At 41.3% G+C, this 113718-nt stretch overlaps 2 protein-coding genes and 1 pseudogene across 4 annotated transcripts; 2 read left to right on the top strand and 1 right to left on the bottom strand.

Moving 5' to 3' along the window:
* The first annotated feature begins 21953 nt into the window (after window positions 1–21953).
* On the top strand, window positions 21954–28919 carry LOC100993417 (ATP-binding cassette sub-family B member 10, mitochondrial-like; annotated as a pseudogene).
* A 27045-nt stretch (window positions 28920–55964) lies between these two features.
* On the top strand, window positions 55965–67243 carry LOC100984613 (E3 ubiquitin-protein ligase HERC2). 3 transcript variants are annotated; one of them, XM_055098581.2, is made up of 9 exons: window positions 55965–56239; window positions 57145–57247; window positions 61830–62146; window positions 62292–62420; window positions 62873–62982; window positions 63522–63659; window positions 64045–64199; window positions 64292–64416; window positions 65782–67243. In XM_055098581.2, exons 3-9 carry the CDS (start codon window positions 62120–62122, stop codon window positions 65950–65952), a joined length of 855 nt encoding a protein of 284 aa, XP_054954556.1. In that variant the 5' UTR covers window positions 55965–56239; window positions 57145–57247; window positions 61830–62119; the 3' UTR covers window positions 65953–67243. The 3 variants fall into 3 exon arrangements, with proteins under 3 accessions (XP_054954556.1, XP_063453069.1, XP_054954557.2); XM_063596999.1 differs by lacking the exons at window positions 55965–56239; window positions 57145–57247 and having other exon boundaries at window positions 57294–62146; XM_055098582.2 differs by lacking the exons at window positions 55965–56239; window positions 57145–57247; window positions 61830–62146 and having other exon boundaries at window positions 62391–62420; window positions 63488–64199.
* A 3737-nt stretch (window positions 67244–70980) lies between these two features.
* GOLGA6L2 (golgin A6 family like 2) lies at window positions 70981–80000 on the bottom strand. The gene is given in 15 exon segments (XM_063596998.1): window positions 70981–71364; window positions 72088–72297; window positions 72406–72546; window positions 72835–72910; window positions 72946–73484; window positions 73569–73999; window positions 74064–74188; window positions 74190–74456; window positions 74750–74891; window positions 75222–75280; window positions 76542–76838; window positions 76922–76972; window positions 77231–77260; window positions 78068–78196; window positions 79855–80000. Coding segments are annotated over 15 exon segments (2835 nt in total). The 5' UTR covers window positions 79939–80000; the 3' UTR covers window positions 70981–71110.
* Window positions 80001–113718: the final 33718 nt, after the last annotated feature.

The following is a 113718-nucleotide window of genomic DNA, read 5'->3' as shown; positions in this document are numbered from 1 at the left end:
GGGATAGACACTTCTTCCGTCTCTTTTTGCCTTGAACTAGGATGTGACAGCACACAGGCTGGAGATGGAAAGCAAACACACAAGGGTGGCAGACTGAGAAGACAGGAGGAACCTGGATGCTTTTTTAAAAAATTTATTTTTGTGGAGACAGGATGTTGCTATGTTGCCCAGGGTGGTCTGGAACTCCTGGGCTTAAGAGAGCCTCTCACCTTGGCTTCCCAAGGTGTTGGGATTACAGGTGTGAGCCACTGCACAGCCAGAACTTGGATCCTTGATGCCAAAGAGCCGCAGTGCTAACCTCCAACCTTCGTGTCAAATATGGCCACTGTCTGCAGCTTTAAGTCACTGCCAGGTGGATTTCCTGTGACTTGTGGCCGAAGGCACTCCTGACTCAGCCACCCTGAGGACCAGCTGTTGAGGTTGGGGCCTGTACCATGGGGAATTCACCGGGGCCCAGAATGGGATCCCACAGCCTCTGACTCCTCATTCAGAATTTGCTCTGCTCTGCCCACTGGTTCCCGAAGCTTGGGCCTTGGTTAAGCTGGGTTCTGCTTCCGTACGTGAGCACTGCTGCCTTGCCCCTCAGGTACGGGGATTCCAAACCGCAGTCCCTCCCCGGCCTCCTGCTCCACCATGTCCTCACCATAGGTGCTGCGTGCTCTCCTTTCAGCTGACCCCCCAGCCCCATTCCTCTTACAGTAAACTTGTTTACAAAGGAGGCTTTCCATCACCATCAGTGACAAGCCAGTATCACTTGCCATAAAATGAGGCCGTTGTTCCATTTTCCCCTTCCCCTCTCTGAAATGGGGGTTATAATATTTTGCTGTGTTTGGTGTATGAAAATGCTTAGAACAGTGTATAGCTTACAGTAAATGCTCAATAAAGGTTTGTTGTCACTGTCACCCCTGAATAAGAAGGTCATTGTAAATACAAATACACACATATAAACAAATACTTACGGTGGACCATATGAAATCATCATCTGACCGTTTTCAAGCTATAATCACAGCAGTTGTATTTGGTTTAACTATGTATATGTACATATAAAGTATAAGAACTGAGTTCAGTGGCTCACGCCTGTAATCCCAGCACTTTGGGAGGCCAAGGCAGGAGGACTGCTTGAGTCCAAGGAGTTCAAGACCAGCCTGGGCAACATAGTGAGACATGATCTCTATAAAAAATTTTTTTAAAAAAATTAGCCAGGGATGGTGGTGTGCACCTATAGTCCCAGCTACTTGGGAGGCTGAAGTGGGAGAATTTCTTGAGCCTGGGAGCTCAAGGCTGTAGTGAGCTATGATTGCACCGCTGTACTCCAGCCTGGGCAACAGAGCAAGACCCTGTCTCAAGAAAATAAATAACAAAGGCTGAGCATGGTGGCTCACGCCTGTAGTCTCAACGCTTTGGGAGGCCAAGGCGGATGGATCACCTGAGGTCAGGAGTCCAAGACCAGCCTGGCTAAAATGGTGAAACCCCATGTCTACTAAAAATACAAAAAGTAGCCAGGCGTGGTCATGAGCACCTGTAATCCCACCTACTTGGGAGGCTGAGGCAGGGGAATCGCTTGAACCTGGGAGGTGGAGGTTGCAGTGAGCCGAGATCGCACCACTGCACTCCAGCCTGGGCAAAAAGAGCGAGACTCCATCTCAAAAATAAATAAATAAGTAAAGTGCAAGTCCTGGTGTGTGTCTGTCTGTCTCTCCCTCCCCCTGCCTCCTTTTTCTCTTTCCCCCACCTTCTCTTTCTCTCTCTCCCCAACACAGTATAATATATGTATATATCTAAATATATAATAAATAGATATTCTAAATGAAAAAGCCCTTGTCTGTGAACCACAGAAAATGGTCTCGCTCCCACTTTGGTTGCACTCTGCCCTGTGGGGACCCCTGACTGAAGGAGGGCAGCTGAGAGTTGGTTAAAGGCTTCAGAGTCACATGGAATAGGGTTGGAATTATGGCTATGTCACATTCTGGTAATCGGACAGGGGACAGCCTCTCAGGTACCCTGTATGTCAATATCTCCCTGCCCAGGTGGTATGTGTGTTAAATGATGCCTTGAATGTAAGTGCTTAACCCAGGCTGGGCACAGTGGCTAATGCCTGTAATCCCAGCACTTTAGGAGGCCGAGGTGGGTGGATCACCTGAGGTCGGGAGTTTGAGACCAGCCTGGCCAACATGATGAAACTCCATCTCTACTAAAAATACAAAGATTACCCAGGTGAGGTGGCGGGTGCCTGTAATTCCAGCTACTCGGGAGGCTGAGGCCGGAGAACCACTTGAACCTGGGAGGCGGAGGTTGCAGTGAGCCGAAATCACACCGTTGCCCTCCAGCCTGGGTGACAAGAGTGAAACTCCATTTCAAAAATAAATAAATAAATAAATAAAAGTGCCTAACCCAGAGCCCAGCAAGTGATGAGCATGCAATCAATGGCATTTTTGTTTCTCCTTTTCCTTCTTTCCATTATTAGAACATTTAGTTGTTAATATCATGTACTAGTCAATTAAAAGCACCTGCCAAGGAGTACAGACAGACAGAGTTCCAGGAGGGCTTGCTCTGCACAAGTGGTGGGGAGGGGAGAGCCCCCTCTCCTGCCTCCCAACCTCATAGCACTTGTTGCTCCCCCTCCCTGCTTCCTAGTCTCCCCGACGCAGTGTCTCAGTGTCCTGCCAAGCCAGCCTTCCCTCAGTTCCACTCTTGTGGACTGGCCCCTTGGTAAGCACTGTCTTTCCTGTTGCCTTCCTGCCCTTCATTGAGTCATTCATTTATTTAAGAACCCTTTCTTGATCGTCTGGGCTGTGCCAGGCCACCTGCCAGCCCCTGAGGTCACAAAATGAGCCAGGAGGGCCATGGCTTCCCAGAGAGCACAGTCCAGAGATGGAGACAGACTCAGAACCAAACCCACAGGGCCTCCCCAAGTTTGAGGCTCTGGCTCAAGAAAAACAAGTTGGTCCTCTCTTTAGAAAAAGCCTGAAGCAGCTGGGTGCGGTGGCTCACACCTGTAGTCCTAACACTTTGGGAGGCTGAGGCAGGTGGATCACCTGAGGTCAGGAGTTCGAGACCAGCCCGGCCAACATGATGAAACCCCGTCTCTACTAACAACACAAAAATGACCCAGGCATGGTGGTAGGCACCTGTAATCCCAGCTACTCGGGAGGCTGAGGCAGAAGAATCGCTTGAACCTGGGAGGCGGAGGTTGCAGTGAGCTGAGATTGTGCCATTGCATGCCAGCCTGGGCGACAAGAGCGAAACTCCATCTCAAAAGAAAAAAAAAAAGAAAGGGAAAAAAAAGCCTGAAGCTCTGCGCATTTCTGGTCATTGGCTTCCGTGGCCCATCTCCCTACCTCCTGCCTTTGCACGCCCCTTGGTCCAGCCAGAATAAGACATTTACAATCTTCCAAAGGCAGGAGCAGGAACTAAGAATGTAGGCTCTGTGCCTGTGTCCCCATCTCAGCCCTGTGACCTTGGGTGAGTGACAAACACCTCTGGTCAGTAAAAATAGATGCCATAACCAGACATGGTGGCTCACATCAATAATCCCAGCACTTTGGGAGGCCAAGGTGGGAGGATTGCTTGAGGCCAGGAGTTTGAGACCAGCCTGGGCAACATAGTAAGACCCCATCTGTAAAAATAAAAAAAAAAAAATAAGCCAGTTATGATGGCATGTGCCTATAGTCCCAGCTACTCAGGAAGCTGAGGTAGAGGCTCACTTGAGCTCGGGCTGGAGGCTGTGGTGAGCTATGATTGCACCACTGTACTCCAGTCTGGGCCACAGAGCAAGACCCTGTCTCAAAAGGATGCTACAGCACCTACCTGGAGCACTCGGTGCCTCAATTGAATGAATGATGGTGTTACCAGGCAGGTGCAGGGGCCAGCATCAGCTCTTTCCTTTCTCCTCCCCTTGGCCAGCACCTCCTGGGGTCTAGGAGCCATATCAGGAATGACTCTATCTCTACTAAAGATACAAAAATCAGCCGGGCATAGTGGCATATGCCTGTAATCCCAGCTACTCGGGAGGCTGAGGCATGAGAATCACTTGAACCCAGGAGGCAGAGGGTGCAGTGAGCCAAGATCATGCCACTGAACTCCAGCCTGGGTGACACAGCGAGACTCTGTCTCAAAAAAAAAATATATAAAATATAAATATATATATAATATATATATATAATATATATATATATATATAATTTTTTTAGGCCGGGGCAGTAGCTTACACCTGTAATTTTAACACTTTGGGAGGCAGAGGTGGGAGGATCATTTTACCTAGGAGTTTGAGACCAGCCTGGGCAACATAGTGAGATCTTGTCTCTATAAAAAAAGTTTAAAATTATTCAGGTGTGGTGGTGCATACCTGTAGCCCCAGCTACTTAGGAGGCTGGGGCAGGAGAATCCTGCTGCTGCATTTTGTGCTACTGCCCTCCAGCCTGGGCAACAGAGTGAGACCCTGTCTCAAAAAAGAAGAAGAAATGCATATATATATTTTAAGATCCATTTTAGAGTTGCAGTAAAATTAAAAGAAAGGTACAAAAAGGTCCCATATAGCTCCTGCTCCCACACATGTATAGCCTCCTCCATTATCCACACCCCTGGACAGAGTGGAATATTTGTTACAATTGATGAACCCACATTGACACATCATCGTCACTTGAGGTCCATAGTTTGCATTAGGGTTCATTCTGGGTGTTTTATAGTCTACAGGTTCAGACAAATGTATAATGACATGCATCCACCAACATAGTATCATACAGAGAGTTTCCACTGGACAAAACCTATTTTGATTGAGTTGTCCTACAATAAACGAATGAAGCATCATAGCAGCACAGTGTAGTGCGGAAAGCAGAGACTGGAGTCAAGCAAGCCAGGATTCGTGCTCTGCCTCTAGTACCTACATTGGTGTGGTTAAGGCAGGTTACTCTCTGAGATTCTGTTTTCTCCTCTGTAACACTAGAATGATTATACTTACATGATTCAAGTAAGAATAAAATGAGAAAAAATAAAATAACGAAAGGTGACACACTTGGTACAATGTCATAATAAATAGCAGCTAGCTACTCCCATCCTTGATGTCTATCCAACCATAACTGCAATCCCATCATTAACAGGTTCTGACATTTTGACTTGCCTTCATTTTCTTATTTATAATAAGTGGCAAACAATGTCAATAACCAGCTCAGTTACCCATAATAGTTGCAATATTTAAGCAGCAAACACCAAAATAATACATCAAATTATAAAGACAAATATCTCACACAAAATGCGAGAAAGAAATGCTGGAAAGAAATGAGAGGTAAATTTACAGCTTCCGCTGTGCGTTCTCTGAGAGAAAGAAGTTTTGCTGTGATTTAAATCTTAATAGGTAATGAAATATAGATGTATAAAATTATGAAAGTGCATTTCATTGAGTTATAGAATTTCAGGATTGTTAAGTCCAAATCGTTAATGGATAACTGAATATCATTAAAAATGATTTTTACTTTATGCTTTAGAGCACTTTTTAAAAAGGCTATTTGAGGAATCCCTGAGTTAGCAAAATGGTCACAACCCAAGAATAAGAGGTTGGAAGTGATAAACGGAGGTTTTCTTCAGAGAATCCTCTCCATTTATAGGTACTAAGCTGTGAATGGATACATAACCCTATAATAAACCTTCAAAAGAGATGCGTTGGAAGAAACGTACAAATCTAAGTCTAGTAGTTGTTCACTAGTGGGCCAAGGCAATTGGGGAGAGATGCTGTAATAAAAGATAAAATTCAATCAGCAACTTAGTCCAGAATTTTTCAAAGTATAATCCACAGCCCAACTGTGTCTAAATCCTCTAGGGACAATGAGTGATGGTGGTAGACACTGAAAATGCAACCAATTTTTTTTTTTTTTTTTTTGAGACGGAGTCTTGCTCTATCGCCCGGGGCAGAGAACACAGGGAGGGGAACAACACACACTGGGGCCTGCTGGGGCAGGGAGTGCGTGGGGAGGGAGAGCATCAGGGAAATAGCTAATGCATGCTGGGCTGAATACCTAGGTGATGAGTTGATAGGTGCAGCAAACCACCATGACACACATTTACCTTTGTAACAAACCTGCACATCCTGTACATGTACCCTGGAACTTAAAGTGTAGATTTCAATAAACAGAGATGATCAAAAAAGGATACTACAAAAAGAGAGAACAGGAATAGAAACATGAAGGTCAGAAATGATGAACATAATTAGAGAAAGGCGTCTGTCTCCACTTTCCCTCTACATGTTTTATCATTCCCCTGATCTTAATCTACTTGACTCTTTCAATGCTTCTCCAAACTTTGCTTTACATTCGATTCTCTTTATTATTATTCTAATTAATACTTTCAATACCTATCTCCACCTAGACTGTTGTGACCATCTTCAAAATGGCCTCTTCCATTCATTTTTTCATCTTTGGATTAATCTGCTGCCTCATTTTACAGCTTAAACAACAGGATTGGATTTCTCAGTGCCCACTGAATAAGGCCATAAATCTTTAATATATAATGTCCCAATATGTCATTCTAGGTTTTGGTTTTATAATTTCCCTTAATGCAGATACATGGAGGTCATGAAATAAGCAAAGAAATCAAGTAACAAAAAGACTGAGATCCAATTAAAAAGCCATGGATGGTTAAAGCATGGTTCAAGAGGATTTTCCAGTGGTCTGAGTGCTCATGATATTGAAAAAGAATGAAAACTACAGATTTTGTGAAGCTCAATTTTGTAAATATATGCACATATGCAGAGAAAATGTCCAACTGGAGGTAAACTAGATGTTATAAATAATTATTTTTAGAAAACAGGACAGAGTCTCCCTCTGTCGCCCAGGCTGGAGTGCAGTGGCACGATCTCGGCTCACTGCAAGCTCCGCCTCCCGGGTTCACGCCATTCTCCTGCTTCAGCCTCCCGAGTAGCTGGGACTACAGGTGCCCGGCACCATGCCTGGCTAATTTTTTGTGTTTTTAGTAGAGACGGGGTTTCACCGTGTTAGCCAGAATGGTCTCTATCTCCTGATCTCGTGATCCACCCTCCTTGGCCTCCCAAAGTGCTGGGATTACAGGAGTGAGCCACTGCCTCCTGCCAAAAAACATTCTTAAATGGCATGATTCAAATGAATGCATGGTGGGGGGTAATGCCTCACATCTGACAACACCTCTTTATTTTTGAAAGACCTTTCACGTGCATTTTTAAATTTGATCGTTAATATAACACTGTCCTGTATTAGCACAATTTTACAGGACAGGAAATAAATTTCAGACAAGGTGAGTAACTTCTCCAAGATTAAGTAATAAAGTGCTACTGTGTTTTTCCTTTCTGTTGGAGCACAGGAGCATTCAATAGAATTTTCACTGAAGAGGAGCTGTGAGTATATTAGTGGGAGTGGGAAGTGGAAGTGTCATCTGTTTTTTAAAAGGTGGCAGATCTACAATATTTAGCGAGAAACGGGGAGAAGGAAAAGCCAAAACAAATGAACTCATTTATTTAAAAACATTATCAGCATTACCCTGAAAATTATCAAAATATTATTTGCTATATCAATATATTTTTGGAAGCATTTTATGGAAGTATTCTTGATAGAGGTTTAATGCATTTAATGCATGCTCTTTTTTTCAGGTGTCCAAAGAGAAGTGCGCTTTTTGCAATAGATCGATATTTCTCTAAGCCTGCTTCCCACACCAACTAATATCAGATTCACTAGCATTTTTTAAGAATAGACTTCTAGCTCTTACTCCCAACAAAATTAATCATAGTTTTTGGGAACTAACCCAGGTATCTTCATTTTCAACCAGCATCTAAGATTTGGCTAGTAAGTTGTGAGAATCAACAGATTTTACTTTTTTATTTTTATTTTTATTCTTTTTTTTTGAGACGGAGTCTCTGTCGCCCAGGGTGGAGTGCAGTGGCACCATCTCGGCTCACTGCAAGCTCCGTCTCCCGGGTTCACGCCATTCTCCTGCCTCAGCCTCCCAAGTAGCTGGGATTACAGGCCTGCGCCCCCACGCCCGGCTAATGTTTTGTATTTTTAGTAGAGACGGGGTTTCTGGCTAATGTTAGCCAGGATGGTCTCCATCTCCTGACCTCGTGATCCCCCGGCCTCGGCCTCTCAAAATGCCTGGATTACAGGCGTGAACTGCTGGGCCCGGCCCTACTTTTTTTGATATGATATGGATGCAGGCAGAAATATCTAAATAGGGTTATAATCAATCCAAATCTTTTTTTTCAACTATCATAAATTACCACAAAAATTTTGTTCCATGTGAAAAGATTACCTAAAGAATGAATAAGTAACTTAGAACTTTAAAGAAAATGGACAGACACTCATTCACACACGTACGTAGAGGAGGTGCATTGCAGTAGAAGAATTTCTTTTCTAGATTAATGGTTGTAAATGTCCCCAATCAAATATTAGTTAATAAGGCAACATTGTCCTTTGAAAAATAATTTGAGAAATGACAATAATTTTGTTTCTGCTACTAATTTTGACCTCTGATTGCTAAGTGATCTAACCACTACCCATTGTTCACCCTGTGTTTGTTTTCTAGTGTAAATTTGGTAGACTTAATTATGGGTGATAATAGTAGCATTTTTGAGGGATGACAACCTTGTGCATTTCAATGCATAATTATGAAAGCACTCTTGACAAATGAATTGATCACCTACACAAAATAGGCATGGGCGTAAACGCAGGTCAATCAAATGGAAGATCAATCATGTTAAGCAATATTTTCCAATAGTTCTTTTGAGAAATATTCAGAGAAACAACAAGGAAAGTAAGTTTTAAATAATATTGGAGATGCTATATTTAAAAACATACTAAGTACATTTTTTGTTTGTTTTTAACTGCAAGATTTCTTAATGCAATCAACAGACCAATGTGCAATGAATTTCTTGGAGGCAACTGTATAGTTCACTGTTGAATGTATTTGGCAATGAGACATTTTTGCAGTTATCTTCTGGGACTAGGATAATGTGGGATGGACTCAGAAAATCTGAATTTAAGAGTATACAGCTCTGATGAACCACATTATTTATAACTTCTAGCTGGTTTAAGATCTGTCTTTCTAGGGAAAAAATGAATTTTAGATGATTTGTACACTACATGTAGTGTGGCCCATTGTAAAAGTTTAAAATCCTTCCCTTATCCTCTTTTTCCCAAAAGCATATCTAATTCTTTTGCCTTGAGAATGAATAATGGTTTTTCATCACTTCAAACATGATTGAATAACCTACGAAGACCCAAATACAGTGGAAAAGACAGAAGAGAGTCCCAATTCCTTGGTTATTGATTATAGCTCTGCTGATTCTGTGCCATCCCATCTTGGTCATTTTTATGGGTTCTAACATATTCCATCTGTTGAGCACCTATCTCTCTGCGTCTTTGAACTGACACTGAACACGTGGACTCTAATTAGTTCTTTTACAATTTCCTGGTAAGAGTATGCTCTTACCTGTTTATCTGAAATCTCATGGCCTCTTGACAGCTCTTTACTATCTACGTTGTTATATATAATTCAAAGACAGAGAAAACACAGTGAACATTTAGATCAACTAACTCATACTGCAAAAGAGGAAATATAACATATTACTTCTTTTCTACTCCTGCCTATGAGACTTTGCAATGTAATAATGATTCTTTGAAACCTCGCTGATTTCTACAGAGTCTCCAGACCTAAATTCTCCAAAGCGATGCCTTCAAACTACTGCTTAGGACATGGCCTGTTCCTGGAGGAGAGTGAGGTACCCCCCAATCCCCACCACTCACATAGAAACGTTTATGGGAACAGGACTAAGCTAAAAATTTCATGAGGCAATAAACTATTTCTGAGCCATGCTAGCATTGTTTCACATCTCTGTATTCCAAGACTTAGCTTTGCAGCTGTTGCCTAACACAGAGAAAGCCCTCAGTATTTTTGTTAGAGGAATAATCAGAAATATAGATAAATTGAAAGCAACTGCTAGAGTAAATTATATAATCAGAGCTAATTGTCAACAATACAAACTGTATACCTTGAAGGACATGGTCTAAAATTCATTTTTTTAAGGTAGAAAAAGGATTATCTTCTTTACTATATTTCCAAAAAGCATGATTAAACCCTCATCAATTTCTGTACCTGTGAATTGCTTTGGCGTTATACTTACACAGCATCAGACATTTTATACTCTGGATAATTAGTGGACAGTTTTGCACCTTTGATTTGATATTATGCCATCAGTATTCAACAGTTACTTTAACCGCTACTGAAATATTTTAAATCCACTGCCATTTAATCATAGTAATTATCCTGTCTGCAGAAGTTTCCAGTGACAGAGAACTACCCTGTGACTGACAACCAATGATGAATAGTTTTTTTTTGGCACTTAAGTTTGGCTAACAAGTAAATGAGGATTCTTCACATTTCTTTGCTTTGCCTTGCCAAGTGTAAAAACTGTAAGTCCTCTAGCTGACATTTGACTTGGTGAAACTATAATTGTCTCATTGGTTGTGGCTCTATTAGAGGAAAAAAAAATTATTATATATATATAATCAACTGTGAGCTCAGATGAATTTCTCAGCTATATTGCTTACTTTTGTTGGTCACAGAATTAACGGAAAATTTATTTTTCTCTTTAATCTCCCTTAGAATATAATAATTGAATTCATTTCCCACCATAAAACTCTCATCTCCTGCTTTGTTTTTTTTTTTTATAAAGAGAAACTTTAGCACAAAATACATATGGCCCAAAGACATGTTGAAACATATACTGAATATATCTACAAAATTTTAAATATATATGTGAAAAATTCTCATGAATATGTGACATAAAAGGTAAAATGAAATTTTACTTTTCGAAATATTAATCAGTTAAGAAATGGATATTAGGAAATAGTTCATTCTTTTTTTGATGCATATGCTAATGAGCCTTTAGGGAAGGTTAGGGTGTGAAATCTAAGATTCAGGGATTCAGATTTTCTCAGGGAATTATGTGCAATTAAAAAACAACATTTAATGGGTGTGGTATAAAATTATCTTAAGTGATTCTATTCCAAGGGGAGGAAATCATATTTTTCTAACATTGAAACTGAGAGAAGTTTGGAGAGAATTCAGAAAATAGGAAAACAATTTAGTTTCAGAGAATTAACTGCTGTAATACCAGAATACTAAACCTGGAGTTGCAAGTGTGTTATATAAGATGACCAGGCCCTAAGATGTCATTTTTCTTACCTTTGGTAGGATAGAAAATGACTGTGATGGCTTGTTTATTATGTTCTAGAATTCTTATTAGATAATTCTGTAAGTTGTATCATTTAATGCTTCCTACAAGTCAAAGAGATATTACTTTATCTCTTATTTTACAGATTAGGGCACAATATTTGAATATTAGGTAATAATACCTAATGTTATAGTGCCAGGGAATGGTTGAACTTAAAGTCCAATCTGCATGCAAAGACAGTGTTCTTTCTATAAACTCTTCAATTATGTAGTCTGTATAAGAGAACTCTTTCTTTTCACTGAATGAATTAATCAATTTAGTTACTAGTGTAAAACTGGTATAATTTAATTTCTTGAAGACCTTGGCTTAGCACGGGAACATAATAAATTAAAATAGAGTAAAAATCTTTTGAAATAACTATGATGTGTCTCTCAGGATAATAAAAAAGGGAGGAAAACTTCAAGGTCCAATAGTAGATGGATGATTAAACAAATTATGCTATGCCCATACACAGGGTATATATATTTAAATCATTACTTTAGTTGTACAATATAAACTTTTCAATATGTCACCAGATATTATAGTAAAACATTAAGGGAAAATAATTAATGAAGGGAAATCTTAACCTAATATTTAATACTTTATCACTTAATAGGATTTTGAGGAACACCTTTCTTATTTCTTTGTTCCTTTTAATTTAGAATCACAGAGATGTTGTATAGCCAAAAAAAAAAAAAAAAAAAAAAAACCCAGGAGATATACATATCTTTTTTGTTTTTTTTTTTGAGACGGAGTCTCGCTCCATTGCCCAGGCTGGAGTGCAGTGGCGCAATCTCGGTTCACTGCAAGCTCCGCCTCCCGGGTTCACACCATTCTCCTGCCTCAGCCTCCCGAGTTGCTGGGACTACAGGCGCCCCCCCCCCCCACCACGCCTGGCTAATTTTTTGTACTTTTGGTAGAGACGGAGTTTCACCGTGTTAGCCAGGATGGTCTCGATCTCCTGACCTCGTGATCCACCCGCCTCGGCCTCTCAAAGTGCTGGGATTACAGGCGTGAGCCACCGTGCCCAGCCGAACCCAGTAAATATTTTACATGTTCTAAAAGTTCTCACATTCTCAACAGTATTTAGAAAACGAATGGAAAACATTGACATAGCAGTAACTGGTGTCTGCCTTCATTAAATTTCAAAATCTTTTTTTTTTTTTTTTTTTTTTTTTGTGAGAGAGAGTTTCACTCTTTTTGCCCAGCCTGGAGTGCAATGGTGCAATCTCGGCTCACTGCAACCTCCGCCTCCCAGGTTCAAGCGATTCTCCTGCCTCAGCCTCCCAAGTAGCTGGGATTACAGGCACCTGCCACCATGCCCTGCTATTTTTTTGTTGTTGTATTTTTAGTAGAGATGGTGTTTCACCATGTTGGCCAGGGTGGGCTTGATCTCTCGACCTTGTGATCCGCCTGCCTTGGCCTCCCAAAGGGCTGGGGTTACAGGCCTGAGCCAACGCGCCCGGCCAAATTTCAAAATCTTTAAAACTGTCACAACTTCCTTAAAGGTAAAATGACCTATTTTACAATTTAAAAAATAGTCTCTGTGCTAATTGAATCTAGAACTAAGACTTGAATCTTTGAGTGTCTTGATCCTTAATATAATTTTGTTTCTGAATACCAATTAGAATTTGACCTAAAGACATCTGATATATGAAGGCTATTTAATTTTTATAACTTGCATGAAATAGTAATCACACTAATTCTAGTTTTCTAACAGAGAAAACAGATAAGTGTTACTTATCTGTGAGATGTTTCTCTAATTTTGATAGTTTCATATATATTCTTAAACAGATGTTTTAGGTTTGTGTTCATTTGAATTTTTTCTCAATTATGTTATATAATGATAAACAATCTGTTAACAGCACCTTAACAGAAATAATTCTTTAGAGACAATGGAAGAAACTATAAGCTCTATTGGTGGTGTAATTTTTTAACAGGTGTAAAGTGTGTTATTACAACATTCAGTTGCTATCCACTTTATTTAATTTTATAACCACTACTATCCTAATAGCATGAACATAAAGCAACCTTAGAGTATTTTTGAGAGATCACTTCTTGTGGAAATTACATTAATAGGTCATCGATTTCTCTGTTACAAATGACATTGAACAAAATGCTGCCATGGGCAAAACAAAGTCATTATAACTATTCACTACGCTGTGGACTGTGTTAAATAATCATAATCCAAAGAAGAAGCTCCAAAATGTTGGTCTCTGGTATGAATCTGTAACTTAAAAGCAGTCACACATTGGTAACATCTTCTTTCCTGAATTATGTTACTACATCACAGCAAAGGTCTAAATACACATAGAGACACTTCAACACTCAGAACATTTTCTCAGCATGCCCACAACGTGGAGCTGCAGTGTGAATGAGTCAGGCCCATGCGCTGAAACAAGTTGCTGAGTCTAGTGAAACAAAATATACCAGACGGACTCTGAATAAAGTCGTGGGTAGTACCTGAAAGCTTTGCCTTAGGCTGAATTGGAAAGTTCTGAACTTTCACTGAAGAAAATATTTATGAATGCATTACCTGAGATGAAATTAACTAGCACAGATTCAGACTAACACTTGCAGAAGTCCAGATTGTCGACATAAAACTGTCTTTGTTTTTAAGTTGATTAAATCTTCTTGTTCTATTTCTTAGAACTGTTAAGTTGTGCCCCACTATATTTACATGCCTGTTTTTTAAAACACATAATTTGTTTTTTGCTTTGAAAGTATGGAATAAGGGAACACCGCTAGGAAAATGAAAAGGCAGGAAAACTTAAACTATGGTTTATTAGAAAAATATTTATGAAGTACTTTAGCATACTAGTTGCTTTAGTGAAGTTGTTAGAACATGTGTTACTGCTCATGGTTTCCAAATGGGGAAACAAGGACTCAGAAAGCTTAAATAACTTCCCAAATGTAAATCTTGTAGTGGAATCTACAGTAATGTCCAGTTTGTCATCTTCTAATTCCAATCCAGCATTTTTCTAGTACATATTCATTTTTGTTTGGTATATTCTCCAGTATTCCACAGTTTCCTGTGTTGTTTGAGTTCTTATTCAATACTTACTTCCCCCTCTCAGCATTTTTATCCTACTCACCAGCAGAGAAAGAGGGTAGCTTTCTCGATTTCTGTTCATCTTTGTCACCAATCACAAAACTGTAGGAGTAACATAAACCTCAATGGCAGAAATGAAGACAACATTTGAAAAATCAGAAAGCTCTCGCTTTTTCTACCTTCTGACCCAGTTTGCAAGCGTATATTGGTAAAAATATCTTGACATCTTTGGAATGCTGTCAAGAAACACAGAGCCCAAATGAAGTCTCTCTCTCTCTCTCTCTCTCTCTATATATATATATACTTTTTTTTTTTTTTTTGAGACAATCTTGGTCTGTCGTCCAGTCTGGAGTGCAGTGGCGTGATCTCCGCTCACTGCAAGCTCCGCCTCCTGGGTTCACGCCATTCTCCTGCCACGGCCTCCCGAGTAGCTGGGACTACAGGCGCCCCTCACAACGCCCGGCTAATTTTTTGTATTTTTAGTGGAGACGGGGTTTCACCGTGTTAGCCAGGATGGTCTCAATCTCCTGACCTTGTGATCCGCCCACCTCGGCCTCCCAAAGTGCTGGGATTACAGGCGTGAGCCACCGCTCCCGGCCATGAAGTCTATATTCATTGTCTCTCACATACATTTTGCCTCTTAAAAATACATTTTGTGCAGTTTAAGCCCAAAGTGTCACAGAAGTACTACATTTCTGTGACTTGTAATTCCAAAGTGAGACATTTCAATCTTCTTTAAACTGGAAATAATTCTTATACTTGTCACCTCTTGTAGTTTATACAGGTCTCTTTTGATCCTTTGGTAGTTACTTGCTGAATATTGAAAATGGCTTTTTTGACAAATATAAAACGGGGATTTATGTGTGCATATTTATTTTTATAATTTTTGTTTGTTGCTGGGTCCAAGAAGCCTTTTTCTCCCCTTGGCATTACTTTGATGCACCTGTTAGGATCCTGCTGAAAGCTCTCTTGCTTCTTTGGAGCTCTGAGAGGAGCTTTGTACCTTTGACATTTTCACTAGCTTTTGACTAGCTGCCAAGATTTCGGCTGCTGTTGGTGCAGTACAGAGGCAGCCATGTATTGGGCTGCCAAGTCTCAAACTCTTGTTTAGCACGACAGCGAGAACCTCCAGACCTCACTAAAGAGAATCTGCAGAACAGAACTGTATTCTTTCACAAGGTGGTTGGTGCCAAGGCCGGGTTGGTCTTTGACAGAGCAGAAGCCAGGATGATCAATATCAGAAGCATCCTCACACATGGTTTTTAGGTCAGGAGTTGGGGTTAGGGATGAATTTTGCCAAATATTGGATATAATGGGGGATATTTAGAAAAGGTGCCAGACATTGAACAGATTCAAATTTCTCCCAGTATCTACTCTTTTTTTTTTTTTTTTTTTTTTGAGACGGAGTCTCGCTCTGTCGCCCAGGCTGGAGTGCAGCGGCGCGATCTCGGTTCACTGCAAGCTCCGCCTCCCGGGTTCACGCCATTCTCCTACCTCAGCCTCTGGAGTAGCTGGGACCACAGGCGCCAGCCACGACGCCCGGCTAATTTTTTTTTTTTTTTTGTATTTTTAGTAGAGACCCCCGGCCTCCCAGTATCTACTCTTTTTGTAAAAGCAAGAAGTTGTGAATTGAAAATAACCTAATTAGTTTAGAAAACCAAATAAGAAAATAAGGACAGCATTTTTTGGCCGGGCGCGGTGGCTCACGTCTGTAATCCCAGCACTTTGGGAGGCTGAGGCGGGCGGATCACGAGGTCAGGAGATCAAGACCATCCTGGCTAACACAATGAAACCCCGTCTCTACTAAAAAATACAAAAAAAAAAAAAAAAAAAAAAAAAAAATTAGCCGGGCGTGGTGGCGGGCGCCTGTAGTCCCAGCTACTCCGGAGGCTGAGGCAGGAGAATGGCGTGAACCTGGGAGGCAGAGGTTGCAGTGAGCCGAGATCACGCAGCTGCACTCCAGCCTGGGCGACAGAGCGAGACACTCGCGTCTCAAAAAAAAAAAAAAAAAAAAAAGAATAGAAGATATATTTTTTAAAATCCTCAAGTAGGCTGTAGCATTCGATGAATTATGTCATAAATTGAATGGAAAGAGAATCTGAGCATGTCTTGCAGAATAAGGAGTGAGAAAGAGACCTGCAACATCAGGCATGCTAGATAAAGAAAATTATCTTAGGCAGCAAAGAGAGCTTTGGGGCTCGAGGTAGAAAATTGAATGGTTACGTTTAAGTGAGTGCTTCAGTAGCATTTTACATAAAAAATTCATCTGTTTTTCAAAGTAATATGCTGTGCTAAATGCTGTTTATATCTTCTTAGTTCTGTTGCCCCACTTAATGATTACAGATAGAAATCCTTTGTAGGGACATGGATGAAGCTGGAAACCATCATTCTCAGCAAACTATCACAAGGACAAAAAACCAAACACCGCATGTTCTCACTCATAGGTGGGAATTGAACAATGACAACACTTGGAAACAGGAAGGTGAACATCACACAGCAGGGCCTGTTGTGGGGTGGGGGAGGGGGGAGGGATAGCATTAGGAGATATACCTAATGTAAATGACGAGTTAATGGGTGCAGCACACCAACATGGCACATGTAAACATATGTAACAAACCTGCACGTTGTGCACATGTACCCTAGAACTTAAAGTATAATAATAGAAAATATATATAAATAAAATTAAATTAAGAAAAAAATAAATTCAATCATTGTAGAAGTAGTCAGCTTTCACAAGGTGGCCACTGAATAACACGAATGGTATTTGCTCTTTGCAAATAAATAAGAAGGCATCGGATTTATATTGGTAATTTAGAGTAGCTTAGAAAGCCAACGGAAAAAAGGAAGAGAGGAAAAATGAAGGAAATAAGAACAGAAGAAAGGATGGGAGGAAGGAGGGAAAGAAAGCGAGTGGGCTATCTCAATAGAACAAACACGAGTACAACTGACAAACTATTTCAGTGAGTCTTGGAACATAGGGGCAGTTTGAGGTTCTATTTAATATGTCAAGAGCTACTGTGTTTTCGAAATATTTTAGTCAACTGGACTTAGTCATGATTCATACTCTCCACAGCATCATCAAAGTTTCAGTTTGTGCCAGGAAGGTAAACTATTTTGAATTAAGTTTGAATTTCAATTCTACCTTTTCACCATGTCTGCATAGACACGACCTTATTATAGTACAGGAATTTTGACACTTTCTTTGATTTTTTCTCCATGCCATGCAACTCTTGAGTCTTACAGAATGAAACCATGTTCTGCTATTCAAGAAGGGTTTCTTTTCTCATTCATAAATATTTGGGTTTAGAGCAAAGGAATGGGAACATATATTTAGAAACAAGGCAGTTAATTTGACATTTATCTGATTGATGGCATAAAAAATAAAGGAGAGGTAAGGAGTGAAAGAATGAAACGTTTTAGTTCAAAAGGTTATCATTAAAAATATGTTGTCCTTAAATGCTTAAAAATTCTATAATTTGAATGATGCTTCTTCAATATTGAACACTATATTTTTAAGGAAACTCATAGGGCAAACTTGATGCTCAAGAATGATATTTAATTTATATTCTCGGTAACTGCCTACATTTTAGTTTTATGCATGTTGCTTAAGATTTTCAGAACATCTGATCTGAGGCTAATATTGAAAATGAGATATGCTCTTTAAAGTTGAATTATCTTTCAGGATACATTTTAATTTATTTTATTATCCAGATAATTGGAATCCTCTTAATACCCTAAAATGAAAATAGTTTTTACAATATGAATTGTCTTTTTTGTTACTAGCCATGTGATTTTAATTGGCAATATTTCAATTTTACTTTTAGCATCTAATTATCTCCTTTTTTTTTTCTATTCTTAAGGGGTTATTTGAATAATCTGCCATAGTCATGATTGTTGACTATGTAACAAGTCATAATTTTAGAATTGCATTCCAAACTTTCGCTGAGCAACTATTTTGTGCAAAGCTCTGTGCTACACACCAGAAGAAACATAAAACTTGATTAACGATTCTCATGTTTCTAAATATTTATAGTCACCGCTCTAAGAAAGACAAATATACACACACAATTACAAATAAGCCAAAATATTAAACTTTCATAATGGAGATATAAGCATGTATTACAGATTCATGAGGGAAGGAGAATATGTTAGATGAAATAGCACATGAAAAGTGAGTCACTGGAACTTAGCCACAAAAGGAGCTGATTTTTTTCTATTCCCTAAGATGTTAACTATTTTATGTTGCCTGGAAATGTGAATAAATGTATTAAATAGCAATCTCATTGTATATACCAATTGATGGTAATTAAATTGAAGCATCTCTGTTACTATTTGTAAAAGATACTCATTTGAATTTTTTTTTTTTTTTTTTTTGAAGAGTCTCACTCTGTCGCCCAGGCTGGAGTGCAGCGGCGCGATCTCGGCTCACTGCCAGCTCCGCCTCCCGGGTTTACGCCATTCTCCTGCCTCAGCCTCCCGAGTACCTGGGACTACAGGCGCCCGCCACCACGCCTAATTTTTTTGTATTTTTAGTAGAGATGGGGTTTCACAGTGTTAGCCAGGATGGTCTCGATCTCTTGACCTCGTGATCCGCCCGCCTCGGCCTCCCAAAGTGCTGGGATTACAAGCGTTAGCCACTGCGCCCGGCCTTATTTAAATTTTTAAATCCTGTTTTCAAACTTTATAGTCTAAATTTTGGAAAATGTCACGGTAAAATTTGATAAAGACAATAGCTAATAGATGTTCCGTACAGGTCAGTTTTAACATGCTTCTCTAACTAGCTCCTACTAAGCATGGAATGAAACCAAAGAACAGGTACAACTTCAAATTTCATTGGCTTTTCAGCTCTTAAGAGAATAGTCATATCTAAGCAATGAAATTGTGTTTAATCTACCTTAAAATATCTGTAAAATGTCTACTTTCCCACTAGCCATTACAACCATGGCAATCTACATTCAAACATGCATATAAAATTAGTTATCTTTTCCTGACATTACAGAGTTGTGGAAAATTAGTTCTCATGCCTATTTTATACGAAGCATTGTACTTTCCTACTATGAAAAAACAGTGAAGTTCTAAATGGAAATGTGAATGAGAAGCAAAATTGGCAATATTCTCTAATAATATGAAATTAACATGTAGAATCAAATCCTTGATTAATACAACCAAACGAGTTACTGTCAGGACGTGAGAAATAGAAAGCAGGATGATTTTTCATGATATAGGTGTCAAATTTCATGGTATTTCAAAATGCCTTAACTCTGATGACATCAATTCCGCTACTTCTAGATCTCTGATGCCGGCATGACCTATACCTTAAACGTTATGATTTTCTTGGTCATTCAGTCTAGTACTGAGTTTTCAATTTTAGTTTTTTTATGTATTATGTATTGAGGGAAATTTTATATAAATGCATAGATTTTAGGTATATAATTCAATGACAAATATATATAAATTAATGTAGCCAAAACCTAAATCAGGATATACAATATTTCTACTTGCTAGAAAGTTCCCTTTGTCCACTTTCAGTCATTTCCCAGCTCCAATAGGCAACGTGCTTTCTGAAGTCTATATCCATGTATTACTTTTGTCTGTTCTTGGACTTCGTATATTTTGTGTCTCATTATTATTGTTTAATATATATTCTTGAGATCCTTTCATGCTGTGTGTATTGGTATCTCATTATTTTCATTGTTAAGTTCCATTGTGTAGTTCATTGTTTTCATTGCTAAGTAGTATTCCATTGTGTAGATATACACATTTTTAAAAATCTGCGATTTTTTGGATGAATATTTGATTTTTTTCAAAGTTTCGACTACTTTCAGTAATACTGCTATAAACAGGTATGTAAAAGCCTTTTTGTGGCCATTCAATTGATCTTGTGTAAAGCCCTAGGAGTGTAATTGATAAATGATGAAATATTTTTATGTTTAACTTTGTAAAAAACTAGATTAGTTTTCAAAAGTGTGTATTTTATTGTAGTCTTCCATCAGCAAATTATGAGAGGTTGAGTTGTTCGCCATATGTTCATCAACATTTAGTGTTGTCATTTTTGTGCATTCCACAGTTAGTAACTCTTTGTGGTTTTAATTTGTATTTACACACAATTAAAGATGTTAGGTGTATTTTCATGTGCATCTTGGCCATTTGTATATCTATTTTTTGAAGCATCTGTTCAAGTTAGACACATCTTTTTCTTATTGATGTGTAGGATTTCTTTATGTAGTCAAGCTCTTTTTCAGGTATATATTTTTGAATATCTTATTCTAGTCTGTAGCTTGCCCTTTTATTTTCTTAATATTTATAATTATTTGTTTTTCATTTGTAAAGAAATCTTGTTAATATAAATTTTTGTTCTCTATGTCCTAAGAAATATGTTTTTCTTGAAGATGGGGCAGATTTTCTCCTATGCTTTGTATCAGCATCTTTAGAGCTTTAGACTATACACCTAAATCTATTATATACCTGAAATTAATTTATGCGTTATGATGTAGGGCTTAAGGTTTTTGTTTTTTTTTGACTTATGAAGTGGTTCCATCATTTATTAGAAAGATTTTTCTTTCCAGTTTGAATTGCCTTGGTGCCTTTGTTTAAATTGAATGATCAAATATGTATTTGTACATTTCTATTCTTCTCTATTAGTATATTCATTTTCCCTTACACCAATGTTGCTTTGTCTTGTTCAGGATAGCTTTTGACAAGTATTTAACCAGGAATAATAATTTCCCCCAATTCATGCTTCATTATGGCTTTTATCTTTCTATTATAAGTCTTGTGCATTTCTATATAAATTTTTAAAAACAACCTATCAGTTTTTTCCAAATAGCAGATGGGATTTTGATTGAAATTTAATCTAATAACCAAATTGAAAATTGGCATCTTAACATGATTGAGTCTTCTAATTTATGAACATGGGTTTAGGTCATATATAATTTTTTTCAGAAATGCTTAGTAGTTTTCAGGGTAGTATTGTGTACATTTTATTATGTTTTAATGTTAGCAAGTATAATTTTAAAAGAAATATAATTTCACATATTCGTCTTATGTCTTGTTTTATAAGTTTCTTATGATTTTATACATAAGTGATTGTGTTGTCTGTGCATAAAGATTTCTATGGCTGTTTTTTTTTCTTCCAAATTTTGTATTTCATTCTTTTTTGTTGCTTTTTATTACTGGCTCAAACCTCAGTACAACGTTAAATAAAAGTTACAGGGGCATACATACTTGCCTTGTTCCCAATGTTAGGAAGAACACATTCAATATATAGTCATTAAGTATGACATTTGATGTATGATTATGTAGATGCTCCTCTGTAACATAAAAGAAGGTTTGCCTCTATTCTTAGTCTACTCTGAGGTTTTATCAAGAATGCTTATATAATTTTGTCAGTAGAATTTTCTACATCTATTCAGATCACTATATGGAACTGTCTTTTTAATGCTATTAATCAGTTCAAATACATTGCTTAATTTTTGGATGTTAAAATAACTTTTATTATCACAGTAAACCCCAGTTAATCATTATATATTTCTTATATATTACTAGAATTGATTTGCTAATATGTATTTTTAAATTTTGCATCTGTGTTTATAAGTTATGGTGGCTTATTATTGTTTTTGGTAATGTCTTTACTAATTTTTGCAAACAAGGATAATTTGATTACTTTAGTTCCAATTTGCGTGTCCCCTTCTTTCTTTCTTTTGACTGATTGCTCTAACTAGGACTTGCTTAGGACTTCTAGTACTATGTTGAATAGCAGTGATGAAAGTGGGCATCCTTTTCTTGTTCCAGGTCTCAGAGGAAAAGCTTTCAGTTTCCCCCCATTTAGTATGAAACTGACTGAGGGTATGTTCTATATGCTTTCATTATGTTGAGGTGTGTTCCTTCTATACAGTTTTCTGAAGGCTTTGATCATGTAGGGGTGTTGAATTTTATCAAATGCTTTTTTAGCATCAATTGAAATTATCATACAGTTTTTGTCCTTCATTCTATTGATATGATGTGATTTGATGTGAGATGATGATAATGATTTGCATATGTTTAACCATCCTTGCATCCCTGGGATAAATCCCACTTGGTCATGATGAATGATCTTTTTAATGTGGTGTTGAATGCAGTTTGCTAGCATGTTGCTGAACATTTTTGCATCAATGTTCACCAGGGATATTGGCCTGTTGTTTTTTATTTATGTGTCTTTGGTTTTGGTGTCAGAGTAATACTGGTCCTCGTAGAATGAGTTTGGAAATATTCCCTCCTCCTTTATTTTTCATAGTAGTTTGAGTAAGATTGGTATTAGTTCTTTTAAAAATATTTGGTAAAATTCAGGAGTAAAGCCGTCGGGTCTTGGGCTTTTCTTTCCCGGGAAACTTTTTTTTTGTATTTTTTGAGAGGGAGTCTCGCTCTGTCGCCCAGGCTGGAGTGCAGTGGTATGATCTCGGCTCACTGCAAGCTCCGCCTCCCGGGTTCACGCCATTCTCCTGCCTCAGCCTCCTGAGTAGGTCGGACTAGAGGCGCCCACTACCACGCCCGGCTAATTTTTTTGTTTTGTTTTGTTTTGTTTTTGTATTTTTTAGTAGAGACGGAGTTTGACCATGTTAGCCAGGATGGTCTCCATCTCCTGACCTCGTGATCCGCCCGCCTCGGCCTCCCAAAGTGCTGGGATTACAGGCTTGAGCCACCGCGCCCGGCCTTTCCTGGGAAAGTTTTTGTTTCCATCTCAGTACTTATTGGTCTTTTCAGGTTTTGGATTTTTTCATGGTTCATTCTTGCTAGGTTGTATGTGCCTAGGAAAGTATCCATTTATTCTAAATTTTCTAATTTATTGGCCTATAGTTGCTCATACTAGCCTCTAATGATCCTTAGAATTTCTACAGTATCAATGATAAATCCGTATTTTCATCTCTGATTTTATTTAGGTTTTTTTTTGTATTTTTTTTTCGTGTGGCTAAAGGTTAGTGGTTCGGTTTATCTTTTTTTAAAAATGAACTTTTCATTTTGTTCATATTTTGTATTTTTTCATTTCAATTTCATTAATTTCTGCTCTTATCTTTATTCTTTCCTTTCTTCTATACTTATTTTGGGTCTGGTTTACTCTTGCTTTTCTAGTTCTTTAAGATGTATCGGCGCCTCGGGCCCCGCAAAGCCAGGGCGGCTCCCGCCGGTAGCCTGCGTGCGGGCCCGGCCAGCCGCGCCGCCAGTCCATCTCGCCGTTCACTGCCCTGAGGCCGGCGCGGCCATGGGGCGCGGGGCCGGAGCTGCTCTGGGGCATTGGAGCTGCGCGCTGCTGGAGAAGCCGCGCGCCGCTGGAGGAGCTGCTGCCGGGGCGGGGGTCTGGGCGGCTCGCGGGGCGGCGCGAGGCGCGGCTCCTGGGGCTGTGGGCTCGGGCCCCTGGCCGCTGCAGGTGCGGAGCTCTTGCCTGGCTGGCCGGGCGCTCCTCGGCTCGCGCGCACCGGGTTGCCAGGGCGCTCCCACCGCCACTGCCTGGGCAGGGACGAGGCCTGGCGGCGCGGGCCGCCGGCGCCTCCGGGAACGACGGGCGGCTACGACCTACGGCGCCGGGACTCTCGGAAGCCCGGAAGCTCCTGGGGCTGGTGTACCCTGAGCGCTGGAGGCTGGCAGCTGCGGTTGGATTTCTCGCGATGTCCACTGTTACCTCCATGTCTGCCCCTTTCTTCCTGGGGAAGATCATCGATGCCATCTATACCAACCCCACTGTGGACTACAGCGACAACCTGACCCGCCTCTGCCTTGGCCTCAGTGGCGTGTTTCTGTGTGGTGCTGCCGCCAATGCCATTCGTGTCTACCTCATGCAAACTTCAGGTCAGCGCGTTGTGAAGAGGCTGAGAACTTCGTTATTCTCCTCCATTCTGGGGCAGGAGGTTGCTTTCTTTGACAAGGCTGGCACAGGGGAATTGATTAACCGCTTCTCATCGGACACTGCACACTCCTGGGGCGCTCAGTGACTGAAAACCTCTCAGATGGGCTCAGGGCCGGGGCCCGGGCTTCTGTAGGCATCAGGATGAGGTTTTTTTGTCTCACCTAATCTGGCCACCTTTGTTTTGAGCGTGGTGCCTCCAGTGTCAATCATTGATGTAATTTATGGACGATATCTGCTGAAACTCACCAAAGTCACCCAGGGTTCCCTGGCACAAGCCACTCAGCTAGCTGAGGAACGTATTGGAAATGTAAAAACTGTTCAAGCTTTTGGGAAAGAAATGACTGAAAGAAATATGCCAGCAAAGTGTACCATTTAATGCAGTTAGCAAAGAAAGAGGCATTCGCTCGGGCTGGCTTCTTTGGAGCAACTAGGCTGTCCAGCAACCTGATTGTGCTTTCTGTCCTGTACAAAGGGGGGCTGCTGATGGGCAGTGCCCACATGACCATGGGTGAACTCTCTTCCTTCCTAATGTATGCTTTCTGGGTTGGAATAAGCATTGGAGTTCTGAGGTCTTTCTACTTGGAGCTGATGAAAGGACTGGGTGCCGGGTGGGTGCCTCTGGGAGACCCTGGAGAGAGAGCCCAAGCTGCCTTTTAACGGGGGGCGGGAGGGTTCTCTTAGAAAAGCTTCCAGGGTGCTTTGAAGTTTAAGAACGGGCATTTTGGCGATCCTGCTCGCCCAGAGGCGTCCATATTTCAGGATTTCAGCCTTTCCATTCCGTCAGGATCTGTCACGGCACTGGTTGGCCCAAGTGGTTCTGGCAAATCAACAGTGCTTTCGCTCCTGCTGAGGTTGTAGGACCGTGCTTCTGGAACTGTCAGTCTTGATGGAACTATCAGTCTTGATGGCCATGACATCCGTCAGCTAAACCCAGTGTGGCTGAGATCCAAGATTGGGACAGTGAGTCAGGAACCCATCTGGTAAACAACATGAGAGACATTAGTGCAAAACAGTGTTGCAGAAAAAAAAAAAACCTCAGAGACTGCATGAAATATGTAAACCATATATCAAGTTATTTGAAAAATACCTATTTTTTCCAAAGCGTGTAAAATATTGCTTTGAAATGTACCTGTTCTCAAGATCTTTTTATTCAGAGTTTTAACCATTGTAACTTTTTAAATGTCTATAGCACTGAAGTTATTTTCAGGTTTTGTATTTTCTTTCATTGTGGAATATTTTAATTAATATGCCATGGCACCTCATTTTCTTTTGCCTGCTGTTAAAGATGGAAGCTGTTGTCAAATGACAACTTTAAAAAGGGAAGTATAAATAAAAAGCCTGATTATTTTAGGCCAGTTTGCCAATCACTGTGTAATTCTTCTGGTAGTATTCTACCTACTTTAAGTCTAATTTTACTAGATAGAGTAATGGAAAATGAAAATTTAACCCTTTATTCCGATAATCTCATGAAGCTGGAAAGAAGAGAACATTTATATTGCCCGTCTCCTGTGTCTTCAAAGGTGTGAGAGTTGAAGAATGTGTGTTCCTATGGGAACTGTGTTTGAATATGTGCAGTTTTCAACATTTTGGCACATGAAAGCCTGACAAGTTTTTAAAAAGGCAGAAGCTTATTTTTTGAACAGGAAAACCTATTTTTTAAATTCATATATTTGTATGAGTACTTTTGGGAAGCAAGGGATGAACTGCTAGGTATTATTAAGAATGAATGATTTTTGCATTTAAGTTGTTTGAAGGCATGTATTTTGAAAAAATATCTGTTACAAATTTATAATTTCAAGACAAATGGAATCTTACGATACTTTTGGAATTTCATTAATAAGGCTAAAATCTGAGGAATATAACTAATTTTCAGCCTTAAGACATTTAAGTTTAGAAGTCCTTGCTATTCAACAGAATAACAAGAAACCTTCAGAATGTATCACTCTCCTGAAAAGAAGGTATTAATAAGCCCTTTTATTTATGGTTATAGTTTTATTTATAGTCTCAAAATTCCTAAAGCAATGCTGACAGCCATTGAATTTGCCATATTTTGTATTCAGTGCTGTTAATGTGCTGTTGCCTCAGGAAAAACTGCTTTTTCTCCATTGATGAGGCTAGCCCCTAAGAAGTAATTAAGTCAGTGTAAATCAAATGGAAGTTTTGCCATGAACTAAGCATTTATTAGTTCCCTAATTAGACTGGAAGAAGAAACCGCTATTTCATGACAAGCATGGAATATTATATTTTCTTCTTCATAATTAATGAAGAAAATTGATATAAATGAATGAATGTAGTATTTTTTGAATTAGTAAACAGTACATCTGTGACAATCATTTTAACAGGCTCTACTTGTGTTCTTTGTAAAGTGTGATTTTCAGAAAGCAAACAAAACACAATTACAAGGTTGAATCTGAGGAAAATAATCCTTGTGCCATAGAAGTATTTACAAAATTGCATTTCATTGTTATATTTTCTGATACATGATGTTCAATTATATCTTTAGGTAATATTTTATATCATAGATTAAAATTTATAGTGACCTTAAAAAAAGATGTATCATCAGGTTATTTATTTGAGGTTTTACACTTTTTTGATCTTGGAAGTTATAGGTATAAATTTCCCTCTTACTACTGCTTTTTGCTGTACCCATAGGTTTTGGTATGTTGTGTTGCCATTTTCATTTGCTTCAATAAATTTTTCAATTTCTTCTGAATTTCTTTGTTGAAATTGTAAGGATCATTAGAGGCTACTATGAGAAACCATAGACCAATAAATTAGAAAACCTGCAATATATGGATACATATAGATACAGAAAAATTCACATTATGAATTTGCTCTTAAATAAGCTTTGGTAATTTGTCTCTTTAAAGAACTTTAAGCTGCCAAATTCGTGAGTATGGAATTGTTCATAATAGTTATTATCATTTAAATATAGGGGTTCTGTAATGACATTTCTTCTTTTATCAGTCCTTTTTTCTTAGTCTTACTAGTATGTAACAACTTTATTGATCTTTTCAAAGGAACTTTTCACTTCGTGAATTTACTATTTACTTTCAATTTCATTTATTTCTTTCATTACCTGTTTTATTTTTTCAAATTATGTTTTAATTTATTTGTTTCTTATTTTTTCATTGACTTTTAAACCTATGTATTTTTCCAATACAAGAATTTAAAGTAATAAACTACCCTCTCGATTTAACTCTACACCACAAATATGTAGCTGTTATCATAATTTTGTTTTATTTTTTTAATTGGCACATAATAATTGTGCATATTTCTGGGTACATAGTGATGTTTCAATACACATAGTGTATATATTTAATTACCCTGATGAGGTGCTGGTAATTAGCATATCCATCATTGCAAACATTTATCATTTCTTTGTTTTGGGAACGTTCAATATCCTTTGCTAACTATTCGAAACTATATATTATTGTTAATTTTGTCATACCATAGTGGTATAGGGCATTAGAACTTATTCCTCCTATCTAACTTTAATTTTGAATCTTTTAACAAATCTCTTCCTATCCCTCCCTTCCTCTTATACTTTCCAGCCTCTAGCATCCTCTGTTTTAACTTCTATAAGATCAAAATATTTTAGCTTCCACATATGAGTGAGAAGCTGTAATGTTTAACTTTCTTTTCTTGGCTCATTTAATTCACATAATACCCTCCATTTCTATGCACTTTGCTGTGAAGGACAGGATTTCCTTCTCTTTTATGGCCGAACAGTACTTCACTGTGTATATATTCCTTTTTCTCTCTCCTCCCCTCCTCTCCCCTCCCCTTCCTTTCCGTTCTTGAGATGGAGTCCTGCTCTGGAGTGCAATGGTGTGATCTTGGCTCGCTGTCACCTCTGCCTCCCGGATTCAAGTGATTCTTCCAACTCAGCCTTCTGAGTAGCTGGGGACGTGCCACCATGCCCAGCTAATTTTATATTTGTAGTAGAGATGGGGTTTCACCATGTTGGCCAGGCTAGTCTTGAACTCCTGACCTCCAGTGATCTGCCTATCTTGGTCTTCCAAAGTGCTGGGATTGCAGGCATGAGCCACCGTGCCTGGCCTATATACCACATTTTCTTTAACCATTCATCTGTTGTTGGACCCTTAGGTTGATTCCATATGTTGGCTATTGTGAATAGTGCTGCAATAAACATCTAGGTGCAGATGTTTATTTAATATACTGTTTTCCTTGATTATTTTATATTCTTTCTACATTATCTTTTGATTTATGAACTATGAGTTAGTTAAATAGTGTTTCATGTTATTTACAACTATTTGGGGGTTTCCTAGGAATCGCTTATGTCATCGATTTCAAATTAAATTTTATTGTGATCAGAGAATATATTCTATAAAATCTAAAACTTAAATTCATTTAAACTTACTCTTTGATTCAGCATTTGGCCTATGTTGGTGATGCTTTCAATACACAAGAAAACAATGTATATTCAGCATTTTAAGTGTAGCTTTTATAAATGTCAGCAAGATCATAATGAGGTTGAAATGTTCTATAGCCATACGAATGGTTTGTCTTACTGTTCTATCAGTGATGAACAGAGGGATGTTAAAATCTTTAATTATTATTGTAGTTTATCCATTTCTCCTTTCAGTTATGCTTACTTTCCTTCATGAATTATGAGGCTTTGTTATTCAGTGGGTGTCCCTTTTGGCATATTATTGTCCTCTGATGAATTGGTTATTTCATAATTATGAAATGCCCCCATTTTCTCTTACAACGTACCCTCTTTTCCAGTCTACATTGCGTTTTGCTAATATAGCCACACAAGCTTCCCAATACTTGTTGTGTATATGGTTTGTCTTTTCCTATAGGTTTACTTTTCACCTATCTGTGTCTTTATGTTTAATATATGTTTCTGGTAGACAACATTAGTTGGGTCTTGTTCTTTTGTCTAATATGACAATCTCTACATTGTAATTGGATAATTTAGTTCATAAATATGTTAAATGAAACATGTTGCCACTTTTAAAAACTGTTTCTTAATTGTTCCTCTTCTCTTATTTTTGTTTAATTGCATTTTAAGTATTCATTTTAAATTGCATAGATGTTAGTTGCATTGCTTTTGTATTGAGTTATTTGTATTACAATAATCATCACTTTATACTTAACTAACCTAAATTTTACTTAGAGGTAATTTTTTACAACTTCATATATAATGTAAAAAACTGATGACATCCTTTTTCTATTTTTACATTCTCTCCAGTGATTGATACTGTTGCCTACTTTGTCAAATCAAAACAAGGCAACATTTTCCTAAAAAGTGATCTGTGCTCCACCTATCCTATTCATTTGCACAGAGGACTTTCAGGGCAGAAAACTATTCTGCATGATACTATACTGGTATATGAATTTGCCCAAAATCATAGAATGTATGACAGCAAGCGTGGACCCTAATATAACTATGGACCTTGGTGATAAGGATGTGCCAATGCAGGTTCATCAGCGGTAACTAATGTGCCACTCCAGAGGAGAATGACAGCAAGGGGTCAGGCTGTGCCTGTGTGGACACAATGATGTATGAGAAATCTTTGCATCTTTCTTTCAATTTTGCTGTGAACTTACAACTGCCCTAAAAATAAAGTCTATTAAAAAAACCCAAAACAACAACAACAAAAACTGATGACGGTAACATTTCCTTTATTCCCCCTCTGTCTTTTGTGATTTTTTTTTAGTATAAGTTTTTCTATGCACATCATAAACCCCACAATAAAATGATATCTTTTTCAATTTAAATAGTTTCCCGTCAACAAAATCGACAGATTAAAAAAAGTATTTCCTGTTACTCATATACTTACCATTTCTATGCTTTTCATTTCCTCTAATCTGGAGTTTAGACTCGATGTTATTTCCCTTCAGGCCAAAAAACTTCTGTTAGCATGTTTTGTAGTACAGATTTGCTGGTGACAAATTGGCCCATTTAATTTTTCCGAAAATGTCTTAATTTTACCTTCAACTTTGAAAGATACTTTAACAATATATAGAAATGAACCTGATGCTCTGTCAGCTCCAAATACTTTAGTAGAGTGATTCTCAACCAGGGGGAGTTTTGCCCTCCAGGAAACATCTGATAATATCTCAAGATATTTTTAGTTGTTAGCCTGGGGAAAGGTGTGAGGAGGATGCTACTGTCATTTAGTTATTAAAGGCAAACCAAGTCGCTAAACATCCTACAATTCACAGGAAATGCCCCCAACAAAGAATTATGTGGCCCAAATGTCAAAAGCGATAGTGCCAAAGTTGAAAAATCTTGCTTTCATATATATTTTCTACAAACACAATTGTGTCTATATATGTATATACATATATAATTCTATATATTACAAATCTATTACAGTAATATATGTGCCCCTCCACACACACACGCAATGCACGCACAGTACAACGAACAAAACCAGCAAATTAATATTAATATATTGCTACATCTAATTATCAAGTCCCCATTAAAATTTCACCAATAGTCAGCCGGGCGCCGTGGCTCACGCCTGTAATCCCAGCACTTTGGGAGGCCGAGGCGGATGGATCACGAGGTCAGGCGATCAAGACCATCCTGGCTAACACGGTGAAACCATGTCTCTACTAGAAATACAAAAAAAAAAAAAAAAAAAAAAAAAAAAAAAATTAGCCGGGCGTGGTGGTGGGTGCCTGTAGTCCCAGCTACTCGGGAGGCTGAGGCAGGAGAATGGCATGAACCCAGGAGGCGAGGCTTGCAGTGAGCCCGGACCGCGCCACTGCACTCCAGGCTGGGTGACAGACCGAGACCCCGTCTCAAAAAAAAAAAAAAAAAAAAAAAAAAAAAATTAACCAATAGTCCCAATAATGTTTCATAGCAAAAGGATCAAGTTCAGAATCATGCATTGCCTTTCATTGTCATGTCTTTTTAATGTCCTTGTATCAAGAATAGATCTTTAGACCTAACTTAACCAAGATTTCTGGCCCATATTTTCTTCTTTTTTTCCTTTGCTTTGCTTCTCCTTCCTTTTCTCCTTTCCTTTCTCCTTCGCTTTCCCCTTCCTTTTTCTCTTCCCTCTCCCCTTCCCTTCCCCCTCCCCTTCCTTCTCCTTTCCTCTTTCCCTTACTTTTTCCTTTTCCCTTCCTTCTTTTTTGAATGGCTCCCTTTAGGTTTTCTGAGGTTTCCTTGTGACTAGAGTCAGGCAATGCATTTTGGCAAGAATATCACAGAATTGATGCTGCGTTTTTTTCATTGCATCCTATCAGGTGGTACATGATTCCAGTTTGTCTCATTACTGACAATGTTTATTTTGACAGGTTGATAATGGTGGTATATAGTAGGCTTCTATCTTGTTATTCTCTATTTCTAGATTCTGTTACTTTATTTTATGTTGCTTTTCCTAAAGGGTAATAGGAGTTTTCTCTGTTTCTTTATTTTGTTTTTGTTTATTTCCCTATTTTTATTCCTTACTATACTTTTAGTACTTAGTGCAAAATACTAATATATGTTGAACACCAACATTTGTTGAACAAATGTCTGAAACTGACTCTGTCCTGCTACCACAAAAACATATATATATATTTTTTTCCTATAGGGATACCATCAACTACATAGTTGTCTAAGCCAAGACCTCCTGCTAGGACTGATTAAAGCCCGTGCATCCTCATTATCCAGAGCCTGTGTTGCTCCTCTAGAGCTATAGTCAGGCTAACCATTCCTTCTGGTTAATAACTGAAAGGAAGAATCATGCAGCAAGAAGAGAACTGTGAGGGAATAAAAATGGCACAAACCCAGCCTGGATTTCTCTCTCCCCTTTTAATGATGAATGAATGAAAAAAAATTCATCATTAGCTGTAGTTAGTTTCTATTACATAAAAAGGAAGCTGATGAAATATATAACTGAGTTATATACCCACATCCAATTGGTTCTGTTTCTCTGGAGAACTCTATTAAAGAAGTTATTGAGTATTGTTTACATGTACACTGACAAATATGTCTAAAGGTTATGTCTGAACACCTATAAATTTATATCAATGATTCTATTTAGTTCATTCTTATTACACTTGATTCTAATTCTTATGAAGTTGATGTTTGGTAGAATGAATGATAAAAGGAGATTCTGTCCCCTATTGAAATGTTTGTGTAGTTACACGCCAGAGTTTTGGAGATTGAGGAAAATGTTGAGCTTCAATAATTTTATGGGCAAACTCAATGCTTGAATGTAAGATAGTACTTTGAAAGATTTGGAGGATTTCATAATGACTTTTACTTTTGCTAATTATTGATTCATTCACTTGTAAATAAGTTTACTTAGGTAAGTTCAAGGAAATCATGCTTTTTCTCAGGCTTATTTTAAATCTGAATATTTTTACTGTCTTTGCTTTTACAAGAAAATATTCATCATTGTATTTTTTGTCTTAATTTTCAAAGTCAAAGTTAATTGTTTTTGTGGAATTACTTTGGCAAATATGGGAGATCCCCAAACAAATGTTAAAAAGTTTTTCGGCCGGGCTCTGTGGCTCACGCCTGTAATCCCAGCACTTTGGGAGGCTGAGGCGGGCGGATCACGAGGTCAGGAGATCAAGACCATCCTGGCTAACACAGTGAAACCACGTCTCTACTAAAAATACAAAAAAATTAGCCGGACGTGGTGGCGGGCGCCTGTAGTCCCAGCTACTCTGGAGGCTGAGGCAGGAGAATGGCGTGAACCCGGGAGGCGGAGCTTGCAGTGAGCTGAGATCGCGCCACTGCACTCCAGCCTGGGCGACAGAGCGAGATTCTGTCTCAAAAAAAAAAAAAAAAAAAGTTGTTTCTGTTCTCCTTTGTTTTCTACTTTTTCTTAAATAGAAATATATTTCTTGTACAAATAAATGCCATGAATTAAAAAAATAATAAATTATGATTTTCCTTCGTGAGGATCAGTTCTCTTAGACATTGGTTTAGCTAATGCCAGCTATTTGGTATAAAAATCTGTATCAGTGGAGAGGTAAAAAAAGAGCTAAAGGAAGCATAAGAAAGACAACCGCATCTTTAAGAAGTAACTCCTTTTTTTTTTTGAGACGGAGTCTTGCTTTGTTCCCCAGGCTGGAGTGCAGTGGCGCGATTTCTGCTCACTGCAAACTCCGCCTCCAGGGTTCATGCCATTCTCCTGCCTCAGCCTCCCGTGCAGCCGGGACTACAAGTGCCCGCCACCGCGCCCAGCTAATTTTTTGTATCTTTAGTAGAGACGGGGTTTCACTGTGTTAGCCAGGATGGTCTCGATCTGCTGACCTCGTGATCCACCCGCCTCGGCCTCCCAAAGTGCTGGGATTACAGGCGTGAGCGACAGCGCCCGGCCAAGAAGGTTATCTTAAAAGGAATCACTTCTTGTTTTCTTACAAGTTATAACCTCACTACCCTAGAGTCACATTTTTTAATAACTTATGAATTTTCTGAAACTTCAAATACCCTATGGCCCCATGGTAAAACTTCAGATGACATTTGCCTCTCATTTAAACCATTTTTCTTTTCCTCTTTCTTCTTTATTTTTCTTATACTCTCTCCTCATTTCTTTTTCTCTCTTCCTATTTCTCTTTTTCTCTGTTTCTTCCTACCTCCCCTCGTGACTTTGTCTCCTCATCCCATCACCGTGCTACTTAGATGCCACATCAATTTGACTAGCCTCAAATTTACAATGAATACTTTTTAAATTCATGCTTCTGAAACTTTTAAAGGATGAAGAGGTATAAATGTCTCAAATAATAATTTGCTTGATGGCTGAAATGAATGGCATTTCTCAAAAAGGCCAAGGGACTGAATACAGAAATTTAAACAATAACTTTCTGTTAGTGATATGGTTTGGATGTTTTGTCCCCTCCAAATCTCATGTTGAAATGCGACCTCCAGTGTTGGAGGTGGGCCTAGTAATAGGTGTTTGTTTCCCAAGGGTGGATCCCCATGAATGGTTTTGTGCTGTCCTCCTGGTAATGAGTGAGTTCTTGCTCTACGAATTCATGAGAGATCTTGTTGTTTAAAAGAGCCTGGCATCTCCCTTGCTCCTTCTCTCCCCATGTAATATGCCAGCTCCCCCTTTGCCTTAAGCCATGATTGTCAGCTTCCCGGGCCTCAGCAGAAGCTGAGCAGATACGGGTGCCGTGTTTGTACAGCCTGCCAACAATCAGCCAAATACTCCTCTTTTCTTTATAAATTACCCAGTCTCAGGTATTCCTTTACAGCATTGAGATGGACTAACATAGTCAGTTTTGACAACATGAACCTTTCATATTAAAATTTAATTTCTAAATTCACTCATTTACTGTGATTGGTTTATAGCTTTTCTGTAATAATGAATTTTACGTGTGACTTTCAATGTGCTTTAAAAATGGATTAACTTTTTAGCTCTATTTTTGGAAACTACCAGCTTCCACTGTTGAGGCAAAAGTGTCATCATTGAGGCTCTACTGCTGAGGTAGCTGTTGTCTGATTTCCCTTCAGTTCTACTGCTGTCCCAGTGGAAAAAGGGAATCTTCACCACTTACATGACATGTTTGCCTGAACTCTAATCTTCCACACCTGCTGTAGAAAAGAGTAAAGTGGCAGTTCAGGGCAGTTTACCAATTTAGAAATGGTGTCTGCTCAGTATTTTCCTCTGTATCACTTACTAAAACATATAAAAGAAACCATGGACATTAAAAGAAAGAGAGAGGTTTAATGTGATATTTTAATTCTAACAAGGATTTATGGGCACGTGAATGCTCAAAAGCACATACCCCCTTAGTGTTTTTCATATCACACATATCACATCAGACACATATCACACACATCAGGCACATATCACACAGAACTTACTATAATTAAATTATCAGTTTTTGAAAAAATATTATCATTTGCTCTCTTTTTTTCTATATAAATAATTTTTTTAAAATATGATTTTCAGTTCTGGGTTACATGCACGGAACATGCAGGTTTGTTATATAGGTATACATGTGCCATGGTGGTTTCTTATTTGTGTTTTCATCTTACGGCTTTGGCTAGAACTAGATAACAAAAGTATGCATCAGTTTAAGAGAGTTATTTTTAGTCATGGTAAGGACATATCTATAACTACTTTGTTAAATTTTATCAGTCTTGCATGTTAAATATCATTAAATAAATATCGAAATTGGGCTGCTGTACCCGAATACCATAGACTTGGTGGCTTATAAACAACAGAAAGGAATTTCTCACAGTTCTGGGGTCTGGGAAATCTAAGACCAAGGTACCAGCCAATCTGGTGTCTGGGAAAAACCTGTGTTCAAAGAAGGCTGCCCTTTCTCTATAACCTCAGTTTGGGGAAGGAGCAAGGGAGTTCAGGGGGCTGCTTTAGAAGGGTGCTAAACCCATTAATGAGGGCTCCTCTCTCATGACTTAATTACTTCCTAAAAGTCCACCTTCAAAAACCCTCACATTGGTGGTTAGCATTTGAACATATGAATTTGAGAGGGATATAAACATTTAGTCTGTAGCAGTAAATGTACAATATAAAGTAAATAGGTTTATTGTTGTGCTGCATTATATTAATATATATTTTCTAGTATTAAATCTTTGTATGCCAAATCACTGGGGTGGGTGATTTCTTAGTAAGTGTAGAATTCAGTTCCTTTTTCTTTTAGTTAAGAATATTTTAACTATAAAAGATACTGTTTAGTGATTTTATTCTTTTTATATTCACTTCATCAAGAGTTGGTAATAGTTATATTTGCTTTGTAAAATGAACTGAAAGGAAGCCACTTCTTATAACTTTATACGTATTTCATAGTTTGGGGTCCATTTTATAAGGTTTTTTAAACATGCTTATTAAAAACACTGGTTATAGGGACTTTAATAAAAAGTTTTAAAATAATGATTTACGTTTCTTGCAAAATTGATGCATGCAACATATTTACTATTTTTAAAATTAAATTAAGATTCATTTAAGCAGTACATGTTTATTTTAGTGAAACATGTATTTAATTTTCTAAGATAGTATTTTTTGTCTTTAAAACAATTGCTGCATTTTTATGTTTTTTTCACTTTAAATTTTATATTTTCTTAGTTTTTGTTTTATGACATTTGCTATATTTTTCTGTATTGTGGGTTATTTGTTAAAAGAATGAACTCGTGTATGTTTATAAATTGTTACTGTTTTTGTTTATAATTTATTGCCTTTTAACTTAATATGTAATTAGTATTCCTTTTAATTTTGCTTGTATGCTTTGCTGTACCATTTTGAAATTCTTGAGTTCAATGCTTAACTATTTTTTATTTATAAAGTTTAAATATTAAATTAAATATGTTCCATCAGTTTAGTCATTTTAATATTCTCACTCATCAGACATTTTTGGGGAACACCATATGCCTTTTCATCCAGTCAGTTTCAAGAAAATGGAAATTACTTTTTATATGTTTGTACTGAAAGCTTGGATAGAGATAAGTCTCCACTTCCTTAAGTTGGGGAAAAAGTGATTTCTTCCAGGCTATAGTCAAAAGAGATACAATTATAGTAACTTTTTGTGTTTGTTTGGGTTGTTTTTGTTTGTTTGTTTGTTTGTTTGTTTGAGATGGAGTATGGATCTTGTTGCCCAGGCTGGAGTGTAGTGGCGTGATCTCGGCTCTCTGCAACCTCAGCCTCCCAGGTTCAAGCAATTCTCCTGCCTCAGTCTCTCCAGTAGCTGGGATTCCAGGCGCCCGCCACCACACTGGGGTAATTTTTGTGTTTTTAGTAGAGACAGGGTTTCGCCACGGTGGCCAGGCTGGTCTGGAACTCCTGACCTCAGGTGATCTGCCCACCTCGGCCTCCCAAAGTGCTGGGATTACAGGCGTGAGTCACTGCACCTGGCCTATAGTAACTTTTTTAAATAGGTTGTGGTGGACAAAAATCCACAGAAATAATAAACAGAAAAATCCATTTATTAACACTTTATATTTTGTTCTCTAAACAAAAGGTTTCTCATTTTTTAAATTTAAATGATGATGGCCTGTAACAGATGAAGCATCTAAAAATTGAAATAAATATATACATTTTTAACATAAAATATTTTAACATATTTTAGCACAAAATCCTTTAAGATTTTAATTTATATCTTTTTGTTACCTTCCATATACTCTCTTGATACATTACCCATTACGTTGATTGTTAACATACGCTCAAGTCAAGATCTTTTATTATGTGAGGTCATCAGTCAGTGATAACAGATATTGATGAATTAGTCTCCTCATCAGAAATTGAGCAACATTTTCATTCAAGACGATACATGGGCCTTTAAAACATATTCAATAATATTGAGTCTCAGTCTTCTCCTATTTTCTGAATGTGCATTTAGACCTTTATACATCTATCTACCCACCCATTTATTAAATTTTCAGCATTTACTTTCTACTCCAACGACCAGAACCATGTTTGTCTTGTTCGCTGCTGTACTCCTATTGCAAGAACCTAGAACATAGTAGGAGCTCATTAAACTCTGAGAATTCAAAATAAGTGAATAGAGGTTGTAGCAGGAAGGAGTCTAAGATAGCCCCTATGACCTTCATTTCCTCATGTTACCCTGTTGATATCTCACACGGCAAAGGAGTCTTGCAGATGTCACTAAGGCTAATAATCCATCAGTCTTAAGACAGGGAGAGTATCTGGGTAAACCTAACCTAATCACACCAAAACTTAACAATCAGGGAGTTTTCTACAACTGAGAGTAAAGAATGGGAAGTCAGAGAGTTTCAGAGTCCAAGAAGCATTTATAGCACCCTTACTGACTTTGAAGATGCTTTGCTTCTTCTTTTGAGTTCAGTTTGAGATTATCTTTCTAATAATTGATTAGATTTTATTCTTGTAAAAAAAGAGATAATTTAAAAGAATCTATTTTTAAATACTCTGAGGAGGGTGATACTAGGGGTGCTGGTTGTCCTGTTTTAACTTTGTCTTAATTTCTAATGTAATTAAATTTTGAGTAGGTAATGTGACCTGTGTGGTTTTTATTTTAAAAAATATATTGAGGTTTTATATAATCTATTTGTAAATTTTCAATGGAAACTTGAAAAGATACTGTTTCACATATTATTGTATATATATATTATTTTTTTTTTTTTTTGAGACGGAGTCTCGCTCTGTCCCCCAGGCTGGAGTGCAGTGGCGCGATCTGGGCTCACTGCAAGCTCCGCCTCCCGGGTTCACGCCATTCTCCTGCCTCAGCCTCCGAGGAGCTGGGACTGCAGGCGCCCGCCACCACGCCCGGCTAATTTTTTGTATTTTTAGTAGAGACGGGGTTTCACCGTGTTAGACAGGATGGTCTCGATTTCCTGACCTCGTGATCCGCCTGCCTCAGCCTCCCAAAGTGCTGGGATTACAGGCGTGAGCCACCTCGCCCGGCCTAATTATTTGTTTTTTTTTTTTTGAGACGGAGTCTCCCTGTCGCCCAGGCTGGAGTGCAGTGGCTCGATCTCGGCTCACTGCAAGCTCCGCCTCCCGGGTTCACGCCATTCTCCTGCCTCAGCCTCCCGCGCAGCTGGGACTGCAGGCGCCCGCCACCTCGCCCAGCTAATTTTTTGTATTTTTAGTAGAGACGGGGTTTCACCGTGTTAGCCAGGATGGTCTCGATTTCCTGACCTCCTGATCCGCCCACCTCAGCCTCCCAAAGTGCTGGAATTAAAGGCGTGAGCCACCTCGCCCGGCCTAATTATTTGTTTTTTAAAAGATGGTACATAGGAAGAAGTAAATCAGGAAAGGTGGATAGTGATTGGTGGCAGTAGAAGTGAGTCAGTGTTACAGTTACTATTGCTGCTTAAGAAACTACCCCAAATGGCCTGGGCGCGGTGGCTCACGCCTGTAATTCCAGCACTTTGGGAGGCCGAGGCGGGCGGATCATGAGTTCAGGAGATCAAGACCATCCTGCCTAACACGGTGAAACCCCGTCTCTACTAAAAATACAAAAGTTAGCCTGGCGTGGTAGCGGGCGCCTGTAGTCCCAGCTACTCGGGAGGCTGAGGCAGGAGAATGGCCTGAACCCGGGAGGGGGAGCTTGCAGTGAGCCGAGATTGCGCCACTGCGCTCCATCCTGGGCGACAGAGGGAGACTCCATCTCAAAAAAAAAAAAAAAAAAGAAAAAAAGAAAAAGAAAAAAGAAACTACCCTAAATTTAATAAGGTAAAACAACGACCACTTCATTATATCTCATGGATCCTATAGGTGAGAAATTCCAGCAGGATTCATCTGAGTGATTCTTCCTCTCTCACATCATTAACTAGGGTGACTCAGTGCTAGTCGGCTGGCAAACAAGTCAGTCTGGAAGGTGCAAGGTGCTTTTTTTCTGTCTTATAAATTGGTGGGGTTGTCTGGAAGGCAAGGCTCAGATGGGAGGGACTCTTAGTTATAGTGCCTGCACAGGGTAAATTTCTTTTTTTTTTTTTATTTTTGAGACGGAGTCTCACTGCCCCCCAGGCTGGAGTGGTGTGGCCCGATCTCGGCTCACTGCAAACTCTGCCTCCCGGGTTCACGCCATTCTCCTGCCTCAGCCTCCCGAGTAGCTGGGACTACAGGCGCCCACCACCAGGGCCAGCTAATTTTTTGTATTTTTAGTACAGACGGGATTTCACCGTGTTAGCCAGGATGGTCTCGATCTCCTGACCTCGTGATCCACCCGCCTCGGCCTCCCAAAGTGCTGGGATTACAGGCCTGAGCCACCGCGCCCGGCCTGCACAGGGTAAACTTCTTATATGGCTGCTGGCTTTCCGCAGATCAAACACTCCAAGGGAACCAGGTGGAAAATGCCTGGTCTCTTTTTATCTCACCTTAAAGATCAGGTAGAATTACTTGTCATACTCTATTGATTGTAGCAGTCACAAGCATGTCCAGATTTAGGGAAGGGAGACATAGACCTATTTTTTGATGAGAAGAATATCAACCTGTTTTTGGACTATGTTTAAAACTGCCACACATGACAATTACACACCAGGTAGAAGGCATTTGGGGAGAGACTTGAAGGAAATGAGGAGGAATCATGCTCTGCTGAAAAAAGAGCATTCCAAAGAGAGACCACAGCTTGGGCAAAAGCCCTGAGTCAGAATCATGTGGACTTATTCTTAGAACAGCATCGAGGAAGCCATTATAGCTGGAGTAGAATGAGGAGGGGGAAGAGTATTAGTAGATGGTGGCAGAGAAATAAACATGAGAAGATGGATGATGGAACAAGGGCCTTGTAAGTCGTTTTAAGGACTTTGGCTGTTCCTCAAACTGACATGGGACCATTGAAAGATTTTTTTATTTTTTATTTTTTAAATTTAACTTTTAAGGTCAGTGGTACACGTGCAGGTTTGTTATGTAGGTAAACTTGTGTCATGGGGGTTTGTTGTACGGATTATTCCATTACCCACATGGTAAACCTGATACCCACTAGTTGTTTTTCCTGATCCTCTCCCTCCTCCCAGCTTTCACCCTCCTTTTCAAAATAAGACATACATGCAGCCAACAAACATGGAAAAAAAGCTCAGCATCACTGATCATTAAAGAAATGCATGATCAGAAGAAAAAGAAATCAGAAGTACAATAAGATACTATCTCACACCATTCAGAATGATTATTATTAAAAAGTCAAAAAATAACAGATGCTGGCAATATTGTAGAGAAAAAGCAACATTTCTACACTGTTGGTGGGAGTGTAAATTAGTTCAGCCATTGTGGAAGACAGTGTGGTGACTCCTCAAAGACCTAAAAGAACTACCATTCGACCCAGCAATCCTCTTACTGGGTATATACCCAAAGGAATATAAATTGTTCTGTCATAAAGACGCATGCATATGTTTATTGCAGCACCATTCACAGTAGCAAAGGCATGGAATCAACATAAATGCCCATCAATGGTAGACTGGATAAAGAAAATGTAGTATATATACACCATGGCATATTATGCCACCATAAAAGATGAGATCATGCCCTTTGTAGGAACATGGATGGATCTGGAAGCCATTATCCTTAGCAAACGAATGCAGGAACAGAAAACCAAATACTGCATGTTCCCACTTATAAGTGAGAGTCAAAGGGGAGAATGCATGAACACATAGAGGGGAACAACATTGAAAGATATAAGCAAAGAAGTGATATCATCTGAATTGCATTTCTGAGATTTCTGTGGCACTTGTGTAAAAAATAGCTGAAAGGAATCAATGGCAGAAGCTGGGAGACCAATTAAGGAGCTTTTGCAATAAACATAAGAGGAAATAAGTGTGGCTTAGACTAGGAATCGTCAAGTTGGAAGTGCTCATATTCAAATGTGGTCAGAATCTGGACATTTTGAGTGAGCCTACAGAAAGCTTTAATACTATCTCAAAATAAAGGATATAGAAGGTTTTTCCTTTCTCTTGCCCTGAAACCTTCTGTATCCTTTATTTTGAGATAGTATTAAAATTCTTACTATCTTACAATTCTTACCATCTTGTTTTATAACTTGGAACACGATTATAATTATAGTATTGTTAAATATTTTATTTTTATTTTATAATTATACTTTAAAAATATTATTTTGGTAAATAATCATAAAATTTGAAAAATAAATCTTTCCATTAACTGAATCAATTGTCCCCTTGCAGGATTTTGGAATCACAACTTCCTAATCCTTGAAAGATTAATTTTGATTACTTTTCTAATATGTACCCATATGTCTTTGAGTAAATTTTTATTGGAAGGACAAATCAGTGCTGGATATACAGATGCCATTGCTTTGTATTCAGGTAAAAACAACCTCATATTTATGATCCTCTTGATCATATTTTTATTCTCTTAAAATCTTTATGTCTTCTAATAATGTTAACAGAGAAGAAAAAAAGTCTTATCTAAGCCTGACTTTTTATTTTTAAGGAAGTTTTTTTCTTTATTTGTAAAATTCAGGAGTTTGGCTAGTTGTTATTTAAACATGGAGTACTCTTCCTTGTTTCTTGCCCCTCCTTGACTAGAAGCTGGTTGGTGCTTTTATTATTCGTACTTCAGTGATAGCTTTGATTATTGTTTCAGATCTCGTTGCCCTTGTGTCTTTCCCCAGTACACAAACTATTCTCGAGGTGGAACCTGTGGTCTCTGGCATACCCATCCGCCTTCTTCTCTGTCACTAGTTCATCTCTTTCTTTGCCCTCCGGAGCTCTGATTCAATCACTGCTTGAACTTTTCAGTGTGTCAGTTTCCTTCTCCATGTGTTTCCCTGTGGATGGAAAATCTTCCCTTGCACTTTAGTTTTCATAGAAGCTTCATCTCAGCTATCTCCCATTTTGTGATATGAGCCTCTTTTGTTATTGTAGCCTTCATCTCCTATTTCCTAAATTCCATGTGTTTCTACATACTGTTCATAGACAAATAGTTTAAAGCAATGTTCTATAGTTTCTTGTGGTTTGAAAGTCATATATTTTTAAATATGTTTTCTCCCCCTGAGAATTCAGCATACAGTTTCATTTTTCTTGTATGCAGGATGATTTTTAGGATTTTTTTCCTGTTATATTTTTTCCATTGTGGTTACCTAGAAGGTAGTGATTATTACCCCAAACCAGGGTTTGATATTGTGTTAGTCCACTTTCATACTGCTATGAAGAAATACCTGAGACTGGGTAATTTATAAAGAAAAAAAGGTTTAATGGACTCACAGTTCCACGTGGCTGGGGAAGCCTCACAATCATGGCAGAAGGCAAAGGAGGAGCAGAGACCTGTCTTACATGGTGGCAGGCAAGAGAGAGAGCATGTGCAGGGGAACTCCCCTTTATAAAACCATCAGATCTTGTGAGACTTATTCGGTTTCACAAGAACAGCACAGGGAAAAACCCATCCCCATGATTCAATTACCTCCCACTGGGTCCCTTCCATGACATATGGGGATTATGGGAGCTAGAATTCAAGATGAGATTTGGGTAGGGACATAGCCAAACCACATCATTCTCACCCTGGCACCTCCTGAATCTCATGTTCTCACATTTCAAAATCAATCATGCCTTCCCAACAGTCCCCCAAAGTTTTAACTCGTTTCAGCATTAACTGAAAAGTCCACAGTCCAAAGTCTCATCTGAGAAAACTCACTTCCACCTATGAGCCTGTAAAACTAAAATCAAGTTAGTTACTTCCTACATACAATGGGGGTACAGGCATTGGGTACTCCCAGTGTATTTACACCTGTTCCAAATGGGAGACATTGGTCAAAACAAAGGGGCTACAGGCTCCATGCAAGTCTGAAATCCAATAGGGCAGTCATTAAACGTTAAAGTTCCAAAATGATCTCCTTTGACTCCATGTCTCACATGCAGGTCACACTGACACAAATGGTGGTCTCCCACGGCCTTAGGCAGCTCTGCCTCTGTGACTTTGCAGGGTACAGCCTCCCTGGCTGCTTTCAGTAGCTGGCATTGTCTATGGCTTTTCCAGGTACACAGTGTAAACTGTGGGTGGATCTACCATTCTGGGTTCTGAAGGATGGTGGCCCTCTTTTCACAGCTCTACTAGGCAGTGCCCCAGTAGGGACTCTGTATGGGGGACAGAGCCCACATTTCACTCCTCTACTACCCTAAAAGAGGTTCTTCATGAGCCTCTGCGCCCGCCCCTGCCCCCCGCCCTGCCAAAGCAAACTTCTGCGTGGATATCCAGGTGTTTCCATACATTCTCTGAAATCTAGGTGGAGGGTCCCAAACCTCAATTCTTGACTTCTGTGCACCTGCAGGCTCAACATCTTGTGGAAGCTGCCAAGGCTTGGGGCTGCAACCTGGCCTGAGCTGTAGCCTGGTGTCTCCCATCCAAGCCATGGCTGGAGTGGCTGGAATGCAGGGCACCAAGTCTCTAGGCTGCACACAGCAGGGGGACCTGGACCTGCTCCAGGAAATCATTTTTCCATACTAGGCTTTTGAGCCTGTGATGGAAAGAGCTGCCCTGAAGGTGTGAAGGTCTTTCATGTCCTGGAGACATTTTCCCCATTGTCCTGGTGATTAACATTTGGCTCCTTGTTACTTATGCAAATTTCTGCAGGAGGCTTTAATGAAAGTCGGTTTTCCTTTTCTTTTCGGTTTTTTTTTTTTTTTTTTTTTTTGGATACGGAGTCTCACTCTGTTGCCCAGGCTGGAATGCAGTGGTACAATCTCGGCTCACTGCACCTTCAACCTCCTGGGTTCAAGCAATTCTCTTGCTTCAGCCTCTTGAGTAGCTGGGACTACAGGTGCACGCCACCACGCCTGGGTAATTGTTTGTATTTTAGTAGAGACGAGGTTTCACCATGTTGCTCCGGCTGGTCTCGAACTCCTGAGCTCAGGCAATCCGCCAACCTCAGCCTCCCAAAGTGCTAGGATTACAGGCCTGAGCCACTGCGCCCGGCCAAGGGTTTTTCTTTTCTATTGCATTATCAGGTGCAAATTTTCCAAACTTTTATGCTCTACTTCCTCTTGAACACTTTCCCACTTAGAAATTTCTTTCACCAGATACCCTAAATCATCTCTCTCAAGTTCAAAGTTCCATAGATCTCTGGGGCAGGAGCAAAATGCCACCAGTCTTTTTGCTAAAGCATAACAAGAGTCACTGTTGCCTAGTTCCCAACAAGCTCCTCATCTCCGTCTCCAGCCCAGACATTAGTGTTTATATCACTGTCTGCATTTTGGTCAAAGCCATTGAACATGTCTAGGAAGTTCAAAAGTTTCCCACATTTTCCTGTCTTCTAAGCCCTCCAAGTCTCTAGGAAGTTCCAAACTTTCCCACATTTTTCTGTCTTCTTCTGAGCCCTCCAAACTGTTCCAACCTCTGCTTGCTACCCAGTTCCAATGTCGCTTCCACATTTTTGGATATCTTAATAGCAGTACCCTACTCTACCAGTACCAATTACTGTCTTAGTGTATTTTTATACTGCTATGAAGAAATATCTGAGACTAGGTAATTTACAAAGAAAAAGAGGTTTTATGGACGCACAGTTGCAGGTAGCTGGGGAGGCCTCACAATCATGGCCAAAGGCGAAGGAGGAGCAAAGGCATGTCTCATATGGTGGCAGGCAAGAGTGTGTGCAGGGGATCTGCCCTTTCTGCCCTTTATAAAACCATCAGATCATGTGAGACTTACTCACTATCACAAGAACAGCACATAGAAAAACCCACTCTGATGATTCAATTACCTCCTACTGGGGCCCTCCCAGGACACATGGAGATCATGGGAGCTACAATTCAAGATGAAATTTAGGTAGGGACACAGCCAAGCCATATCATTAATATCTAACAGGAAATGATCATTTTTTAAATGATTCTACCTTTGAGAAATTGGCTAAGGCCCTTTCTCTGATCTGCGGGGGAGATAAGGTTGATAGGCACAGCTCCTCTCAGTAGTGAGGAAGCATTTATTGGAATAGCTCAGCTAAGCTGAAGTGGAGACCTCTAGTATCTTGTCTGGCTTGTTGTACAAGACATACACAATACCTAGCATGCACGGATAATGCAGGGTGCTGGTGGTGGCAAGAATGAGTGCTGGTTTATAGATTATTGATGTTACTGCTTTCTGGGTAAAGATTATAAAGGAAGACTGTATTTTACTTGAATCTTCAATGGCCAGTTGGTATGATGCAAGTTGCTTGTCAGTAGTTTCCTGTTTTGCTTTATAATCCCTCTCTACTGGCTCCCCAAACTTATTAAAATCCCATTGTACGAAATAACAATGTAACATAGGGAGGGAAGGAAAGAAAAGAGGCTGAGTTCATGCTTGGAGGGAAGCAAGAAGGGAGAGAAGAATGCCAGCGAGGTCATGTGACTGAGACCTGGGCCACTGGAGTTACAAATTGCTAGACTGGCAATTCTGCTGCCTCCCCTCCCAGGACTTTTCTTGAGTGAACTGTGTGCCCAGGCCTGACAGGCACCTGTACGTCATTGGTTTGTTCTTATTGTATCCTCTATCTTCTAAGGAGCTTAGTATGTAAGATATGTGAGAATGGCTAGTACCTGGCCCCTCAAAAAGTAAGAATGGAGCCATAAAGGAGTAAGTCCCCATTTTCTGGGACACTCCAAGAGCCTGACTCAGGCACAGGTTGGGGAGAGGCAACTACCATCTTACGTGAGTTTTTTTTTTTTTTTTGAGACGGAGTCTCGCCCTTTCGCCCAGGCTGGAGTGCAGTGGCCCGATCTCGGCTCACTGCAAGCTCCGCCTCCCGGGTTCACACCATTCTCCTGCCTCAGCCTCACAAGTAGCTGGGACTACAGGCACCCGCGACCACGCCCGCCTAATTTTGTTTTGTATTTTTAGTAGAGATGGGGTTTCACCATGTTAGCCACAATGGTCTCGATCTCCTGACCTCGTGATCCGCCCGCCTCGGCTTCCCTAAATGCTGGGATTACAGGCATGAGCCACCGCGCCCGGCCTTACATGAGTTTTATATTGAGGAAATTCTTCCATTTCATAAAATAAAATATGGATGGGCCAGTTTAACTTAATTGTTCTTATAGTTAGTAAAAATTCCTTCTAGATTAGTGAGCATATTGGGTGTCAGTTTTAGTAATTAGTATTTGTTGTTGTTGTTGTTGTTTTGGGTTTTTTGTTTTTTTTGAGATGGAGTCTCACTCTGTCAGGCTGCAAATTTACCAAACTTTTATGCTCTACTTCCTCTTGAACACTTTCCCACTTAGAAATTTCTTTCACCAGATACCCTCAATCATCTCTCTCAAGTTCAAAGTTCCATAGATCTCTGGAGCAGGAGCAGTGGTGCGATCTCGGCTCACTGCAAGCTCCACCTCCTGGGTTCACGCCATTCTCCTGCCTCAGCCTCCCGAGTAGCTGGGACTACAGGTGCCCGCCACCACGCCTGGCTAATTTTTTGTATTTTTTAGTAGAGACGGGGTTTCACCATGTTAGCCAGGATGGTCTCGATCTCCAGACCTCGTGATCCCCCCACCCCCCGCCTCGGCCTCCCAAAGTGCTGGGATGACAGGCGTGAGCCACTGCGCCCGGCCAATTAGTGTTGTTTTAAGTTTACATTGTTTGCTTTGTTTTACTGATTTTTTTTCTTTCTTTTTTAATGGGAACTTGGATGGGACTCCATTACAAAGTATCATCCAGATGCTGTTTAAAGTTGGGCCAAATCAGCATTAAAATGAAATTACGCATTCATGGGATTTGTTAGTAGAGTCGGTACTGTTTTGGAATGATTCATATAGCATTTGTAAGGGCCAACTCTGAGAGATAAATCATTGCTATAAATTATTTTTTAGGTTACTTTAGTATCAGTCATATATTCACTCACATAACAACTATGCATTGAGCTCATATGGTCCAAGGAATTTGCCAAGCCCTGGAACTAGAGGATGATTAAAACAGACATACTACTTGACCTCAACAAATGTACAGTCAAGAAGGAAGTTACAAGCATTAAGCAAATGACTGCACAAGTAATACTTAATTACAACAATAAGTGCATCCTGGAAAATAAATGTTATCAATCAACAGGTGCAAGGTGCAACCTAAATAATGAACAGGGAGAGACTCTCTAAAAGAACACTGGGTTGGGGATAGGGTATTTCGGTAGGAATACATGTGCCATAGTCAACTATGCATGCATTCGGGGAGGTAAAGGAAAACAAAAGTATCTAAAGAAAAAATGTAGAGGATTACACAATTGTTTTGACATAGTTATCCTTGATTACAAGGATCAATAACAAGGGTGGTGCCAGTCCAAGGTTGGACAGGCATTTGCTGGACATATGTCCTTGCAGAAGTGCTTTTTTACAAGGTTGCAATGGCAAGATTGTGGTTTTTGCCGTCTTTCCTGATAGTTCTTGTTATCAGGCATATGTGCATGAGAATTCTCCCTTCATTGCCTTCCCCAGCTGCATTTGGCATGCTCTATTTTTATTTCTAAAATAAATGACTCTATTTTAATTCTGAAAAGTTTGACATTTTTCTCTTTTGACCAAGATCTTTCCCTAAAAGTGTCACCACTCAGTCATCCTGCAGTTAGGTTTCAGTTGTCTCTCAGTGCTGGGTTGGGTCTGTCCTGGGTTGTTGGTCTGATCTCACATTGGAGGCAGTAAATGGTTACTAGGGGTCAGTGTTAAAACTCTTTTAGCTGTATTTGAGCAACAAGGGAAGTTTGTAGTGAGTGACACTCAGGCTTTCTGGAGTCCATTATTAAATTCAATTTTGTTTGTTTTGTAGTCTTTGGCTATTATCTAAAATTGCTGGGCCAGCATTATTCTGTTAGGAGTAGTCCTGCAGAAATTTAACAAGTAACAGATACAAAGTTTTAAAAGGTAAAATACAAAGCAAAATTAATAGTAATATTACAATCTCAGTTTGCATAGTAGTTTTGAGTCATTAATCTAGTTTTAAAGTAAACTAATTGAATAAATCACATGATTATTATCCTGTCATGTGAAAAAGAAGGCATTAAGAGGAGTAGAAGTCTCATTGTGATTTGGAGTTTTGTATCAGCATCTTGGGAAAAGCCATTACAGTGTGTAAACATCAATTTCTCATCCTAGTTTGCAGTTTGAATATCTCTGGTTATGGCATCAAGCAGTTTGGTGAAATCTTGTGTGGCCCATATACCAGGTATGAAATTCGCTTTTTAAAATTAATCTAGTTTCAACTTACAGGGCATCAAGAACAGAGCTGTTCCCATTTTTAGTAATTCTGTGGAAGAAAGTTAGATTGGAGGAATCTAAAAGAATTCAGTATCTAATCTAGTCTATAGGTAGATAACAAGAACTTGAATATAGTCACAGAGCTACAATCTAACAACACATGTGTTAAAGATTTTTTTATAAACAGCTTTTTCTCTCTACATTGATCACATAAGAATCTCAGATTTAAAAACCCCTTGAGCCTAGGAAGCTTCGCCAAGGCAGATTTTATGTGCAGTCTTAAAGTTCCTAGGCTTGCCAGGAAGTGATAATTTTTACTCACTGTAAGGCTGGGAAGCTTTGAAGGCAGACATTCTGTGCATGTTCTCATATATTATATTCTGTTTAAAGCCTTGGTAATGGAACCAATGTTTTCAATTGTATCCTTCTATAAGGAGATTGCAAATTTTTTTTTTTTTTTTGAGATGGAGTCTTGCTCTTTTGCCCAGGCTGGAGTGCAGTGGTGTGATCTTGGCTCACTGCAAGCTCCGCCTCCCGGGTTCACACCATTCTCCTGCCTCAGCCTCCCGAGTAGCTGGGACTACAGGTGCCCGCGAACACGCCCAGCTAATTTTTTGTATTTTTAGTAGAGACGGGGTTTCACTGTGTTAGCCAGGATGGTCTCCATCTCCTGACCTTGTGATCTGCCCACCTCAGCCTCCCAAAGTGCTGGGATTACAGGTGTGAGCCACTGCGCCCAGCCAGAGATAGCAAATTTTTATTGAACTTATGCAAATAATCATATGGCCATAAAAAATAAGAATACTCATAAATAGTTTCTGCATTTGGAGGGATCAAGTAGGGAGAAAAAACAAATACTCCCACCTTTGTTCATAAAAAGTATGTTGTGCCACATTGCTATACACTACCAAAAGCTTAAGAGAGAAAATTTCCATAAATCTGGAAAACTAAATAAGAATCAATAATGTTTCAAATAAGTCATAAAAGCATTATTTTCATCAGTTACTTTATCTCATGTGATTAAATTTTGTTCAGTTTGACCTTGATTAGCAGTTTCATGAATTCATCAGTTTCTTCATTACAGTTTAAAATTTTTTATTTAGTTCATTTATCTTAAAGTTATTAGAAACCTCCATTTAAGAGTGCTTTTAGAGTATTTTCCATGAATCTGATTGCAGATGCCTCTAGAGAATTCAAAACAAAAACTGTGGGTGACAAAAACTTAGAACAACTGTGGATAAAAATACATAAAAGTTTATAAGTGACAAGGAAATTCAGTTATTTAAAATAACAACCCAAATCATGACTGATAACATCACATCAGGACTATCAGACTTTTGTAAATTTCACATAATCTTTAGAATACTCACATTGATAATGTAGCCACAAATACAGCTATAAACAAGAGTTAACACAAGAAAAAATATGAATGGAGACATATTACATTCTTATTAATTTATATAATTTTTGAAACATTAATAACATACCCAGTCATTTTACTTCAGGACAAACATTTACCGCATAATATTCTTTCTCATAAAAATTTATCCTATTTTCTTTTCAACTATTCCTACCAAAAATACATTTTCATACCCATAACTTTCTTCACATTTCTCTCTACTACTTACTTGTTCCTTTTTACCATGTTTTTATATTTTTCTAAATTTTTATTTAGAAACAACCTTTAAATAAACTCCAAGTCAGACAAAATTATTCTCTTTCTCAATGAAGCAGACTTTTAAGCTTTTCTTATAAGTTTTCATTAAAACCATATTTCATTTTTGATACACTTTATATACAGAATTATGTATATTAATTGTAATTTTACTTTCTAGTAACATTAATTTTTAGTGAAAACCTACTAAGCAAGCAATTTTTAACTCTTACAAATCAGTGTTTTGTAGATACAAATTATTATATAATTTTAGAAACATGATTCCAAAGAACATAACTTGTTATGTCGTTATAGACCTGAATATATTTAGACTTTCTATAAAATATAGGAATGCAGTAAGAAAATTATATTTATGTTTAGCAATTTATATTTCAGTTTTGGATCTTATTCGATAATGAACCAGACATTTAGTAGGTATCACTTAATTTAACACAACAAAATTTTAAGATTTTAAATTAAACAAGAAGCATATTCATATACTTTATCTTTTTTATATTTATCTGATTTATTTCTTTGACGATTATACCTAGATACCTATGAAAACTAAGGTATTAGATAAAGCAAGTCATCATTTGAAGTTTTTTCTCTGTTAACCATTCTTATAGCCTGTGAATGTGAAGTGTTTTCCTAAATAAGAAACTTCAAGTTATTTGCACGGACATTTTGCTGATAACTCAAAAGATGTAGCTGTTTTCATTAAACAAGCAGTATTAAATTACTCTCACATATCAAAGATTTACACAGACAAAGATCATTCCATTTCTAGGCAGACTTTATAGTTTTATAAACTTTGTGTCAAATCCTGACACCTTGAAACATCTAGCAGAGACAAATATAATCCTGTCTGTCCTGTAAACCCTAGAAAAAAATGGATGCCAATCACTTTGTATTTTTGTATTTTTATTTGTATTTTTATTTCATCACCAAATGTAAAACCAACTTATTTATTACAGATTTACTTAAGCCATGTGAACTAAAAGGGATTTAGGCTTATCACTACATATTTTATATGAGCAGACATCTGTCTAAACCAATCTGAATAGAATTTTGTAAGGGATTTCTGGCCCTCTACCCCAGATTGTCCATGTAGGCACAACATATACCATAAAACATGTACATATGTATAAACATACCTAAGCCATATACACACACAACAAAAGATTTTATAGCTTTCATTCTAGAATTTTAGTCGTAAGATATTAATACACATACTAACTTATAATAGACATTTGGTTCCAAATTATATATCTGACAAAATAGGACCTGTTTACGTGACTAAATTCCATTGCCCCTACAGATAGTCTTACAAAGTCTGTGGACAAACATTTTAGATACAACTTATTTTTGAATCTCATTTACCCTTTCTCCCCATGTCCTGTTTTTCATTGCAAGTGAGTTTTGGGTTAAATATCTTAAATATCCATTGTTTACATTTTAGCTAGGAATAGCGTAATCATGTAAGAAAAACAAAATCTCCATGCAGCCTTGAAATCTTAGCAAAAAAATCTGTCATTCTTTGCTGGTCTATTTTACTTAACTAGTCAGTGGGGGCAGGGAAGCATTTTTGCAGGTTATTTTTTCCAGGTGTTTTCTGGCCCCTTCATGGCATACAAAGCAATTTTTTTGTTGGATATATAAATATATTATTGCTCTGAGATAAAGATTTTGACCTTTTTGATTTAAGTGCCTAACTTTTATAAACATTTATTTAGATGTTTTTCTTTTAGAAATCAATTCTTCAATTATCTGTTCCATCACCCTAAGCAATTGTTAGGCAAATGTAAATTTACATTTCCAGAAGGTGTCCAAGTTGTTGGTTGTCATGGAGCTATGATAATTTGTAAAACCGTCAATTTGATAGCCCTTCAGGACTTTTTAAAAAAAATCTTGGCTGGCATGCCATAAGCAGTGAATTTTATTTCAACACCTGCAGTAAAGTCAGTAGATTCAAAGTAGGTAAGAAAAAATTAGAGAACGTTGAAGGCTCTAGATGTTAAGTGTATGATTGCAGTCTCTTAATTTGGTATTAGGCAAAAACAAGCTTGGAGATTTCAAATGATCCCCATGATGACCACTGATCCAACAATATGCATGAGGAAAAGCCATGGATCTGGCTGGAGTTCCAGAAAGCTTGGCATGCCTTACTATTAAAGAATCCCATTCCATTTTTTATTAATCTCTTGAGAGCAAAGAAAATCCTATAAATCTTGTCAAGGAAGGCCACGAGTTTGGATTGGTGTTTTAGATGGTTGTAACTTCCTTAGTGATTTTCTGTTAGTCATTCTGCACCAACCGTTCAGAATGTTTAGTTTTGTTCTCAGAAGATTTACAGAAACAAGCAGGGGAAAGAAGCAATCACTTGCAGACATGCGTCACTAATAAAAGGAAACCCACATCAGAGTGTGCACAAACATTTTAACCCAGGTGTGCAGATCAAACAAAATATTAAATTAGGCATGCCAAAAAAAAAAAAGGATTAAATTCACCAGAAAAGACATGTCTCAGAGACAGAATGTAAATTTTGCAGAAACCAGAGTACTGAAGCCAGAAAGACAGTTGTCTTTAAATCAGAAAGGAATTGCCAGAAAAGATAAAAAGTCTTTTATCATCCTAGGAGGGATGTTAAGGTGTTTTACTGAAGGTGACCTTCTAACCAAACCAAATCCCCAATAAAGAAAAAAAAAAAAAAAAGGCCTGTCCAAAAAAGAAAGAAGGTCCGCCTGAGAGAAGATTCAGCAGGGCAGGAAAGGCGAGCACAGCTCTCAAGGGGCTCAGGTCAGTCCCACACACTGGTTCCTAGAATTGCCAGTTCCTTCTGGAAATGATCTGGCTTCAAGTCCCATGTCTGGACACCATTTATGACAAGCTTCAGAGGGAGGGTCTCTAAAATAAAATAATGCTTATTTGGGGATAGGGCATTGCCTTGGGAATACATGTGCCACAGTGAACTGTGTGTGTATACAGGAAGTAAAGGAAGACAATGGTTTCTAAAGAAAAATGAGGACGGCTATGTCATTGTTTGAGATAATTACCGTTGACTACAAGGTGCTGAGGTTGGACAAGCAGTGTCTGGGCAGATATTCTCACAGAAGTGTTTTTTTGTGTAAGGTTGCAATGGCCTTTGTGCAAGCTTGTGGTTTTTGTAGTTATTTATGATGGTTCTTATTACCAGGCATACTTGCATGAGAACCATCCCTTATGGCCTTCCCGGCTCTGTTGTCAGGTTTTATCTTTTTCTTTCTTTCTTTTTTTTCTTTAACACAATGAAAGCTACTCAATTTCAATTCTGACAGATTGCACAAAGAGAGCAAGTAACCTAGAAGGGATGCTCTAGTTTGGGGGGTGGTACTAGTTTTCTGGGGCTGCTAGGACCAATTTTCATGAACGGAGTGATTTCAATCTACAGAAATATGTTCTCTTATAGTTGTGGAGCTCAGAAGTCTGAAATCAGCATCATAGGGCGGAAATTAAATTGTCCGGAAAACCAAGCTCCCTCTAATGACTCCACGAGAGAATCTATTTCTCGCCTCTTTCAGCCCTGGCATTCCTGGGCTTGTGGCTGCAGCCCTCCAATCTCTGCCTCCGTGGTCCCATTGTCTTCTCCATTTCTGTCTTTAAAAAAATGGCCTCTGCCTCAATCTTATAGGAATACATGTGATTGTATTTAGGGCCTGCCCAGATAATCTTGGATAATCCCCCCGTTTTTTTATTCTTTTTTTACTTTTTTTTATTTTTGAGACGGAGTCTAGCTTGTTCCCCAGGCTGGAGTGCAGTGGCGTGATCTCAGCTTACTGCAAGCTCTGCCTTCTGTGTTCAAGTGATTCTTCTGCCTCAGCCTCCTGAGTAGCTGGGATTATAGGAGCATGTCACCACGCCTGGCTAATTTTTTCTATTTTTAGTAGAAACGGGGTTTCACCCTGTTAGCCAGGATGGTCTCGATTTCCTGACCTCGTGATCCACCCGCCTCGGCGCCCCAAAATGCTGGGATTACAGGTGTGAGCCACCGTGTCCGGGCCAACCCATAGTCTTTCGGTCTTCTCTCAGCCAAGGCATCCAGTGAAAATACAATTTACTTTTCACATTCCTCTGGAGAACTGAAAAGCCTCTTTTGTAGCTGGACATGGCTGCTCACACCTGCAATCTCAGCACTTTGGGAGGCTGAGGCGGGCAGATCACAAGGTCAGGAGATCGAGACTATCCTGGCCATAGCCAACATGGTGAAACCCTGTCTCTACTAAAAATATAAAAATTAGCTGGGTGTGGTGGCACATGCCTGTAGTCCCAGCTATGTGGGAGGCTGAAGCAGGAGAATTGCTTGAACCCAGGAGGCGGAGGTTGCAATGAGCCAAGATCGAGCCACTGCACTTGCTCCGGTGACAGAGCAAGACTCCGTCTCAAAAAAAAAAAAAAAAAAAAAAATCAGAAAAGTTTCTTGCATCAAATTGCCATACTCTCTGCTCTTGGTCCTCTTTTCCATGTACTCATTCTTCAAGGATTTATTTTCTCATTGCCTGAACAAGATCATTGCAATGGCCAAAAAATGTTCGGATGCTGTGATTTTTGTGATATTCCTTTAACAAGTTAATCACGATGTTGCATTCTTCAGTGTGCAAGTGTGAAGATAAGTCCGGATGCCTCTTTAAGACAAGATGATGGGTCACAGCAGTGCCACACCACTCAAGGCCACACCAGGAGAGCTGAAGGGGCAGTCACCAACGAAGATGCCTGACCCAGAAGCTGGCTGCCAGGGAGCCAAAAGCCAGGTCACTCCACAGATGGCCAATGCCCGGGGGGGCCCTCCACCGCCCAAGCTTATTATTATTATTATTATTATTATTATTATTATTTTGGGACGGAGTCTGGCTCTGTCTCCCAGGCTGGAGTGCAGTTGCATGATCTCGGCTCACTGCAGCCTCCGCTTCCTGGGTTCAAGCGATTCTCCTGCCTCAGCCTCTTGAGTAGCTGGGACCACAGGCACGTGCCACCTCACCTGGCTAATTTTATTTTTTGAATAGACAGGGTCTTGTTATGTTGCCCAGGCTGGTCTTGAACTCCGGGCTCACACGATCCTCCCACTTCAGCCTCCCAAAGTGCTAGGACTACAGGTGTGAGCCACACCTGGCCAGGTTCTACTTTTTAATATTTAAAATATGAAATAGGCCGGGCACGGTGGCTCACACCTGTAATCCCAGAACTTTGGTAGGCTGAGGCGGGTGGATCACCAGAGGTCAGGAGTTCGTGACCAGCCTGGCCAACATGATGAAACTCCGTCTCTACTGAAAATACAAAAATTAGCCGGTGTGGTGGCAGATGGCTGTAATCCCAGCTACTCGGAAAGGTGAGGCACCTAAACCCGGCAGGTAGAGGTTGCAGTGAGCCGGTATCATGCCCCTGCACTCCAGCCTCGGCGACGCAATGAGACTGTCTCAAAGAAAAAAATGGTGTAGGTGATTTCTACTACATCAGGTCTGGAGCACTCTGTACCTGATTGCTCCACTTTTAGTGGTGCTAAGTTCAAATAATTCAGGTGGTGAGAAACTGACTCCCGTGGGAGTGCGGGTTCGCGTGCGTGCGGCGGAAATCCCGCCTTCCGGCGCCTGCGGTTGACCTTGGCCGCAGCCAGTGAGCTCCAGGTAGGAAGATAAACCGGATTGCAGGAAGCAGGAGAGTCGGGAGGAGCGGGGAAGGGCTCCTCTTCCCCATTGGCTGCGTCCGCGGAGTCGCCTTGCGATTGGCCGTAAGCGCGGGTGGGGGGGCGGCAGTCCCGCGCGGGCTCGCCCCTCGGGTCGCGAGAGGCGTTGGGATCGCGGGCGCCGCTTGAGCTAGCGGCTGCTAGGAGGCTGTGTCCGCACGCCTACAGGGGGCGGCGGCCGGGCCCTGCGCCTCAGGTCCTGGCCTGGGGCACCGGGGCGGCAGGCGTGGGAGGCTGTGCGGGCGCGGGGTTGGCGGGTTGTCCAGTGGGAGCCTGCGCTGACCGCCCGCGGCGCAGCCTTCTGCCTCTCTCCATCTCTAAGTGGTAGTGGCTGTAGGTTTTTCTGCAGGTGATCCTTTTGAGTAATTTGTTTCAGGCAGGCACCCTGCTGTTGGGTAAAGCGGCAGATTCATGCTCCTGTCATTTGTCGTTCAAACGATGGGCTTCCTGGCCGGGCGCGGTGGCTCAAGCCTGTAATCCCAGCACTTCGGGAGGCCGAGACGGGCGGATCACGAGATCAGGAGATCGAGATCATCCTGGCTAACATGGTGAAACCCCGTCTCTACTGAAAATACAAAAAAAAAAAAAAAGTCGGGCTAGTGGCATGCGCCTTTCTCCAGGCTACTCCGGAGGCTGAGGCAGGAGAATGGCGTGAACCCGGGAGGCGGAGCTTGGAGTGAGCTGAGATCCCGCCACTGCACTCCATCCTGGGCAACAGAGGGAGACTCCATCTCAAACAAAACAAAACAAAACAAAACAAAACAAAAAACGATGGGCTTCCTGTCATGTGTGTGTGTACCTTTTGGATTTGAGGGCAGGGGGATGACACTGTGATTTGGCCTCTTGTGACCGTCCATTCTCAAGGTCTCGCCCGCGTGGTGCAGAAACCCGGCACACCCTGCCTACCTTGGAAGGAGGCTTTCCCACCCCCACCTCCCTCTCCCCCCATCTCTTCCCTCTTTCCCTGTCTCCCCTTCACTCCCCTCCCGGAGCTCTTCTCTCCCATCTTTCTGTTCTCTTTTTTCTGCATTAAACTTTTCGGGAGTGTCTTTGTAAAATATTAAAAAGCATTAGGTCTTCAACATGTATGTTTACTTGCAGGCCTGAGAACTGGGAGGAAGCTGGAGAAAAGATGCCCTCTGAATCTTTGTGTTTGGCTGCCCAGGCTCGCCTTGACTCCGAATGGTTGAAAACAGATATACAGGTGGGGTCTGACATGTCTTTTTCTTGGTGTATTTCTGCTTCCATGTTTAAATTTCTCCTGTAAGGCTTTTTTGTAGGGTATGTAAGGGGAAGTCAGTTGTTTCTTGCTATATTAGAGGAGCAGGTTTGTTTCCTGTAACTTAAAATGTAACAGTCTTTATGGCTGTTTTTGTAGATCGTGCAGGGCTGCCTTTTAATTAGTTTCTTGCAAGTGCACGAAACTTGATACCTATAAATAGGCAAAATTTTTTTCCTATTTATTATTACTGGTTAAGAAATCTGCCACACTCCTAACCATATGATGGTGACTGTTGTTTGTTACTGATCGTTTTTGAGCTGTTGAGTTAACTGTGCAGGGGAAAATTGGAGAAGTAAGTTGCAGTAATTATGGCCTGTAGAAACTCACTGATTTTATGAGGTCTTGTGTTTGTGTTTCTGGAGAGACAAGAGTTAGTTCAGTCGAGCTGTTTGTTTTGTGTTTGTAGCCAGTACAAGGTCTAAGGATAATTGTGTTGAAACTGAAGTCATGATGTTGGGATCTTAAGGGCTGAAGGTTCCAAATAAATGGTATATATAGAATTCTCTCTGACTTGAAATTTTCCCTTTGTGGACCTCCGGATGCTGAGGCTGAGTGTCCATATGATAGTGCCTTCCATGGCAGGAGTCAGCAACCTTTTTTTCTTTTTTCTTTCACGTATCTGTGATTCATTCTGTATATTTTAAGAAGTTTTAACCTCTTCTTTCTAGCCCTCCAGTATTTGTTAATAAATTAAAACGTTTCCCAAAGTGTTTTTTGTGAAACAATAATTCTAAAAGATGCTCTAAGAAAAGCTAAGTACATGGAAAAATCCAAAGTATATGTTTTATTTATTACCTTTGATGAATTTGTTGTTTGCTTCTTTTTCCTCTCGAGAGGGAGTCTTGCTCTGTCGCTCAGGCTGGAGTGCAGTGGCATGATCTTGGCTCACTGCAACCCCCGCCTCCCTGGTTTAAGCAGTTCTCTGCCTTAGCCTCCTGAGTAGCTAGGATTACAGGCACCCTCCACCATGCCCAGCTAATTTTTGTATTTTTGGTAGAGATGGAGTTTCACCATATTGGCCAGGCTGGTCTTGAACTCCTGACCTCACGATCCGCCCACCACAGCCTCCCAAAGTGTTGGGACTACAGGCTTGAGCCTCCCCGCCTGGCCCATATTTGATGAATATTTTTGTCCTTTGTTCTTTTAAAAATTGTGGTATAAAGAGCATAATTGTTCTTTATGTAGATCCCAACTGATTGGGGTTTTTAGGGAGATTTTCTGGCATTCAGTAAATGTTTTTATTTTCTATTATTAAGGCTATTAATATTTTATTTTATTTTCTGAGACAGGGTCTTGCTCTGTTGCCCAGGCTGGAGTACAGTGGCATGATCTTGGCTCATTGCAACCTCTGCCTCCCGGGTTCAAGCAATTCTCCTGCCTCAGCCTCTCGAGCTGTTGGGATTACAGGTGCCTGCCACCACGCCAGGCCAATTTTTGTATTTTTAGTAGAGTTGGAGTTTCACCATGCTGGCCAAGTTGGTCTGAAACTCCTGACCTCAAGTGATCCGCCCGCCTCGGCCTCCCAGCGTGCTGGGATTGCAGGTGTGAGCCACTGCACCTGGCCCATTTTCACTTTTCATTAGCTGCTTTTATCCCCCATTTATTTCCTACCTTTCTGTGTATGATTTCTGAATTAAATGTATTTCATGTCTTAACCTTCTGAATTGTTTGTTCTCTCATTTTCCATGTTGTTAAGGAAAATAAGAGGCTAAGTGAGACATATTAAATTTGCATGTAGTTTCTCAGATCAGGATAAATGCTCACCTGTTGCAGAACGAGACTCTGCTCTTGCTTCACCCAGGATGCCTTTCCTAGTTCCTTCCTAGAGTGGGGCCACACCCTGCTCCAGCCCTCCAGACCCAGCTCCCTGCTCTGACATGATTCCACCAGACTGTATTCCAGCTGTCCTCCCTAACCTGGACCTAGATATTTTCTTTGTTATTTTGTGTTTTTGTTTTTGTTTTTTTTGTGATGACGTTTCACTTGGTGGTCCAGGCCGGAGTGCAGTGGCGTAATCTCGGCTCACTGCAACCTCCGCCTTCCAGGTTTAAGCGATTCTCCTGCCTCAGGCTCCCAAGTAGCTGGGATTACAGGCACGTGCCACCAAACCTGGCTAATTTTTGCATTTTTAGTAGAGACGGGGTTTCACCATGTTGGCCAGGCTGGTCTCGAAATCCTGACCTTGTGATCTGCTCGCCTCGGCCTCCCAAAGTGCTAGGATTACAGGTGTGAGCCACAGCACCCAGCCAACATTTTTTTTTATTAAAAAACTTATATGAAATTTATTTTATTGTGGTATCTAGTTGAGTAAATTTTGACCTCTATAGATTCATGTAACCCTCATCATCATCAGGATGGAGAAGTGTCATCACCCCAAAAGCTCCCTTGTGCTTCTCCTTTTTATCACCTGTTCCCTGGCCTCATACCCTGGCAACCACTGATCTGTTCTCCATCAGTATAGGGTATTCTTTTTGAGAATGTCATGTGAGTGGAACCATATTTTAAGTAACGTTTTGAAGCCATCTTCATTTACCCCCAGTTATATGTTTGAGATTTATCTGCTGTTCTGTGTATTAATAGTTGTTTTTATTGCTGAATGGTATTTCATCATTTGGATGTACCACATGGTGTTTATCCATTCTGCTATTGTATGACCTTGTGGTTGTTTCCATTTTTCTTTTGCAATTGTAATCCTGCTGTGAGCATTTCTCTACAGATTTTGTGTGAATATAGTTTCCATTTCCCTAGGATAAAGACCTAGTAGTGTGAAAGTTGGGTCATGTGCTGACCTGTTTTCCGAAGTGGCTGTTTTAGTTTGCATTCCCACTGGCAATCTGTGACGTTTCTGTTGCTCTGTGTCTTTGTTAGCACTTGGTGTTATCAGTGTTTTTTAGTTGAGCCATTCTAACAAGTCTAGTGGGATCTCATTGTGGTTTTAATTTGCATTCTCGTAATGGCTAACGATGCTGAATATTGTGTTCTTCTTTGCCACTCTTGTATCCTCTGTGAAGTTTCTGTTCAGATCTTTTGCACAGAAAAAGCTATATCTTGGAACCAGTAAAATAACCAAGGAGAGGTTGATTAAAGTTCTGTTTATAACCCTAGAAGATTCCTTCCCTAGGGAAATGGGATGGCTGAACATAGGACACCGACACTGGACAGATGAAATAGCAGTTTATTAGTCACGCATGCTCACAGCCCTGGGGGTGGGGGACACCGCATGCCACATGGGGGCTGCACTTGGGAACAGAGTGAACCACGAGGGGCTGTGGAAGGCAAAATTTGTAGTAACAGGAGGGTGAGATGACCTTGCTTCCATGGGAAGATGTGATTGGCTTGTTTGAATAATTCTGGGCTGGCAGGGATGAGCAGACTGGAGTTGGCTCTCCGCAATAAGGAGGCTGTTTGGCTTCGGGACCTGATCTGTGGGAGCAGAGCTTGGAGGAGACCTTGTGGTTAGGCTATTTGAGGCCTTCTTGATTTTACCGACGTCAAGGCAGCATGTAATATTTAGCCTTAATTTCAGGCCACACAAGACATTCTTCTATATCTACTTTCCGTGGCACTTTTCAAAAGGTTTTGTCCTTAGTGTTTAGCAGTTGATTATGATGTGCCTCGTCATGGCTTCTTTTGGATTTACCTGTTTGGGCTTTGTGCAGATTCTTCAGTCTGCATAGGTTTATGTCATTTGCTGAACCTAGGAAGTTTTCAGCCATTAGTTCTTTGGATATTTTTTTCAGCATTCACCTTTTCTCTCCTGTTATTAACCTGTGGGGTCTGTGCTAATTCTAGGTAGTTAGTTTCAGAATCAAATTGCATTGTGGGACACACAGCTGGGTGTCGCAAAGAACTGGAGAATTGCTTGGTGCAAAAGTCCATACATTTGATGTCAGAAGTGTTGTAAACAGAGGAACTGTTTCCTTAGAGATTTTTAGATACTCATTATTTGTAATCTGGATGGGATATCATGTCTTTCACTGATTGAGATACATTTTTCTAATTATGTTGTTTAGACGTTTAGTCACAGCCTTCTGTGATGGAGCGTGTTTACACTTCAAGGTTAAGGTTCTCTCTTCTCTTCGCTTACTACGTAAGGAGTTTTATGACAGTTGTTTTTGACTGAAACTTGACATTGTCAGTGGCCTAAAGTCATTTTTCTCAGCTTTTCCTTTGTGTCCCAGTGCTCTTGAATTATGCTATCAGTGACAGTGCCCCTGCATAGCACTGCTTCCCAGTTGGCAGTGGAGTAGAGCCTTGTAAAGAGTTAAAAGATTTTTGAATCATACTCCTGTTCTACACCCTCCCTTTTCCCATGGGTGCACAAGCATTGGGACTCACTGGATAAAAGCAATTGGTGTGAAACTGAAGTAGGTAAATATCAAAGACTAAGTTTCTCTGTTGTGAAATCTACTAGGAAGCTAATGAAATATCATTTTGGAAGACATGCTTTAAATAATTTGATATATTGGTTTGTTTTCTTTTCTTTTCTTTTTTTTTTTTTCAGATGGAGTCTTGCTCTGTTGCCCAGGCTGGAGTGCAGTGGTGCCATCTTGGCTTACTGCAAGCTCTGCCTCCCGGGTTCATGCCATTGTCCTGCCTCAGCCTCCTGAGTAGCTGGAACTATAGACTTCCACCATCATACCTGGTGAATTTTTGTATTTTTAGTAGAGACGGGGTTTTACCATGTTAGCCAAGATGGTCTCCATCTTCTGACCTCGTGATCCACCCGCCTCGGCCTCTTAGAGTGCTGGGATTACAGGCATAAGCCACCACTCCCGGCCGATATATTGCTTTATGAAAATTATACTGGATCTGTTACAGGTACGATTGATGTATTTTATTTTTAAGTTGTCAAACATTCAGTTAATGATGTGTGTTGTAACTTTTCGGGGAGGGACATTTGCAGAGACTAATGGTATGGCATTCTGAAAAGCGGTTACAGATTAAAAAAATTTTAATTCTGCAGATGATAGTGTCGAACCAAGTGGAACAAAGAAAGAAGATCTGGATGACAGAGAGAAAAAAGATGAAACTCCTGCACCTGTATATGGGGCCAAGTCAATTCTGGAGAGCTGGGTATGGAGTAAGCAACCAGGTAATCTTTGATCAGAGATAGAAATTAGTGTAGACATTTTGCCTCCAGATCCTCAAGTGGTTTTAGAAATTGGTTCTCTAATTCTGTAGGAGAAGGTTGGTACTGGTATAGTCTTACACGTCATTGAAACTGGAAAAGATAGCTAGATATTCTTCTACTCATGTTTTGGATAATGAGATAAATTATTTTATGCTTCACACACTTGGAGTATGTCATCTACTGTAATATAGTATCTGAATGAATACTTTAAATAAAATACATTTCTGTAAATTAATTGTATACTTTAAAAATCTCTGAATAAATTTGAGTAGCAAGTATCAGAAACTTGATCCTAAATATTAAAAATACATCCTTCCTTTGGAGGAAGCGTGTAGTTAATGTGTTAGTGTGATTGTAAGCATGCTGTCTTTCTGGAGGTCGCTTTGTTCCTGCATCCACTGTTTTCATTTCAGGGATGTTCACGGAACGCCAGGCACCAAAGGGCCGGAAGCATCCCCCTGCAGGACCAGCACTTGGCCCTGGCCATCCTGCTGGAGCTGGCTGTGCAGAGAGGCACGCTGAGGTGAGGGCTGGTGCAGACCGAGAATGCTTTGGGGAAGCGCCTCTGTATCCAAATACCTGTTGGATTGTGTGCGTTTCACTGAATCGTGTGACTGCAGCAGATGTGGTGCTCTGTACGGAGAACCATGTCCCAGAGCTCGCTCTCTCTTTTCCTTTTCTTCACTTCCTGTTTTATGCTCAGTGTTCTAGCCTGGGAACTGTTCTTTTTTTTTCTTTCAGTTTTCCTCATTTAATTATTTTTATTCCATGAATTTAAGACCCTAGTTCTTCATGTAAATGTACTCTTTGAGCTTCTTAACTGGTCTTTCCTATCAGCAGAAGGCGATGTCTTGTGCTAAAATCTCAGTGTCAATTCAGTGATTTAATTACCACGGCTTTACTTTCGTTTCCTTTCATATCCCAAGTATTTCTTCACTTCTATCTAGCTGTTTGCTTTTATTTTTGATAAACCATGAAAAAAAAAGTTAATCTGTTTTTACTAGGAATAAATATGTTTTCTCCTTTAGCCAAATGTTGTCTGCCATCCTGTTGTTGCTTCAGCTGTGGGACAGTGGGGCACAGGAGACTGACAATGAGCGTTCTGCCTAAGGCACCAGCGCCTCGCTTTTGCCCTTGCTGCAAAGGTTCCAGGGCATCATTTGCCGTAAGGATACACCCCACTCTGAGGACAACATGCACGTGAGTGTCATGATGGAACTTTGTGTTTAGGTGGCACTCGAGTCTAGTTATTTTTTACGCAAGACCAGCGTGCTTGTGCACGGCAGTGTTTTTCTCTGGTGTGTGTGTGTTTGGTGGTAACAGCAGCAAGTCAGATGAGACAGGTGTGGGAGGCCACTTGTTTGTGGAGAAGACTCAGATCAGTGCGCGCCGACTTCCTTGTCAACACAGAACCAAGCTTGAAACATGCACTTTTAAATCAATACCAGAAAAGAACAACGAAAATAGTGGCTTGCTTTGTTGGCCCTTCCTTTGTACTGAGCTCTGTGCAGGGCATGTCACCTGAGCTGTCACTGTGTTTAGTACCAGCCCCCCCCTTAATAGGTGTGGACGTCTTCCTGAACAGCCTGAAGCAGACGGTGGTGACCCTGGCAAGCAGCACAGACGTGCTGAGCACCGTGCAGTCGGCCTCCCAGGCCATGCTGCAGAGCGGCTGGTCCATGCTGTTGCCCACCGCCGAGAAGCAGGCCCGGGCACTCTCTGCTCTCCTGCCCTGCGGAGGTGGGCTCGGGGAAGGAACAGGAGAGGCCATGGGTCAGGGTGCTGGGAGGGGATGGTGTTTCACTCAAATTGGCACACACTTTCTATTTCAGTTTCAGGCAATGAAGTGAACATAAGTCGAGGTCGTCGATTCGTGATTGATCTTCTGGTGGGCAGCTTGATGGCTGCTGGAGGGTTGGAGTCAGCCTTACACGCAGCCATTACTGCAGAGATCCAGGTATGGCCTTGGAGGCACACGTGACCTGGTGGTGCGCTGAGATGGGAAATACCGCACTCACACATGTGAAGAATAACTGAAAACAGTAAAACACTAAACTTATATCCAAGTATTTTTTTTAATTAAAATTCTTTTTTGTGCTAATTTTAAAAATTACTGAGATGATTTAATTGTGATAAAATACTGCATGTTGTCTGTTTCAGTGAAGTTAACAGGTAACGTGTTCCTCATGTAGACCATTCCCCTCACCCGGAAAGATCCCTGTGCCCTTGGCACTTGCAGCCAGGATACTCCCCTGCCCTGAGATTAGATTCATTTTTCCTGCTCTGAGTGTTGCAGCAATATAACTGTATAGTATGCACTCTTTCCTGCTTTGCCTTGGAGAATGATTTTCAGATTCACTCACTGTTGTGTGTATCGCGACTTCGTTTTTATTATTGGGAAGTATTCCATTTTATAGGTGTAGTACTGTTTGTTCATTCTCCTATTGAAGGACGTTTAATTGTTTTTGGTTTTTGTTTTCTTTTCTTTTTTTTTTTTTTTTTTTCTGAGACAGGGTCTTGCTGTGTCACCCAGGCTGGATGCAGTGACCTGATGTTGGCTCACTGCAGCCTTGTCCTCCTAGGCTCAAATGATCCTCCCACCTCAGCCTCCTATGTTGCCGGGACCACATACATGTCACCATGCCCGGCTAGTTTTTTTATTTTTTTGTAGAGGCAAGGTTTCACTGTGTTGCAAGGCTGGTCTTCAACTCCTGGGCTCAAGTGATCCCCCCACCTTGGCCTCCCAAAGTGTTGGGATTACAAGCGTGAGCCACCGTGCCCAGGCTTTCTGGTTTTTGGCCGTGTAGAGCTGCCACGATTGTGCTGTGAACAAGTACTTTAGTGAACATACGTTCTCCCTTTGGGTAAACACTTGGAGTGGAATTTGTTAGGTCCTGGGGCAAGTGTGTGTTCATAGTTTCCCAAAGTGGCTTTGCCATTTACATTTGAACCAGTGTGTGTGAGAATTCTAGCTCCTTCTTGTCCTTACAAAGCAGCTGGATGTTGCTTGTGTGGGGCAGATCACATTGGGTTTTGTGAGAGCCAGTAGCAGGGTTAAGGATTTTAGGGACTTCACAGAAGGAGGCTGGAGAGCATCAGCAGAGGCAGCCTGGACCTTGGATCTGTAAACAGAAGACACTGTTTGAAACTGCACAACTGAGTTGGGGTTTCCACCAGGGCAGGTGGGGGCCTGTGGGTAGGTGTGTGCAGCAGCCACAGAGGCTGGGATAGCTTGGCACTGGGGTCAGGGCTCAGCCAGCCTGTGTGTCTTCACACCTGGTAATGAGATCACTTGTAAACAATTTCTGTTTATGAATTACAGGATATTGAAGCCAAAAAAGAAGCACAGAAGGAAAAAGAAATTGATGAACAGGAAGCGAATGCCTCAACATTTCATAGAAGGAGGACTCCATTGGATAAAGACCTTATTAATACGGGGATCTGTGAGTCTTCTGGCAAACAGTGTTTGCCTCTGGTTCAGCTCATACAATAGCTTCTTAGGTAAATCATATTAGCTGTATTGTATTGTGTTTTATTTATTTACTTTTTTTTTGTTTTTTTGAGACAGAGTTTCACTCTTGTTGCCCAGGCCGGAGTGCAGTGGCGCAATCTTGACTCACCACAACCTCCGCCTCCCTGGTTCAAGTAATTCTCCTGCCTCAGCCTCTCGAGCAGCTGGGATTACAGGCATGCGCCACCACGCCCCACTAATTTTGTAGTTCTAGCAGAGATGGGGTTTCTTCGTGTTGGTCAGGCTGGTCTTGAACTCCCGACCTCAGGTGATTCACCCACCTTGGCCTCCCAAAATGTTGGGATTACAGGCATTAGCCACCACGCCTGGCCTATTTATTTACTTACTAATGTTTTTTTTTTTTTTTTTTTTTGAGACGGAGTCTCGCTCTATTGTCCAGGCTGGAGTGCAGTGTCACGATCTTGGCTCACTGCAACCTCTGCCTCCTGGCTTCAAGCTATTTTCCTGCCTCAGCCTCCTGAGTAGCTGGGACTACAGGCGTCTGCAACCACACCTGACTGATTTTTGTATTTTTAGTAGAGATGGGGTTTTACCATATTGGTCAGACTGGTCTCAAACTCCTGACCTCAGGTGATCCACCTGCCTTGGCCTCTCAAAATGTTGGGGTTACAGGCGTTAGCCACTGTGCCTGGCCTGTATTGAATTTTAATAGGTGATTATTGGTTTTCATATTAAGATAGTGAAATCCAGCACAAGGATCTCAAAAATTTGTTTGGTGATTGAAGGAATATTCTGAAAATTACCTAGTATAGATGTTAGGATAAAGAGCAGACCCTTTTCAATATAGGTGAGAGGAGAAGTTGGAGAGCATGATGATGTTCAAAAGTTTTTCACAGAAGAGAAATTGGGTGTGCAGTAAACCTGTAAAAAGATTATTGCTAATAAGCAGGTGGATGTAAATGAAAATCATCATGGAAGGTTATTTTTAAAACTGGTTGTATCATTGCCTCACTTTATATATTACAGAGTTATACATACTACTTTGTAAGATAACTTTTCTTTTCAAAACTAAAGTCAGTGTGAAAGAATGGTGAGCATTGTTTTGGAAGGCCCGACTAGGAGGAGGTGGGAAGAAGTGAGACTCAGCCTGTGAACAGAGGCTAACTTTGGCAGAAGCCAAAACGGTCAGACAGTGTTGTCTAAAAATGATCATTCAAGAAGAGCGAAAAAACAAAGTGATTTGTGAAAGAGATTTATTAGAAAATGAAACACATTTATACCTCTGTTTAATAAAAATCTGCTTTTTGTCAAATCGTGCTCCTGGTTTTTGTTTCTACACATAGAGAAAGCAGAGCCCTGGCAGGTTTGATCAGGCAGCCGAGCACAGAGCAGGGAGCCCTGGGCAGTGGCCGCAGCTCTCAGCTGGCCTCTTCATGGGGCCACGGTGCGTCTGCGGCGTGGGGTGGGCCTGCGGCGTGGGGTGGGCCTGTTCATGGGGCCATGGTGTGTCTGTGGCGTGGGGTGGGTCTGTGGCGTGGAGTGGGCCTGCGGCGTGGGGTGGGCCTGCGGCGTGGGGTGGGCCTGCGGCGTGCGGTGGGCCTGCGGCGTGCGGTGGGCCTGCGGCGTGGGGTGGGCCTGTTCATGGGGCCACGGTGCATCTGTGGTGTGGGGTGGGCCTGCGGCGTGGGGTGGGCCTGTTCATGGGGCCACGGTGCATCTGTGGTGTGGGGTGGGCCTGCGGCGTGGGGTGGGCCTGTTCATGGGGCCACGGTGCATCTGTGGTGTGGGGTGGGCCTGCGGCGTGGGGTGGGCCTGCGGCGTGGGGTGGGCCTGTTCATGGGGCCACGGTGCATCTGTGGTGTGGGGTGGGCCTGCGGCGTGGGGTGGGCCTGCGGCGTGGGGTGGGCCTGTTCATGGGGCCACGGTGCATCTGTGGTGTGGGGTGGGCCTGCGGCGTGGGGTGGGCCTGCGGCGTGCGGTGGGCCTGCAGTGTGCTGTGGGCCTGCGGCGTGGGGTGGGCCTGCGGCGTGGGGTGGGCCTGTTCATGGGGCCACGGTGCATCTGTGGTGTGCGGTGGGCCTGCGGCGTGGGGTGGGCCTGTTCATGGGGCCATGGTGGGTCCGTGGCGTGGGGTGGGCCTGCTGTCCACAGCCAGAAAAATGAACTTAGTGGACGCACAGTGACATTTTGAAACAGGAAGTTTTAGAGCTAGTTTCTATCATAGATTTTAGTAAATGCTATTTTGAAAAACATTTTTCCGATGTTTGTTCTGTTCTTCTAGTCTGATAATGCATATTTCACACATTCTGATCTTTAACCAATGGAAATTAGAGAACTAAACAATATAGTTTGTGTCAATGGAAAGAGCTTGGGATTTGTTCTCAGAAAATTTCAGTTGCAACAGTTTGTTCATATAGGTGGACTTCCAACACAGTAACTATAGGAGTAAGAATAAAAGCCGTGTTTACTTTCACAGAGTTAATTAAGAATACATGAGAAAATGGATGTTAACAACTTTGTAATTAAAATTTAAAGTTACATGCAAAGTTTTAAAGTGAGCATTTTCCAGGAAGAGGTGATTTTCTAAGTTCTTGAATGCCTCTCCCTTTTGTGAGGAGGCTGCGTCGTGGGCTGTTGGTGTCTTTGGCAGGGGGTGAGTGCAGGGTTCCTGTTGTGGGTCCTTTGTTCTCATGAGGACAGTGCCCGTTTCCCCGTCTCCTGCTTGCCCAGACTGTTCCCGTGCGCAGAGAGACTGGCCTGTTTGACCTGCAGCTGTGCTGTTTTGAGCTGCAGCTGTGTAGCCTGTGCTGGCCCATCTGCCTGGCACTCACACCGTTTGCTGATCAGCACTTGAAGTGTGTCTATCATAGCTGAGACACTGAATATTTTATGTTTAATTTTTATTAAAATGCAGATTTAAAAACTTGATTCCATTATTAGGTAGCATTTAAGTATGTTTAGAATCACTTGGCCATGTGGGTCTACTTCGTCAACTGTATATTTTATGAGTCTAAGTGCAGATCAGATATTTTCAATGCAAATTTCACTGTCCAAATTGCAATGTACTACATATGTAAGCTACCCTGATGGTTTTTGAGGCCTTATTATAAAATAACCTATATAAAATATCTCAACAATTTTTCTTATATTGATTTCATGTTGAAATGGTAATATTTTCAATCTGTTGAGAGAAGTATGATACACTATTAAAAATATTTTTATTTTTTGAGATAGAGTCTTGTTCTGTTGCCCAGGCTGGAGTGCAGTGGCACAATCTTGGCTGGACAGCACCCTGGACAGCATCATTTCCCACCTGGCAGGGCAGTCTCCTTACTGGGAAGTCAATGAGGCACTAAAGAAGGCTCAGGGGACAGGGAGGACTTCTGTTGGGAAGAGGCTCCTAGACCCGGTTCTGCCTTTGACTTGCTGGGGGTCCTTGAGAAAGTTACTTCCCCTCTTTGGTCTCAGTTTCCTCAGGTGAGAAATGGGGGGTTGGGTCAAATGGTCTAAGGTTCTGGGAACCTCTAAATCAGAGCCCGTAGCTGGTGGTCAAGATGAGGGAGAGGCCCTCAGGGTCAGCCGAATGCCTGAGATGCAAGATGGGCCCAAAGATGAGCAACCTGAGCACATCAGGTGGGCTCAGAGCTGGCGCATGAGCCCCACAGCCTGCAGAGCAGCCCTGGACTTAGAAGCCCGCTTGCACCAGCCTGGTGGGACTTCAGAGATGTGGGGCCCAGCCTCTCCTACTATTGCAGGGCTGAGGGCTGGGAGCTGCAGATTCTGACCCCACAGCTGCCTTAGACATGCCAGATGGGCTGCGGTGAGACACACCCCTCTCTATGAAATGAGCAGTCAGTCCAAATAGATACTCCAAAGAAGGGCTGTGGGAGGAATCCAGCACCACTGCACTAGAGCCTGGGCAACAGAGCGAGACTCCGTCTCAAAAAAAAAAAAAAGATGAAGGTTTTCAACTTTCACTAAAGGCAGAGTAGCTTGTTATAGATTAGCTTCCCCACAAGAACAGTTAGAGAAACTGGACAAAAATGTGCCCCCCCATCAAAAACAATTGTTTGAAGGTAATGGGAGACCTCAGCCAGAACTTGAGTGACCAGGCCTGGGAGGTGAGCCTGACAGTCTGTAGTGCTTTCCCACATTTGCTGATTGGTCAACAGTAGAGGGCTAAGAGGCTAAGAAACTGAGTATTAGGAAGTGGTAGTTAACAGGCTGGAAAGCCTAGGTGAATGTTTGGCACTCTCACAGGGCTGAAATGATCTAATGAGAATTTGGGTCCCAGGAAGGAGATGGGACCTTGGTGGCAACTCTGGAAGGGCCACCCCTAGGAGTCCAAATGAATAAAAAATAGACCAGCCGTCACAAACTAAAACCTGCTTTGGACTAGCTTAGTCCCGAACTAGATGAAGGCAATCTGCTCTTACTCCAATTGTGTGCCATAAAGTCAAAGTCAATACTCTCTGGAGGCAGATAAAAGTTTACTAGGAATGCCATAAAACAAAACAAGACTAAATGAGAAAGACCAAGAAGAAAAACAATAGAAACATACATAGATATCAGAGTCCTCAGGTAGAAACTTTTTTTTTTTTTGAGATGGAATCTCGCTCTGTCATCCAGGCTGGAGTGCGGTGGTGTGATCTTGGCTCACTGCAGCCTCCTGAGTAGCTGGGATTACAGGCGTGCGCAACCACGCCCGGCTAACTTTTGTATTTTTAGTAGAGATGGGGTTTCATCATGTTGGCCAGGCTGGTCTTGAACTCCTGACCTCAGGTGATCCACCCCCTCTAGGTCTCCCAAAATGCTGCGGTTGCAGGTTTCGGCCACAAGGCCTGGTTAGTATTTTACACAATTTAAAGTAAATTTTCTTTTTTTTTTTTTTCTTTTTTTCAAGTTTGTGCTCAGACTATATTCACACAGTGACATGGCGGCTTACACTTCTGTAGGCCTTGTTGACACTGCCGACTTTTAGATATTGATGATCTTCATCTTTTTCTTGTCTCCTCGGTAGAAGAATGGGATGCAGAAGTTGCTGCCTAATCCTGGGCGCTGCTGGGCGTTCTTCATCCCACAAAACAGCTGCATGATCTCCTGTGCACTGGGGTTGTCCTGCGGAGAACCCTCCCCAGCCTCTCCTCCTGCAGGCTCCACGCTGCCAGTGTGGCTCATATTACAAAGAACTTTGGAGGGAGGGAGGCAGGGCTCTGAGCACCGCTCCTCGTGCTCTGGCAGCCTCTCCTGCATCTTCTCTTTCTGCTCTCGTATCCTCTCCTCCTTCTCTCGCATCTTCTCCTCCTGCCCCCACATCTTCTCCTCCTGCCCCCACATCTTCTCCTCCTGCCCCCACATCTTCTCCTCCTGCCCCCGCATCTTCTCCTCCTGGTCCCGCATCTTCTCCTCCTGCTCCCGCATCTTCTCCTCCTGCTCCCGCATCTTCTCCTCCTGCCCCCACATCTTCTCCTCCTGGCCCCACATTTTCTCCTCTTGGTCCCGCATCTTCTCCTCCTGCCCCCGCATCTTCTCCTCCTGGTCCCGCATCTTCTCCTCCTGCCCCCCCATCTTCTCCTCCTGCCCCCACATCTTCTCCTCCTGCCCCCACATATTCTCCTCCTGGCCCCACATCTTCTCCTCCTGCCCCCACATCTTCTCCTCCTGGCCCCACATCTTCTCCCCCTGGCCCCACATCTTCTCCTCCTGCCCCCACATCTTCTCCTCCTGCCCCCACATCTTCTCCTCCTGGCCCCACATCTTCTCCCCCTGGCCCCACATCTTCTCCTCCTGCCCCCACATCTTCTCCTCCTGCCCCCACATCTTCTCCTCCTGCCCCCACATCTTCTCCTCCTGGCCCCACATTTTCTCCTCCTGCCTCCACATCTTCTCCTCCTGGCCCCACATCTTCTCCTCCTGGTCCCGCATCTTCTCCTCCTGCTCCCATATCTTTTCCTCCTGCTCCTGCATCTTCTCCTCCTGCATCTTCTCGTGTTCCCAAAGCTTCTCCTTCTGTTCCGGCAGCCTCTGCTGCTCCCATATCTTCTCTTCCTGCTCCCACATCTTCTCCTCCTGCTCCCACATCTTCTCCTCCTGCTCCCGCATCTTCTCCTCCTGCCCCCACATCTTCTCCTCCTGGCCCCGCATCTTCTCCTCCTGGTCCCGCATCTTCTCCTCCTGCCCCCGCATCTTCTCCTCCTGGCCCCACATCTTCTCCTCCTGCCCCCGCATCTTCTCCTCCTGCCCCCACATCTTCTCCTCCTGGCCCCACATCTTCTCCTCCTGCCCCCGCATCTTCTCCTCCTGCCCCCGCATCTTCTCCTCCTGCCCCCGCATCTTCTCCTCCTGGCCCCGCATCTTCTCCTCCTGGTCCCGCATCTTCTCCTCCTGCTCCCATATCTTCTCCTCCTGCTCCTGCATCTTCTCGTGTTCCCAAAGCTTCTCCTTCTGTTCCGGCAGCCTCTGCTGCTCCCACATATTCTCTTCCTGCTCCCACATCTTCTCCTCCTGCTCCCACATCTTCTCCTCCTGCTCCCGCATCTTCTCCTCCTGCTCCGGCATCTTCTCCTCCTGCCCCCGCATCTTCTCCTCCTGGCCCCACATCTTCTCCTCCTGCCCCCGCATCTTCTCCTCCTGCCCCCGCATCTTCTCCTCCTGCCCCCGCATCTTCTCCTCCTGGCTCCGCATCTTCTCCTCCTGCCCCCTGCATCTTCTCCTCCTGCCCCCACATCTTCTCCTCCTGCCCCCACATCTTCTCCTCCTGCCCCCTGCATCTTCTCCTCCTGGCCCCACATCTTCTCCTCCTGGTCCCGTATCTTCTCCTCCTGCTCCCATATCTTCTCCTCCTGCTCCTGCATCTTCTCCTCCTGCTCCTGCATCTTCTCCTCCTGCTCCTGCATCTTCTCCTCCTGCTCCTGCATCTTCTCATGTTCCCAAAGCTTCTCCTTCTGTTCCGGCAGCCTCTGCTGCTCCCACATCTTCTCTTCCTGCTCCCACATCTTCTCCTCCTGCTCCCACATCTTCTTCTCCTGCTCCTGCATCTTCTCTTCCTGCTCCCACATCTTCTCCTCCTGCTCCGGCATCTTATCTTCCTGCTCCCACATCTTCTCCTCCTGCTCCGGCATCTTGTCTTCCTGCTCCTGCATCTTCTCCTCCTGCTCCCGCATCATCTCCTCCTCCTGCATCTTCTTCTCCCACTCCCGCATGCTCTCCTCCTCTCGCATCTTCTCCTCCTGGTCCCAAGTCTTCTTCTCCTGCTCCTGCGTCGTCTTCTCCTCCCGCTCCTGCGTCGTCTTCTCCTCCCGCACCTTCTCCACGTGCTGCCACATCTTCTTCTGCTCCCACATTCTCTCCTCCTTCTCCCGCAGCCTCTCGTCCTGCTCCCACATCCTCTCCTCCTGGTCCCACATCTTCTGCTCCTGATCCTGCATCTTCTCCTCCTGCTCCCGCATCTTCTCCTCCTGCTCCCACATCTTCTCCTCCTGCTCCTGCAGCCTCTCCTCCTGTCTCCACATCTTCCTGCTCCCGCATCTTCTCCTCCTGCCCCCACATCTTCTCCTCCTGCCCCCACATCTTCTCCTCCTGCCCCCACATCTTCTCCTCCTGGCCCCACATCTTCTCCTCCTGGTCCCGCATCTTCTTCTCCTGCCCCCACATCTCCTCCTGGTCCTGTATCTTCTCCTCCTGCTCCCATATCTTCTCCTCCTGCTCCTGCATCTTCTCCTGTTCCCACAGCTTCTCCTTCTGTTCCGGCAGCCTCTGCTGCTCCCACACCTTCTCTTCCTGCTCCCACATATTCTCCTCCTGCTTCTGCATCTTCTCCTCCTGCTCCCGCATCGTCTCCTCCTCTTCCCGCATCTTCTTCTCCCGCTCCCACATCCTCTCCTCCTCTTGCATCTTCTCCTCCTGGTCCCGCGTCTTCTTCTCCTGCTCCTGCATCTTCTTCTCCTCCCGCATCTTCTCCACCTGCTCCCACATCTTCTCCTGCTCCCGCATCCTCTCCTCCTTCTCCCGCAGCCTCTCGTCCTGCTCCCACATCCTCTCCTCTTGGTCCCGCATCTTCTCCTCCTGTCTCCACATCTTCTCCTCCTGGCCCCCGCATCTTCTCCTCCTGGCCCCGCATCTTCTCCTCCTGGTCCCGCATCTTCCCCTCCTGCTCCCGCAGCCTCTCCTCCTGTCTCCACATCTTCTCCTCCTGCCCCCGCATCTTCTCCTCCTGCCCCCACATCTTCTCCTCCTGGCCCCCGCATCTTCTCCTCCTGGTCCCGCATCTTCCCCTCCTGCTCCCGCAGCCTCTCCTCCTGTCTCCACATCTTCTCCTCCTGCTCCCGCATCTTCCCCTCCTGCTCCCGCAGTCTCTCCTCCTGTCTCCACATCTTCTCCTCCTGCTCCCGCATCTTCCCCTCCTGCTCCCGCAGTCTCTCCTCCTGTCTCCACATCTTCTCCTCCTGCTTCCGTATCTTCTCCTCCTGCTCCCGTAGCTCCTCCTCCTGCCTCCACGTCTCCTCCTGCAAAGTGTTGGTTTGAACCTCAAAAGGAAATAGACTTATGAACTAGCTATATAAATGTAATCTATAAAATAACGGTTTTCATCTATGATTCTTTAAAAAAATTTTTAAGCCCTAACACTGAGGTTCTGATTTCCCAGGCAGGGCCCCAAATTTGTAGATTTTTAGCACACTCTAGAGGATTCTATGGTGGGAGCAGAACAAGGACCCAAATTTTCCAGCTCTTGGCTGGACCCTCCCCATACCTTGCATGATCCCTAGACCATGTCCCAGCCGGATGCCGCTCCCACACCCCCGGGGCTGCAGCCGCTCACCTGTGGCAGCAGGATTTTGTCCCTCTCCAGTTTCCTTTTTAGCTCCTTCACGTTGAGCTGGATCTCAGACTTTTCAGATTCTGCAAGTCGAAGTTTTTCTTGTAGTTCGGCATTTTTCTTCTTCAGCTCCTCATTGGTTATGCTATGGCCCGAGGCAGTAGAGAAAGGAATGAACGAAGAACAGAAAGGACTGCTTTGGTGATCAACCCTCTACTCTCGCCTCACAAGCACAGAACCGTGGCACTGGAAGGGACCCCAGGAATTAAAAGTCCTAGGTGGCAGGCCAGAGAGAAGACATGAGTTGCCTGAGGCTACCCCATGAGTCAGTGGCACAGCCGGCACTAGAGCTTCCCTGTGCACACATGAAAACCTGTAGGAGCCTCTCCCCATGCTCACCTGTACCCCCCACCTCCCAGTACACCACCCACGCTAAGGGCCCCCAGACCTCCCATCCCACCTTCCCCCATCCTACATGTTCCTGTACAGTTCCAGACTCAGGGCGTCCCTCTCCTTTGTTAACTCCTCGATGTACTGCAAATAGAGAAAGGTTAAGTCAGGACAGAGCAGGCAGAGGAGCAGCTGGACGACCAGGAACAACTGCTACACTGATATTCCACAGTAACACTCCCTCACTCTCCATCACACCCGACATGTTCTCAAGGCAATTCCAAGCCCATGGTCTCATTTGTTTTTCTTTTTTTTTTCTCTTTTTCTTCTTTTAGAGATGGAGTTTTGCTCTTGTTGCCCAGGCTGGAGTGCAATGGCGCAATCTCGCCCCATGACAACCTCCGCCTCCCGGGTTCAAGCAATTCTGCCTCAGCCTCCTAAGTAGCTGGGATTACAGGCGTGCGCTACCACACCTGGCTCTCACTTGTTTTTCAAAGAACTCAGTAAGGGTAGAAGGGACAGGGAAAGAGATTGAATTGATAGCTGGCTAACAGGGGCCCAGAGAGATCAGATAATATTGCTATTGTTATTACTGTTATTACTACCACTGTTGGAACCTTTCTTGAGTGCTTCACCAGGCACTATGTTAACAATCCCATTTAATCCTCATAACCTCCATAGGAGACGGTTACCATTATTACCTCTATTGTGTAGATGCAAAACATGGGGTATTAAAAGTTAAATGGTTGCCTAAGATCACTTTGACAGAGCTGGGATTTCAACACCCAGGTGTATCTGATTCTCTAAGCCCATTCTTTCCCTGGGGGTAGGGGCACAGATAAGAAGGAGGAAATTGATCCTTTGTTGACTTTTTGAAAGAATGATACATTGGCATAGTCCAAAACTCAGAAGGTAGAGAAGGGAAATATCTACCCCACACACACTGTTCCTGTCTCCTGAGTTTTTTATGAATCCTTACAAATATGTTTTTATGTATGTTACCATAATACGTACACACACACACACACACGCACATGCACACTTATGTGTGTTCCCTCTCTCTACACAAATGGTAACATACTAAAGATACTCTTCTGTACCTTCATGGTACAAATACCTTAACCCCTGCCTAGGACTTGGTCAAGGCCACAGCCAAGTATGGGCAGGGCAGGCTCTTGGCCTTGGAGCTCTGTGTCCAGTGCTCACTCCCCACAGTGCCCCCCAACTCACCCACAGCAGCTGACTCAGCCCCAACCTGCCTCTAATAACCACACACAAAAGCAGCAAGAAATGACCCATACTATCTTCTGGGCAGGACACTGCATCCTGCAGGAGGGACCTTTAGGCTCATTCCTCCATCTGCGAAGCTGGGATCCCAGGAGACTGGGGAGGTGATTGGACTTACCCTGTCTGCCTTCTTGTGCCGTGTGGACACAGCAGAGAGAGCCCGCTGTAACTCTCCTGCAAAGTGCCAGGAATGATGCAAGTGGCCGGCGAGATCCTTGGACTCTCCTGGAATGAGAGAGGTTGAGACACAGCCCAAAGGACTCCCCCTAAAGGCCTGTGAAAGTGCCAGGTTGAAGGATGATGGGGTGCCCAGGTTCCCATCTTCAAATTTCCTGGCAGCATCCTGGCTGTAATAGAGCGCTGTCTCCAGTTCAGTTTTCTGACACGTGAGAATTCGTATTGTATGATCCTGGGCCTTTGGGAGAAAAGCAAGTGCTGAAAGAGAAGCAAAAAAACCTTCTCCAGAGGACAGGAGGGAACTTCACACCCTCCACTCACCTCTATCTCCCGCCTTAGGGCTTCCTGATGTTGGTGGCTTGCCTTCTTTTCCTATAGAAAGAGGAAGACAGAGCTCTTACTAGGGGGAGGCAGAGATCCACAGCAAGAGACATGCCCCCAGAATGGCACCAATGCCCCAGGACAGGCCCACCCATGGGACCAGGTTATCAGGGACCCTGTGGGGATGGGGTGGAATCTTGGGGGTGAGCCTTCTTCCCCAAGCTGGGAGTAGGCGAGATGAGACGGGCCTCTACATCTGAGTGCCCTCCAAACCCAGCAGTCATGTCGTGAGCAAACAAATCACGTTACTTCTTTCAGCTGCGCTCGGTTCTGTTGTTTCTGTGGGGAGAGTCAAAGGAAGGTGACTGAGGGTGGCCCCCTGGACTCTATTCCCCAGGCCAGGAAGCGGTACGCAGGGGTCAGGAATGGATTTTAAAGGGCAACGTTCTCAGACCCAATGGGAACATGAAGTGGTAAACTCTCAACTCCCAAAGAAGAGATTTGGGTCTTTGTTGGTTTTTGCCCTCAGCCACAGAACTGAAAGTCTGAAACTAGATTATCTCAAAAATACAGTAACATAAACCTTCAGAGATGGAGTGTGAGAAAAGCCCACCCTTCTGCCAGCTTGTGATTTAGAAAGGTGCATTCATTCAACAAACATTGAGCAAGTACATACGGGCCAGGGTCGGTTCTTCACAGCTGGGATATAGGACGGAAAAGGCAGACAGGAGCCCTTGGCCCCAAGATTTCCATTCTACTGAATCTTTAAATCTCAGACTCTCAAAGTGAACAGAACCTATGATACTCTCTAACTCTACCTCCTCAGGAAACGCAAGCCCAAAGAGGAGGGGAGTTTACAGCAGGCCCTGGACTAGAGATTAACACAAAAACAACAATAACAAATCTGATTTAAACTTCACAAATGTAAGTAAAACATTACCACCCCTATTTTACCGATGTGAAAAGAGAGGCCCAAAGAGCTCAAGCAATTTGCCCTAAATCATGTCCCTGGTAGTTGGAGAGGTAGGATTCAAACCCAGAATTCTTATCCAGTACCCGGCAGTTGTTCCTTCCACAATCTTAACAGTTACCCTCTACCCCCTCTTATGCCTCCTGTCCTCAGGAGACCGGCCAGCCAAGACTTACATCCTCAGGTGAGTGGCAACCACCAGAAGTGGTTGTCTCAGGGTTAGTGCCATTATTTATTTTCTTCTTTTTGGTGTCAGTTGCTCTGGTACCAACACCAGCAATGTTCCACTGACGATAGTCTGTGAACTGTGGAAAAGAGGAGCAGTGATACTCATGAGAACTACAAGCTCCTACAGTCACTTTACAGTTTATACAAAATACTCTCATAGACGATCTGATTTAATGCCACCAACAACTGTACAAGGTGTTGTCACAATCACTTAGTGACTGAGAGGGATTGATACCATGGCTAAAAAAAAGGCAATAATGGAACTTAAACTCAGTCTTCTGATTCTGAGCTCTGGGGTTTTGCCACAAATCGCAGCTGCCAGGGACCAAAACCAGAGGCAGAGGTAGAAAAGTAAAAAGTAGACAGGAAAGTGTACACTGTTTGGTTTACAGTCACACATCCTCACACATCTGTTAGTGTGAAGAAGTGCACCACCACCTCTCAGACTTTTACATCAATGTATCCTCAGGGCAGAAGGCAGCTTTTCTGTTAAATCTGGGAATTTAACAGAAAGAGGACAACCCAAGATTCATTTCAGTGAGAAGTCTGGTATACTTTTAGAAATCTGTGTGACTGTCATCCGTAAGAACATTAATGTTTTGTCTCTCCCACGAGAATCAAGGGAAACTGATGCTTCAGAAAGATGCCCCATATGTATCCTGTGGCACTCAAAGTACCCCAGGTTGAGATGAGATGAGGAAGATTCAAGTTGTCAAGTCCAGTTTCCCAAGATCTCTTGCACAGAAGATGAGCAAATCTCACTTCAGAGATCACTGACTGACGGGCAATCTGGTCCCAGAACCATGGAGAATTCAAATATGAGGTGGAGAACTTAGAAAAAAATGTTAAAGTCTCTCTGGAGAGTAGAAGCCTGGCAGAAAACCAAACAAAACCCGTTCTCCCATTTCCACCAAGAGACAATGTCAACATTTTGAGTTCACAGGGGGAGGTGTAGGCTTTTCATACTGTCAATGTCTGTGTTAAGGGAGTAAGGCAGCCTGAAACTTCTCACTGCTAGGTCACATGGTCCCTACTTCCCTTCCAGCTGGAAATCTGTGCTGCAACCAGAGGAAGCAGAAACAGGGTGAGAACACTTAGGGGACGGGTCCTAAGATCAAAGGCCAGTCTTGCAGCAGTAATGACAGTTCCTAGAGGGACTGTGACATCACTACATTTCACTCCTCTGTGGGGTGGTGGAGGGCCAGGGACACATCAGTGCTATGCCCAAGTTGCCTCTTTGAGGTTGGGGAGGGGTTCACAGGGTTGGGACCCAGGTCCTTGGAGATGTGAGCCCAAAGAGCCCAGGGAGGTAGGGCTTGGGGCAACGGGAGGTGAGGGCCAAGTATGGAGCGGGGAGCCCCAGGAGTCACCTGCCCAAAGTCACCCTGGGGCGACTGGTGAGGGCAGGTGCTGGGGCACACAGGTCCTTGGAGACACAATCCCAAAGGGCCCAGGGAGGTCAGTTTTGGGGTAATAGGAGGTGAGGGCGGAGTACGGAGTGGAGAGCCCCAGGGGTCACTGGCTCAAAGTCACCCTGGGGTCACTGGCAAGGGCCGGGGCAGGACTGCTGAGGGGGTGGGGCTGGCTGAGAAGATTTTGATTGGGGGAGCCCAGTGGCACTGGGGGGACCCAGTCCAGTGTGCCTCTGGAGTGGCATGGACTGGCAGATGTTCTGCCATGGGAGGGGGCCTGGGGCTGGGTTGGGGTTGGGGTGCCGCAACCCAGTGAGTTTTACCTTTTTCTTGGCCTCAGCCAATTTGTTCTGTCTGGTTTTTTCTGACATCATGGGGTGGGGAGGGAGGTGGGGTTGGGGCCACATCAGCGTGATTCAGACGAGGACAACGATACACCTCCAGTCACGTACCACGCAGCTATGTGACTGAGCCAGAGGAGGCGTAACCAGGGCTGCACTAGAATGCAGAATAGGGGCGTGGCCTTAATGCTTCAAGCCCATTGGTCAGTGAGAAAGATGAAAGGGAAAGGAGGCGGGGCCAGGCAGCCACGTGTCATGAAGGACCTGTGATGTCACAAGGAAAGCCGCCCATGCAACTGCTGTCCCTGCCCACTCCAGGAGAGGGGCGGGGCTGGCTTTCACTTTAAAAACTTTAAACCTTTATCACCTTAATCGAGATACAAATCCTATTAAAATGGAAAATTTACAGCATGCTTGATGATTAATAAAGCAGACTATATTATCCAACATTCCAATAAGATAATCACAATGATTTCTCTTTTTTGGAAAAAGTTTCTCTTATTCCTACATTATTGTTAAGTTTTTTTGAAAAAAAAACAAGAAACATGTCTGATATCTTTAAAAACACAAAGCTTTTGAGCTGGGTGCAGTGGCTCATGCCTGTAATCCCAGCATTTTGGGAGGCTGAGGTGGGTGGATCACCTGAGGTCAGGAGTTCAAGACCAAAATTTTAGTATGTATTTTAGTATTTATTTTAGTATTTAATGCATCATTTAGGGCTACATGTAGTCACAGAAAAAATAAATCTGATTCAGTGACTTAAAGAAATATAGATTTCATGGCCGGGCGCGGTGGCTCATGCCTATAATCCCAGCACTTTGGGAGGCCGAGGCGGGCGGATCACGAGGCCAGGAGTTCAAGACCAGCCTGGCCAATATGGTGAAACCCCATCTCTACTAAAAATACAAAAATTAGCTGGGCATGGTGGCGTGCATCTGTAGTCCCAGCTACTCTGGAGGCTGAGGCAGAAGAATCGCTTGAACCCAGGAGGCAGAGGTTGCAGTGAGCCGAGATCATGCCACTGCACTCCAGCCTGGGTGGCAGAGCAAGACTCTGTCTCAAAAAAAAAAAAAAAAAAAAAGAAATATAGATTTCATTTTTGTCACTTAAAACGTGCAGAGGAAGGCAGTCCAGGGTTCTTTTCCGTTTCCTGATACTTCCTTAGCCATGTTTTTATTTTTGTGGTTACAATGTGGCTGTTGTTTTTCCAGGCCTTGGATTGCCTTCCAGGGAGGGAAAGAGGAAAGGTCAAAAGGCTGAGTCTGTCTCTTTTTAGCTGAAAAACATAGATTTCTCAAAAGTTTTAAGATTATACTGCAATTCAATTTTCATCTGTTTTTTTGTTTTGTTTTGTTTTTTTGAAACGCAGTCTTGCTCTGTTGCCAGGCTGGAGTGCAGTGGCACGATCTCGGCTCACTGTAACAACCTCCTCCTCCACGGTTCAAGCCATTCTCCTGCCTCAGCCTCCCGAGTAGCTGGGACTACAGGCATGTGCCACCACGCCTGGCTCATTTATTGTATTTTTAGTAGAGACAGGGTTTCACCATGTTGGCCAGGATGTTCTCGAACTCCAGACCTCGTGATCTGCCTGCCTCTGCCTCCCAAAGTGCTGGGATTAGAGGTATGAGCCACTGCATCTGGCCTGCAGTTTTCATCTTTTGGCTGCAAATAAGTTGTGTCATTATTCCCAGCTATGGGAGTGTTTAACTGGGCATGTTGCTTCCTCTCTGTTAGATAGGTTTTAAGATTTATGAATAGGTACTGAATTTTATCAATTGCTTTTTTCTTTCTTGATTGAGCATTTTTTTTCTTATCTTTTTATGTTGATAAGGTAACTTAGTGATTGGCTTTTGAATGTTTAACCTTGCATTTCTGGAATTAAATCAACTTTGTTGTGATATATGATTAATACCATTTTATATGTGGTTGAGATGGGCTTGCTCATAGTTCATTTGGTAATTTTATACTTAACGTTCACAAGAGGAAGTGCAGTCTAAGTTTTTTTCCTGGTGATGTCTTGTTAGGTTTTTTATTTTTCTTTTTTGTGAAGAAGTCTTGCTCTCTTGCCCAGGCTGGAGTGCAGTGGCGCGATCTGGGCTCACTGCAAGCTCCACCTTCCAGGTTCACGCCATTCTCCTGCCTCAGCCTCCCGAGTAGCTGGGACTACAGGCGCCTGCCACCACGCCTGGCTAATTTATTATATTTTTTAGAAGAGACGGGGTTTCACCATGTTAGGATGGTCTCGATCTCCTGACCTTGTGATCCACCCGCCTCGGCCTCCCAAAGTGCTGGGATTACAGGCGTGAGCCACTGTGTCTGACCTATAACCAATTTTATAAAGACTCGAATATCTCTCCCCTAGTTAAGCATATAACTCTATTATAATGCTACTTCCAAAGGAAAACCCAATTAAACTTAAGAAAACCACTTCCATTTAATTAAAATGCCTTTTCCAGAAATTCAACCTGCTGTAAATATGAGGTTCTCTTATAAACTACAAAATCTTTCCTTTCTTATTTTAACTATCATGTATACATATATATGTAACATACATACATGTGTGTGCTTCTATATATATGAGCCTGATGACTCGTGACTGTCCCTGCACATCTGGCCTTCCATCTGCAACAGGGACAGTGGCAGATTCAATGCTTAGCTAATTTTTCCTTGAACAGACTCCATTACTCACTCGTATATTTCACTGACTCTGAAAGAACCAAGCAAATGATCTGATGGTTTTGGTAATTAAAAAACTTCCTGCCAGCATGCATTTTCAGCAACTGTCAAAGGTATTCCAGGGTGATAAATTGCTCCTGCAAGGGTCTGATCAATTTATTTCTCTTGATCATCAGGTTCAAGGGACTTCTTGTCTATAAAACAATGTCCCTACGAATATTTTGATGCAGCTGCTAGCAGTATCCTTGGAAGGCTGACTGTGTATGCATTCCTTCATAACAGTAAGTCTCAGGCTGAAAAAGGACTCATAACTTTCTCTCAACTCCAAAATATTTAAAGTTGTTCTTAATCACCGGTTCGGAACCCTTTGAAAAAGTAGAGCAAGAAGCGTCTTGTTTCTAATCTCTGCAAAAGAAATAGATGCTACTTCTAGTACTCTCTCCGTTCTTAGTCATTTGAGGTGCACGAAGGAGCTAGGGAATATTGGTTGGTGATATTCACCAACCAATATTTCAGAAGTCAACATGAGGAAACCCGTATGTCAAAACTGATTTGTCGAATACTTCTCTTTTCTTTTTTTTGAGACGGAGTCTCGTGCTGTCACCCAGGCTGGAGTGCAGTGGTGTGATCTCGGCTCACTGCAAGCTCCACCTCCCGGGTTCATGCCATTCTCCTGCCTCAGCCTCCCAAGTAGCTGGGACTACAGGTGCCCGCCACCACACCGGGCTAATTTTTTGTATTTTTAGTAGAGACAGGGTTTCACCGTGTTAGCCAGGATGGTCTCGATCTCCTGACCTCGTGATCCGCCCGCTTTGGCCTCCCAAAGTGCTGGGATTACAGGCGTGAGCCACCGCGCCTGGCCTATTAATTTTCTTATTTAGTATAAAGAGGTGAAAAGTAGATCCTATTTACTGTAAAAATATAGTAACTCATCATTTAAAAAAAACAACGTATCACCCATGATCATCTCATTGATTCTGAGATATTAAGATGAGTGTAAGAGACAAGAATTAGAAATAATTTCTTTTCTTTTTGAGTTGAACATTTTGTACTGCACATCACTCTACCTATTCCAATGCAGCAACTTAGGAAAGTCAAATTAGAAAGGCATCCTTCATTTTAAGCTAGATATCTTTGTATTTGATCTTTATCTCCATTGCTGTGTTGAGTAGAGAGGTCTGAAATATCTTGTTCTTTATTTCTATAATAATAACAAGGATATATTCAGTGAATAAATAATAATGAGGATATATTTATTGAATTTATTCATTATGATAATATATCTACTTATGTCAGAGAGAAATTGTCAAAATATCTGGTGGAAGGAAGGAGAATCTTAGCTGTTTGTCCTTGTCTGTTCCTTGCTTGGAACTCGATTGTAAAGGTAGATCTCTCTGTCATTTACCAATAAGCCACACCCCTATCTTTACAAACTATCCTGTCAGTAGATATTATTGCCACACAGAAGACCTGGAAAGATGTGGAAAAATTTATCCTCGTTTCCTACTATTTTCTGAAAAACAACTAATACTTAGGCTGAGGTTGCGGGGATCAGGCCTTCATATGTGAAAGCAATCTACTAAAATATAAAGTCTGGGGAAACCTCAGACAGTACAGGGTTCAGTTTTGAAATCCGGTCACTGGCTATGAAAGCATGCTTTTCTTTTAAATACATCAAATCTTCTGTTAGAGTTTATCACGATTAGACAGTGTAATGTTTTTCAACTTTTTAATGGTAATTTTCAACACTAATTTTTAAATTAGTTAATCTTAATTATAAGAGATACAGTACACTAACTTGAATCTTTTTATGAACTCTGTAGACAAAAATCCCCAAATGTCTGTGATAAAATCCACACTCAGGTATTCTTATGTGGTAGAAATATTTCTCTTCCAATTTTTTGCCATGCTATGTCATGCTTCTCCCACGAGGACAATGGTTGCCCTGTGTGGGATTATTAAAGACCAGCAGCGTTCATAGACCTGGGCAGGACATGGTGTAAAACTAAACAATTAGAATATGTCATCTAGGTTATTTAAGTCATCTGTGCTGTAATTTGTCTTTGTCCTAAAATCTAATAATTCTGAAGAAAAGCAAATAAAGATGACTCTTTCCAGAGTTACGAATACTGTTAAATACCTTTCAGCTTGCAAAACACTTGCATGTATATTTGTATGTATATAAGTGACATCTATCTGAAATTGTATTTGTGCCTTATGAGAACTCCATGAAGAAGGTATTATTTGAGATGGGTATTTTTTTTATTTATTTTATTTTATTTTATTTTTTGAGACGGAGTCTCGCTCTGTCACCCAGGCTGGAGTGCAGTGGCGCAATCTCGGCTCACTGCAAGCTCCACCTCCCAGGTTCACGCCATTCTCCTGCCTCAGCCTCCCGAGTAGCTGGGACTACAGGCGCCCGCCACCACACCTGGCTAATTTTTTGTATTTTTAGTAGAGACGGGGTTTCACCGCGTTAGTCAGGATGGTCTTGATCTCCTGACCTCGTGATCCGCCTGTCTCGGCCTCCCAAAGTGCTGGGATTACAGGCATGAGCCACCGCGCCCGGCTGAGATGGGTATTATTAAGAAATTAAGATGTGGATTACCAGGGTAAGTCATATTTCAATGTGCAACCTCTGCAAGTCCACAGGGTGTGATATGGACATTAAGGAGATCTATGGACGAATAGTGTATGATACCTTGACAAGTTGACAAAATGTAAAATAGTTGAATGGCCATAGAAAAAAACCAGCTTTTTAGCCCCATAGGCTGAGTGATTCAGGAGGGCTGGCTACAGGCATTTTGGAATGGAAGATGTTGTACCAACAAATCAAGCTTAGGTTCCTGGCAATTTGCCCACATATAATATGTGAAAGTTCAGATGTGAAATAAATCTGCGGCTAATAGTAAGAACCTAGCCACAGGAGTTAAAACTTATGGTTCTGGGACCAGATGGACTGCCTTCTAATCTTAGTCTTACTACATTTTAGCAGTAAAACCTTCAGCAAGTTATTTAGCCTCCAGCATCTCAGTTTTCTCATCTGTAAAATGGTGATAATGCTACTCTTACATTGGGTTGTAGTAGGATAAAAGGAGAAAACGTATGTAAAGGATTTAGTAGAAACTTATTAAAATTAAACAATTATTATTTCTCAATTCTAAGATTCTAACCTGCAAAAGGCATAAGGCAGCTGCTGAGAACAGGGTGAGAAGATAGGGATTCGGTCAGGAAAACTCTTGTTTCCCTGTTGCTGTTGGTGGTTTTGTTTGCTCATTTGTGTGTTTTTTTTAATTAATCATTTTCACTTGTGTTTATTGACAAGCTTAATCAATAACGCCATTGACATTTAGTAAAAGTAGATTTCCTTAAGTGATCTCCCAGGTAGCAATGTTTATTCATTATGTGTGGAGTAGAGATAGGAATTATTTTATTGCTGCAAATATTTTATTATTGGTTTTTCAAGTTTTAAAAATAATTTTAATTTTTTAATTTTTGTGAGTATATAGTAGGTGCACATATTTATGGGGTACATGAGATATTTTGATACAGGCATATGATGTGTAATAATCACATCAGGGTAAACAGGGTAAGCATCACCTCAAGCATTTGTCCTTTTTTGTGTTACAAAGAATCTAATTATACTCTTTTAGTTATTTTTAAATGTACGATAAATTATTGTTGACTATAGTTTTGCCACTGCAAACAATAGAAGGCTTCCTGATACAGCCTCCTAGTCATTGGAGTTCTATGGCAGAATTCCTAAAGTTTTTAAGTTTCATGAGATGGCTAAATTTTGGTAAATATGATACTTTCTTTGAACAGATGCTACGGAGGCCAATAGAAAGGAGTGTGAGTAACAGAGTGATACCTGTGATCAGTATCTCTTCAACTACAATTCAAAGAGTTGTCCCTTAAATTTCTTCTGTGTGGCTCCTCTTTTTTTTTTTTTTTTTTTTTTTGAGACGGAGTCTCGCTCTGTTGCCCAGGCTGGAGTGCAGTGGCACGAACTTGGCTCGCTGCAAGCTCCGCCTCCCGGGTTCACTCCATTCTCCTGCCTCAGCCTCTCAAGTAGCTGGGACTACAGGTGCCTGCCACCACGCCCGGCTAAATTTTTTGCATTTTTAGTAGAGATGGGGTTTCACTGTGTTAGCCAGGATGGTCTCCATCTCCTGACCTCATGATCCAGCTGCCTCGGCCTCCCAAAGTGCTCGGATTACAGGCGTGAGCCACCGCGCTCGGCCTGTGTGGCTCCTCTTATGTAATACTCTGCTTGGTCCATATAAGCAGAGGTCAGAACTGGCTAAGAATTTCTTTATGTGTGTTTATCCTGATGTTTTCCTACTGTCACTTTTCTTTTCTTATGGATTAGCATTGAGGGGATGGTCAGATGGTGCCTGCCTGAGTCTGATTGAAACATTTTAGCGGCGGGGTGCGGGGGTTGATGGCATGTGCAATGGTTTAGGATATTTGAGTTAGTGGCAGAATGTAGACATGAGGGTGAGTAGAGAGTGCATAGCAGAGCAGGCAATTCAGGAATCTATGTTGGTTGTTTAATTACTTTTGTTTTGTGGACATTTTATTCTACCTGAAAAGATTATCTAGGAACTACAGAAATTAATGACGTGTAGTGGAAACTTTGCACAGTGTAAGTGTTATCCATTTACTTCTCTTAGTTTCCAATACAATGACTCTCCTGGTAGCTGTCATACATGATAAATATAATTTCGTTAATAAAATTATATTTTATGTAATTGCGTACTTTAAACAAGTGATCAATATAACTCAGTTATAAATGTACAGTAACAAAGATCAATGGATAATAAATACTTCTGCGTTCATTTTCATGGATACATTCTATTTTTGTCTCACAAGCAGTAATCAGACTATGAATCATGATATAGCTCCATAAACACTTACTTTATAGCAATTCACTGATATATGCTCCACCAAAAAAAATTAAGAGACGGATACAAGCAATTTAAAGCTTCTGTGTGTGTGTGCATGCAACCGATGTGTATGGCTTTTTTTTTTTTTTTTGAGACAGAGTCTCGCTCTGTCGCCCAGGCTGGAATGCAGTGGCGCGATCTCGGCTCACTGCAAGCTCCGCCTCCCGGGTTCACGCCATTCTCCTGCCTCAGCCTCCCAAGTAGCTGGGACTTCAGGCGCCTGACACGACGCCCGGCTAATTTTTTGTATTTTTAGTAGAGACGGGGTTTCACCGTGTTAGCCAGGATGGTCTGGATCTCCTGACCTCGTGATCCACCTGCCTCCGCCTCCCAAAGTGCTGGGATTACAGGCGTGAGCCACCACGCCCGGCCATGTATGGCTTTTCATGTGTATGCCTGAGTGTTTAGGTTCATAGGTATGGTTTTAGGCAGAGTTTTGCTCATAATATGTGCAACTGCCACATGCCCATTTTAATATTAGCCTTCAAATAAATAAAGATTGCTTTGAATGAAACCCTATAATGAAAACTTAACAATTACGCTCACAGCTGACAGCTGTCACTGAATGTGGTGCATAAAGGTCCTCAAGCATTCGGCTGGGTGCGGTGGCTCACATCTCTAAACCCAGCACATTGGGAGGCCGAGGCGGGCGGATCACGAGATCAGGAGATCGAGACCATCCTGGCTAACACGGTGAAACCCCATCTCTACTAAAAATACAAAAAATTAGCCGGACGTGGTGGTGGGCGCCTGTAGTCCTAGCTACTGTGGAGGCTGAGGCAGGAGAATGGGGTGAACCCGGGAGGCGGAGCCTGCAGTGAGCCGAGATCGCACCACTGAACTCCAGCCTGGGCGACAGAGCGAGACTCCGTCTCAAAAAAACAAACAAGCAAAAAAGGTCCTCAAGCATTCAGCGCTCTTTTCACCATGTGTTTGAGCTGAGCAGAGTTCATGTAGGCCTTACCCTTCTTTATGTCTATGGTGAAGCTGTGGGTTTAAAAACACTCTGGCAAAGAGTAACTCCTCAAAGTTGCAGGCCATCCTAGGGAGAGGCTCATGAGGAATAGCTGGCTTGACCCCCACTGTTGTGGTTTTCTCTGCTTTAAAATTATTACTTTTGATACATGAAAACCATAATTTCTCCCTGTTTATAAAAAATAACTATGGCTGGAATATGTAAAATCTATCAAAATGATGCATGTAAAAACTAGTTTTGGCTAACTGATGTAATTAGATTTTCAGGCTTTTCCAGATCCCGCTAAGTGAGGATGTAACGTAAACTAATAAAAATAAAGCCTGAGAAGCTTAATGGCATATGGCATATGGCAGGTCATTTTCATTGAAAAAAAAAAAAAGGATGTTTTTACAGCATGTAAGAAAATGAAAGAAATCTGTTCGAAAAAATGGGCGTTGGATCAGAAATTCAAGTTAAAATAATTTAAATCCAGATAATACAGGAATGCCTTCAAAGTTTAAAACCTGTGTTTAGGATTCTACATAGTCCCCGGTCCCTAATTTTCCTTGCTCTTCACCGCACTATATGCTTAAATACAGCTGCCACAAAGTATCAATTAAATTGCAATCCCACATAAAGCCCCAGAAAACTTTGATATATAGGGAAGTGAAGCTGGGGAAGCAGTTAAGGGTGGGATTGATGATTGATGAATTGAGAATACTGCAGTCAACAGGCTGGACGTATAGGATGTGGTATATCAAAGAGTGGGTGTTTAAAACACAACTGTTAGAGTTCATGAAATTATTGGAGATGGCACCGTTAATGTGTTAGGCTGAGTTTTGCAGTGGGAAAAAGTACCAGTGGAAGGTAGCTCCTATGTAAATCTCTAAATGCTACAAATGAAAGCTTCTCTGGGCCTATTCACCAGCACACCACTGCATATGTCTGAGAAGATGCTGGGGTTTGTGGGAGCTGTCTTCACTCTCAGTATCTCTGGATTATCCTTGGGCTGCAGCCTGAGGTATGGAAATGAGTGGTCTTTGGAATCCCACCCCACCGACTTCCTCCCTGCATGATCATAGGAAAGAGCTAACTTCTTTGAGCCTCAGTTATGAAATCAGCTTTTTTTGAAGGAATTAGAAAGAAGTAATGTGTGTAATGTCATAGCACAGTGTCTAGCATATACAAGAACCTGAATGACAATGTCTGTTTCCTTTTAAACTGTGTTGGTGGGATGGGAAGAATAAAGCCAAATTTTTAGGAAGTTCTGGTAAAAGAACATAGGAAAATGTGTTTACCCATAGCCTCTTAAGTGACCATTCCTAATAGCCCCAGATGGGTATATTTATTCTGTCTCATTTTTAAATCACGTGTGATGCAGAGGAAGCTGGTTCCCATCTATAGCACAGTGTTATCCAACAACACAGAGCAAGGATAAATGTAGTTAGAAGCAGAGAGAATATCAAACACTAATGTAATTATCTCAAATGGAGTTTACGCAGTCAAAAGGTAAAATAATCTCTTAAGTGTGGTTAGATTCTTTAATGTTATGTCTCATCTGAAGAGATAAACTATCTGAGAAAGGATAGAGCTTAAGTAACTTGAAACATTAAGCAACATTGAATTGAGGTAGCACTCAAAACTGAGAAAGCATTAATGACACATGACTGGCCTCTGTGACAGCATGGCATGTACTTTTTTTTAAAATTTCATTTAGATGTACATTTATTAAACTGTCATTTAACTTTCTATCAACATATAATATACTTATACTGAAGAAAAAAAGGGTTTTCCTCCCTTGTAGACTTTTACAAGCTAACTAGACAGGAACATTAGATGACTTGGAATGTGGGGCTCCACAAATGAGATCCAAACCTAGAGTCTTAGTTTCTTTAAAGAGTAATGGTCTTCACTTTCATTTTTGTGCAAACCTCTGGTTAATCTCCCAAATAAAACCTCAGTTGATATTAGAAAACATCAAGTTATTCTACTGTTTTGTACTGTTTTACTAAGGATTAGAGGTCTATTGAATCTGACATCATCGAAAAAGCTCTATTTCTTCAAGGCATTCCAGTTTCTTTGCAATCTGTTGGATTTTACCGAAGACGTCAAGAGAAGCATTACAGGTCAGTGACAGCGGGGCTATGGAGAGCTATCTTCCCAGATATCCACACGAGTAATTACTTAGATATTGCAAGCTAAGCATGCTGTCTCTTCCCTACTACATTTCTGTTTATCCAAGTAAAGCTAGACACAGTGTTAGAATTAGACACAATAATTGTAGAATTAGAATTGTTAAAATGATGTGAAATGTGAAATGTTATAGACATCGTTTTAAAAATTATTTCCTCCCCTCGAAACAACCATGTACTTTTTTAAGAGAATAAAACTGACTTACGCTTTTGAAGATTATGTTAGTTTTTATTTGTAAAGCAAAGAGATTGATGTTTGGATAAACAATGGATATCTTTGGTTAACTGATGTTTAGGTAAACTATAGATAACTCATTTATTAACTGAAAGTAATAAATGCAAACACATATGAGAAAGAAGCTCGATTGCAATGAAATTTATTATATAGCTACTGTGTTGAAGACGGATTTTGCAGCATTAATATGAAACTAGAAAAAAACTACTTTTTTATTTTTTGTGCTTTTTCACTTCAAACTACCTTAGTTGAAACTGCAAAATGATGACTTCATTCTTGGAGTAAGAATGTAATAGAGTAAAAATACATCTCTAGACTTGTAGTTACATATCTAGGCTTATACTTTTACCATTTCTTAGATAAAAATTATAATTCTATTAAAACAGTTACTTGGGATTATATTTTAACTGCTGAAAATTACCAGAAAGTTACATAATCTACCTCAGATATTTTTTAAAAAGGAAAGTAGGGTTTGGTAATGCACAGTTAAAAACAGCAATCAAAATGTTGTAAAGGAACATTGCTGTTTATAAGTTGCTGAGTTAACACTCCTAAAAACAATTACAAATGTCATTTTCTCTGAGCCTCATTCTTTCAGTCCATAAAGAGTTAGTGCTACCTGAGTGCTTCAACAATGCATAAGACACATTCCTTTAGCTTAAGGGTCTAACACGTAGAATGGGTATAAAAATACAGACATAGACAATCAAAGTAGAAGTGCAGTGTGACAAGGAGAATGAATGACAGAAAGTGGAATGCTATGGAAGTTTAGAGTGCAAAGTGATTTCTTTCCATCCAAGGAACCTATTGTGATATTTTAATTGGGCCTGTGAAGATGGGGACTATTTTGTCAGATTCTGAAAAAGTGAGAATTTCTCCATAAAGGATAAAATATGAGTAAGGTAATAGGAAAAATCAGGTACAAATGTCTTATAGTTATTTGTGTGGACTGAAATGCAGGAATTAGCATAGATAATATTGAGGGTTTTAACCAGACTGGACAACTGTGGACTGGGAAAGATATTAATGGGTGATGAGAAGTCTCTGAAGGGTTTGGACCTCACACAAATATGAGATCTTATAAACTGGCATGAGTGAGGAGCACTAGAAATGGCTGGTGAGAGATCTGTCTGGGACTTTGTTTAAATGGTGTGTAGGTAGAAATAACAGGAGATAAAAAAATAGATATGAGACTCACTAGAGAGACAGAATGAAAATAAATTAGCAGTTAGTCACACAGATAAGGAAAGAGTAGTCACCTGTGTGTAGTGGAGATCAAATGCATCAGAGCTAAGATAGCATTCTGGATGGATGCAGCGATGACATTGCAAAGCGAATGTCTTCATGCGTGCTGTAGAAGTCATGAGGCATAGGTTGTTGTGGATTCAGAACCATGAATAAAAAACCATGTGTATTAGCCCATTCTCATGCTGCTATAAGGACATATCCAAGACTGGGTAATTTATAAAGGAAAGAGGTTTAATTGACTCACAGTTCCACATGGCTGGAGAGGCCTCTGGAAACTTACAATCATGGCAGAAGGGGAGGCAAACACATCCTTCTTCATATGGTGGCAGGAGAGAGAAGTTCAGAGTGAAGAAGGGAAAAAAGTCCCTTATAAAACCATGAGATCTGTGAGAACTCATTCAGCATCATGAGAAGAACAGCATGGGGGAAATCAGACAAAAATAAAAATAAAAAATAATAATAGTACAACAGTAAAATTACAAATCAAAATACAGTATAACCACTTTTTATATAACATTAGCCATTATAAATAATTTACAGATGATTTAAAGTATACAGGAGGAGATGCATAAGCTGTATGCAAATACTACATTGTTTTATATAAAAGACTTGAGCATCCATGGATTTTGATATTCTCGGGAGTCTTGCAATCAATCTCCCAGGGATGTGAGGGATGACTATATTATTATATACCAGCGCACTTACTAAGGAAAAGAACATATCAGTGAAACAACTCTGAAGGCAGACCACGTAAAATTCTATACTTAATTAGAATGGGGCATGAAAGAGCTAAGCATGCTTTCTGTCTTAACATAAAACAACAATGTGATCCTTCTTAATTCAGAAGACAGCTTTGAGTCAGTAAATTTGCATGGAAGAACATCTAACCTAAAAATATAGATTCCTTCAGGTTCTAGATGGGGATAACTTTGTCTCTTCCAAATTAATGTATCTAGACACACAGACTTGAAAAATAAAAGAGTATCATTTTAATGGCATATATGTTTTAGTACTTAAAAATATAAACTTGAAAGTTTAATAAGAATATGTGAACTTAGGATATCTAGGCTTTATATTAAGGAATAAACACAGTTGCTCATGCAGATGTTTCCTTTATGCGATCACTGCTAGTCTGGATTTCTTCATTAGATCTGTTAGTAGATTTCTGAATATTAGCATAGAGATAAATTTTTTCAGTAACACAGCTGGGACTCTTGGCTTCCAAGTATTTGGAACACTCACAAGATTTCATTTCTTTCAGTTTTGTCATTATTTTCCTTATCTATTTTTTATCTCTTTGTTTATGTTGTCTCCAGTCCTATTCCAAGGATTTTCAGACTTGCTACGCATTAAAAAATGCGTACAAAGTGTTTAGAAGGAAGAGAATGACTCTAAATAAATTACTTTGCTTACATTTATTGGGTCACTTCAAAATAATTTAGAATGAAAATAATTAGGGCTTTATATTCTAAATTAATGATTCTCTAAACTGGGTCCAACAACATTGATGTTACTAAACTATATTTTACTTTTGCTAAAATATTTCCATTTCCATTTCCATACCTATAATTCTTCATATATTCCTGTAAAGGCTTTATTTGTAGGACTTGTCAATTTTTAATATAGGTAGAGATATAAATATATAACTATTTTTGTACTATAATTATTGACACGTGGAAGACACTCTAAGATGGTGGTGTTCTTTAGTGAATGTTGAATGTCCATGAATATGGGACTCTAGAACTTATTGTACATACAATGTTCTCTATGATCTCAAATATTTATAAGATTGCTCTAGGATAGATGTACTTTCATATAACAACAACAACAAAATGAGAATCAAATAGGTTAAATTATATAGCCAAATTCCTCAAAGGAATTTGTGTTTTGAAATATTTTCAAACCCAGAATATTGTCAGAGGTCATCCAGAGTCAGCAATATTTGGTTCTTTCTGCAACTATGGAGGAAATGAGTTCTGTCATTTACTTTACAGCATTTTTGTACTCTTTTCTTTTTTATTCATAATTTTAAGCTATTGTTTCACACTGCACTTCCAAAATGTAACATGTATCTAACATGAACCTATTGGTTTTCCATTGACAAGGACGAGATGTAATATTTATTAAGACATTTACCTAGTTCAATATGAATCTGTACCAACTAAAAGCAATATTTTAGTCAATATTTCCTGAGGTGAATTGATTTATATTGTTTTCTTCTATTAAAAAAAACACATTCCCATGTGTTTCCTTTTCCTTCATGGTTTTGAAAATATGGAATCAAGTTTGCTTTTTTTTTTCTTTTTTTTTTTGAGACGGAGTCTCACTCTGTTGCCCAGGCTGGAGTGCAGTGGTGCGATCTCAGCTCACTGCAAGCTCCGCCTCCCAGGTTCACACCATTCTCCTTCCTCAGCCTCCTGAGTAGCTGGGATTACAGGCGCCCACCACCATGCCCGGCTAATTTTTTGTATTTTTTTAGTAGAGACGGGGTTTCACCATGTTGGCCAGGATGGTCTCGATCTCTTGACCTCGTGATCCGCCTGCCTCGGCCTCCCAAAGTGCTGGGATTACAGGCGTGAGCCACCGCACCCGGACATCAAATAACTATTTGAAGTAGAAAATATGCTAAGCAATATTTGGTCATAGTTTTTAATCTTGAGTTATTGAAATGTGATTTTTTTTCCTTCTAATCAAACAAAGCAAAATAGATTCTTCAAGTGCTGTGAATATACCCACACTAAGTGTAAGAAAAAAATGAGAGCCTAACCTTTTGCATATTTACACTATTTGGAGCTGTTTTGCTATTTTATTTTATTTTATTTCATTTATTTTGAGATGGAGTCTCCCTCTGTCGCCCAGGCTGGAGTGCAGTGGTACAATCTCGGCTCACTGCATCCTCCGCCTCCCAGGTTTAAGCAATTCTCTGCCTCAGCCTCCCGAGTAGCTGGGATTACAGGCACCCACCACCACGACTGGCTGATTTTTTTTTGTATTTTTAGTAGAGACAGGGTTTCACCATCTTGGCCAGGCTGGTCTTGAACTCCTGACCCGGTGATCCACCCACCTCAGCCTCCCAAAGAGCTGGGATTACAGGCATGAGCCACCATGCCTGGCCCTAAGTTAACTTTTAATGACACTAATTTAGCATCTTAAGTTTCAAATATCTTTAGCTGAAATAACATTGTCAGTGTTTTCCCAGGATTTTAATAAATTAAATGTCACTTGTTTTCTTTTTTTTTTTTTTTAAGATAGAGTCTCGCACTGTCGCCCAGGCTGGAGTGCAGTGGCAGAGTCTCGGCTCACTGCAAGCTCCGCCTCCTGGGTTCACACCATTCTCCTGCCTCGGCCTCCCGAGTAGCTGGGACTACAGGCGCCCACCACCACACCTGGCTAATTTTTGTTTGTTTGTTTGTTAGTAGAGATGGGGTTTCACCATGTTAGCCAGGATGGTCTCCATCTCCTGACCTCGTGATCCGCCCGACTCGGCCTCCCAAAGTGCTGGGATTACAGGCGTGAGCCACTGCACCCAGCCCACTTTAGTTTTAAAAAATGAAGGCACAAATTATTTCATTCTTACTAATGATAGTGCAATTGAAATCATCAGCGACCAGACATCTATTTTTAAACATAGAAAGAAAAACGCAATTTTATTGTTTTGTTAAATAAAAAAAAGACATGAAGCACTGCAAAAACAGAAGTACAGTTTTTGAAGTATAAATTTTGCTCTTTGTGTCCTCCCACCAAAACTTTATTTCTCCAAATACTGGAGCTATTTTTTCTTTCCTAAAATTGAGTCTCTTATTGCTTAATGTCATGTAATTTTGCTTCCTTTCTTCTGCACAATTCATTTCTTTCTCCCAGTTTGTTCTAATAGGCATGCATGTAAACGTCGACTAAAATACCGCCTAGCTTAAAGACAACTAACCAAACATACATTCTTTTTTAATACAATGTTTCCTCCATACATCCTGGCTATTGTTTTACCTCCCTAGTCTTCATAGCAAGGCTTGTTTTTAAGATTTTGCTAAATGATATCCTCTTTCTTATCTTCCAGTTTCTCTTTAACCTAATCTCAATCATGACGCCTTCAGAGTTTCCTCACAACAATTTCCATCTTGTACATCCATGAGAAAATGTCATCCTGCATCTTATGTGACTCAGCAGCACTCTACAATACTGAACATTCTGATCTTTGTTTTACTTTTCTTGGCTTCTGCCATCCACACTCTGTGTTTTTCACTGTGTTTCATGGGCTGATCTTTCTGAGAATCCTTGGTTACTTCTCATCATACAATTTCCAAATCTTGGTAAAACCTGGGACTTGATCCTGAGACCTCCTTTTCTTCACGTTCTTCTTAGGTAATTTCATGCTTTTTAAAATTAGGTCATATCTCTAACAACATATTTTATGGATTCCACATGGCCCTAGAATATGGCAAACTGCATTGTGTGAACTGGAGTACTCTTTTCTGTAAATAAAGTTTTATTGGAATACACCCGTACTTGTCCATTTACACATTGTCACACTGCTTTGACTACAACACAGAGTTGAGTAGTTCTGACAGAGGCTAAATTAAAATATTTACTATCTGACCCTGTAAGAAGAAAATTCCCAACCCCTAGTATAGAATAAAATTTTTTTAGCAGGATATGAAAGGCTTTTCATGACCTGTTTCTTAACATTCTTTTGAGATTTATCTCACAGTTGTATTTTTAGTCTAAGAGTTCCAAAGAACTTGTGGTTCCTTAAATGTTTTACATCTTTGTGCTTATAATTTTTTGTGTCTCATATGCTTTCAGAAACTATAATCACTTGGAAAGTTATATTTTTACCCTTCAAAACAATGGATAAGGCACCTTATTTTCAAAACTTTTAAAATCTCCCAAATAATTATTACTGTTTATTTGCTATCACGTATACTCTTCTAATATTGTATATATCTCACCGTATTTCAGTTACTTGATTTCACTCAAGTTTTTGAAATTTCAAAAAAAAGATAAAAAGGAAATTAAAAATTCTCTAAATATTACTATTTTCATTTTGACATATATAAAGTAAAAATGTTCTTTCCATTCCCGCCCTTCAATTTGGTATGTACCTTTTTCTATTTTTTTATACTCATGGAAAAATGATATAGATAGACCGATATATAATAAAATAGGATAATATACAGTTTTTAAATCACATTTGAAAATACATACTGTTAGTTCACTTCTATAGTACATAAACATCTTTATTTAGTAAAGTAGTAACATTGAATTTCCTCATGGAGATGTTTATTATAAATTATTCAACCAGCTCTATATGATGGTTAGGTAATATCTTTTTTTTTTGCTATTGTACACTCTCATAAACAACTTTGCTCATTTATCTTTGCCTATTTCTGCTAGAATTTATGTAGCCATTTTTTCTGAAATGAAGCTACAAAATTCTGTAAGAATTTTTTCTCTTATACTTACCTCATATATTTGGGGCTGTGATACAAATATGTGAACTTTGCTTTATGTCTAAACAGTACCAGGTTAACTTTTGGTCCAGAATAAAATGTATGTGAATACTTTTTCTTATGTCATTGTCAACAATGGATGGAACTAATCTTTCAAAGTTGACAATTTTATGATTCATGTTTTCAAACATTTTTAGTATATTTAATTACCTTTTATATTCATGTTTCTATTAATTGCAGATCTTTATTAAGTTTATATTTGTCTATTTGATTGTTATATTCATATTTATATATAGGACTTCCTAATTTAGTAGATAAATAACCATTTGGTCTGTTTATATTCTTCAAATGCTTCTTCCAAGTTTATATTTTATCATTAGACTTTATTTATAATTACTCTTATTTTATCTTTGCAAATGCTGCATTACTTGATTTATTTTCAGAGGCTTTACTCAAAGAATATAAACATTATTTTTCTAATTGTCTTATGTAATGCTTGGACCCCTTATCCATTTGGAATATGTTTTTGTATATGCTGGGTAGTAGCATATACTTTCCCAACTAAATTGAAATACCACTATATTTACATATCTGATTTTACTTCTGTATGCTACTAGGTAGTAATTTTCTATTTGTTGATTATGTTCCCATGTCAAACAATTTTAATTATAGTAGCTTTATTTTTTTAGACATCTGTTTCTACATTTTGCTTCTTATTAGATTTAGATTTAAATTCTTACTGAGAAGGGCTTTCTCACTAATCTCTTTGGTCCAAGGCTTACTGTGGTTTTGACAGACAGATTCTATCACTAAATCATGTCTAACTTATTGACTTGGAACTCTATTGCTCTTTGTAATTTCTGTTATTCCATGTTGGCCAACATATAATGGAAGACAGCATAAGAGGCAGAAAGAAACAAAGTATCTACAAAACAACCAGAAAACAATTAACAAAATGGTAGTAGTAAGCCCTTGCCTATCAATAATTACCTTGAATATAAATGCATTAAATCCTACAAAAAAGGGAGTAACTGAAAGGATAAAGAAACAAGCCCCAACTATTCGCTGCCCGTAAGAGGCTCACCTTGTATTTTAGGACACACACAAACTGAAAATGAAGGGATGGAAAAAGATATTCCATGCAAATGAAAACAAAGAGAAAAGCTCAAAAACTGAAATAGGAGACACATAAGAACATTATATGGTGATAAAAGGGTCAATTTATGAAGAGTATATAACAATAGCAGTTACACATATACTCAACGTTGGAGCACTTAAAATATAAAACAAATATGAAATGCTCTTGAGAGAGAGAGAGATTACCATACAATCATAGTAAGGGACTTGAATATATCACTTTCAACAATGGACTGATTATTCAGGCAGAAAATTAATAAGAAAACATGAGACTTGAACGACGCATTAGATCAAATGGACCTAACACACATATACAGAGCATTCCATCCAACAGCAACAGCATACACAATATTAAGCTCACAGAGAACATTCTCCAGGATAGATCACCTGCCCTGCCCAGTTTACTAATCAGAAAGGAATAGATCGGCCTGGCGTGGTGGCTCACGCTTGTGATCCCAGGACTTTGGACGGCCGAGCGCGGGGCCTAGGAGTTCCAGACGGGCCTGGGCTACATGGTGAAACCAGGTGTCTTTTTATTTTATTTTATTTTATTTGAGGAGGAGTTTCACTCATGTTGCCCTGCTGGAGTGCAATGGCGCCGTCTTGGCTCCCCACGGCCTCCGCCTCCGGGTTTGGGTGGTTCTCTTGTCTCAGCCTCCTGAGTGGGTGGGATTGCAGGCATGAGCCACCATGCCCGGCTCATTTTGTAGTATTATTATTATTATTGGTACAGACGAGATTTCTCCCTGTTGGCTAGGCTGGTCTCATACTCCCGACCTCAGGTTATGTGCCTGGCTCGGCCTCCTGGGGTGCTGGGATTGCAGGGTGAGCCAGCGCGCAAGGCCCAATTTATTAATCAGAAAGGAATAGATCGGCCTGGCGTGGTGGCTCACGCTTGTGATCCCAGGACTTTGGACAGCCGAGTGCGGATTATCACTTAAGCCTAGGAGTTCCAGACCGGCTTGGGCAACATGGTGAAAACCACTTTTTTTTTTTGTTTTTTTGTTTTTGAGGTGGAGTTTCACTCTTGTTGCCCTGCTGGAGGGCAGTGGCGAGGTCTCGGCTCCCCGCGGCCTCTGCCTCTGGGTTTGGCTGGTTCTCCTGCCTCAGCCTCCCGAGTGGCTGGGATTGCAGGCGTGAGCCACTATGCAGGGCTCATTTTGTAATTTTTTTTTTTTTTTTTTTTGGTACAGACGGGGTTTACCCATGTTGGTCAGGCTGGTTGGTCTCAAATTCCCGACCTCAGGCTATTCCCTGCCTCGGCCTCTCAAAGTGCTGGGATTACAGGCGTGATCGGCCTGGCGTGGTGGTTCACGCTGTTAATCACAGGACTTGTGACGGCCAAGCGCGGCAGATGGCTTGAGCCTAGGACTTCCAGACGGGCCTGGGCAACATGGTGTAACCCGGTCCCTTTTTTTTTTTTTTTTTTTTTGAGGCAGAGTTTCGCTCTTGTTGCCCAGGCTGGAGTGCAGTGGCGCGGTCTCGGCTCTCCGCGGCCTCTGCCTCTTGGGTCTGGGTTGTTCTGCCTCAGCCTCTCAAGGGGCTGGGATTGCAGACGTGAACCACCGTACCACCATATCCGGCTAATTTTGTATTTTTTTTTTTTTTTTTGGTACAGACGAGGTTTCTCCTTTTTGTCAGGCTGGTCTCAAATTCCCGACCTCAGTTTATCCGCCCGCCTTGGCCTCCCGGGGTGCTGGGATTGCAGGAGTGAGCCACGGGGTGCTGGGATGCCAGGCGTGAACCACCGCGCCAGGCCCAGTTTATTAATCAGAAAGGAATAGATTGGCCTGGCTTGGTGGCCCACGGTTGTGATCTCAGGACTTTGGACGGCGGAGCGCGGCGGATCGCTTGAGCCTAGGAGTTCCAGGCCGGCCTGGGCAACATGGTGAAACCAGGTCTCTCTCTTTTTTTTTTTTTTTTTTTTTGAGAGGGAGTTTTGCTCTTGTTGCCCAGGCTGGAATGCAGTGGCGCAGTCTCTGTTCCCCGCAGCCTCCGCCTCCCGGGTTTGGGTGGTTCTCCTGCCACAGCCTCCCGAGTGGCTGGGATTGCAGGCCTGAACCACCATGCTAGGCTCATTATATGTATATATTTTTGTTGTTTTTGTTGTTGGAGATGAGTTTTCTCCATGTTGGTAAGGCTGGTCTCAATCTCCTGACCTCAGGTTATCCGCTCTCCTCGGCCTCCCGGGGTGCTGGGATCGCAGGCGTGAGCCACCGCGCTCAGGCCAATTTATTAATCAGACAGGAATAGGTCGGCCTGGTGTTTTACATACATCAGTTAGCTCAAGTTCACTGATCATGTTGGTCAAACTTTCCAAGGCTTGCTGAGTTTTAGAAATTATTCAATCATTTGCTTACAGGGACACCTAGTGGTTCAAAATACTAATAAGTTAACCCAAGTTATTACACACTGGATATTCAATGAAGATCAATTAGGCAGTTTGGTTATTGGTGAATGATTTTTCTCCCTTTTGAAAAATAATAGCCACAAATATTTTGATGAGGAAAGGGGACAGAAAATGCACTAGGACATATTTTACAAGTATTTTAACCTCTTATTTTAACAAAAATCTCCCAGGAGGCACAATATGGATTAATTCTGTCGATTCTTACTCTGTGGCCTTTCCAGTGCATGCTTCCATGCAACACAATTTCCAGCTTCTATCTACCAATATCTTTCTTAGTCGGCATCTGAAGGAGGTATCATGGCTCAAATGTGTGTGTGCGTGTGTGTTCTTTATCCCTGTCTTTCTCTCTCTTGGTAACTCTCTGTCTCTAGTTTGCCATACATATATTAAGTTCAAACATTGTGTTTAGTCTATATGGTTTCCTTAAGAAAATAGAAAGCAATTTTGTATAAAAAAAAGAATAATTTCACCTACTTTTTTTTATTGCAGAAACACATCACCCAGTTACCCATTATTCCCCTCACAAATGTTTAATACACATTTTCTGTTGAAGTGTAACATATATACAAACATTTATTCTCAAATAATAAGTACACAGCCTTATAAATACTCACAAATTGAATACACAAATGCAATCATATCATATTTAATGAATTATAATTAACATAATTATCATAATTAACAGCCCAAAGCTAAAATTGTTACCTACTTTTATGTTGGTTTCTAACAGTATAGATTGATCTGGACTTTTTTTTTTTTTGAGATGGAGTCTTACTGTGTTGCCAGGCGGGAGTGCAGTGGCGAGATCTCAGCTCACTGCAATTTCCTCTTCCAGGGTTCAAGCGATTCCCCTGCCTCAGCCTCCCGAGTAGCTGGGACTGCAGGCACGTGCCACCATGCCCAGCTAATTTTTTGTATTTTAGTAGAGACAGAGTTTCACCATGTTGGCCAGGATGGTCTCGATCTCCTGACTTCGTGATCCACCCGCCTCGGCGCCCCCAGAGTGCTGCGATTACAGGCCTGAGCCACCGTGCCCCGCTGACTATTTTTAACTGTATAACTATGCAGTCATAAATTATGTGGGTTTGTTTCTGTATCCAGCTTCTTTTACTTATCCTTAAATCTGTGAGGTACACAGTTATGTTTTTTCATGGAGATGTAGTTTATTCATTCTCGTTGTATGCTTGACATTTATGTATACATAAAAAAATTTTAAACATTCTACTAAATGTTGATGAACATTTAGTTTTTCTCGTTTGGGACCATTAAAATAGTGCTTTATGAATATCCTAGTACATGGTAGAGGTGGTGTCTAGCAGAATCATTCCATTATTTTGATTACATGCCTAGAGGAAGTGCTGTGTCATAAGTTTAAAAAATTCTGAGGCTGGGTACAGTGGCTCACACCTGTAATCCCAGCACTTTGGGAGGCCGAGGCGGGCAGATCACGAGGTCAGGAGATCGAGACCATCCTGGCTAACACCGTGAAACCCCGTCTCTACTAAAAATACAAAAAAAAAAAAAAAGTTAGCCGGGCGTGGTAGCGGGCACCTGTAGTCCCAGCTACTCGGGAGGCTGAGGCAGGAGAATGGCGTGAACCCAGGAGGCGGAGCTTGCAGTGAGCCGAGATCGCGCCACTGCACTCCAGCCTGAGTAACAGAGCAGACTCCTTCTCAAAAAAAAAAAAAAAAAAAAATTCTGTATTAAAACAAACATTTTTCCAAAGTAATTATACCGGAAATGTACAATTATGTTGGTTACACCATATCCACTCCAACAATTAATAGTTTTGGTTTTCTCATTATATGGATAGAATCCTCTAGAGAAACACAACTAATAATGAAATATATATATCTGTGTATTTATAGATATATATAATAGAAAATTAGCTTTCACGATGGTGGAAGCAGAGAAGTCTCAAAATCTGCAGTCCAAAAACCTAGGAGCCTAGAGAGTCAGTAGTGCAGCATGAGTCTGAGTCTGCAGGCAGGAAAGCCAGGAGAGCTGATGCTGTAAGTTCCAGTCTGAGTCTGAAGGCAGAAGACTGATGTCCCAGCTTGGAGACAGTCAGGGAGAGAGAAAATTCTCTCTTCTCAGCCTTTTGTTCAATTCATGCCTTCAGTGGATTAGCTAAGGTCCACCTACACTGGGGAGGGCAATCTTCTTTACTCAGTCCACCGATTCCAGTGTTATTATCATCCAGAAACACCTCACACACACATAGGATAATGCCGAACTAAATGTCTGGGCATTCTGTGTCCCAGTCAAGTTGACACATAAAATTAACCATCACAAAGCTACTGCTTGTCAATTGTTTACTCATATGCATGTCATTAAACCATACTTAATTTCCAAATGAAGATAATAACAAAGTCATAATTTGACCTAACATGATACAACTATCATGCACACAACCAAAAATGCACTAATTAATACCCTTTTCAGAAGAAAGATTAAAGTCTTTGAGTACTACTTCTCCCCTTGATATCCCATAACTTAAATATTATGACATTAAAATACTATGATATAAAGCTAATACACATTTGATAGATAAGAAAATAAGAGAAAATAAAAAATATATTTGTTACATACCCAAAAGCACATTTTAACAAAATAAGGAGATGCTCATGATCATTACAAAAAACTCTTTCTATAAATTGTGGCAAGGATGTAGTTGGTATTTGTAACTATTTTCTTCTGCTGCCTATTCTGTACTCCCCTTGCCTTCAGCAAGCACCTCAGCTGGTTGTGGTTGTTTACTTCGTGGGTTACCCAAAATTTCATTCCTAAAGGATCTTGACAATCAGTAGTCCTGCCTAGGCTAGGACGCTGTAGTTTTCTAATCACTTTAATTGAAGGATATCACGTTACTAAGAAATGTCTAACAAATCCCCTATATTCCAAATATATTCTTCCATACTTCCATTGCGGAGGAGCAGGTCAATTTCCCATTGGAAATCTATCAGTCACTCCAGGTGGCACCATAACTCTCTTCTTTGCCTGTTGATTCAGACATGAGAAGTCCGAAGTGATGGAGTGGCAGTCTCAAATTCTAGTCTGATTGAATTATGGTTGTGTCTTCTGGTGGAAGCATTCCTTTGGAAATAAAAACTCTAGGCCACACAAGCAAAAAGTCATAAGAACAGTAAGAAAAAAATTAGTGGGTCGCTAGGAATAATAGTATGTTGTGCTGAAGCAGGATATTTCCCTGCTACATTCCCATTCCACCCCTCATAGGAGGGAGCACACATGTGAGTGGGTACAGGAGCCAGGGCAAGCACTTTTGGGTACAGGCAGGAGCAAACTCCATACAGGCCCTGCAGCAGCATCTAGGGGGTGTGCCCACGACCCCTGAAGCCCCAGAAGAAGTGTTATGGTGCTCTTTTAGCTCAGCCATCTGCAGACGGCTTAAGTGTTAACAGCTCAGCGGAGGGTTAGTGTGACAGTCTTTTGCACCTGCACTCATGGCACCGAAGTTCTTGTCTGGAGTCCAGGAGGAATGAGGTTCCACAAACGAATTGAAGATGGTAAATGTAGGGGATTTTATTGTCAATGAAAGTGGCTTTGAGTGGGAAGGGGAGCTGAAAGGGGGAGGGAGTGGGAAGGTAATCATACCCTGAAGTCCAGCCATCCCTGGCCAGACTACTATCCGAAGCTACACCATCAACTGTCCCTCTGAAGTCAAGCCACTTCTCTCCAATGGTCAACTATAGTCTCCTGCTGTTTCACTGCCCTCTCTGGCTGAGTTTTGTGTTTTTTATAGGCACAGAATGGGGAGCAGTGTGGGCCATGTGTGGTTTTGGAAAAGGCAAAATTCTAGTGGGAACACAGGGATATAAATTCTCACTTTGGACCATGGTATCAGGCCTTTCAGCTTGAGGGTCAGGCCCTCGCTGGGGACCCACCCTCTTCTGCCCAGAATTTCCTTGCCTCCTGTCCCTATCAGTGCTTTTCCCATTTCCACCCCTTAATTCATGGATCCATGGATCCTAGATATCAGAGAAACTGTACCATATATTAGACCCTAATTTAAAATATACACAGTCTGTTGGAGAACCTTGCCCCAGCCCTACAAAGTATTGCCTGTTAGCTACTGTTGTGACTCAGTCAACTTTTGTAAAGGCCACTTCACTGTTCCATGAAGCCAGTTGCTTCAAGGTGGTGGGGAACATGGTAAAACCACTGAATTCCATGAGTATGGGCCCATTACCACACGTCTTTTTGGTGAAGTGAGTTCCATGATTAACAATGCTGTGTAGAATTACCATGATTGTGGATAAGACATTCTGTAAGTCCACAAGTGATAGTTTTGGCAGAATCAGTACATGAAGGAAATGCAATTTTATTTCCAGAGTGTTTATTCCAATAAGAAAATAAACACTGGCTCTTCCTTGATGGAAGTGGTCCAGTTTATTTAATATGTCACAAGGTAGCCAGCTGATTACCTGGGAAATGGTGCCATAATGGGGGTACAGTGCTGCTGGTAGATTGGGCTCTCCGCAGTGGCCATAGTCACATCAGTCTTGGTGACTGGAAGTCCATGTTGCTAAGCCTATACTTAACCCCATCCCTGTCACCATAAACACTTTGTTCCTGAACCCAATGGATGATGACATGTTACTGGGAAATAGGCTGACTAATATCCAAAGAACGAATCTTCTATCCATTTGATTATTAAAATCCTCTCCTCTTAAGGTCACCGTTTAGTGAGTATTCACATGGGCAATAAATATCTTCGTGGTTTTTGCTCACTCAGAGAAGTATATTATCAGACCTCTTTCTCAAACATCGTTGTCACCAATTTTTCAACAATTTTCCTTCCAAGTCCCTGAATATCCTGCCAAACCATTGGCAGCAGCCCATGAATCAGTATATAATTGCATGTCTGGCCATTTTTTCTTCCAAGAAAGTGCACAACTAGGTGCACTGTCTAAAGGTCTGCTGACTAGGCAGATTTCTCTTCACCATTGTCCTCCAGAGATGTCCCAAACAGAGGCTGTAGTGTTGCAAATGCCCACCATTGTGTAGTGCCTGCATAGTATGCAAAACCATCTGTAGACAGATCCTAGCTTTTAATTTCTCTGTTGACTGGTCATAGGAAGTTCCCTTAAGACCATGCATTCAGTGGGGAAAGAGAAGGCAGTTTAGTAGGAGTGGAGACCATGGCATTTTGACCACTTTTTCATTTAACTTATTTGTGCCTTAGGGCCTGTTCTGGCTCAATCATATATAAACCCCTTGCATTTCATAATGTTGCTGCTGTCTACCTGAAATTTCTGGCCAGGTGGGTCAGATGACACATAGTTCATCATGGGTAGCTGAGGTTGCATGGTAAGTGTTCTGCTAACACCCAACTGCAGGCCAATAACTGTTTCTCAAAAAAGGAACAGTTATCTGAGGAGAATAATAGAACTTTGCACCAAAATCCTAAGAGCCTGTGCTGTGATTCACCTAAGGAGACCAGCCAAAGACACCAAACAACATTTCTATCTGCACTGGCACTTCAGACACCAGTGAATCTGCTGAATCATGTGGCCCAGTTGTCAGAGAAGCTTGTACAGCAGCCTGGACCAGTTACAGAACCTTCTTTTGTTCCGGAGCCCACTCAAAACTCATAGCTTTATGAGTCACTCGGTAAATGGGGTTGGGTGGCATACGCAATTGATGTATGTGTTGCCTCATTATCCAGACAGTCCCTCTAGACATTGTGCCTCTTTTTCTTTCTTTTTTTTTTTTTTGTTTGTCGTAGGAAAGGCCAGATGTGACAACTTATTAATTCATCTTAGAAGGATAAATGATCATGCTCCACACCACTGGTGCCCTGGTAATCTCACTTAGGTAGAAGATCCCTGAATTTTAGGTGCATTTATTTCCCATCCTCTGACAAGAAAATGTTTTGCCAATAAGTCTAGAGTATTTACTACTTCTTGCTCACTAGGTCCAGTCAGCCTAATATCGTCAATGTGATAGGCCTGTGTGATATCATATGGAAAGGAAAGACCGTCAAGGTTCTTGTGAAGTACATTTTGACAGAGAGGTGGAGAGTTTATTTTCAGTAAGTTATCACTTAAAGTCATTCTGATAAGTTCTTGGAAAAATGTGACTTTACGCAAAACAACACACAGCAGGTCCCCAAATAACATTGTTTTGTTCAACGGCTTTTGTTACAACATTGATGAGAAAAAATGGTTTTGTTATACATCGTTTTGCTTAAAGTTTCACTTTCCAATAAACTATCAATGGCATTAAGTGAAGACTTACTGTATCCCTGAAGTGGGGCAGTGAAGATGTATTCCTTGCCTTGCCAGCTGAAAGCAAACTTCTAGTGAATCTGAATGACAGGGAAGGAGAAAAAGGCATTTGCTAGATTAATAGCTGCATACAACTCACAACTCACCAGGTCATGTAATAATTTGCTCAGTCAATGGAATTACATCTGGTACAGCAGCTGCATCTGGAGTCAACACCTGGTTAAGCTTTCAATAATCTGTGGCCACATTCTGAGATCCATGTGTCCTCAGCACAGGCCAAATGAGAGAACTAAATAGGGATATGGTGAGAATCACCACCTGTGCATGCTTCAAGTCCCTGATGGTGAAAATAATTTCTGCAATCATTACAGAAATGTGCAGTTGCTTTTGGTTTACTATTTTCATACATAGCACCGGTTCTAGACGCTTCCACTTGCCTACTTGCCTTTCCTATCATAATAATGACCATCTCTCTACACATTAGGAAACCAATGTGGGGATTATGCCAATGCTCAGTATGTCTGTTTCCATCATGCATTCTAAAATTAAACAAAGAAAACACGCAGGACTGGTTCAGAGACCTACTATGAGACAGACCTGAGCTAAAACTCCATTGATCACCTGACTTTCATATATACATCCTTACTCTAGAGTATATGAAACTGTATACAGTGATGGTTTGAGTCTCCTGAATTAGTGTCAGTTAGGAGATAGTGTCAAGTAGTCACCAAAAAGGTCTAATTATTTTACTTTCCTAATGCACAATAATCTTAGTAAAAAGCTACGGCTTTCTTTGAGGAAGGCTGGGATAAATATGAACAGTATAAATTGTTGGTAGTATATCATCCTCAAGGGGAAATAGCGCTCTTTAATTCAAGGGGTTCTGGGTCTGTAACATGACTCAAATCTTGGAATTGACGGAGATGCCATTACTGTTTTTATTATTAAAATTAGACTTTTGTTCACTTAACCTATAATTTTTTCTGCTTCTATATATCAAATAAGAATTTAATAGACTTTCTATCTATCTCATCTCTAAGAACACTATGATCAACTAGCCAATGCCATAGGTATGCATGAGTCAGACTTTTATAACTGCTGCTTTGAATCTGCTGTCCTTCACGGTAACCATGCTTACCTTACGGTTTGTGATTGATTCCTGCCAGTTGGCCCCTAGTATCCTTGGACCTAATATTCTCATTGCATTAGTTTTCATGATTTAGTGGCTGTAGTTTCCACTGTAAGGTCTGGCTTACAGAGGACTGATCACAGAGCTTTTGAAGGATGCTGGGCTCCTCTCACAAATTTATGTCTCACATGATTGGTGATAGGTATGGTTTTTGGACCCTCCCCCTGTGGATGAGTAGGTCTTACAGGACCAATTTATTCTAACATTCCAATCTCTGTGTTAAACCAAGGGGGATCCAGCATTTCCAGCTTGCTCACAGAGGTCCATCTTTGATCCATGTTTTAGCCAACCAACCCACCAGTTAGAGCTCTTTTTAATTCCCTGAGCTGCAATGTTAAGTGCAGAATTTCTGCTTAATGAGCCTGTATTAATAAATTAATACAGATTCAACTTTTTATTTCTTGCCTCATTGGACCACACCCTTAATATCTATTCGCCTACACACTTGCCGGATTTCTGCTTGCATAAATTAGAAAACCACATTCTTGGAGACTGTTAGTCCCTACTGCAGTTAGATACTCTGTTTTGATGGTTGTTTGCATGCATGCGTGTGTGTGTGTGTGTTGTGTGTGTGTGTGTTGTGTGTGTGTGTGTGAGAATATAGTCATGGGAAATCAGAATTCAATCCCAGAATGCAGCCTGCTTGGGCGCACTCTTCAAAAGTAGTCTGAATATAATTAGGAGCCAATGGAACAAAGGAAAGTGATATTCTTTTGTAATGCTGTTTGGCTGCAGTGTTCTTTGCAGTCTGGAAAGTTTTGGACTCTCCATGGGTCTTTGAAACGTCGTGCTGTATTACAATTGGGTTCATTTTGCTGCTGAACAGGAAAGTGAGATGGAGCTCTGCATATGCAGGCTTTGATGCTGTTGTTCTCAACAGGGTCAGGCCTGGTGATTATGTGATGTCCTTCTTTGGTGTGTTTGACCCAGTGTTGTTTGGAGTCTGAGGAGGTTTGGCCTTAAAAAATCAAACTACCATGGAAACTGCTTTACCCAAAATTTTGTTTCCCAGCCTTCACAAGATTGCCTACTGGGGAGAGTTTAGTTATGTGAACATATTCATAAACTGGTGAGGTTGTAATGCTACCTTACAGCTAGAATTCTGAGGTCAAAGGTATTGAATCTTTGTATGTCTGTATATGTTTCTGGATATTATGTGTTGTTTTTATAAGGTACCAAATTGACTTATAAGTAAAAGATCACTCATAAGTTAAGTAAATAAGTCCAAGCATTTAAAAAGTTCATTTGACATCGGTAAATCTTTACTAAACAAGATGGCTTTAAGATTCTTGGTAAAATAAAAATGCTTTTGAAATTGTTGGCATACATTTTTGCCTGGATTTTATATTTGTCTCTGCTAGGTATTTTAAGGTGTCAGAGTTTGGCACAAAAGTTTATAAGATTGTAAACCCAGCCAAGAGGAAAATGATCTGTGTTTGCGAGATTTTTTTGAGAAATAAGTCTAATTTAATGAGGCTGGTTTAATAAAAGCCACTGAATCTTCTAAGTTATTAGCAATGATGTCCATTAGTTAATTTTAAGCCTCTTACTTAGGTAAAGATTTAATATGTGCAGGTCATAAGGATGGTGAAGAAGAAAATAACTACATTTTTCTGGTATCTCAGTTCTCATAAATAATCTAGATAAACTGCTAAAAATAAATAAAATATAGATGAGATAATTACTGTAGGTGTCCTTTTTGTGTAATTTAAAGTATTGAAATTGTTTTGGATGCGAATCCAAACATATCTGGGTCATTTCAAATTAAGAATATTATGATATGGGGAAACATTTTTTAAAAAAAAATTATAAAATCCTCTAACCTACAAAATGCTAATATCTGATAGACAGTTCAGGATTTCTTGCTTCCTAAATATTGCAGTAAAATTTAAGATTACTAAGAATAAGAATTCTAGTTATTATACAATACTGTATATAAAATATGCTAAAAAGATATGTTTGTATTAAAAAAATAATTTTGTCTAATTCAAAAGTTATTTAAATTATAGACTTGAGAGGATTATTTATGAACCAAGGTAAAAAGGAAGCTGTAAATAGGGGAGAGAGATGTAAAAAGATTAACATCGGCCCTTTTTGCTAGAACAAGGCTTCCTTAAAATATTGATTTGTTCTTGATAAAATTACAGGAAGTTTTTATTTTGATTCTGTACTCTGCTACTTTTTGAAAACTTCTCAAATTCCTATCTCAGAAGTGCAACTTTGCTGTGTCTTGCTGCGTTCAGCTTTTATTCTCCACTTAAAGAGGCCTCAGATAATAATAATTCTCTTTGTTTTTTTGAGACGGAGTCTCGCTCCGTCACCCAGGCTGGAGTGCAGTGGCGCGATCTCGGCTCACTGCAAGCTCTGCCTCCTGGGTTCACGCCATTCTCCTGCCTCAGCCTCCCGAGTAGCTGGAACTATAGGCGCCCACCACCGCGCCTGGCTAATTTTTTGTATTTTTAGTAGAGATGGGGTTTCTCCGTGTTAGCCAGGATGGTCTCGATCTCCTGAACTCGTGATCCACCCGCCTCGGCCTCCCAAAGTGTTGGGATCACTGGCGTGAGCCACTGGGCCTGGCCAATAATTCTCTCTTACAAAGGTTTCATAGGCTTCTGTAATGTTTTTCCTTTGGTTCTAGCTGCTGTTGTGGCCTGATGCTGAAATGTTTACCTCGAATGTTTATCTAGAAAAGCAATGTTTTCCTCTAGGATAACTTGATTCTGTACTCTTGGCTTTTCTTGATATGTCTAAGTTTTTTATCAGGTTTTGAGACAGCCAAGTGTAAAGGGGTCCCCGGAGAAATTCCAGCCAGGTGGTGCACTGGGTGGACTGCGCACTGGGAGGACTCCACACTGGGGTGGAGCCACAGAAGTTTGTGCCCTTCAGAGTGGGAGGGAGCCTGGCCCCTCGGCCTCTGGGTGGAACCTGAGATTCATCTGCAAGGCAGGAAGCAAACTAGCAGGACTCTGGCTTTGTGGAGGGTCCCTGTTTCCGCTTTTTTCCCAATAAATTCCATTTTTTTCTCACCCTTCAAAGTGTCTGCAAGCCTAATCTCTCATGGCTGTGTGACAAAAACCCGGCTCTTAGCTGAACAAAAGAAAAAGTCCTGCAACAGCTTTGTTGCCCAGAACATGGGGCTTGAGAAGGGGTGAGGGAAGTGGGTATTCAAAACTTCTCACTATTGCTTCTGAGCCTTTTGGTCCTGTGGCATTCCTCTTCTCTTTTTTAGTAATGGCACCTCTTTTTTCTTTTACAATACTGGAAGGGGTTCACATCCACCCCAACATCCACAGGTGTGCTGGTGAGATAGGTGGGGCAGCTCTATGCTCCCACTTTCCTATCAGCTGGGGTGCATGGCCTTATCTGCCACATGTCTGCATGGTGTCCAAACATGGACCTGCAAGGCAGGAATCAGCCACAGTGGCTGTCTGGGCCCCAAGGCGCCCCACGAGGCTGGCTGGCGTTCCCTGCCACATCCCCTGGCCAGGGAGGCCAGCTCTTTTTCACAGCAATTAAGCTTTTCTCCCTGATGGAGTAACCAGTTACATGAGAATAAGAGGTTCTTCCCCCAGGAATCCTTTTTTCTTTCTTTTTTATTTTTATTTTTATTTATTTATATATTTTTTTGAGATGGAGTCTTGCTCTGTTGCCCAGGCTGGAGTGCAGTGGCGTGATCTCAGCTCACTGCAACCTCTGCCTCTCAGGTTCAAGCAATTCTTCTGTCTCAGCCTCCCGAGTAGCTGGGATTACAGCCATGTGCCACCACGCCAGGGTAATTTTTGTGTATTTTTAGTAGAGACGGGCTTTCACCATATTGGCCAGGCTGGTCTCAAACTCCTGACCTTGTGATCTGCCCACCTCAGCCTCCCAAAGTGCTGGGATTACAGGCTTGAGCCACCGCGCCCGGCTGAAAAAGACTCTTGAATGCAGGTTTCTGATTACTTTGAAGACTTTGGAGTAGAAAAAAGAAAACTTCCAGGGCTCTAATTAAAAGGCGGATAGGTTCAAAAGGAGCTAATCCAGTCTGACAAAAACCCAAGTTAATTGCATGCTCTAAACTAATACAGGATGAAAATAATTTTATGGATTTTTTAAAATTTGCTGATTCTTTTTGTTTTAAGAGTTAAAAATGCTTTTTTTTGAACTACGTATTACCTGTAACAATTTAGTAGAATATACTCTTGTAAATAAAATTTGAAGCATCTTTCTCTCTACCTGATTTCTCCAGATTTTGAAAACCATTTGTGAATATTTTTAATTCATGGAAATATAGTTATTTTATAAATTAATTAAAATCTGTTTTATAACAGGACGCAATTGAAGACATTGGTTATTCTACCAAGGCTTTGACTGAAATGACATATATTTTGGTATGAGAAGATCAATTTGAGAAGTGGAAATTGACTTTGTAGACCTGATAAATCTGCGTGGAAAGATTGGCCTGGTACTTTGTTGAAATGGTTTTCTTTTTTTTTTTTTTTGAGATGGAGTCTCACTCTGTCGCCCAGGCTGCAGTGCAATGGTACGATCTCAGCTCACTGCAATCTCCGCCTCCTGGGTTCACGCCATTCTCCTGCCTCAGCCTCCTGAGTAGCTGGGACTACAGGTGCCCACCACCACGCCTGGCTAATTTTTTGTATTTTTAGTAGAGACGGGGTTTCACCATGTTAGCCAGGATGGTCTCGATCTCCTGACCTGGTGATCCGCCTGCCTTGGCCTCCCAAAGTGCTGGGATTACAGGCGTGAGCCACCGTGCCCCGCTTAGATTAATCTTTGATTCCTGATTGGCAACCTAGTCACCCATGATGTAGAGTTGCAGCTGTGCTGCATGCAATTATTAACAATAAAAGTTACCAACACAATTTAGAAATAAATTCAACTCCTAGGGAGTTGGTTCACTGGATGCGTAAAAATGTAAACAAATAAGGAAAAAGTGAAATATTCAATCTCTTGGTTATTGTTATCCGTAAGAGCTAAAGTAAGAGTGCTGAGTTGGACCCTGAAGCCAGACCAAATTCAGACATGGGTCTGTCTGAACTGAGATCACTAGTTTCAAGGCTACCCACAAAAGGGGGAAATCATGCCAGGAAACCAGAATGTACCTCTGAGACCTGTGGTTTCTAACAAGGTAGTCAATGTCAGGGAAGGGCAAAAACA

Source organism: Pan paniscus, chromosome 16, assembly GCF_029289425.2.
Source record: "Pan paniscus chromosome 16, NHGRI_mPanPan1-v2.0_pri, whole genome shotgun sequence".
In the NCBI taxonomy this organism is placed as follows: Eukaryota; Metazoa; Chordata; class Mammalia; order Primates; family Hominidae; genus Pan; species Pan paniscus.
The sequence above is the reverse complement of the archived record's forward strand: the minus strand, read 5'-3'. Positions and strand labels throughout refer to the sequence as shown.

Coding starts and splice junctions, on each gene's coding strand:
- LOC100984613 (XM_055098581.2), top strand. CDS start 62,120: ATGAAAATTATACTGGATCTGTTACAG. Junction 63,660..64,044: donor ACTCTGAGGACAACATGCAC/GTGAGTGTCATG, acceptor CTTCCTGAACAG/CCTGAAGCAGACGGTGGTGA. Junction 64,417..65,781: donor CCATTACTGCAGAGATCCAG/GTATGGCCTTGG, acceptor TATGAATTACAG/GATATTGAAGCCAAAAAAGA.